General features: G+C 44.1%; 6 protein-coding genes across 14 annotated transcripts in view; 4 read left to right on the top strand and 2 right to left on the bottom strand.

Moving 5' to 3' along the window:
• Positions 1-519: 519 nt before the first annotated feature.
• Positions 520-4,595, bottom strand: FOXI3 (forkhead box I3). The gene is made up of 2 exons (XM_031588718.2): positions 3,864-4,595; positions 520-2,202 (listed from the first exon to the last, which is right to left on the bottom strand). The coding sequence occupies exons 1-2, from the start codon at positions 4,558-4,560 to the stop codon at positions 1,613-1,615; spliced, it is 1,287 nt and encodes a 428-aa protein (XP_031444578.1). The 5' UTR covers positions 4,561-4,595; the 3' UTR covers positions 520-1,612.
• A 17,928-nt stretch (positions 4,596-22,523) lies between these two features.
• LOC116225692 (uncharacterized) lies at positions 22,524-40,885 on the top strand. Of its 4 annotated transcripts, none has more exons than XM_090139876.1 (8): positions 22,524-22,681; positions 22,848-22,995; positions 24,210-24,302; positions 27,043-27,382; positions 28,541-28,678; positions 29,916-30,045; positions 30,698-30,864; positions 31,110-31,342. In XM_090139876.1, the coding sequence occupies exons 2-7, from the start codon at positions 22,909-22,911 to the stop codon at positions 30,849-30,851; spliced, it is 942 nt and encodes a 313-aa protein (XP_089996002.1). In that variant the 5' UTR covers positions 22,524-22,681; positions 22,848-22,908; the 3' UTR covers positions 30,852-30,864; positions 31,110-31,342. The 4 variants fall into 4 exon arrangements, with proteins under 4 accessions (XP_089996002.1, XP_089996001.1, XP_031444048.2 ...); XM_090139875.1 differs by lacking the exon at positions 31,110-31,342 and adding an exon at positions 40,867-40,885 and having other exon boundaries at positions 22,589-22,722; XM_031588188.2 differs by lacking the exon at positions 31,110-31,342 and adding an exon at positions 36,154-36,533 and having other exon boundaries at positions 22,589-22,722.
• Positions 40,886-46,266: 5,381 nt separating this feature from the next.
• LOC116226003 (histamine H2 receptor-like) lies at positions 46,267-54,086 on the top strand. Of its 3 annotated transcripts, none has more exons than XM_090139878.1 (6): positions 46,267-46,310; positions 46,849-47,079; positions 47,844-48,021; positions 49,407-49,692; positions 51,893-52,069; positions 52,668-54,086. In XM_090139878.1, exons 4-6 carry the CDS (start codon positions 49,424-49,426, stop codon positions 53,344-53,346), a joined length of 1,125 nt encoding a protein of 374 aa, XP_089996004.1. In that variant the 5' UTR covers positions 46,267-46,310; positions 46,849-47,079; positions 47,844-48,021; positions 49,407-49,423; the 3' UTR covers positions 53,347-54,086. The 3 variants fall into 3 exon arrangements, with proteins under 3 accessions (XP_089996004.1, XP_089996005.1, XP_089996003.1); XM_090139879.1 differs by having other exon boundaries at positions 46,291-46,310; positions 46,886-47,079; XM_090139877.1 differs by lacking the exon at positions 46,267-46,310 and having other exon boundaries at positions 46,334-47,079.
• Positions 54,087-54,232: 146 nt separating this feature from the next.
• Positions 54,233-94,303, bottom strand: EIF2AK3 (eukaryotic translation initiation factor 2 alpha kinase 3). 2 transcript variants are annotated; one of them, XM_090139880.1, is made up of 17 exons: positions 93,975-94,303; positions 88,219-88,348; positions 73,678-73,872; positions 71,207-71,337; positions 69,003-69,237; positions 68,551-68,713; positions 67,515-67,652; positions 67,013-67,135; positions 66,636-66,856; positions 66,180-66,292; positions 65,000-65,122; positions 63,680-63,829; positions 61,944-62,730; positions 59,081-59,248; positions 58,454-58,555; positions 56,481-56,543; positions 54,233-55,409 (listed from the first exon to the last, which is right to left on the bottom strand). In XM_090139880.1, the coding sequence occupies exons 3-17, from the start codon at positions 73,855-73,857 to the stop codon at positions 55,233-55,235; spliced, it is 2,874 nt and encodes a 957-aa protein (XP_089996006.1). In that variant the 5' UTR covers positions 73,858-73,872; positions 88,219-88,348; positions 93,975-94,303; the 3' UTR covers positions 54,233-55,232. The 2 variants fall into 2 exon arrangements, with proteins under 2 accessions (XP_089996006.1, XP_031444046.2); XM_031588186.2 differs by lacking the exon at positions 93,975-94,303 and adding an exon at positions 93,618-93,963.
• Positions 94,304-99,044: 4,741 nt separating this feature from the next.
• Positions 99,045-124,961, top strand: RPIA (ribose 5-phosphate isomerase A). Of its 2 annotated transcripts, XM_090139881.1 has the most exons (10): positions 99,158-99,437; positions 102,329-102,389; positions 104,032-104,087; positions 106,693-106,752; positions 107,919-107,983; positions 108,093-108,161; positions 108,662-108,803; positions 110,074-110,173; positions 124,664-124,717; positions 124,882-124,961. In XM_090139881.1, the coding sequence occupies exons 1-9, from the start codon at positions 99,252-99,254 to the stop codon at positions 124,684-124,686; spliced, it is 762 nt and encodes a 253-aa protein (XP_089996007.1). In that variant the 5' UTR covers positions 99,158-99,251; the 3' UTR covers positions 124,687-124,717; positions 124,882-124,961. The 2 variants fall into 2 exon arrangements, with proteins under 2 accessions (XP_031444045.2, XP_089996007.1); XM_031588185.2 differs by lacking the exons at positions 124,664-124,717; positions 124,882-124,961 and adding an exon at positions 113,294-114,502 and having other exon boundaries at positions 99,045-99,437.
• Positions 124,962-128,173: 3,212 nt separating this feature from the next.
• SUCLG1 (succinate-CoA ligase GDP/ADP-forming subunit alpha) overlaps positions 128,174-140,982 on the top strand; it is a 12,932-nt gene continuing 123 nt past the window's right edge. Inside the window, exons 1-9 of one of the 2 annotated variants that reach the window (XM_031588183.2) lie at positions 128,174-128,419; positions 134,237-134,340; positions 135,244-135,360; positions 135,892-136,104; positions 136,193-136,250; positions 138,624-138,707; positions 139,359-139,510; positions 139,952-140,140; positions 140,853-140,982. The exon at positions 140,853-140,982 is cut by the window's right edge and continues 123 nt beyond it. In XM_031588183.2, coding sequence (XP_031444043.1) covers positions 128,281-128,419; positions 134,237-134,340; positions 135,244-135,360; positions 135,892-136,104; positions 136,193-136,250; positions 138,624-138,707; positions 139,359-139,510; positions 139,952-140,140; positions 140,853-140,879 — 1,083 coding nt within the window. In that variant the 5' untranslated portion in view covers positions 128,174-128,280 and the 3' untranslated portion in view covers positions 140,880-140,982. The remainder of the gene's footprint in view (positions 128,420-134,236; positions 134,341-135,243; positions 135,361-135,891; positions 136,105-136,192; positions 136,251-138,623; positions 138,708-139,358; positions 139,511-139,951; positions 140,141-140,852) is intronic. The other variant, XM_031588184.2, reaches the window with a different exon arrangement.

Below are 140,982 nucleotides of genomic sequence, written 5' to 3' on the forward strand. Positions count from 1 at the left end.
CGGAGATGGCCTTACATCATTCCAGATGCATATACAGTTAATAGATGTGATTTCATGCTTAACTTCAGTGTTGATGCTACATTTCTCTGGAAGAAATTTATATTTATGTTCCATGGCTGCACGTGGAACCCAGCAAACAGTGTATGCAAACAGCAAGAACTGGGGATTAATGCTTTTGCATAAGGGACACTGTGGGAAGGATTCTCAGTGGTGTGTTTAGTGGAGGGCTCAGCCTGGCCTGCCAGGTCTGATTTCTCATTTTAGGCAGGTGCATTCTGATCTGAAAAACTGATTTGCAAAATGGATGAGGGTCGAGGCAGTGAAGCTCAGCCTTGATCCTTCCCGCTTGCCAGCATTGTGCTGGAACCAGCCCTGCTTCTTTTCCTTTTGCGAGCTTTTATTATTTCGACTAAACCAGGCTGAAAAGAGACAGTTGTCATTCAGATGACAGTCAAAAACAAACAAACACAAAAGCCCAGAATGCCCACTTTGCACGGGGAGACCACAAAAGGCAGCAAATCAGCTCATGTGCATCTCCTCTGGGCAGCCTTTTTTGTCTTCCCGCAGATGAAATTGTTCACAAGTCTTTGCTCCTTTCATCCCAAACCCTGCGAAAGTAAAACCTGTCTCCCACAGAGCTCCAGAATGCCTCAAACACACTGAGGAAGAAGCAGGCAGAAATCTACTACATTTTATTCCCAACAGCTGTTCAGCCTGAAAAGTTTTATTAATGCACTAACAAACAAAAACAAAACCAATAAAAATAATCAAAACCAACGAAACAACCAAAAAAAGAAGGGGGAAACGGAGTAAAATAAACTTTAACCAAGTTGAAAACATTATAAATAAGTACAGCTCCAGAGCATAATTTACAAATATAAAACCACATAGAAACATATGTACAGGAGAGTTACATTACATACAAATATGTATAAAAATACCCCAGTGTTTATTCTCGTGCTAAAGCTGCAAGGCTAGAGTTATCTTTGGTACTAAGCTCAGGGGAAAAGATGGCTGTACAAAACACGGCCCTAGCTGCACAACGTGCCACACACGGGATGGCAGAGCAAACCTCTTTGAAGCTTGAGGAGATTTGGGGCAGTTTTCCCAACCTATCCCCTCCCTGTGCATCACGTATTGCAGGACCAGGGCAGGAAGGGCTGACAGAGGCAATCGCTGGCAGAAGAGTTTTTAATACATTGTACAAGGCACTTCATAGGAAATCTCTTCATTATGTTTTTTTCCTGTTCTCTTCTAAGACTCACAGAACATCTACGCACGGTTCTTGCTGACACAGCATTTTATGATTATAGTTTTTTCAACTTCTTATTCTACATTCAAGATTAAAAACTTCTGAAAATGTTAACTCAGTTCACTTTCATCTGCAGAACGGACCCAAAGCACCTAACATTTTCCAGGACGGGAAAAAGATTTTACATCTGCCTTCTGCTGGTGTTCGTGGGGTGTTTTTCCTTGGAAAGGTGAGAAGATCTGTCTTCCTGGATGAACTCCCGGGAAGCGTCCACATTGAAATGCTGTTTGCAAAAGCACGCGGTCCTCCATGCTGCCACGCACACACCTCCCATTCCCTTTGCAGCACTGCCCCGGCCTCCTACACCTCCGTTCCATCCCGGGTGTAGATGAGGCTGTTGACTGTGAAGTTGTAGTAGTGGTTGTACTGGGCGCCCTGGCTGCCGCTGCTGGGATGGAAGGAGCTGTAGTAGGCAGGGGAAGGTCCCGCCACTCGCTGCAGCTGTTCTGGTGAAGGCACCTCCTGAGATGAACTGCTGGAAGGGGTGAAAGTGCCGCTGCTCAGCTGTCCAGCAGAGAAGTTCCTGTGATGCAGGTCGGTGCTGAGCCCCCCCGTCAGCCGGCTGCCCCCGCCGCTCAGCGAGCTCATGCCGCTGAAGAAGGTGCTGAGGCAGCTCGGGGTGGATGAAATGATACCGGAGGGAGAGGAGCTTTTGGGATGGTCTCTGGCAGAAGGCGATGGGTCCAGCTCTGGGGGTGGGCTGTTTCCACAGGGTTTGCCTGAGGCAGGGATGGGTCGCTCTTCTTCGGCCTTCAGGCCCCCGAGCGAGGAGGCTGCAGCCGTGGTGGCGGGGGTGTTGGGCTCTGAGCGCCGCTTGCGCTTGCGCCGAAAGTTCCCGTTGTCAAACATCTTCTCACAGTTGGGATCTAAGGTCCAGTAGTTTCCTTTTCCTGGTGGAAAATAGGAGAAGCAAGAGAGAAAGTCAGCTTCTGTGACAGAGAGCCCTACTGCAGAGGGATAAGCGGTATCCATGCTTTGCCCGACCAGCACAGCACCCACACCTGCTCCTCCTCTGCCTGTTGTCCAGTACCAGAGTCCAAAACCTGGCCCTAAAACATCATCATCCCCTCCCATGCAATGCCCAAGTGAACATTAAGGCCACATGGAGGAGGGGATTCTCCACCACAGCTTCAACCTCTACTTCAGACCTGCCTGTAGGGAACATGAAGTGGGACTTCCCTGGCTGTGGCAAGCAGGAGTACCCACATCTGCAGCATGGCAAACATAGTGGAGACCCTGCCATGGCTCTTCTCAGAAGAGCTGGTGGAAAGATAGGCCAAGAGGTAATGGCCTCAAGTTGCACCAGGGGAGGTTTAGGTTGGATATTAGGAAAAATGTCCTCTCTGAAAGAGTGGTAGTGCATTGGAACAGGATGCCCAAGGAGATGGTGGAGTCACCATCCATGGAGATATGGCACTGAGGGACATCGCTTTGTGGGCACGGTGGTGATGGGCTGACAGCTGGACTTGACTTTAGAGGTCTTTTCCAATCTTAATGATTCTATAATTCTATGAAAGACAGGTTCAAGCTGCCCCATGCCCACTACTTTGTTCCAGGGGACTGTGATGCCCTTAGCTGTCTCCACACTGAGCTGATGGAAGCCATGACTTTGCAGAGGTCCCAGCCCTGAATGTTCCCATCCCACCCAGTACTGTCCCAGCACACCCCTACGCTACACCCACTCCTGGGCACCAGCTGTGCCCCGGGGACAGGCCGGCGAGAGCTGGGCAGGGAGGGAAGCTGTGAATCACGGCCAAAGGATCCAGGCCTTGCACAACCAGCACTCCTGGCCTCAGCCCACCCGACCTGCCCAGACAGGGGGACTGAGGACTGGGGCCAGCCGCCATCCCCTACAGGAAGCAGTGGTAGACCCAAGGTGGGCAAAAGGAGCTTGATCTCCTCAGAAAGGGACAAAAGGTGGGAGATCTCCTCAAAGCCCAGCTCAGAGGGGCTGAGGGCACCTGATCTCTTCCTAGTGGCGGGGATAAGGGAGCCTGGGGATTGCCATGAGTGGACAAGGGAGCCTGGGTTCCTCACAGGGATGGCTGTGAGTGAACAAAGGAGCCTGGGCTCCTCAGCGCTGAGCTCATGGGGTACAATCAAAGGGATGGCCACGAAGGAACATGAGAGCATGTTCTCCTCACATGTATGGCCACGAGGGGACAAGGGAGCTCCTCAGAGGGTTGGTCATGAGGGTACAAGGACCCCAGTCCCCACACAGCGATGGCTGTGAGGGAACGAGGGAACAGGTGAGCCTGGTTCTCTCACAGGGATGGCAATGACGGGATAAGGGAGATGGTCTCCCCATAGGGATGGCCATGAAGGAGCACAGGAGCCCAGTCCTCTCATAGGAATGGCTACGAGCGGACAATAGAGCACTGTCCCCCCATAGGGATGGTCATGAGGGGACAAGGGAGACCGGTCCTCTCACAGGAATGGATATAAGGGGACAAGGGAGCCCGGGGACCGCACGGTGAGGAGCCCCCACTCCCACATCCCCTCACATCCCCGTCCCGGGAGCTCCGCGCTGCCGCCCGCCTCCCATCCTCACCGGGGTCGTCCTCGTCACGGGGCACCTTGCGGAAGCAGTCGTTGAGGCTGAGGTTGTGGCGGATGCTGTTCTGCCAGCCCGCCTTGCTCCGCTTGTAGAAGGGGAAGTTCTCGGCCACGTACTGGTAGATGTGGCTGAGGGTGAGCTTCCTCTCGGGGGCACTCTGGATGGCCATGGCGATGAGCGCCGAGTAGGAGTAGGGCGGCCGCACCAGCTTCAGCAGCTCCTCCTGGCTCGCCAGGCTCAGCCAGCTCAGCTCCGCGCCGCCCGCCGACGGCGAGCCGGGCCCCGAGGGCGAGCCCACCAGCTGGCCGCCCCGCGAGCAGCCGTACGAGGCGGGCGGCAGGAAGGGCGACGCGGCGGCCCCGGAGCCGGGCGGACCCTGCAGGTAGGGCGCGGGGCTGTTCATGCCCCACAGGTAGCCGGCGTTAGCGGGAGCCCCGTAGTCCCCCAGCGCGTACCCTCCCGCCCGTTGCCCCGACGAAGCGGCGGCGGCGGCGGCGGCCGCGGCGGCGGCGGCGGCGGCGGCGGCGGCGCCGGGCGGGTGGAGGCTGGGCTGGGGGTAAACGCTGAAGTTCTCGCTGCAGTACACCGCCATCTCGGGGGCCTCCTGAGCGCTGCGGGGCTGCGGGGGCACGGGGGCGGCCGCCGGCGCCGAGGGTCTGGGCTGAGCCTGCTGCAACTCACCGGCGCTCATAATCCCTCGGCCATGTAGGGCGGCTCGCGGCTCCTTACCCCCCCCCGCCCGCCCCGGGCCCCCCCCCCCGCCGTCAAACCTCCCCTTTCGTCGGACCCCCAAAATCCCAGGGGGGCTGAGAAAGCGGCGGCCTTATAGGCGCTGCCTTGCGGGGCCGGCCGGGCGGGGAGCAGCCAGTGGGGCGGGGAAGGGAGGCGGGGAGGGGAGGGGGGCAAGGCCGGGCCCCAAAAGCGGCCATAGGGGAGGGACCTGGGGTGTGCCGGGGTGTGGGTGTGTGCGGTGGGGGGGTTGGATCCCGGCTGGATGGCCGAGGGGGTGCGGGAAGCTTCCCACCGTGGCCGTGAGTCTCTGCTATCCATCAGCCCCGATCCGAACTTCGGGAGGTTCGGTGCAGACGAGCACCGTGTGGATGCACCGACGGGAGAGCGAAGTGTGAAATTCGCTTAAACTCTTAATTCAGGTGTAATTTTGCTTTTGCTCTTAATGAGCTTTGGATGAGGAATTACCCCGAATTAAACAAACAAACAACACCGCCGTGCTCGCTCCCAAAAGGCCGGCAGTCACAAGGCGCGATTTTCTAATAAAAGTTGGGTTTTGCCTTCTGCTTGCGGGGAAAGCGAGGGGAAAAGCGCGTCCTTAAGGAGAAGAAAACTGTCGGGATCCACAGATCCGACACCATCCATAGGGAGACGCCGGCTCCGGCAGATCCCTCGTGTCCGGGACGAACGTCGGACCCACCCGGACAGACAGAAGAATACGAATGTAGGGAATCTTTGTCCGTCGCTTTGAAGATGCAAATGCCCGGGTGTTAATAAATGCCATTGTTATACCGTTCTGTTTTCTGCCGATAAATATGCGTAAAAATCCCCTTCCCGCGTACATACAAATGCGAAGAGCTCTCCCCAGGGCTGCCACCTCACATCGGGATTTTGGGGAGAAGTTCCCATTGGTTTCATGGAGAAAATTGTTAAAATCGCACATGTACAGCAGTGGAGCTGTTGCAGGGCAGATGTCCTGGGCTTCCCAAATCACGGATATCCATCCCGTGTGTGATCTGAGCAGAGATGTAAGGACTGGAGCCTTTTCACCATTATATTTCGTTTTAAAACAAATGGACAATTTTGGGGAAGGAAAATCACAAATGTGAGAAAGAAATACAGTTTTGGGTTTCCTGTTTTAACCATAATGGACATTTCTTTTTCTTTTCTTTTCTTTTCTTTTCTTTTCTTTTCTTTTCTTTTCTTTTCTTTTCTTTTCTTTTCTTTTCTTTTCTTTTCTTTTCTTTTCTTTTCTTCTCTTCTCTTCTCTTCTCTTCTCTTCTCTTCTCTTCTCTTCTCTTCTCTTCTCTTCTCTTCTCTTCTCTTCTCTTCTCTTCTCTTCTCTTCTCTTCCTTCTCCTCTTTTCTTCCTTCTTTTCTTCCTTCTTTTCTTCCTTCTTTTCTTCCTTCTTTTCTTCCTTCTTTTCTTCCTTCTTTTCTTCCTTCCTTCCTTCCTTCCTTCCTTCCTTCCTTCCTTCCTTCCTTCCTTCCTTCCTTCCTTCCTCTCTTTATTTCTTTCTCTCTTTATTTCCTTATTTCCTTCCTTCCTTCCTTCCTTCCTTCCTTCCTTCTTTCTTTCTTTTTCTTTCTTTCTTTCTTTTTCTTTCTTCCATCTTTTTCTTTTTCTTTCTTTCTTTTTCTTTCTTTCATCTTTTTCTTTCTTTCTTTCTTTCTTTCTTTCTTTCTTTCTTTCTTTCTTTCTTTCTTTCTTTCTTTCTTTCTTTCATTTTTCTTTCTTTCTTTCTTTCTTTCTTTCTTTCTTTCATTTTTCTTTCTTTCTTTCTTTCATTTTTCTTTCTTTCTTTCTTTCTTTCTTTCTTTCTTTCTTTCTTTCTTTCTTTCTTTCATTTTTCTTTCTTTCTTTCTTTCATTTTTCTTTCTTTCTTTCTTTCTATCTTTCTTTCTTTCTTTCTTTCTTTCTTTCTTTTTCTTTCTTTCTTTCTCTTTCATTCTTTCTCTCTCTCTCTCTCTTTCTCTTTCACTTCTTTTTTTTTTTTTTCCCCCTCTCTCTCTTTCTTTTTTTTTTTTTTTCCCTACAGTTGATGATTTTATTCTGTATCTTTTTGAGAAAGCACTCACCCTCTGTGTGTGGGTTTGGGTATTCATGCTTTGCAACGTGTCTTTTACCTTCTCTCCTTCTTTGCCTAAAAACTTGTGTTATTTCAAGCAGCTCGGTGGCAAACTGGAGAGCAGTTTCACTAAAAAATGCTGATTTGAAGTCTGACCGGACAGCGTGCATCCAAAACAAGAGGTTTATCAGCAACTCCCGGCTAGAAAGGGCGGCTAAAGGACAAGAGAAGTTTTAAACTTTCCTCTGAGTATGAAGAGCTAAGCTGAACTTAGCTTATTATTCCCTAAAATTACAAAAAGTCGGTGTTTATCCGTTCGATTCTGCGATCGGGGCGGGAGGACGAGAGCAGCCGGAGTGGTGCTGCCGTATCGCTGGAAATTTGGGCTTTTTGCTTCGGGGGTTTGATGGATTTGGGCAAAGGCAGAGCCCTCTAGAGGAGCAGCCCGGCTATTGCTGGGACTGCAGTTCCCCTCCGAGGTGCGTGTGCCGCCTTCGAGCTGTCTCGAGTTGACTTCTCTCCTCCCAGCAAAGGAAATGGGTGAGAAAATAATGCTGAATTAGCTCTAATAAAAACGCGTGTCCTCAGAAAACTCCAGCTTGCTTTCCCAAACACCGGGGTACGTGGAACAAAAATAGCTTTGGAGAAGTTGTTACACAGCCGCCGTGGCACAGATATGCAAACCAATGCTTAACTTTAAGTGGAGAGAAGAAAGCTTTGATGGTGTGATGGCTTTGAAAAGTTTAATTTTCTTAATGCCTTTATTCTGCGAGTAGCATACAGCACTGCCTCAGTGCATTGCTGGCTCTCAGTACAAACCTGTTGCTGCTCCCTTTTGGCATGAGGAGAGCAATATTATGAGCTCCAGAGCTCTGCCACTGTGCTCTCCAAACTGAGAGGTCTGTGCAATGCCTGCCATGTAGGAACACACAGAGAAGTGGCCAGCAAGGTGCCGAGATGGAAAAACGAACTCATTTTCCAGGTAAGAGTCTGGGGCTGCTGTCCAAACAGATTCAGAGTGGGGCTTGAGCAATGCTGTGGGATTACTCTGATTCCTGAGTCACTGGGACATCTGTGAGCATTATGAGCAGGGCAGTGAGGTCTGACAGGTCAAGGAGCCCAGGGCATGTGGGAGCTGGGGCTGAGGCTCATCCCCCCCAGCTGAGATTATGTGCTCTCCTCTCCAGCGAGCTGCCTTTGAAAGTGGTTCAGGTCTTTCTGAAGAAAAGTGCTGCAGGAGAGCAAAGTCGTCCCTGACCTGGTGTTGTGTTCTGATTCCTATGTGCTGTTCCTTGTCGTTCATGTGGGAAGTGCTTTTCTCCCTGATGGGAAGGCATTGTCTTTGCCTCTAAGGCCCTGCTCCTCTGAACATGTAGGTACAGGCTTAGTTGCTGTGCTGTGAATCTCAGGTCTGTACAGTTGAACACGGAAATATGAAAACACTTCAGACCTGAGCATCCAGCTTTGCAGGGCAAGCTGTTCCCTGCACCCACCTGGGTTTCTTTGCTTCCCAAGGATGCTGAGCTCTAGCCATGGGTATGGTGTTGAAGGATCAGGACCTAACAGCCTGTATTGGTGCTGTTGGTTTTTCTAGTGGGAGAGAGCCCAGAATCTCTTCAATGGCTCCAAACTGCTGCAGTGAAGCAGGAACCACAGGTTTGATTTGGTTTGGTTTGGGTTGGCTGCATTTGCAATATAAGTCTCAGTTTCTCCCTAAGGCTGGCAATAGGCGAGGCAAGAACACTGTAGCCCACATATAAAATAATTCCCATGTGCAGATTGTATCTTCTCCAGAGTCATCCACAAAATTGGGAACGAGTTCCCCATCCTAAGGGACAACACAGGGAAATTATCCTTTCTCTTTCAGTGGTCCAGGACTGTGGCTTCCCTCTGTTTCTTCAGTGATATCAGAAAGAAGTTGAATGAGAACTAATCAAATTAAATTTAAAGGCCATGCATTGTACCACTCCCTTGTTTACAGCAAAGCCTGTCCCTTCCCAGGCTTTTTACTTTACACACATTAATCTGCTCTATGAAAATCTTTTTTCACCCACTCTCTGGTTTGTTCCCTAAATGAATGAGAGAGAGAATATCTGATGGTGGACAATAGGTGTTTCACTGCCCTGATTTTGGGAAGGGTGTTTCATATTCTTCCCTCCCTGTATCCAGCCATCTATTGGACTGAAGTTCTGGTGGTCAAATTTTGCCAACTCACCTAATGATAAGATCAGAGGCTTTAAAACTTTCTTGATTTTTCAGACCCTACAACATTTCCTGAGGAGGTGTCCTCATCCCATTATTTTCAGGCTACTGACAACAGGCTCGGTTGGGTTTTGTTTCTGGTTGCTGTTCACATTCATAGAAGTAGTGCAAGCTGCAGACTGAGAACTGCTGAGATAGATAGCCAGCATTTTGGAAAGGCAGGTATTTTTCCATTGTGTTTAGATGGTGCTGAGTGTGACGGAGCCCATTGACTCTGCCACAAAACAAGGAGTAAGTCATACTTTAGCCATAGTTACTCAAGACTGTTGTGGGTGAACCCCATCACTGAAAGCAGCAGTTCTGCTGTTTCCACTTCTGTCTGTAACCTCTATAAGGTATTGGTCACTGTGCTCATAATAAAAGTGGGATTAAATAGATACCTTGGGAGCGAGGCTGTTGAAAGTGGGAATCACAGAGTTTGGGGGGGTGAGGGGATAGGGTCAGGCTTCAGGAGCTCTGTGTGTCACAGGTGATTTCACCAAACTGGGAGTGAAACCTGAATTTTAGGAGAGGGAAGAGGCAGAAGGAAGGCAGCTGTTTGCAGCAGGATCAAGCACACGCTCCAGGTGTTCAGGAACGCATTTGCAGAAGCACTTCCTGCATAAAGCTGGAAGCTGACCTGGGTTGAAATAAAGCAATGCATTTGTATTTTCTGTTTTCTTGTTCTTGTTGCATAATGGGATATTTGAAGTGGGGAGTTGAAACTAGTTAACCTTTTAGGTCCCTTCCAACCCAAGCGACTCTATGTTTCTAAATGGAGATTGCTGCTTTGGGTTGGTTGCCCTATATTGATGACTACTGTAGAATAAGGTGAAGGCCAACATCTTCTGGTCTTAATTTATCTGAACACGTCTGCGCTGCCCTGGAATGAGTAATGGAAGTATTTAAAGGTAAATTTCTGGTCAGGTAAGGTAAAAATAATCGAAACGATTGCTAGATACAGGCAGTAGCCACCGCCATCACCACCATAAGGAAATGGAAGAGTATTAAGTTGATCTTTCTTTTCCATGTTTGTTTGGGGAAGATTAGTATCTGATGCTGGTGAAAGAGCATTTAGTGCTCCATTAATAGCTAAGGAGTAGGTTAAATGGCAACCACATAAGTGAAATATTTTATAATTAGCCAATCAAGGTAATTTATAGTCAAGAGTTTCAGAACTCTTGGAATGAGAAACATGTTGGGCCATTTCTGCTGATATATCATTGTGGGACACTGGAAAGATTTTAGAGGACTAAGAAAACTGATGTCTGCTTGTTATTTAAAAGGATTGAGCAAATGATGTGGGGAATACCAAGACTGTCGCTATCACAAGAAAGAAATAGTGGACACATCACTTGGTTCACGATTTAAGAAGACATGAAATTAATGCATTTATAGCAAACAAGCTTTGTCAAATCAGTTTGCTGTTGCTCTCCAGTAAGAATAAGCAACTCTCAGTGTTACTGATTTCTGAAAGTGTTTGGTTCATCAGAGGTGAATTTAAATAAATAATTTAAAAGAAGTATAAAATCAACATGGTGCAAATTGAGTGGTTCTAGTTGGCTAGAGAGAGATCTCAGAATGTCACTGTGATGAACAAATCCTTGAGTCTGATTGCAGGAAAATCCTATGGAAACAGGTTAATATTGATTTGTATTAAGTACTGCCATTGATTTGGGGTGAAACAAAGAATCACTGATGACTTAATGTGTAAGGTTAGATCCTTACACAGTCTTAGATGACTGAGGCTACGTAGACATATATAAACAATGAAGAGGACAGTCCATGGACACAGATATGCCTTGATCTCTGCATGGGAACTGGGAGCAAATGGGCAGAACGTAATTCAATATGGAAGGGCAAAGGGGAGATCTAGGAACAAAATCAGAAGCTGATGAGGTAACCAAGACCAGCCTGGAAATTCATTATTTTTCATTAAGTTAATAATTTCATATTGGTTCTGCATTAAATTATAGTGCCTATAACACCAGGAATGAAGACAAGACTTTGTTCTTTACAATTTATTCAAAGACAGGAGCTGGAGAACATCAAATACAGCCAGTAGAAACCGTGTTCCTGAGAAGATACTGCTCACAGCATGTAGTTAAGCCTTGAAACTTCTCAAGGAACTCGCTTTAATTATGTGTGGGAAGTGATGATTATGGCTGACATGGTTGCTGTAGATACGTAGATTGCTCCGAAAATAATGCTCTTATTTATTTCCATGGAAACTACAGCAGATACAAAAAGCACAATAACACTATTTGATAGAGAAAATTCTCAGCTCCAAATGTGATTTTTCAGCGTAGTCTCCTGGTCTCATATTGGTATTGTTTCAAACCTATGAGACACTGCAGATGTCTCAGATACTCCAGGAAACATCAGAGAGCTCTAAATACCTTTGTGTATGGTTGATTTAAGCCCAAGGTATCCATTTTTACTACGGTGTGTAATTATTCAAAGAAGTTACTAGGTTACTACACTGCTTAAAATCAAGGTGGGACCTTTTTTTCTAATACATACTTGAAAGAAGACTGTTTCTAACAGAAACCTGAGCCTGAGTTCTCCTTCATGCATGTAGCTATCTATGCATGATCTCCCAGATTCCCATTTTCCCACTGCCAGTTGTACCATGAGCATTGCACTATGCATAGTCCCTTTGCTATTTCCAGCCCCAGATTCAGAACTTTCCTCAGTTGGATTGCTCTCTTTGTACTGTGCTTATTTCTGCTCAGTGCAGACAAGTTAGCAAAAAAAAATTTCAGTCCAGGTTTTAGTGCCCATCCAGGCAGGCAATTTTGGTAGGTGGAGACTCAAGGCAGCCATTCCGTATAGGAAAACGTTGGCTTAAGGCAATGGTGCAAAACACAAGAGAGGCATTAGCAGGAATCACAGTAGTCAAAATCAAACAATCCCAGACAGTTTAAGGTTTATTACCTTTCAGAAACCAGCCATTTGGTTTCACCAGGATATAGCACTGTGGAACAGGTGCTGTAGTACTCAAAGACATATGGGCTCCTTTACCCCATACCAAGGAAGAATTTCCTTGATTTCTTCAAATAATTTCAGGTAATTTTCCAGCTGTCGAGGCATGCATAAACCATACCTCAGAGTGAACCATTCATGTACACAGTGACTGTAGTACGTGACTGATTGGCACATGCCAAAGATTGGCAATGAAAGTACTAACCAAGAGCAAATAAGACAAAGCCTGCATGTGTTCATGAGGCTCTACAGACTCTACATATGCAAAAATGGGTGTAAGTGCAAACTAAACAGGAAGCAGAGCTGGAAAGCTTGGACTGGAATTTAGGAAGCCAAAACTGGCAAGTAAAGGAAGTGCTGTATATCCCCTGGAGCAGTGGTCTTCTGCAGTCATAACCTGCAATGGAGGATGCTCTATCTCAGCAATATCTCTAACATGGCTTGGTTAGAAATGTGAACTTCTCATGGCTGGTGAAATCAGCTATAACATGGATGAGACAGAAAGACCAAATGTACAAAGGTGTAAAGGAGATTCGTTCAGCCTAGAGCTCAACTCAGAAATTGCCGCTGAGAACCACCTACAGAAGATCCATCAAGCCTTGATGTTGATCACCTTAATACCCAGATGGTAGGCAGCCACTGGGCTTGTGTGTAGGAGGACAATCTCCATGTGACCATTGATAAACACAGGGGATAGGTGAAAAGGCATATCTTCAGCAAGCGTACCCAGAGCTGAGTCAAAGTTGAAAAGAAAGGACAGTCAAGGAGAATTAGCTTTAAAAAGGAAACAGCACTGAAATATGCTTGTGAAAGTCCAAATCAAGATGTCCTTTTAGAACAAATGCTAAGAAAGAAGAACTCCAGAGCATTAAGGCCAGCCCCCCAACTTTCATTGAAGGCCAGGCTGAGGAGATGGGTGAAATATCACCAGACTCTACACAGATGACTGATCAAGAGATGAAGGGATTTGCAGTGTTTGGGAGATTATAACGCTTCAGGAGCTGTATGACAAAAAGAATCTTGCTGGCAGAAGTTGCAAAGAAGGGTCAGGAAGCTGAAGAAATCTGAGGGGCTGAGAGTAGATCGGTGGAGAATAGATCTCACAAACAGGGAAAAGTGGATCCTAGTAAGCAAAAAGCCATCATAGTGGCCTTCCAAATTCTGTGCATTTGAGCATTCTGAGCAAATTCCTCAATGTGTTCCTTGCTGGAGGATTCAGAAGGTATATTCAGTTTTCGCAAAGCAAGAGGGACAGCAGAGTAAAAGCAGTGCAAGAGGCTGATCACTGACAAGTTCAGAGATACCAAGAAGAAGATCTTCAGTTGCACAATTTCTAAAAGTCGTTTGACTCAATGTGTTGCAATAGCTATGTGGAGTGCCCTAGGGCTATATGATATGTGTAAGGAGCTGCTGAAAAACATTATGAAGAGGTGAGGTCAGCAGTCCTGGTCAAGAGCAAGCTGAACAACTGGTTCATCACAAAGACTGGTAGCAGACACGGTGACCTGATAGTTCACAGTGACTTCTGGAGCTGCCTGTAGAAAGTGAAGGATGGAGTTATAGTCACCAAATATTTGGGGCAAAGTCAGACAAGGAGATCAAGAGCCTCAGGATAATCACGTCTTTTGGTGGTGCCAGTTCATCAGATGTGCCAAGTCAGGTTGCTGTGTCCCACGGTAAGTGATGCAGATCAAAAATTGATGTGGGCCAGACAACAACCAGGAGGAAAGGCAGAAAGGATGAGAACTACACGAGCAGGTAGCAACAGGGCAGACAAGATGGACAATCCTATTTATCTGAGAAATTTCATCACGCAGAACAGCGACAGATATCTCTATGGTGATCTGAAGGAGGATGTAGCTGATGCCTGTGGATGTAGACCACCTGAAACAGTCACAAAGAGACCAAGAAAAGTCACAAAAATTAAGCTAATCATTAGTCCCTGTTCTTACTCTGTGTGAAGAAAAAATGGACTTTCAGGAAGTCAAATCACAAAAAAACAGTTGGTATTTGCAACAAATTATTACAGACTATCAGACCATGTCAGAAATATGACAGTGTGAGATAGAACTTAAAGAAGTAAGTCAATGATGTGAGCAAATTCCTGTGATCTGGCTGCTGGATGGCTGGATAATCACTTTTGATGTATCCTGCTACTGTAAAGGGAAGAGAACTAAGATGGTCGGAGAAACACAAGTATCACTTTTCATTTTCATTTTTTTTTCTTTAAAATTTTGTCAACAGAAAAGCAGACCTTTGGATACTGAATTTATACCTACCTTTGTAAGATGCTGCTTCTTAACCATAGTTCATAGACACTTTGGGTCTGCAGTATGTGGACCTGAGAAGGAGAACAGATGACAGAAGGAAATGAGTCTGTATTGCTGAACACAGTGGTGTGCTTGAAAATTACTTACAACTGTCCTTTATGGCTACTAGTCAATGGGATGGAAAAAAAAAAAAAGAGAGAAAATCTCTCTGAAAATGCAGGTGACACAGACAAGGTAACAGAAGGAAATATAAATCTTTTACATGCAGCAGTTTCAGGTTCATCCTTGAGCAGTAAAGCCACCTGGAGTATCCAAACACTGGACCTATCTTTGTCTGTGACACCAGGTCGCTCTGATGGACAAGATGGAGAGAGTTCTGCCAGACAGCAATCAACGCCAAGCAAAGAAGTGGCAAAACCTCATTTCCACGTTCTCCTCTTGATGAATCTGGGTTAGTCAGTCTTTTTTGCAAGTCTCTGCTAAACAGAAAGTTCATGTTACATAGTCCCAAAGTTTTGGATGGGACACCTAAAGAAAATATTCAAATGTGCAGCATAGAGAGAACCAGATGATTTAATCTGGGTTGTAGGAAGGGTGAACATGACAGAGGTGATTGAGCAGCATCAAAGGGTGACAATCAATTTGAATTTTCCTAGAAGTGATGTTGATTCCTGTGTTGCTTCTCCCTGTGCTTTCTCTTTAATTAAATACTGAATGTTCCGTTAGTAGTTGGAATAACACAATGTTCTTGGGGAAAAGAAAACCCAAGTAATCCCTTTATCTGCTAAAATAGATGATTTCTAGTAGATTAAACAATGGCCTTTCAGCTACCAGAGCAGAGTTCAGGCCATAATTGAAGTCCTCTCCTTGGCCTCTCCTCCGTCCCTCGCAGCCAGCAGTCCGTAGAGCCCCATCATCAGAGATAACCTCAGTGACTCTTGTCTGCAGTGAGTGTTTCTCCAGATGAGAAGATTAGGTAGAGATAAATCGTATTACCTGAAAATAATAAGTGATTATGGTCCCGGACTGTCTCTCCACATTCATTTCATGCTGGTTAACCCTTGCAAAACTGGCTGCTGGCAGGGTTTAGGTCTTTAAAGAAGGAGGGGGAGGTGAGGGAGGGTTTCCCATTTCCCATGTCTGAGCAGAGAAAAAGGAGATTTTTTTCCCTTTCACTCTCCTTTTTTTTTTTTTTTTTTTTTTTGCCTTGTATGGACGTTCCTGGGCATGGCAGCAAGCACTCAGCTCTGGTGTTGCTTCAGTCCATGGTGCACTGAGGGGCCAGGGCTGTGCCTTGGAAAAAGACAAATGTGCAGTGCCATCACCTTTATTCTGGGGTTAGCAGCGCTCTCCCATTCCCTGGCACAGCACACAGGCTACAAGCTTTGCAGTGGGCAGTTTTCATGGGACCAGTTTCCTGGGATGTGAGCTTAAGGATGAAGACCACCCCTGTGATGGTTTTTCTACCGTATATGTAGCTGTTGTGATAGGACAAAAGGAAGTGATTTCAGACTAAAGGAGAGGAGATTTAGACTGGATGTGAGAAAAAAGGTTTTTTTATGATAAGGGTAGTGAAACATTGGCACAGGTTGCCAGAGAGGTGGTGGATGCCCATCCCTGGAGACAATCAAGGTCAGGCTGGACTGGGCTCTGAGCACCTGTTGGAGCTGTAGGTGTCCCTGTTCATTGCAGGGGAGTTTGACCAGATGACCTTTAAAGATCTCTTCCAACTCTGTGATTGTATGATTGTGATTTGACAACACAACATTTATTGCTTCTGTTCCCATCAACGGGAGATCCAGAGAAATACCAAAGAAACTCACAAGGGTTGATGGCAAATTGGCTGTTCATCCATGAGGAAACACATGAGCATGTCATGGGTTTCTAGAAATTCATGTTGTTTGCCTAGAGAGGATGGAGAGAAGAAATATAAAAGGCAACTCAGACTGAAGAAATGCCTTGAAATCTACTTATGGGGTGTTGGTGTTGTCACTCCTGGGAATATGCTCCTTTGCTGCAGAAAATAAATGTCCTGATGGGAAAACCTTTTGGCCCTGTTCAAGCGGCTGGGAATTTTGTTAATCACTCAGTAGGGCCACTGCCTGCGTTTCATTCCCAGGAGGCACCTTTCCAGCTCTCATGCCATTACAGCATCCTCTGTCTGTCATCACGCTGGTCCCTGGGAGCGAGGGACGAGCGGCTTCATCCTTCTTCCTCTAAACGCTTCATCAGCCGCTCCCCTGAAAACTGTAAATAAAGGCCGCTGGGGATAGCTTTTCTGCTTGACCCCTCACCTGAAATGAAAATAGAGGTGGCTGGATTTCATCCTGATGTGGAGCTCCTTCCCGGGCCAGCTCTTTCCCGTCACTGTTGACAGTTACCTGCCAAGCCCCACGGTTACCTTTGATTTCGCTGTAATGACATCTCGGTACTTAGGATGGCTCTGGGCTCATAATCCTCTCTGCAGCCTTAACCAATTTATGGGTAACCTGAGAGCAGGCTCTCGCTTCCTCGTGATTTTGCCTCTTGTTAAATACACTAAAGGTATCAACAAACTGAGCTCGCTGCAGTAATGTGGCTATTGAATGCCCAGAGTGTGCAACTATTTGAATGCACACCTGCTATAAATCTCTGCTTTTAGAGGGTAGCTGCATGTGCTTGCTGCATTAAAACTGCATTATGTTTTCTTTTCTCAGTGTGTGCTGCTGAAACAAATGCTTTGTTAGCAATAAGCAGGCAGTGCTCCAAAGAGATGCTAAAAGCAGGAGTGAGCATTCAGCAAAGCAGGATTTATCCACAGATTTGCTTTGTCTCTGGAGTGCTTTGTCTTTAAAATCCTTCGAGACAAAGTCCTTTATCTGTCTGGTGTGTTTGGAGCGTAAGCACTTCAGGGTTTTCTGTTTGCCTAACAGCTTCTATAATAACTCTGTCTGATCTCTGGAGGACCTACCTGTGCATGCACAGTGCACTTATAAAAGAGCTTCATGGCTGTGAACAGTCTTGGAATTAGAGGAGGACAGAAGCCATGGCTCCTGCTCCCCGTATGTATTAATTGGCTCCTCTAAAGGAAATTTCTGGGCAGATGATTTACACAGGGGCGGAAGTAGGAGGGGGATCCCTGGGGAAAGCAAACACTTGAGACTTCAAGGTGAGGTGAGTTTGGTGGCACGCTTCTCTAATGACCATCCGATCCAGGAGGTGCCCACTTCCTAAGCACAGATCAAAGACAAAAGGTGACTTCTGAAATGACATGCAACCACCTCTCGCATTGCTTAAATTCTCTCCCTCTGCTAACGTTTGATCTCATTTTACTTCTCCTGTCAGTGGAAACAGGTGGTTGCTTTATTCTCCCTGACAAGTTTGGGTCAGCTAATGGATGCAGTGGGAAAGAGACCTGGATGTGGAACCAATCCAAACCTTGGTTCCATCAGTGGAGAGGCTCCTCTTCACTGCACTTGCTTTTGGATGAGCTCTAGATTTTGAGTGGTTGTGATCCTGCCAAACGTTTAAGATGTGATTGCATATCAACGTGGGACTCAGAAAAGTCCAGCCAGCTACAATCTGGCTGATAGAAAGAGAGGGAATATCTTCAAGTTGAGGGGGAGTATCCTCAAGGGAGGCTGAGGTTGGATATTAGGAGAAACTACTTCTCCAAAAGAGTGTAATGCATTGGAACAGGCTGCCCAGGGAGGTGGTGGAGTCACCATCCCTGTAGGTATTCAAGAAACATGGAGATGTAGTACTTAAGGACATGGTTTAGTGGGCAATATTGGTGGTAGGTGGACAGTTGGATTAGATGATCTTAGAGGACTTTTCCAATCTCAATGATTCTATGATTCTGTGAAACTCCTTGACATGGGGGCATATGTGCTGAGGATTTTCCATGACACGCCATAAATGCACAGCCCCCTTGTATTGACTGATGCCAAGGGCTCATCTTTGCCTTTCTGGGCTCTCAGATCTCCCTGGTGGCTCTACTGATTGCTGGTGAAAACACCAGACTCTGGATCAGCAGAAGATCTGTGGCACATGTGATTGCAGGTGGCAGACACAAGTCAAGCCAATGTAATATTGTTGAGTTCAATCAGGAGCCTCTCTGAGACCAGGCTTGTTTGCAAAGCTCTGCTCTGATTTGACCTGCTATTCTGTAACACATGAGGCTGTTCTGCCATGCTCCTTTAGCCTAACTCCAATTTTAACCTTCTCCTTCCAAGGAGAAAGGCTAGCAGAATTTACCTAACAGGCAAGCTCTTAACAAAGCCTTGGATATCTGATACATATAATGGTCCCAGAGGCATGTTTACTTTGGACTGAGTGAGTGAGTGAAAACCATTCTGGAAGGGCTTTTTCACCCCCAGTGACTTAAACCTAACGAGGAGAAAAGTGATGTGGTTAAAGGGCTATTTAAACAACAGCATTAGTGAGCAGAGTTAGGTTCTCCAACAATACATGTATGTATTTACCTCACACAGGTGCATAAATATGCTTTGATTTGTATCGTGGCACACAGAATACTCACACATAGGCAGTGATGAGATTTTAGCAGTCCTCTGCTGATGGATGCTTGTTGGGGGGAAGAGTGTGAGCAAACAGTGGATTGTTTTTAGGAGGCTACAACAGAAGTGCCTGAAGACTTGGGACATGACCACTGAGTTCACCAGCTGCAAGAAGGAGTTTGACTTTCCTGTATGTGATTTAGGTGGCTGGAAGAGAGCTACAGGTGCCCAAGTGTGGCTGCAGGTGGAAGGGCACTGGTTGCTTCACTTGGTGCCATAAATGCCTGCACCAACATATGCAGAAAATTGGAGTAAAGCATGAAATAAACTCTTTGGGAAACCCTCTCGTGCTGGACGTGCTGCACTGTGACAAGAGTTCATGTTTTTAGATCCAAATGGATGACTGACCTCATGCTGACAGAATGGGCTGTCAGCGCTCGTCCCTTGAAGAAGAGTCTCCCCTTTGCACTTTATCTCCTGGTGGTGATAACGGGAAGGGAGATGCGCAGATTACACCCTGCCTCTTTCACACGATGGGGGTCCTGCTTACCGAGCACTTCCCTCTTTCAACAACCTCACAGGGGCAATGAATCTTATTCCCAGCCCAAAGAGCACCTGTCAAGAGCTGGGCTGACAGGAGGTATGTCCTCCTTGGCCATGTTTTCTTGCAGTTAATTCATAATAACTGAGATGGTTGACCCAAACCTTGCCAGCACCTTGCACAAGAGCCATGCAGGCTTAGATAGCAGAGTTGCCATCTCAGGAGTGGAAAATGATATCAGGTAGAGGAAGAGAGGGCCAAAGTGAAGTGAAATCTCTCTTTGTGCTACCATGATCTTACTGAGGCTGTGCGACCTCTGAGCACAGGGAAATGTCTAGCAGTGTGCCAAGAAGGAGTTGTACTGATCAGGTACACAAATCTCATTGCTTTATTTTATCACTGAGGTCACTGACTGTAATTTAAACTCGTCAGGGCTTGAACTCAGCTGTCATACACTTGGTCTCTGGAAAACTCACTCCAGATGCTGTTAAAACATACCATTTGCCTTTGACAATCTGGTCTCAGCTGGCACATTGGCCTTGCTGTGGTTTCATTATGCCCGCTCACAAAGCATGATGTGAAGGGGTCAAAAGCACCAACACCTTCTGGAAAGTTTTCTGGTTGTTTGAGGTGATCAATGCCTGAAGAAACAGGGGCACTTCCATTCAGGTGCCTGATTTGTGCCCCTGGCCCTGGAAATCTCAGATGTCACCTCTCTGGTGCATTGTGAAAATAAACCAATTATCTTATTAGATAAGATTTCTTCTGCAGGTGTTTATAAAGCAATGCTGATCACCAGTACTAGCTTCTTCCTTTGTGATGGGCAGCCTGTTGTAGAACCAGCATGTTGGGTACATGCATGTGGGGTACAATGAAGCCTCCTCAATGAACTGCTCCAAGGGTAGGGGAGCTTTCAAAAACATACAGAAAGTATTCAGCTGGGAAAAGGTGGGGAGGAAAATGCACAGCAAGAGCTGCCTCCAAACAGCTGCCAGCCAAGCAACCCATTCACAGAATCATAGAATCATTAAGGTTAGAAAAGAGCTCCAAGATCATCTTGCCCAATCACCAACCCAACCCCACCATGCCCACTAACCATGTCCCTCAGTGCCACATCTCCATAGTTCCTGAACACCTCTGGGGATGGTGACTCCACCACCTCCCTGGCATCCTGTGCCAATGCATTACCACTCTTTCTGATCCCTTCTTGTGCACTGAGAGGTGTGCGTGGGGATGCCAGGGAGGGATGCGATGTGTAGCATCCTTCTGCCAGGTCCTTTGTTATGAGAGTCATGGGGAACATTTAAGGGAATTGGTATCATGGGAGAGGTAATGGCATTACAGCCCATAGGCACCTGTGAAGAAGTTATGAAAGAAGTCTCTAAGAGCATAATAACACTAAAAAAAAAAAAAAAAAAAAGGCATGTGGTTTGTTTACTTTTTCTTCGTATCTGAATTAGTAATGGAGAGGCAGATGTGCTCACTCAGAGGCAGGGGAAGATGAGAGCTGGGTGTTAGGTTCCCACCCACTTCTAATTGGGATCCTGTTGGTAATTATCAGCTCCACCATTTGGTATCAGGGAAGAAGAAATGAGAAGCAACTGTGGGCTGCTCCTGCATGACCTGTGCTGGCAATGTGCCTTTTAATTTCATGTGAACTGTGCCTGCGAGAAGACGGAAGGATCAAGCCATCATCAAAGAAGATTAGAATTTGGAGGCAGGTTTTGGAAATTGTTTCCTATCTCAGTAATGAATCAGACACCTTAGGTAAAATTCGGATCCTACTGAATAAGCATTTTGGTTTTTTTTTAAGTGTAGTATGGCCAGGATTTCACTAAGGACACCAAGTGTAGCCAAGCACTGGTGCAGCTTGGAGCTAGCACCAGTGTTATATCCTAAAACTGTATCTCATTTATATTAGTCTCTGGATCTGATTCTGTTCCCCCTGTATGGGAGTTTGTCTGCTGAGTTAAAGATGATGGGACAGTCTCTCCTGTGCTGTGGTGCTGTGCAGGATGCTGAGATGTTAAGAGTGAGTTTTCTCAGTGTATCTAAGTCTCGATTATTTTAGAGTGCAGATTGGTTTCATTTACATCAGGAAAAGGATTCTTTCTCCCTTCTCTGGAAAGGAAGACACTCTTGAGAGCTTACTGATATTTTTGTGTTTGACTTTAAGGCAGAAGTTTGTTCCTAATTAATTGAATAAGTGCTTTAATCCCTGGCCTGAGGGCTTCCCATAGAGCATTAGCTGTATTAAGAAGGAAATGGAGTGTAATCCCTTTAATATAAGCACAGGAGAACACGAGAGTTTCACATTTCTAGAAATAATTTCTTTCCTTGTTTTTCTTGTTTATCCTGATATTCATTTGCATAAAATACAGCAGGGATGAAGGGTTCTCCTTCTGCCTGGCTCCCGTGTTGAGGTGCCAGCAACACGTGGCTCTGGCATTGGCATCCTTGGGCTCTGTTTATGCACTGATGCATAACGGGGTGAAAAAGAAACAGCTCTGGAATTCAGCTCATTCCGATGGTGCCTGTGAACCCAGCTCTGTGACTGCTTTCCTCTGTATCCAGTATGCTAAGAGCACAGAACAAAAAGGAATATTCTGTCCCAGTGTAGGGAATCAGAAACCCTTCAGAAATCAGTTCCCTTAGGCCAGGGCCCTCTCCACATCCTTCCGAAGAAATTGCTTTTCACTGCTTTTTAGTACAGTCAGAGCAGGATCTTGGAGCCGAGATGTCATATTTCTGACTCATGCATCATCACTGGCATTTACCACTATCTGCATTAACTGTAGTGCAGGAGAATCTCATTTCTGACCTGATATCCAGGCTCAAATGTGGCTACAGAAATTGGAGTCTTGGATGAGATTCAGCTGACCAAACCTATGCTTTCCGAGAAAGCAGTTCATTTCTTCCCAAAATACGTGTCTTCTCTGGTCACATGAATCAGGCTAAATGAGCCAGGAGGCCAGGAAGGCTCAGCTCAGAGGGAGACATCCTCTTTGTAGACATCTAAAATGAGTTCAAATTAGTCTTGGATGAGATGGATCCAAAGGTAGTTAATGCTTGATGTTTATGACTTTTTTATGACTTTTACTGCTTCATGGGTATGGGACAGAAGACTGCCTCCCCTCAAGGGCTCACAATGGGACTTTGCCCCTCTCCTGTGTTCCCAGCTTTAGCTGAAGGAGCAGGTAGCAGCTCCCCGTGTTTGTCTTGGGGTGGCTTCTCCCCAAGAAGCCCTCATCCCACACATCATGGGGTGAAGTCCCCTCCCACCAAGGCCTCCAGTGTTCTAGATTGCAGGTGTCTCACAAGGGGCAGGAGGTTTCCCTTCTCCATGGAAACCCTGCTTCCACCAAACGTATCCCATCGTGCACGTACCAAGGCACTTCTCCTGTTCTGGGAAGGGGCACAGAGGTTCACCTCTCTGCCTGTGGGCTGCTGGTGGTGAGGTGCTGTCATCTCATCTCTGCCAGGTCCTGCCAAGCTTCATGTCCTGAGCTGTCTGGCTCCATAGGTGCTCACTGCTGGATGTGTACACTTTGCATCGCTGAGATTGGATGATGTCACTCATACTCCAAACACCAGTTTGGGGTACACAGAAGTCCTACAGCCACATCTGAACCCCCTTTCTCCTTCCAGGACCCACACCAAGTGTCTAGATCCCTTGCCCCTTGGGGCAGTGTGGAGGAGAAGATCTGGTATGCCAGCTGTTGACGGAATGACTTCTTCTGGTCCAGGTTCCTGGTTCACCACAGAGGATGCAATGAGGAAACCAGTGCATTCGAAGGTGAAATACAAAAGGGGTTCCCTCCCTCCCTGGGGTTTGAGTAATGGATTTGCAGTCTGCCAGGTTGGGAAGATAAGAGGAGCTGGTGACAACAGGCTTCTGGGTCCTGGCCAAAGGCAGCCACTCGTCTGGGAAGCCCGGAGGGAGAAATGAGTGAAATGCTGGAATAGAGTAATGAGGATATAGAATATATTCTTGCACATAATGAATGACACTGCTGGCAAGGCACAAGGAACCTTCTGTAAGAGGCTGTGTGCTGGCACAGTTATTGGTTCCTTTTATCTCAGTAGGTGCTTTAAGTATTTCAACTTTGTCCAAAGCACCAAAGTGAGCCTGAAGGCTCATCTCACCCACTTTCCTGTCTCCAGCAGTGGGCTGTGGTGGATGCCAAAGGGGGAGCACAGGAAACAGGATGAGCACATAGTGCTTCCTCCCTAAAATCCTCTGCACGTCCCCTGAAGTTTACGCTGCATTCATTTTTGGTCTCCAGGCTGGTGTTGCAGCCTCAATATCCCTTGGTGGAATTTTCCTCCATAATTTCTCCAGTTGCTTTGCAGAATATGTATTGACATTTGCCAGTGCTTGACTTTAAAGATGTGAGGAGCACACAAGAAATATTGAAATGTGAGACAGAAGCTTAACCTGCGTGACACTGGACCTCAGCAGCTGATGAAAGTATATTAGCAGCTTTATACTTGTGCTCTGAGAAGAGGCTTGAGAAAGGCACTATGGTGGTCTTTCTGGGACTAGAAGAACCTGAAAGGTTGTTGCCAAAAGATCTTGGACCTTCCTGGTCACCCTTCTTGAGGTTTAACTAAGCGAGGGGCTGCCCCTTTTGGACTGATCCCAGGAGACAGAGATTGCATCCAGAAGAGCAGTTTGTCCTCCTCTAAGCATAAGGAGGCAGGGGAGATTCAGGTAGGATGTAAGGAAAAATATGTTCTCTGAAGAAGTGGTAATGCATTGGCACAGCTGCCAGAGAGGTGGTGAAGTCACCATCCCTGGAGGTGTTCAAGAATTGCAGAGATGTGGCAGTGAGGGACATGGGCTGGTGGGCATGGTGAGGTTGGGCTGGTGGTTGGGCTAGATGATCTTGGAGGTCTTTTCCAACCTTAATAATTCTATGATTCTGTGTTTCTGACACCACCTCTAGAAGGTGACAGAAGGTGACCAAGCCCTAGCAGCACCCTTTTGTTTGCTTCCTCTCCTTTCAGCCACCTGTGTCACTGGGTATGTACACGAGCATGTACAAGAAGGAGTACAAATGGCCTGAGGAAAGCAAACCACCCACTGAGGAGGACGTGAAGGTACTGTGGGCACTTCCTTGCTTTGCTCCATGCCCTTTGGTGCCAGCTCCCTGCTCTTGGCTATGGGACAGCCAGGGACTGGGTGAGCCTGGGATTGGGTGGATGCAGATGTGTGAGTCCCTTTGGTCCACTTTTGTCCCTCCTGCCGTGACTCCCACCAGCAGTTCCATCGTGCCCAAATACCCAAGGCCTCTGTCCCCATCCCTTCCGTGGGAGATCCTCCTTGTGCCCTCCAGTGAACGCATTTGGGCGGGCTGTGCTAATTACACTCATTAAGCCAGGGCATTAACGGCTGCATGCTGAACCGCACCTAAGCCTTGGACTCCTATTGCTCCTTGTGGGGCCGATGGAGTGATCAGGATCAGATCCATCCCAGTGCTGCCTTTAGGAGGGGGATTGCGTTAGGGATGGAGATGTCTCCGTGCCCCCACACGGGCCTGAGAAGGCTTCTGCGGGGAAGCTTACGTTGTTTTCTTTCTAATCCCCTGGCGGTGCGAGTGACCCCCTGAGCTATTTAATCTGATTTGCCGCGCTCCGCCTGCCCTGCCCTAATTGCTTGTGGCAGCCCGGTGGGGACAGCTGTGGTTTGCACCGGGCCACTGCCGAGAAGTGGTGGGGGGCATGTTCGCTTGCTAAAGCACTTTGGGCTCATTCGCTCACAAGAGAGAGGGAAAAAAAAAGCATTCAGGCTGGGGAGGGAGAGTGGGCAACAACAGAGGAATCATTGTGTGAAGGTGCCCGCTGGGGCTGTCTGTGCAGGAGGGTGGTGGTGGTTCTCATCCTGCACGTCAGGCCCTGGCTGCACTGCTGTCCTTGGCCCTCTCCTCTCCTCCCCTGTTTCCCGGCTGCCAGCTCCCCTCCTCCTGCCCTTGGGAGTTCTCCTGCTGCCAGCAGCCTTCATTAGTGGGGCTCTGCTGGGCTGGCGAGTGCTTCCCGGAAAGCCCAAGCCTCAGGTGGCCTCCAGGAGGGCAGGCTTAACCCCTGCCTGCTGCGGCACGGCGAGAAGCGGTTGTGGTGCCCAATCCTTCCACCTCAACTTCTTTTCTTTATTATTACTATTTTTCTTGACGACTTTGGAAGGCTGTATGCATTATGTGGAGGTCCACGTGGAGTTGAAGGGAGGAAACAACTGAGATGTGACTGCTTTCATTGGGTTGCATCTCCCGTTAACTCTTCACTGACCCTCTATTAACTTGCAAGGAAAGCTGTTCCACTGGGTCAAGCACTGATGAGGTCCTTGGGAAGCCCAAGTTTTGCTCTTGAACCTGCTCTTTTGCTTTTGTTAAGTGGATAAAACCACCTGGGAGATTTTCTGTGTGAAATCTGGAGTGATGTCCTGCTGGAAGATGAAGACATCCTTGGGTTAAGACAGAAAGTGCCATCTGCTCTGTCATCCCCACCTTGAGTCTCCAGAGACTCTTGTCCCTCCAGAGATGCCTCATGAGGAGCTCTTGCCATCCTCGTGGGTGGAAACTCCCAAATACAGGTGGTCCCCATAGCTCAGCAGGCTCCCCTCGCCCTGATCTACACGTGGTGTGGAAGTCACCTTGGGCTGAGTGATGGCAAGGAGAATCCTGGGGATTTATGAGGCCAAGGGACAAAGGGAAACTTGTGGAAGTCCAAAACAAGAAGTCACAGATAGCTGATGGACAAAACATGGTTCTGGCAGAGCAAGAGTTTCTTTGGCTGAGCCTTTAGCAAGGATCAGTTGGCTCCACACAGAGCTATAGCATGCAGCTGGAAAGATGCTGAATCTGGCAAGTTCCCTGAGCAGCTGTGCCAGCTGCCACATCAGCCTTCCCCTGCCATGAATCCTTGTATGGATCTGTCCCTTCTGCTGGAAAGATCAGCAGCCTTCCTTCTCTGCCTCATGGGTTGTGTTACCATTGCTAATGGTTGAGGAGCTGGCACCCTGCAGTCCGGTCATTGCCTCCTCCATCCACCTGCTTCCTCATTGCCTAGGGATGTGCTCATCCACCCTGGGAAGACATGGAAAGATGGAAAGACAGAGGAAGATGGAAAGAAAGTGGGCAACAGTGAACAGCCAGAAAATCCCAACATGGAACCAGTTGTGGATTGAGGCCACAACCAGAGAGATCTGGGCTTGCTGCTGTCCTGTTGCAGGTGGTCTCAGTGCCCAGCAAGCCATAAAAAGATAGAAAGAGGAAGGACATGAAGACAATCTAAGGGCTGGAGCACCTTTCCTATGAAGAAAGATTGATAGAGTTGGGCTTGTTCAGCCTGGAGAAGGCTTCAGAGAGACCTCCCTGTACTTGCAGGGAGCTTATAAGCAAGAGGAGAGTGACTATTTATATGATCTAATAGTGATAGGACAAGGGGGAATGGCTTTAAACAAAAGGAGGGGAAATTTAGGTTAGATGTTAGGAAGCAATTCTTTACTCAGAGGGTGGTGAGGATCTGGTACAGGCTGCCCAGAGGAGTTGTCCTTGGAGGCATTCAGTGCCAGGTTGGTTGGGACCCTGGGCAGCCTGATCTGGGGGCTGGTAAACAGCCTATGGCAGGGGGGTTGGAAGCAGATGATCTTAAGGTCCCTTCCAACCTAAGCCATTGTATAATTCTAAGAAAGAGGCAGCCTTAATATTCTTATGCATTATTTAATGATACTTGTGTGGCTCCTTTGTGGCTGCGGTGTCCCTGTGGGCAGGTAGCAGTGTTTAATGATGCTTTAGTAATTGTCCTCCTCACCACGTCTCCACTCACACGTGACTTCTTTCTGCAGAAGCTCAGAGCCAAGGAGTTTGCCGTGCCCCAGGAGCCACAGGCAATGCCATACTATGACAAAGCTCTCAGGGAAGGCAGAGAAGTCAAGCAAATTGAGAAGCAAGAAGGCATTACCCTCAGTCCCAGTGTGCTGCAGCAGGCTCATGAAGAGCAGAGAAAGCACTTTGGTTCAGACCTCCCGCTAGCAGAAGGCCATGCACCAAAGCAGTACCTCACCACTGAACTGACAGCAACCCAGGCGGACAGACCAGAGAGGCCACAGGCTCCCAGTGGGCTGGAAAAGGGACTATCTTCTTCCCAGCACCTTCAAGCCGCTGTTGGTGGCCCAGGAGCAACAGGTAATCCCACTCAGCTGGTGCCAGGCAGATCCAGCATCTGAGAGCTGTCTGCTGGGCTGTGCTATCCCAGGTCCCCCTGCCCCAGGCTGGCTGGGCACCAGTGGGCTGCAGGTTGGCTTAGTAGGGTAGCAGGCTCGTGGCTTGCTTGTGTGGATTAAAATGCTAATGCAAATCCTTGCTAGGACATCAGGAAAACAAAATCAGTGCTCACCATCTGTGCTTGATCTTCAAAAAGCACTGGAGATCTTCCTCTGAGTTCCAAGGTAGAAGGGAGGAGGGCAGCACTGCTCAGCCATTCTCCAGCACCAAGCAGGGGGATATGGGCAGGATGTCCTCTCTGAATTCCCATCTTCCACCATAGGATGTCTGTTTGGATCTCTCAGCTCTCCTCATGGTCAATGGAGAGAAAAGCCACAGATATTTCTTGCAGCCTAAATGCTGCCATGAAAATCCTAGAATCATAGAATTGAGTTGGGAGGGGCCCTTAAAGGTCATCTGGTCCAACTCCCCTGCAAAGAACAGGGACACATACAGTTCCAGCAGGTGGTCAGAGCCCCATCCAGCCTGTCCTTGAATATCTCCAAGGACAGAGCACGAAATAGAGTGAATCCTGGCAGGACTTCTCTCTTTCCATGCACTAAAAGGAGAGCTGGGTTAAGTAGCTCAGATGGACGTGTCTCCATTTGGACAGATAACCATTTAAAGATGTCTCTTAACAACTGAAGGCTTCAAGCATCTCCTTGCTGAGCCTATCTTACACTGTACTGTGCTAGTGACACAACTGCTGTGGGCTTTTTCCTTCTTGCTCTGCCCCTCTATAGTACAGCAGTGCTGTATTTCTTGCAAAGTCTTTCATACAATGACCTGCAAAGGGTCTCAGCTCCTTTTAGCACTCCAGAGCACCATGGAGACAGCATGGCTCCTTCCACTCGCTTCACATCACCATAAATCTTTCCTCCACTGGCTTTGTGAACCAAATCAATTCCAAATTGATGCAACTCAGCAAAGCTCTGCTGAAGGGAATGAGTCTTACCTTGATTTATACCAGCTCAGGCTCCAAGTTGCCGTTGTTATTTGCTTGCTCCCACCCGAGGGCAGGATTTGGGTAATTGATAGATTTTCCTATCTAATGCACTGTTGTCTTCTCTCATTTCTCAGGGATGTTGCTATATAGGCAGAAGCTGGATCCCACCTGGGGTACCTACCAGCACTTCATGCTGGAGGCAGGCCAGGCCCTGCAAGATGAGGCTCAGCAGAACAAGAATGTGGCCCTGGCCTCATCAGTTTTGGTGAAAGGTCAGTGGGTGGAGGCTGTGGCAGATGACTTGTGGCCTTCAGCCTGACTTTGGGCTTCTTGAATTTAATGCAGGAAGTGGGAAATGCCTGCAGGATCCCCACAGCCATCCACCTGTTGGTGGGAAGAAGTAGGGCAGGGAAAATAATTTTCATCCAGATAAGGTTGGAGCATCGTAAATAACATCTCTTCCATCCCCATTTTCATATGGGCCACTCCAGGTGGTGCAGCTGAAGTTGGTGGGTATGTGTGCATTCTCACTGCTTTGCTGTGAACGTTTTCTGTAGGCAGGTCCATTTGGTCAGAGGGACACACATGAAGGAGAGAATATGACAATCCTTCAAGTCAGCTCCTGCAAGGATTTTTAGGGGATGAAAGTAGAGCAGATGTGATGATCCTCACCTGGAGGCTGCCCTCCCTGCATGCATCTCCCCTGGCATGGGGCTGAGCTGCTGTCCCATTTCCAGATTTCTGTGGTTTCTGCACTAAGAGCAGCCCTCTGGCAGCAGATCTGTAGCCTGCAGACAGGGAGCATGTTTTTACCACAAAGTCACACTGCAAACTGGTTTTATTTGGGGTCACTCATGCACCTATTTCCGTGCACGCAACCAAAGACACAAATGGAAATGAGGAAACAGCCCTGCATGAACACCCAGTTCAGCCACACATTGGTGTCCATGCATCCTCTTGTGGTAACATTGCACAAGATGGGCTGTGGAGTATTTTTTTGTTTTTCTGCAAAGGAACTCATCCTTGTTTTACTCCTGATGAAGTAAGGCGAAGATGTGTTGCTCTGGCATGATAAAAGAGGAGAACGTAGACAGCAGGAGAAAATACATAGCAGCAAACCAGTCAGTGTCCACAAGGGACAAGACACCTTGTGTGACTTCCATCATACTTAAGAGGCCATAGGAAATGAGTGCTAAAATATCTCCATCCTTACCAAGGAAGCACTTGCATTTTCCCTTGGCTAACTCTCCTTCATGGTCATGGTAGTGCCAAGAGCATAAAGTGCTGATGGAGCTCAGGAGGAGGGGGAAAGGTTGGACTGCAGGATGTAGGGGATAGAGACCCCCCCAGAATATTTCATAGAATTATAGAATCATTGAAGTTGGAAGGGACTTTGAAAGGCCATCAAGTCCAACTCTCCTGCAGTGAACAGGAACATCTTCAGCCAGATCAGGTGCTCAGAGTCTGATCCACTTTGACCTCTTGATTATTTGTACTCTCCTTCACTAGAGTACTTTGACCATGACCAGAGAAGTACCTACAGCACCGACTTCCAGCACCAGCCTGCAGCCTACACTGGGAGCTGTATAGCAAATAAGAATCTATCTCACATTTTCACTGAAGCTGAACGCTTCCACCAGTAAGGGAAAGCTGGGCTGGGGGAGTGGGTTGGGAGTGGGGCCAGGGTAAGAGTAGAAGAGCGTGGTTTTGGAGCTGATTGGGGTTGGAAGGTGTTTCTCAAGTGTATTTCTCCATGTTCATGTTGTGCAATGTGTTCAAATGAATTCCCTCAGGGCCACGGCCTTCCACAAGGCTCAGCCTTTTCTTCAGAAGTTTTATAGTGGCGTTAGTATGATCAGGGAAGCTTTTCCTGGGGCAGCCATTGACAATTCCCCTCAGGAGGTAGGAACTGATGTCCCTGCGGGATGGGCACAGGAGGGCACATCTCAACATTTCAGTGCCTGGGTTTCTCCCGGGAAAGGAAGCTCTTGGATCAGACAGGGCAGGAGCTGTTTGTGAGGTGACTCATTTGCACACTATGAACAAACAGGCATAAACTGCTCCTGAGCTCTGACTTCTCACTGGAAGGGTAATTCCTCCCTGCTGCCTCATCCCCGCGCCTCCCCCTAGCATATATATATTCCAGATTTACACTGAAGTCTTGATTTTGATCCACGATCTTCGATTTAGGTGTGGGCTGCAGATGCAGCTGGTGCAGTGGTTGACCTGGGTGGGTGACTGGTCCCAGTGGCAGTACCCACTCCTCATTACCTTCTCCATGTTCTCCGCAGGAACCGCTGGGTGTCTGAATACAAGGACAACTACAGCATTTCCTTGCAGAAGCTGAATTGGGCATCTCAAGGCTGCACTGCAGAGCTTGGCTCTGCCTTGAAGCCCCAGGGGTTGTCCTCCCAGAGTGAGGTTGCACCAGGCACAGCCCAATGAGCGCTGCTCCACGGTAAGTGGCAGCATTACCCGTGTCTGTGCTGAAAGCTGGGTGACACTGTGCTGGGGAGTCAGTAGGATTTCAGAGGTTGAGGCAGTGGGATTACTGGGGCACATTCACAAGGTGATGAGCCAAAGCCTGAGCAGCCTCGTTGAGCTGGCCCTGCTTTCAGCAGGCTTGAATCAGGAGACCTACATTGCATTGTGTTGCTCTGATTGATGTGAGGATGCATTACCCATGCTGTTCTGTGATTGCAGCTCCCTGTTCTCCAAGCTGAGGGATATTTTCCACCAGAGATCCTGGAAGCCTGGAAACCTCTATTCCAAACCCACCATTACCAAATACTTTTAAAGTGTTCAGCAGAAACCTTCTTACACACATATTTCATGAAGAAGCCTGAGCTTTTCTCATTGTCAGAAATAAAAAGTGTTTTTTGGACAGTGCAGAGTTAAAAGCACCCATCAAAGTTAAGTTTACATACTTGTTAAAAAACGCTGTATTCATTTACTGTCTTAAAAGCCTTGTGAATGTTACTGAGAGCAGCCAACATTGATTTTGCTGTGTGTTTTGGGGGTTTAGGATTTGTGGAAGGAGCGAGGCTGTTGCCAGCCTGAAGGTGGCATTGCAGGGCTGCAGATGCATGGAAGGTGCTGGGAATGGCTGGTGGCCCTGATCCCGTCCAGCTCTGCCTTGGAATCTTCTGAGTGGGCACCAAAACTGTCCTGGAATAGATAGTGTAGAAACCTTCCTCCTCAGCATCTCAAACATGCTGCTTTTCATTTGATTTGTTTATGGTACTCAAGGATAAGAAAGATACTTTTGAACGGATACAGACAAAATGATGGCAACCAATAACCTCTTTTACAGTAATATCAAACATACTTAGACCAGGAGCAGGTGGTGATGGCATCTATAGGCAAAGCAGCACACTGGCCCCTGCCCCAAGGAATTGACTGTCAAAGGGAATCACCTCTTCTTCCTCTTTACACACCGCTGGTGTTTCACTCCATCACCATACCCCAATGACAAATTTTGCCATTAACTTGCTGCAGGACCCTAGGAAAGCCACCTGCTCTCATCAGACGACAAGAGACAATGGCCTTAGGTTATGCCAGGGGAGTTTCAGGTTGGATATTACGAAAAATTTATTCTCTGAAAAAGAGATAATGCATTGGAACAGGCTGCCCATGGAAGTTGTGGAGTCGCTATCTTTGGGAGTATCCAAAAACTGTCAATGTGGCACCAAGGGACATGGTTAGTGGGCATCATGGGGATGGTTTGATGGTTGGACTTGATCTTAGAGGTCCTTTCCAAACTAAGTGATTCTATGATTCTGCTTGGAATACAATAGAAGGATGCTCATACATCATGGGATGTCACTGACCCAGTCAGCATGGCATTGGATAGTGTAGAGATTCCCACTGCAGCTGTGTACAATGGGTAGAATTTGAAAAGCAAAAACAATGAAACTGCCTTTACCTTAAAAATAGAAAAAAAAATAATACTTTTCTACAACATAAGTTGCAGAAGTTGTTTGAATTCTTTGAGGAATGGGACCATGAGATTAGAAATGTTCTTAGTGAGACACTTTTGTACTTGAAACAAATCCTGTGATCTCACTGACAGGTTTATCTTATGAAAAAACGTCATTATCCTGACTCCCCAGGCTGGAGACAGGTTCCTTAGACGTGCTGGCATTGCTCCACAGCAACAATTTGATAGGCAGACAGGGTCTGCATTGTGATGAATTATGTATGTAAGGTAATTTCAAGTCATCTCCCCTGGGAAAAAAAATACACTGCTAATCGCTAATCAGCATGGGCAACCATGATGGAAACAAATGTCCAGATTGGACGATGCACATATCAGAGTACTGATGAAGATGTTCAGTCAGGCAAACTGATGATGGACTTGCTGATGGGGTCCTTAACTGTGTGCTTATCTGCAATGAATGGTAGACCAGCAGGGGCACCTTGGAAGGTCTTCAGCCTCATATTGGCTCCACTCATGCGTGGCACTTTCAGTCTGTGGGTTATTCCTTCTCTCCTGGCAGCTGGGGAACTAAGGCAGATCAAATCATTCTTCAGGTGAAAAATACAGAGCCACTGCTCTGGCCACAGAGCATTCTACTACTTGTCTTCCCAGAATCACATTTGTTTTCTTTCCTATGTTAGTTTTTCCATCCCAAGAGGCCTTGCTTTCTATGGAGAGGCCTTGCACTAGCAACGAAGCCCAAAGGAAAGACAAAACATAACCAGCCAACCAACAACAACAACAGCAACAAACCAAAACAGCAGAGGGAAATAAGTGAGAGATGAGTCAGACTGTAGCTGGTGGAGACCAGGAGGCATTTTCCAGGAGCATGTCACCCCACTACTGCTGTGGTTGATACTATTGATACTAGGAATATTCCTCCAAAGCATTTGGTGCTGGCCTGTGTCTGAAACCAGGGAACACCCCCAGATGGAGGTTGGCTTGCTCCTCTTCTCTGGTGGGAAATATGGAACCAAGAAAGGGGCTGATTCTGCTCAAATCCAAGTGATGACCTCCATAGAGCCATCAGAAACATGTTCCTTCTTACGGCACTCAGTTGATCCCATCACAGAATGCACAACCCAATGAATGTAGTTTGGAGTTTTCTCCCCAGTGCATGCATCACTTCAGGGAAGATAAGTTCTCAAGAGGGCTGAAGTGAAGGATGTTCTGTGAGTACCTTGGTGCCATCTCCTGGATGGAAGGGGAAATTCTCCCTTTAGGGTGAACGTTTGTCCAGACACCCACTTGATCCTGGCTGTGCAGGCTGTCTCCTGCTAATGGGGTGTGTGAGTGTGACATTGGGGCATCAAACTGTGCCCCATCCTCTTTGTTGCTCAATACTTTTCTTCCTTAAGATGGACAGTGAGGATGTCTGCTCTGGGAAAAGGGTGTTCCGTCCACCGTCATCACCACAGAGTAGCATTTCCCTCTTTTAGTTTTTCTTTTATGTTTCCAAGCATGGAAGAACAAACTGAATTCTGAACTTACTCGATGCATCCTTTATGGGAGAAGTCATTCAAAGTGATTGGGCATTAGTGCAGAAATGACTGTTAGAAGTGAACTGAACACGGCAGAGCCACAACAGTGTTTGAGATCAGCTTGCTGTGATGTGTCATTTGTGAAAGAAAAGTGCCAGGTCCCTCCTCAGCTCAGCCACCAACCCAGCAGAAATTATAAACAAAGGCCAAGAGCCCAACTTAGGAAGCAATATATTTCAGAAAAATTATTTTCATTCATTAGGGGATGTCAATTAATCAGAGCTTTGGGAGTAGTATATCTGTAATGTAACTTTCTTGAGCCAACGATGGGGCTCTGAAGAGATGGAGGGAAAGAACAAGAAGAGAGAAAAGCTTGTTACAAAGCAGCTGATGTCTTGGTAGTTGGGAATAAAGGAACTGTCAGCCACTCCCCCCAATTTTCATCATATGGCCTTTGGAAGACACAAGCACTGCCCTGCTCCCAGGGAAAAATGATGCCATCCAGCCATGCTTTCCTCCTCAGGAGTCAGTTTTATACCAAACCAAGCCTATAAGCATCATTTCCTTCCTTTTATTTTTTAACAGTGTCTAATTGAAACACACTATCATATTTGCTGTTTTAATTCTTCCACATCCAGCTGGAAGCAGACAGATGTTATGTGCTACTCAGTGGTAGAATGGGATGCCAAAACAATAGGAAAAAGAAATAGATTTTATTTCTCTACAGGCTATTCCAGCAGATGAGACAAGGCTCCTGGCCAAGTTGCTAATAATAAGCCAATTAATTTAGTATGTTTGCAGAGCAAATGGTCACATCAGAAAGCTTCTGATCTAATCAACACTGGAGAGTCTCCCAGTCTGGCTGTGCTAAATGTTAGCACTGTCAATCTCAGTTTGCAGTATGAGATTGCTCTGTGTTTACGCAAGGAATGTGCAAGGATGTCTGGGTCCAGGGAGGGGTGGTGAATGGGGTTAAATCCAGCTGGCCACTGATCTCAGGTGGTGTTCCTCAGAGGTCAGCACTGGGGCCAGTCTTGTTTAATATCTTTAGAAATGATCTGGATGAGGGGATTGAGTGCACCCTCAGCAACTTTGTAGATGACACCAGACTGGGAGGAAGTGCTGATCTGCCTGAGGGGAGTCCTACCAAGGGACCTGGATAGACTGGATCGAGGGGTCGAGGCCAGCTGTGTGAAGTTCAACAAGAGCAAGTGCTGGGTCCTGCAAAAATAACAGTAAAAATAACAACTGGTGAACTAAAGGAAAAACAGATGAGCAGCAGCTGATGGGCCTGGGGAATATGATAAGCTATCGGTCCATGTGGCATGTGGGAATGGAGGAGAGGTCCTGCACAAAGAAATCTGGGCATCTTACAAAAATCAAGACCATGAGGTTGGGAGAAGAGGAGGAGCTCAGCAGGGAATGCCCTTGTGCTGTCCATGGAGCAGAGAGCACACTGCCAGCCAATGGCCGTGGTGTTGCAAGGACATAAAGATGTGCAGGAAGGTGACTGAGGGCTCTGTGCAGTGGGATGTGTGCCTGAGCCAGATGCTGGCAATGAAACTCTTGGTTCCATCAGTGTATTTGTGCCTGATCGGTGCTGCCTTGAAACACAGCCAGCAAGCATGTGAGAGATGGTAGGCATTTAGCACTTCTGTTTCTTGCATCAGTTTTCTGGATGTTTAATAGGAAGTAAGTGGTTTGTATTCCAAATGAAGCTGTGCAGCCAGTGTGAGAAATACCAGCTATTAGTTCTGGTGCTTTGGCTATAAATACAGTTCTTCCTCAACCAGCCATGGGCACGATGCTGTGTTTGCAGGAAAAAAACATCAATGTGGCATTTCTGCTACAGTTTAGAGTAGTTTGGGAATGGGCTTTGAACAGGAATCAGGTCATCTTCTTTCACTGACACATTTTTAGCTTTCTAGGTAGAGGTCAGGAAAGCAGAAGGACTTAAGAAAAGATGATATTTGGTCTTTTGGAAAATTATTATCATAGAATCATAGAATCATAGAATGGCCTGGGTTGAAAAGAACCACAATGCTCATCTAGTTCCAACCCCCTGCTATGTGCAGGGTCACCAACCACCAGACCAGGCTGCCCAGAGCCACATCCAGCCTGGCCTTGAATGCCTGCAGGGATGGGGCATCCACAGCCTCCTTGGGCAACCTGTTCCAGTGCCTCAACACCCTCTGGGTGAAAAACTTCCTCCTAATGTGAAAAACTTCCCCCTAAAATTATGGTATTATCCCATTTGTTTTGACCTAATCTAACCTCTCTATTTCAGAGCAGAGTCAGCTGTCCCTACAGTCACTATATTTCCAGCAATGCCAGAACAAGGTGAACATCCATCTCCATTATTAAATGTCTTTGTGGCCAGAGAAGACTGGGTTTGTTTTGTGAACAAATATTGCTTCAAAGGAATTCCTCCCCCAGTTTCATCCCCAGAAAGGAAAGGAAAAGTGCCTGAATGTGAGCTCCAGCTTCCTGGGGAGAAGCAGAAACCAGAGGCTGGAGATGACAGTCACCCACTAAGCCACTTGAGCTCTGCACAGCAGACACCATCCTACATTGCAGAGATGGCTCTTCTGGGACAACCAGTCCTGAGTCACCTCCTCAAAAGCTGCTCCCAGGTTCACATTTTCCATAGTTACTTCACATCCTATAATAGAGGTTTTACTATTCAAATACTGTTGTGTTTTCTTTTTTTCTTTTTCTTTTTCTCTCGGAGATGGGAGGGACCCATTGCTTTCTTCCGTTCTCAACAAAGGTTTACTTCAAAAACCTCAATGCTATGGATAATTAATAGCCAGATTAGAGGGTGATAGTGAGAAAAGACTTTTTTTGAGTGTGTTACCATATTGAAACAAATCTTGGAGAAAACAGAATCCTGAGGGCACATCTATGCTGCTACATCAAAGGGCCAGGCACTCAGCTGAATCACCAAAGCAGCACCTTAACTCCATGGCTCCCCAAAACAAGCTGCTACAGGGGACTAGCCTTGATTAGTGTGGATGAAAGCCAGTTTAGGATGCTCAGCTTTATGGCTAGGATTTGGCCTTGATCATTTTCTGTCTAACATGAATGTGTATTCATGCTTATGGATGAATATTTCTATGTGTGTGTGTGCCTCAATAAGCACAGTACTGTATTTGTAGGAAAAATATTATCCAGATGTCAAGTATTGCTAGAGATCTCACTGGGTGGGAAGAAGGGTGCTTTGGCTTATTTCAGGAATCCCAGGAGTGTCTTCAGGATAAGCAAAAATACTTTATTTAAGTTTAAACCCTTCATGCATTCCTGCTGAGAGCCGTGGCTCAGCAGTGGAAGTCTGTGCATCCCTATGGTTTGGGTAGTAAGGATCTCCAGGGAGTTGTCTGTCTAAGTGAGGAATAGGATCCCAATTCCTCTTTGGGGATGGTCTAAGCCCAGCTGTAATTCATACTGATGGTATCACCTCGGTTTGGGACTGACACACAAAATAAAAACTAAGTCAGAGCACTAAGGTTAAAACAGGCTGTTTTTCACACATCAAAGTTGGAAATGAAAAAAGATTGGCTCCAGTTCTGGATTTTTTATCCCACATTTACCAGGGATGGTGATGAGGACAAACCATAGGAGGACAGTGAGTGTGGCTGTGTTTCCAACAACCCACAAATTATTACACCCGGATAACTGTGGCTTCTTTAACCCTCCACTCAAAGTAAATCAATAAATCTGGTAGTTTGCACCTCTGGAAGCTCATAGGCTCTCCTGGGTATCTCAGGAGCATTTTCTGGGTTAAAATGTTCTGCTTATTCAGCTTCTGGCATGTATGAAGATTCAGAAATGTTTCCCTGTTATCAAGCACAAAAGGCTGGGGTCCAATCCTGCTGACAGAAATGCTGTCTGCAACCTGCTATCCAGTTGGTATGGGATTTTTGTGCATTAAGGAGACTGAAGCTTTTTTTTTTTTAACATCAATCTCATCAACTATCTCTTCTGGATACCAAGTATCTAAATATCTTCTCAATACCATTTGTTTGCCCAGAGAAGTGGTGGATGCTCCATCCCTGGAGACACCCAAGGTCAGGCTGAACGGGGCTCTGAGCACCTGATGGAGCTGTAGGGATCCCTGCTCATTGCAGGGGGGTTGGACCAGATGGCCTTTAGGGTCCCTTCCAACTCAAACCATTCTATGAAGGTCTCTTCCAACTGAAACCATTTTAAGATACGATACCGCCCAGAAGAGCCTTTAGAAAACATATTTTTAGCACATCTTTCTGTTTTGAATCACTTCAGACACTTTCTAGTTTCCCAGACCAATCTTTTAAAAATATCTGTTATCATTCAAATGGTGGAGGATGCTGGTGCAGGTCAATTATTCAACACACTCTTGCTTTAACAGCTGAGCTGTAGAATTGCATATATTGGCCTTACAATCCACAGAAGTGCAGTGCCCACAAATGAAGCGCTGGCTGCTTTTTAAATGACAAACTTTATATCAGAGAAACCTGGGGAATACGATCAATACAGAAATCAACACCCTGGGGAAAAGAAGTGGAATTGCAGGGTTTCTGCTCTGAGAGAACCAATTTTGTGAGTCACGCAGTTCACAAGTGAATGTTAGAGGAGATCTTGGGCTTTAACTTTTTGCAGTGCACAAGTTGCCAAACTCAACTGATTGCTCTGCCTATGAAAAAAGCAATGAAATAATTTCATATGCAAGGTTCCCCTCCTAATGCGTGTTTAATTAAAAACTTAATTGACTTGAGCTAAGTATTTTTGGACCCTGGTAAAGTAAATGAACATCTAAAGCTCCCTTGAGGCCTTTATAACAAGCACTATCTAGAGAAAAAGGCTTTACCATGAGACAGAGCAAAACCAAGATGTATGAAACAGCCAAGATGGTGGTGGGTGGGTCTGAACTGGGCAGTGGGAACCCCACACTAGGGCAGGGTTTTGTTCTGTTGCTGGAAACTGTTCTGGTTTCTGCTCTCCAAGAGATTTTCTTGTCTGTATTTCTATTATATATAATACATATATTTAATGGAGTAGCATTTTGCAAGTAGTCGTCTCACTGGAAAAGAGCTTGAACTGTTCTAATTAGTGCAGCCTGAGGACATCTTGTATTTTCGCTGCAAAGGGAACAGCCCACAGTACTCTCCATTAATGGTCTGTGTAACAGAAACTTTAAGAAAGAAAGGGGAAAAAAACCCACAAGACCAACGATTAGAAATGCCACCTTGATATCTCTGGGCTGAAATAATCTCGTGAAATTGCCAGGTAGGCAAACACCTGAAGATCCTTTGAGAGGACCCATTCCCCAGGATGCAGCTTCGGGAATTGCAGCTTCCTGTATCTGTGAGCTTGATTTCCAGCTGAGTCTCAGCCAACCATCTCTGCTGGGGTTGCACGCAAACCTTGGAGACCCCCTAGCAAAGAGCAGAACACAGGGACATCCACAGAGACTCAGCTCCAGAGCCACAAGCAGCTATTTCTATATTCAAACATTACCTATCAAAATTAATTAAAACTGATTCAGCAAATCTGCTAATATAAAGAGTCTGGTTACAAATTCTTTGAATCCAACCTACATTCACCCAGTATAAATTGTATTTATCTAGCAGAAGTTATCGGCAGAATTTTGGCCTAAAATCCAAGCAGCCAAAGCACAGATTGGACTGAGAACTGTGGGTAAGCACCTAGCTATACATCTCTAGACTGATGCTGCTGGGAATTCATAAATAAGGTCTGTGGTTAATACCTTTAACAACCATAAGCAGCGTGTTCAGGACGCAGAGATGGGAGCAGCTGACACTTGGGTACACAAGCAACTAAGTCTAACACAAAAGATATCTACAGGAGGAATCATAGAATCACTGAGGTTGAAAAGACCACTAAGATCACCAAGTCCAACCCCAAGCCATGCCCACGAACCCGTGTCCCTCAGTGCCACATCTGCATGGTTCCTGAACATCTCCCAGGACTCCACCACCTCCCTGGGCACCCTGTGCCAATGCGTTACCAATCCTTCTGAGAACAGATCCTTCCTAACATTGAACCAGAAGCAATCAGGCTTATGGTGCTGCCTCACAGGACTGCTCGGCTTCCTCTTGATCTGGACTGTGCTGTAGAAAGGCAAATTTCGCAGGACCAGGAAGAAACAAGGCAAGAAGCAGCTTGCCTAATGGGATACCTAGGGAACTCAGTTTTTAATGAGGAAAGCCCTAGGGACTGGTATTTTAGTGTGGCCATACAGATTATCTATACAGATAATCACTGAATAAAATACAGAATGTTTGCAAAAGGTTCTGAGCTGGACCCTCGTCACTTCCAGAAGCTGCTCTGGTCATAATAGAGAAGTGTTTTTCCAAAGATGCCTCTATCTGCACGATGAGAGCTGGATGCCTTCTTTTTCAGCCTGAGAATTATGCATTTATGAGAATTTCAGCTCTTGCTCTCTGTTTTATCTGGTGAGAAGCTTTCTGCTGTGTGCAGAGAATGGGATTTGAGAGCAGTGCCACCACAAGTCTGACAGCCTCTAAATCATACAGACTTCATTCCAGCACTCTCAAGGATGGGAGTAAAATTCATAGAAGAAAGCAGAGGAAGAAGAATATTGCTCCATTTATTATAGAAATAGTAGCTTTGTAATGGTGAAGCCTGACTTCCCCTGAAAGCAGTCTTTTGATTGGAAAGCAGAATGTAGCCACCTACTATTATTATGTAGAGATTTTTTTGTACATGCACACATATATTTATAAATAGACATATAGTACATCTTCCCCTTCTTAGTGTTACTCCTTAGATACTTGTGTGACAGAAGCTCAAACAGCAAAAGCACATAGGATGGAAGTGGGAGCAAAGTGCATATTCTCTCACTGAGATGAGAAAGGCGTTCAGCAGAATTAAATGTTTCCAAATTGCATTAAGATCAGGTTGCCAGAGCCAGAGCTGGAGCCAGTCATGAAAAACAGTATAACTAAAAAGAAGGTAATTTTATGTTTTAATATTCCAGGTCAGGCAGTGGAAGGCAAGAAGATCATTACTGTGAAAGGAGGCCTGGGATCCTTAGGACTCAGCCTGACCAGCAGTACATTTCTGGGCTTTGTTCATGAGCTCTTGGCTAGATAAAGAAATTCATGCTACAGTTTTTCATTCATTTCTCCACTTGCTTCATACTTGCTCCTGGAAAGGATAAGATTTTGACATGATAGATTTTTGTTCTATTTCTAAAAAGTCATGTATTCCATCACACAGTAGTTCAGCTTAGTAGACGAGGTGCCTGATCCATTTTAAGCCTCTTTCATTATATAACAGATGGATTTTCCCTCTCTGCTGCTCCTTCTGAGCCCAGCAGCCATGCACTGGGCATGGCTGGGCAGCACAGCAGAGGTGCCAGCATGCACACCCTTAGTATCATTATTACTAGCATGAATAATGGTGCTGGCTGGCTCCCCCAGCAGCTCCATCTCTTGCATTCCTGTGCTGACCTTGCATTTACATCCCTGCCCTTCTCCTGTCATCCAGATTTTATGACCTAATAAGATTCACACATTGAATAATAAAACAAACCCTTGGAGTCCATTGCCTGATTTCACCACATGCTCCTTCCATCTCCCCAAAGCTTGCTTGCTTCTGAAGCAAAACACCACAGCCAGAGCTTGATTTCCCATCCAAGTGAAGCAGCATGTTTCTCATTCTGCTAGTTTAATCCATCCTCCTTTCACCTAACACTTTTGTGAATATTCAGATCAGGTGTGTATTCTCAGACATCTGTGGGCAGTTATCCCACACAGATCCTGCATTGCTTCGTTCAGTTTTCCACCTGTGGAGCTGCAAGACATGGCACAGCATTAGTTAAGCTAAAGAGAAGTGATTCTGATTTTGAGATCCTCACACAAATCCTAAAGTGTGGAATGCCACCAGGCAACTTCTAGTTCTTCATCTATGAATCACATCAGTAGATAGTCACTAGTCTGTCCTGGATTTGGGAATGCCTTGGAAAAAAATATGATCAATTTGCTGTTGCTTCGTTCTTCACTACAGTGTAGTTTCTGTTACATTTGTGCTTGATGTCTAATCCATTTGATGTGGGTGGGCATTAATAAGATTTGAAAGGAGATACTCAATTACAGCCAAAAATAAATCACAGTTACATTTATTGATTGTTAAAAATGTAATTCAGCTGTTTGCAAAGGAGAATGTGCTATATCATTGTAACATGGGAAGGGCTGAGATTTAATGTTCCGGCCCCAAAAAAGCATCTGGTTCAATTCTTTTGCTTTCTGCAACGTTCCTGTCTATCTGAGTGCTTTTTTAGCTCATGATTTCCTACCCTGAATCTTCCCTGAAGGTGAGGCATCTCCACTTGGTCACCACCAAGAGATGAAGTCTTTGTTAAGGAGCTCCAACCACACCAGAATCATAGTGTGTGTGAATGGACCTGGGTGCTGGGCTCTGCTGATCAGAATTAAGCAGCAAGAGGATGCATTTTCAGTTAGGACTGTAGAACATGAACAGTGCTGTTCTTTGGAGCAGACTGATGCTGGCACAAGAGCTGTCAGCAAATCTGTGCCATTCAGGAAAAATTGTGCTTTGGAAATACTCTGCTCACCTTGCTATGGAAGGATGTACTTCTTCGAAGACTTGTAGGGCTTTCAGAGGTACCTATGATTTTTTTGGGTATAGCTTGCCTTTAGGAGACCCAGCAGATCTTTTGGCTCTGTCTTCTGTTCAGCCCAATCTGGCTTCCTGGGCTAGAGCTGAGTGGCCCAATGAAGGCAGGAAAACCTCAAAGAGCTCAGCTTGTGTCTGTGATACAAGAGGAGCTTGTGGTCCCTTCCAACATGCTTCCCATGTCCAAGCAAGAAGTTCAAGCTACGGCAGCAGAGGCTTGGTAGGAGCAGGTCTGGGTTTGGTCTCTGTGATGTGCAATGGTGTATGGAAGAAAACAAAACAAGGGAATGGTTGCATTCATGTCACTGTTGCTCTTAGGTGTCGCCAATAATGGATGTCTCCTCTTCCACTTGGACAATGCTCTGTTTCTTCAAGTTTAATGGGTTGCAGAAATCACAGCACCTTGCTACGGGCGTTGCCATTGAAGGCATTGGTTTGTCTTTCAGTGGTTTCCCTTCTGCAATGTCTGTAGCACAATGCCAGGTGTCCACTGGAAACCTTCCTCCCATCTCCTCCCAATTACTCAGCCTAATCCTTGTCAGCCTGCCATCACGCCGAGCAGCCTTGTGAGGCATTAATGTGTTTCGTGGTTGTAGTTAGCTTGCCAGCATCAATGACATTTGGAAAGACAGTGATGAGTCATACAAGACAAATGGTTACTGCCTTCTGCTTTTTTATGTATGTATATAATTAGATCTTTTCAGCACAAGAGAAAGCAGCCCTTGTCCAGCTTGTCAGGACAATAATAGAAAGGGAAAAGAAAATCTTCTTTGGCAACTTACTTCACCCTGAGAAGTGGTTTTCATGATAAGTGTCAGACATGATATTTTTTTCCTCAGAGATTTATAATACAATTTCATTGCTGTTGCCAGAAATACAGTAGAGCCATGAAACACAACTGTTGGAAGTAAGTAAAAATTCTGCAGCTATTTAAATAGGCACTGGACTGTGGCACTCCGTGGGATAAATTGCCTTTTTCCTCTGGTGGTTTTGTGCTCTCCTCCCACTCAGAACACCACGCATCACTCTGGCACTGCTGCTCTCTCCTTCCAAGGTAAGCATTTGCAACACCCCTCCCTCACATCAAGCTAAACGTTATCACACAGAACCCAGAGCTTCTTGTTTCAGACCTTGATGCTGATTCATTGAGCAATTTTTGGCTAGTGATGGAGGCTGACAGAAACGTCCACCCGTTTCTGATGACTCAGCTTGAGAGTTTTGGTACCTCTTGGGCTTGAATTTCTTGAAGGGCTTTGAGAGCCCAAAGTGCCCACTGAGTTACACAATGCTGCTGCAAACCCAGCCTTTGTTCCCAGTCTGGGCACTTAGGGGGAATGTTGGCCTTACTCACTGAGTCTTGGTTTATGGCTCATTGACACACAGGGGAATTACCAAGGCTCCTTCTGGACAATGGGCTTTTGTTTGCAAAACACGGTGATCCATAGGAGAAAGTGCAGTGGTGTAAGCAGGGAAAGCAGGGTGCCCATGTTACAAAGTGCAGTGGTGTAAGCAGGGAAAGCAGGGTGCCCATGTTACAAACCTGACAGTCTGATAACTAGGACGTGTCCTTTTACAGGCAGAAAATTCTCATTTTGCTGAGAAGTACTACCAAATTTCTGTTGGATTATCAATCAGTTTGCAAGGACTGTGATCTGACAGCATTAGACCTTTTCCCAGGGGATAAATTGCCCAAGGTCCCCTCAAGGTCTGACACCTTCAGATTCAGATGGTGCTGCTCGCTGCCACTGAGAGAAATGATAGTCCCACAGTCTGTGTTCCACAGATTCCCATAAAATCACCCTTATCTTTGTCCTGTGGGTGCCCCCTCCTGCTCTTTGTTTGCATTCCCAACACCAGTAAAGACTGGGATGGGTCAGCACTGGAATGGGAGGCTTTTATTCTGTTTTCAAGTTTGGTCTTGGAAGTTTTGAAGGAAATGTCCTTTCTCCTCTCCAAGTGGAATCCATTCGGAGACACCAAATTTAAAGTGTATAAACAGGAGAGGGAACAGCTGTTTACAAGAGTGGGTAGTGATAGGACAAGGGGGAATGGTTGTAAACTGAGACAGGAGAGATTTAGGTTAGATATTAGGAGGAAGTTTTTCACACAGAGGTGGTGAAGCACTGGAACAGGTTGCCCAAGGAGGTTGTGGATGCCCCATCCCTGCAGGCATTGAAGGCCAGGCTGGATGTGGCTCTGGGCAGCCTGGTCTGGTGGTTGGCGACCCTGCACATAGCAGGGGGTTGAAACTGGATGATCATTGTGGTCCTTTTCAACCCAGGCCATTCTATGATTCTATGAAAATTGCCCCATAGGATGAAAAATGTTGGGCACTTCATAAAAACACCCAAGTACTTACAAACACTTGCTGTTATTTTCTTCTACTCTGTGTGTAATTCCACAACTGTATAAATCTTCCCTCTGCCTTTAAATAATGATTGCTGTGATTGTAAATGCCTGATGAACTCTGTTCTAGGTTCCAGCAATTGCCATCTATTTCACAGGGTATATTTTGGAAGGATTCTGATTTTTCAGCAGAACGATATAGGGCTACAAGTCATTCCATGCTCTTTACTTCAAGTGTGTAAATTAGAAACAATTGGGACAGGCAAAATGAGGAGTATGTATCCCCTCCACAGCCTTTGGAGAAGGGAGCAGAGCAGCAGTGCAGGGCGGCTGAGATGACTGCAGAGCTTCACAGCTGGCTGAATCAAGATAGACAGAAAGGCAAATGCTTACTTCTTCCTTCTGCTCTTCATGCAGTTGCCCTGCATAAACAATGCTGAACAAGGGGCCATACCTTCATATGAGGATCCTCCTGAAAAGACAAAGGAAGAGAAAACAAAACACATCTGACATTCCTCAGGGCCTATTTATCCAGTCCCATGTTATTTACAATGTAGATAGAATCTATAATCATAGAATCACAGAATCACAGACTGTCCTGGGCTGGAAAGGACCTCAAGGATCATGAAACTCCAACCCCTCTGCTGCAGGCAGGGCCACCAACCTCCACATTTAATACTGGACCAGGCTGTCCAGGGCCCCATCCAATCTGAACTTAAACACCTCCAGGGATGGGGCATCCATAACCTCTCTGGGCAGCTATTCCAGCACCTCACCACTCTCTCTGTAAAGAACTTCCCCCTCACATCCAACCTAAATCTCCCCTCCCTCAACTTCAAACCATTTCCCCTCGTCCTGCAGTTATCTACCCTTTCAAAGAGTTGATTCCCCTCCTGTTTGTAGGCTCCCTTTAGGTACTGGAAGGCTGCAATGAGGTCACCCCGCAGCCTTCTTTTCTCCAGGGTAAACAAGCCCAGCTCCCTAAGCCTGTCTTCATCTGTCTTCTCCAGACCTCTGATCATCTTTGTGGCCCTCCTCTGGACCCTCTCCAACAGCTCCCTAAAGAGGAGGGAGGGTGGTAGATAGGTAGGTAGGCAGATAGATAGATAGACAGTTGTGATATCCATTTTTTTCCCCCTTTCCTTTTCCTGTTTAATTTCACTGCTGGAGTTGAAAAGCATCACTTAAAGCAGACTTTATTACTTTCAAAAGGTGATCTGCTATTTCTGAAACAACAAACCCGACGTAAAACACACCAGACTCGCTCATCCAAAACAAACAAACAAACAAACAAAAACCAAACCAAACCAAAAAAAAAAAACCCATTCGTTTTGCAGACGAGGGACCCGAGGGGAGGCGGCTCCGGGAGGCGGGGCGGGGCGGGGCGGCAGCACCGAGGGCTCCCGGGGGATGGGGGCCGGGTACCGCCTGCTGCCGGTAAGTGCAGCTCGGCTGGGGGCACCGGGAGACCCCCGGCACTGAGCTGGGAGTGCTGGTTGTGCCTCCCCGAGCTCTTGTTGCTGGGGGTTTTCTACGCGGGTTGGGGCTTTTCGTGCTCGGGGGTGGGGGTTTTGTACCCCCAGGGATGCGCAGCTCGCCCGTGGGATTCTGACCCTCCAGGATATGGGGTTTTGAATCCCGGGGGATGGCGTTTTGCACTCCCACATCACGGGGTTTTGCATCTCGGGTGCTGGCAGCCCCAGGGTTGGGGATCTGCAGCCCCCACGGTTGGGGTTTTGCACCCCCACGACATGGGGTTTTGAATCCCAGGGGCTGAAGGTTTGCATCTTGGCTACTGGTAGCCCCGGGGTTGAGGGGTCTGTACCCCACATCTTGAAGATCTGTAGCCGCAGTGGTTGGGGCTTTGCAGCCCTGGGGTTGTGAGTTTCATCCCTGCAGGTTGGGGTTCAGACCTTGGCTTTTGGGGTTTTGCACCCCCAACACTTGTGGACCCTCCCTTGCATTCACAATGCAGGTTTAACTTTGCCCTGAGTTTTACTGCTTCCTGCCAGCTCCTCGGAGAAGTGCAGCAGACTCACTTCTGCAGCGTTTGATGCACGGCGGTGGAGCAGATGATGCTCACATGCAGCCCAGCTCCAAGCACTGAGTGGGAATGGACTGTGGTGTCCTGCATGCTGCATCCCACTGCTGCTCTATGATGCTGCTGTGATGCTTCACCCGGCTGTGGCCGTGGTCAGGTTTGAAGGTAAGGATCGTGCTTGCTGCTGGTGTGTTTCCACACCTGCTCTGCTTGCTGCTGATTTGGGGGTGGGAAGAAATCATCTTTTGTACTAAAAACGCTACTCTGCAGATGGAAAAGAGAGAGGGAGAAGTGCTGAGGAGTGCTTGCTGGTGCAGCCTCCTTTTAGGCATGCTTTACGTGCCTGAAGAGCTTTGTGGATCCCTTCCAACTCAGGATATTCTGTGGTTCACTGCTTTACAGGTGGGAGCACCGTGGGGAGGCATAGCTGCGTGTTGTCCTATGCTTTTTACTTGGTTAACAGGGTCTGGAAGCAAAGTACATCCCTTGGAAGGATGGCCCATCCTGTTTTGTCCCAGAAGTTTTAAGATTACTGCTTTTCTGTGTTAACAAGGCTCCAGGTGACTCAGGAGGAGCATTTCTTAGCGAGAAAGAAAGAAGTTGCTGGCTTCTCTGTATAACACAGTGTGCAGATGTACTTCCAGGGACTCTATGTGGGGATGCTTGAAATGCAGCCAGGAGCAGCAGGACCCTGTTGTCTGCACCCTGAGCCCAGTCCTGAAGTTTCAAGCATCCACCATCCCTTCTTTTTGCTGAGTATTTCTTGCTGGAGAAATGGCATAGGTGGCCAGATGATGAGCGCCTGATTTCTAGCTGCTCAGTGTGTCTTTGTGTCATAGCCAAACAATAATACGAGTGTTGCTTTGATGCTTTGTGAGCGTGGACATGTTTGTCACCTCTGTTTGAGCACTGCTGTGTCCTTCTCCTAGATGTATCCTGCATTAGAAGCAGCTTGCTGTTAGATTCTCACTAGGAAAGACCTTCTAAGCCAGCCTGTACCAGTAACTAAGGTGGTGCTCGAGCATCATAGAGAGACTGCAAAGACAGAGTTCTACTTGAAGTTTTAGAGCAGTGTGTGCTCACGGATCATCACCAGAGCAGCTGTGTGTAAGTAATGATCTGCTTTGTTTGTACAAATGCTTACACACACCAAAGAATCACGTGGGCACATGTGATGGGCAGATGTGACTGCTCAGCTCGTGTTTCAGTGTCACATCTAAAAACCTCGGCAGCAAACAGCGCTCCCATCCGTAATTATTCAGGTGCAAAGGAAAAACAGGAGAAAAACTTGAAATTGAGTGAAATCTGAGTTTTCTATATTTTGGGAGACCATCTTAATGCTATGAGGCCTGACCCGAAAAATTGCAGTAAAGCTTTTATGAGGCTCAGTGATGGAGCATTAAATGGAAGGAGAAATTTAGCTGTGAAGTGGCAGACTTCAGTGGTGATGCAAGGGAAGGAACCTGATTGCTTCCTACCTTTGTATGGGCAGCAGTGGGCTCTGAGCTGAGCGTTGCCATTCAGGAGGGAGATCTTTAGAACATGAAAAGGTCATCTGAGTGCTAAGTGCCAATCAAAAGCAGCAAACAACATTAGGAATTGCAGCGAGAAGGAATCAGAGACAAAACAGGGAACATCATTATGTCATTATATAAATCCACAGTGCTTTTACTTCTTGGAAATTGTTTGCAGGTTTGGTCTATCACAGTGTTAGAGGAGCTGCAGGGGTGTCCAGCAGCCTGAAATTACTTCTGTATGAGGAATAAGCAAGTTGTTGAGGGCTCTTCATGCTGACCAAGCAGTTATAAGGGTGCTGGGGAGTGACAGACATTAAAGGGCCTATCACTGGTATATTGGGTCATGGGGACATTTATCCTGACACACTGAGGAGCTGGGAGCATCCCTGCTGTGCTCAGAAGGGAACACAAGTCTGCTACACCCTAATCACTCTTGCCATAAGGTCCCTATGGGGTTACTGGCAGCTCTGGTTGCGATTCAGAGCATGGGATGGAGCTGCCCACCATCCTCTACCGTGAGAGAAAAATACAATCAGAGCCTAAAAAACAAACAGGACAAATCAGGCTATGTATAAACTATGGATTATGAAAGGGCCCAGCCTGGGTTAGCAGTCTCACCTGGTCTGTGGATGGCATGTCTTGATCTCAAGAATGTATTTTGTGGCTATGGCTTGCTGCTAAGTGGGACTTAGCAGAGCTGCTTTAATTTGGGCTACAGTTGCTTGCTTGAGTTCTGTCTGCTCTCAGCACCCTTCACTTGTCCTTCACAGGAGAGCTTTTAATTGCCAGGGACAACTTCAGCCAGCACGGCACGTTGTATCAGACACTTCTGAGCTGATGACCATGGGATGGTGATGGCAGAGGCACAGCAGGGCACGTGGATTTTTCTTGAAGCCAACAGAACATAAATGTTTTCTGTACTTCCCTTCACCATGCATTGAAGTGTTAATATTTTCCCCTTTTTCTCTCTTTCAGCTCTTAACGGTGGGAAGATGCTGATGGACAAAAATGAGTCGTGGCTCTCTAATTTCTCTTCTACATCATCCTTTGTGAAAGGAGCTGGCAGATGGGCAGGGATCGGCCTCCAGGAGGTGGCCATCGGGCTCATACTCACCCTCATTGACTTGGTCACACTCCTGGGAAATACAGTAGTCTTTATTTGCCCAGTGGTGGAAAAGAGGCTGCGGACTGTCACCTACATGTTTATCATGTCTTTGGCCATGGCAGACTTCCTTGTAGCTTGCCTTGTCATGCCGTTCAGGTAAGAAGTGCTCTCCTAAGATCTGAATGCTGGGTCAGTGATTACAGATGCTTCTGTGCCTCAGTTTCCTGACCCAAACCTGTTGGTGAGGTTTCCTTTGTCATGAATGGAGAGTTTTCTCTTGCTGGCTATGGAGAGGCTCCAGGGTGATGGAGCCAGTCTGAATGTTGCTGAATGTTTTGGCAGCATTTGGAGGATGAGAGGTGGGGACAGCCCCTGGCGTGTCCCATCATTAACTGCAATGACTGCGTGGGTGCTGCTAACGTTTCAAAGGTAGAGCAAATCAGGAGGGTATTTTCCCCTCATCTCTCCCAGTCTATTGAAATCAGCACAGTGAAATTATGTTTTATACCACTTTAACCTTCTCTTTTATCTTCTGGTAGTGGGAGGGAGAAGTAAAAATAATCCTTACATCTTTAATTGTGTAAGAGAACTGATGATTTCAGATTAATGGACTTGATAGGCTATTGCAATGGTGTTATTCTTCATATTCATAGCAAAACACTGAATTTTTATTGTTCCTTCTGGCTCAGCCAATGCAACAGTGGGGTTTGTTGGGAAGGTTGGTGACCTTTCAAGACAGATCATTTGCTTACATCAACAGACAAGAAACACTGCAGCGTTCAGCAGGAAATCAAATGTGATTCACTGTGTCCGGGGAATTGTTTTACACTTATTACCATTGCAAATTGATAACTGTCACTGTTATCAAAACAGCGGCCATCTCCTCCTCACTCTGTACAAAAGTAAGGATTTTGCTTTAGTAGAAGTAGGGTAATTTATGCTCACCCTACATTTAATTAAGGAAGTGGTGGAGTCCTATCCCTGGAGGTATTAAAGATGTGTGGATGTGGCTTGAGGGACATGGTTTGGTGCTGGGACTTGGTAATCTCAAAAGATCTTTTCCAACCTGGAAGATCCTATGGTTCTATGAAACCAAAGCAGCTTGCTTGTGGGCTCTGCTGTCTCATGCTGCAAAGTGGCCAGAAGTCTGTGTACAGCAGATGGCTGCACTGCATTCAGTGCTCTTGGAGCTGTATAAAGCAGCTGAAGTCTATTACACCAGGGACTTGGTTACAGCTTAGCTGTAGGATGACCTAACCTGCTCGTACCCCATTGAAGTCACTGGAAATGAGGCAGAGACCTCACCAGGAGATTCATTTTGCTGATGGTTCTCAGCTGCACATCCATATTGCTCTTCTGAATTGCAGTTTGCTTCTCAGTGGGCATGGCAGCACATGTCAAAGGGAAGGAAAAGAGCTGGAGCCCTTCAACAGCACTGTACTATGCTAATGCACTCAGAGCAGTTATCGTGCTTTTAACACAACCTTTCCCAGTAGTTTTAATGAACTGCTGCTAATTAAATGCAGAGCAGGCGTTGATTCCTAGCTCCTGACATCATGTTGGCTGTTTCTGCCAACCTAAGAGCCCACCTAAGGGCACTGCAGTGCTGTAGCTCTGCTTCCACTGTACTTGACCATAAAGCTGTGAAGTTAGAGGATAATTAAAGCTCTGCAGGAACAGATTGTTACTCAGCTCTCCACATCAAATCCACACAATGGTTATTTCAGCAGCACTCCAGGAGCTACAGAGAGGGAAAGCAAACTGCATCTAGCTGAATGCTATAGGAACATTCATCAGCTTTCCTACAGCTGCCATATGTTCCTTCCATCGCTGCTCACTTCTCATAGGCCCCTCTGACTTAGCTGGGAATGATTTTGGCATAACGCCTGCTTTTTGCTGGTGTGTTTCCTTGGTTGAGGCGTTTCTGAGCTATAGAAGGTACAAGCTGCATAGGCTTCCTCCTAGCCTCTATTCTTTTAACCCAAGAGTTGAAAAGTGGGCACCTTCCACACCCTTAGGAACTGAGGAGGATTGATAAAGGTCAGTGCTTCAAAGGGCAATGGAAGAAGCTGTGATAAACAAAGCTGCGCAGATGTAAATGCGAGGAACTCAGAACAGAGCGCTTCTTACAACACAAGCAGGAAGAAGGATGGGCTTGACCTTTTTCAACCTCGTTCTATGCATGGGTTAATGCCTTGGATTGCACTTGGAGGGCTAATCTCTGGTGTCTAACTGATCTTAACTTTGCTGTGCGCTCCTCTTGAGCACCTCCATGTGAAAAATATTATTTCAGCGCAATCCTGAAATACATTAAATCAGCCTTTCTAGCTTTGGTTTCTACCCATTTCTCTTGCAGCATAATTTACGAGGTGACGGGGATGTGGTTGTTTGGGAAGCTGTTCTGCAAGGTCTGGATCTCCTTTGATGTCATGTTCTGCACCGCTTCCATTGTCACTCTGTGCTTTATCAGCTTGGACAGATACTGCTCTGTGGTGACCCCATCCCACTATTCCAGAAGGATGTCCCGTGGCAGGTGAGTGCAGTTGCTCCTCATTCCAGCTTCCTCCAAATTTTCACTTGGCTGCAGCCCATAACAAGTAGGGACCAAATGAGCTGTTGGCATTTTCTGCCCCAAATCAGAACTACGTGACAAAAGAAACTTTGCTCCATTTAAAGTTTTGCAGAATGTTTCTCCTGGCAAGGTTTCATGTGAAACACGGTGAGGACTGTAGGGTGGAGAAGGTTGTCTGAGGGTAATGGCTGGATGCTAATACCGAAACCAGTCAGAAAAACCTACCTGCTGTTACTTTAAATATTAATAAAAATCCTTTGTAAAACCTTTCTTTCTGTTTTTTTTTTCTTTCCTTTTTTTTTCCACCTGGCTCAGGGCACCTCTTACACTGACCCCAATTCTGCAAGCCATAGATCCTAGTACTCAGTTATTAGAGTTGTTCACGTATGGACTTATTGTACTCCAGCTTTTTGTATGCTCAGTGGCTTCTCAAAGCCCTCTGGGACGATTGAACAGTGATATCCCACAAAGGTTACCATGGGGATTGAATTGTACTGGATGTTCTCAACTCAAAGTAACTCGGACCCTCTCTCCCCTCCCCATCTCTTTCCTTTGGCAGATGCGTTGTGATGACCTGCACAGTCTGGGTATATTCCTCCCTTATTTCCTTCCTTCCTGTCATGAAGGGCTGGAATGAGATCCCCGGGGTGGATTTTGATGCAGGCAGAGAATGTATCTTCGTCACCAACTGGATTTTTGCCATCGTAGCATCTGCTCTTGCGTTTTTCGTCCCCTTCATGGTCATGTGCAGTATGTACTTCTTCATCTATCGAGCTTCCCGGCTCAAGGCCACTCGTATCATGTCTCAGACCCTGGAGATCCACTACCACCCTAACAGCAAGCGGCAGAACCACCTGCAGCTGGAGAACAAGGCCACACGGACCATTAGCATCATCATTTCTGTCTTTGTGCTGTGTTGGCTGCCGTATTTTGTCCTGAATGTGTGGCTTGCTGCCAGGGGCAGCAACTCCGCAAGCACAGTCCTGGTTGAAACCTTCAAGATCATCACTTGGTTAGGGTACTGCAATTCCACTATCAACCCCATGCTCTATGCTTTCCTCAACAGGGACTTCCAGCGGGCCCTGAGGAAGCTGCTCATCTGCAGGCACAGGTCTCAGGTAGACACTGGAGAGGACATGGTTTCCATAGCCACCTTCACCAAGACTGCTCCAGACTTGGACTATAGCATTACAGTGCCAGTGCCCAATGATGCCGAGAAGGGCAAGCCCAAGCAATAGGGTCCAGAACCAGTTGCTGGAGGAGGTGGTACAGAACATGCAAGAGCATGTCCTAATGGAAAAATAAATGTCTTGAAAATAAGGGGAAGAAGGGACTGGAATGTGACAGTTGGGGGCATATGGCTAAAATGCAATTATACCACAGTTCTATGAACAAGAACCAGTTTGTAAAAGCAAATGGGCAATTATTTTTTAAAAGGAGTACTTCCTAAGACAAATTCAATCTTCATGCTAGAGAAATATTTCAGCATGATAACATCAACTTGACTTTCTCTGTATACATTGTGGTCATTTCCTACAGCTTAAGTTGGAACACTCTTTCTGATCCAGCAACTATAGCTCTTACTTTGCACTTGACATTATAAATTTAACCAGTTTTAGTAGTGCACCTGTGTCATTCTGTGAACGGGAGGTGATGGGAAGGATGTGGCCAAAGAGCAAAGGCTGGTGTTCAATAAAGGCAGCACAGGGCTCAGCTGCATGCTCTCTGCAGTCTGAGCTGAAGGTTACAGGTACCCAACACCAGCAAAGTTACTTTCCCTTTAGTAACATCCACTGTGATGTCTGTGCAGCTACCCTAAGAGCTGAGCTATACAGTACTGATGGACCACACACTTGTAAAAAAGTTGAGATACCTCATGCCTTGCTTCCTGCTGTCTGCATCTCCTTTCCTTGCAGCACTGGGCAAGTACAGGACAAGAAAGTAAACCAGTTACAGATACAGACTAGCTGCCAGACTAGATGCCAATTCTAGCTGCATGAGACTGCCACCTGCAGCACACAGATGCAGGTTTTGAACAGAAGCGACTACTACTGTTTTAAATAAAAAAAGTTTATTAAATCATTTAGACTTTAAATAAGTCACAATAATTAATGCACTCAGCAATTATAAAGAGTGCATTCTGTACACCACCAACCCAAATGGATTGATTCTGTATTTTATAAATAAAAATTAACATATTTACAAAGAGAAATAAAAGCACGGCATTAGGCAGTTAAATTAGCAGATTACACAAATGCCTACCAGTTGATTTTCCTTTTTAAAGTACAAATCTACAAGATTACATACGACACGTATGACTTCATTAGGTTTAAATTGTCAGAATCACAACATTTTTGTACATAATTTTTATTATGGCTCTTCCAACCATTGCCTATAAGCCCTCTTTTAATGTCAAAAAGCTGCTTTCCCTTCCCTACAGGTTTATCTGTATAAAATGCATTCCCTAAGATCTACTACAGTGTAGAAATATGAAAAAGTTTCCTTTAAAGATTGGCTATGGAGAGTGACAGTATGTACAGCTGTGGTAATTTTTTTGCTTTAAAAATAGTGCAGATTCCCAGTTTACCTACCAAAGACAAAAAATTGAGTCATCATTTTGTGGTTTTTCTTCTGTTTTTCTTTTCCAAAATCATCTTCATTTCACCGAAGAGCAAGTGATTCAGATATACACTCACTAGGCTTAGAGACTGTAATTTGCTCTATAAAAATACAGTATTTTAATTCTATTTACATGTTACAGATCTCTCACTTACCCAGCAAGCAGACATATACAAGCTTCAGGAAAAAAAAAAAAAAAAAGGTATAAAAAAAATCTTCCAGAAATCCCAATCTCCCAAAAAGAGATAATGGAGCACACCACTGGTAAGCACAGTAGCTGAACCCACCTGCCAAGGAGAGTTAAGATAAGAAAAATGGAATGTGGGAAGTGTGACTTTCATTGGCTGTCAAAGTAAACAAAAATCTGTCCAACATCTTAAACATTAGCTATGGCAAAAGAAAGTGTAAGTAAACATTTCCAAGGTAGACATTCTGCATCATAGGATCCTTCTGATGAACAATCCCTTGAAAACCTGCTGCGTAGAAGAAGTGATCCTGAGGATAATTATTTGCTTGGTTGTCTTGAATGCTTATTTCCTGATAAACTCATTGTCCGTGACCTCTGCCTAAGCACTGGTTTGGCTGGGAGTTCCAGGTCCTCAAACACAGGATTTTCTATGATTGCAGCTGCCTCTGGTCTTTCAGTAGGACTTGGAGAGAGCATGTCCTTCACCATGATGTACTGAAAGAAAACATGAGACGTGCTACACAAACCAATTCATAAATTCATTCTTATTATTTAATGCTCTGACTTTGTGTCAGTCTAAACAATTGCCTCATTGGATTGGGAATAACTACTTTGGCACAGAAGTCAGGAGTGATTTAAATGTTGGAAAATACATCACTATAATTTATTCCTTAAATTGTTTTTACTATCAAGGACAACAATCAATTTGGCAAACCAAAACTGGCCCAAGATTCAATGGAGTTGTAAAACATTTATAAGATTTGAAATCATAAGAATTTTAAAATATATTAAGTGTAATTCATGAGTAATTTTTAGCTTCACATTTAACCACCATGTTTAAAGCAATGCAGTAATTTTTGATGGTGATGGCTTTCCTTTAATTATGAGAATAGTCTGAAGGTATATCTCAGTTACTTAACAGAACATCTTTATTAGTGAAAAACAATATCCTGTTCCAACTGAGCACAGCACATCCCATTGGCCCTGTCACTTGGCAGCTGTGAAACCAGAAAGGAAGCTCTCATTTAGCTACTGATCTGAAGCTACCATGAAAACCCAAAAGCATCTCAGCTTTTTACTGGAGGGCTTTTGTACATCACCTCCTCCTTATCTGAAAGTGCATAGCTCTAAGGATGACTAATTCAGTATATGGTTTTCTACTTGAGAGATGCAATTCCTGGAGCTAGATCCCATGCAGCCACAATTCTACACCATGCTACCACACTGTCTCCACTTCTGCCTGTCTACAACTCTGCATGTTTTCTTTGTGAATATGGATTTACTGCAAGAACTCATGGCAAGATATATGCAACATCAAGTGGCAAAGGGAAGCTGAGTAACACTGTATAGTTACTGGAGATAAACCCTGTGACAGAAATATCAATGTCCACAATATTATAACTTTGACACACAGTAAAGTACATCATGGACGGAGAAATGTGTCTTAATAGCAAAGTTGGTAGGTTTGGTACTTTGTTAGTTTTTTTTGTTTGTTTTCTTTTTTACCTGCAAAGCAATTGGAAAGCAAAGAAAAAAGCTACAGTTATTAGCAGGAGATATACTTACCTCTTGTGCATATTTCTGAGTGAACAATGTTGGAAAGTTCAGATTTCTCACATCACTCAGGGTCTGCAGAAAAGTTAAGAAAAAGATGAAAAAGTGTTTTCCAAAACACCATTTAACACCATTACTCTTATTTTTCAACCAATGCAAACAAATCAGCCTAATGAAGAAAAGCTTTATTTTTAAGTTTTGTTTTAGAGGTTAAGATCACAACATACTTTAAATGATTAAGTTGCTTTTTCCCTAGGCATGCAGCTCAGTCGCTGTTCCTTCTGTAAAGAGCACATTGGCTCCACCTAGTGACAGTTTCTTCCCCCCACACAAAACTACAGTACTCCAAAACTTTGAGCACAAAATACATGAATTCTGAAGTTAAAACAAATTATTACATTATTACTCCACTGAAAGTACAAACTAACCAGTTAATAGTGATAGGCAACAGTCAAACCCCAGTTCATGAGAGCTGAAGTTTATTACAGTACACTGCTTTAAACAATGCTTTTCTCTACCAGGTCAGTCTGAATTTAGTGACCGGTTTTCAAACATCTAATTTGGAAATGAAGGGTACTGTCACAGAGAACTGCTAACAGCCTGTGACAGTGGCAGGTCTCATATTCCCCTTATGGGTATTCTTCAGTCCTTGGTCACAGACTCCTAGAATTTACTGGGTTCATAGATCAGGCAGAGCATTCTTTGCTTCAGCAAGCAGCAGTAAAGACTGGTCAATGAAAACATCAGTGTAACAAGCTGGAGGCAAATATTACAGAAACTAAGCTCTAGAATAGACAATAAATGGCTGGAAGTTCTTTTTGATTTTATCAAAAAGAGTTGAAAAAAAAATCAGGGAAAGTTAGGGCAACCTTCTTACCCTCTATCTAAGAATCAAAATTCCTGGAGTATTGGGTTAGATGTAATTTAGGATTCACTCTGATAACCTGCTTTGCCTCTATACTCAGAATAGAAACAGGAAGGGCAAAGCTTGTAATCAGTCCTGCAGGTGATCTAAAAACCAAGGAAAGTTATTAGGTATAAGTGTCAGTAAAGCTAATTTCATTTAGGGAATCTCAGATTGGTTTTAGTGCAAGTGGTTCAGATTAAGCACTGTAATTCTTCCTCTAGACTATGCTCTTATTCATTAAAACAAACAAACAAACAAAAAAAACCAGAAAATGTTAAGGCAGATGAAGCAAGACCAGAATAAGCAAAGTATCTGGCCAGCCTGCACTCACAGCATTTTAACTTTTCTGCTAAGCAACCTATCTTCACATGAGCATTTCAAAGCACTAAACATACTGCTTTGATAAATACAGGTTGTGACAACTCTCATTCCTATGTAGATCATTGGTCATTATGTACAAGAGAAAAGCCTTTCTGGCTGTAGCCCTTGCTTTCCTCTATGATTTTTTTCCTGATTTCATGCATCTTAACAAGAAGATACATCAAGATTTCAAATTCACACTGGATTCAATGAAAGTCACATATTACAAGGAACATGGTGCTTTACACTGAGAGGGACTTATTGCTAAGATTTTATTATTAGAAAATGAACAATTTTTCACTTTTTTCATTAGAGAAATGCACTGGAAATGCAAAAAGAAGAAATAGTGAAAATGCACAGCATGGCTCCAATTCTGGAATGAAGAATGAATCACAGTTTTGCAGGCTTGCAGTTGCAACACTTATTTTTTGCTTAAGATTTTGAATATCTCAGTTCAGTAGTTCCTCTTGCTTGGCACCACAACAGAGAAACTTTGTAAAGAAACTGCAGCCTCAAATCAGCTGCACACATTTGGAAGGCTGCAATTCATTTTCAGTGATTCAGGGAATCTGGACAAGGCTGATAAAGATTCCATGTTGCTAATTCCAACACTTTTTTAAAGCTGAGAAGAGCCTCTTGCAAGTGTCTTATGAAACAAACAATTCCTTTAAAGAAGTGATCAAAGGGAGGCTAACCCTTGGTGCTGCACCATACCTACCTTGACTCTCTCCATCTGTGTGCTGAAAGGGTAAAGCAGCTCGAAGAGAATCAGTCCCAAAGAAAATATATCCACTTTGTGAGAATAGGTGTTCCCACAGATCTGAAAATTCAGAATTCAGGTTAGGTCAGCCAGTCGAGTCACTGGAATTACATACAGTGTAAACAAACAACTTCCCACACATGAAAGTGATTAGCTCTGTGCAGGCAGAAAAGCACAGAACAGGTGCTAACTGTAACAGCCTTCTGACACACCAAACTTCAGCAAGTGAGTAAACAAGCTCTTATCATCAGCTCCCATTTACAGACCCAACCACATTTCAACTTAAACCTCCAGTACAATATCAATTCTTTATTAACTTGAATATTATACAGCCTAATACATTAAGAGCAAGACAAATCAATGCACCAAAGTACAAGTCATCAATCGCTTTTTTGTGGGTTTTTTTTGCTATTTTATGTTTAAAATATTTATTTTGAAATTCAGTTTAGCTCAAAACTCTACTTTGATGAGAAATTATGTAAACCTGATTCTAACAGTTTACTAGAAAGACTACTTGATTCTTGAACTCCCAGGAATTCAAGTGTCTTCAAGGTGGTGATGGAAATAGCTTTAGAAAACACAAACCTGTTCTGGGCTCATGTAGAGTTTGGTCCCTACTTGTCCTGTGTGTCTGGCATAAGCTGGCATTGGGGTAAGTACCAATTCCTCCTCCTCATCTTGGTCCATAGCAGTTACCAGTCCAAAATCCCCAACCTTTACTACATCATCCATTGTGAAAAATATATTGGAAGGCTGAGAAAACAAACAGGTGGAAAGAAAAAAACATATTATATACAAACCTGTGTTTTGGCAGACACAATACACTGTGGGGAATGGCATAGGTAAGTTATCTTAACTCTCCAAACATATGGCACATTCACACCACACGTTACACATCTGACTGAAGTTTTCTTGTTGTTTTTTTTAATTCCAATCTCTGAGTATTACACTCATTATTAACCAGTATGTGGCACAACACCTTATCTTATCAATAAAAGTAGACCTTGTTCCTAGATTTCCAGTCTGCAGTTGGCATTGCATAGTTTAACTGTGGGAATAACTGTTTCTGCAACAGTTAAGAACTTCATAATTCCCAAGAATTCCTATTTCAAAGTCCATCCAACTTCCTCAGTTAAAAGCAAACCCACTCTGTGCTAGAAAAGACAGAAGAAAAGGCTTCTAGTTTTCATAAGCATGTAAAAACACAACTACTTGCTTATTGCTGAGCTATTGAGGTATCTAACTTGTTAGTTTCACATTACCCATAGTCTGCCTGTAAAACTGCTACCTAAGCCAGGTCTTATCTCCCACTGTACTTTTCAGGACTGAATGTCCTTTGGAGTCACAGCTCATTTAGTGCACAAAAGCTACTACGCTGTTAAGCCTGTTTAGGGAAAGCCATCTCAAGTTGTTCAACCAAATAAATAAAACACAACCTCACATTCAAATAGTTGCTAACACTGAACTTAAGATGTTCCAACAAAACTCCACGCAACTGATAAGAGTGAATCAGCTTCAAGACTACCTATCAAAGCTTTATTGAACAGCAATCTAAGAGTCTGCAGAGGGTTATATAACAGACTGTACTGTTAAGAAATGTTATTAATTAACACATCTAGCAACATATTGAGATAATGATTAAATTACTTCTCCGGTCATTTCCCTGAGCACTAAAGATTTTTCAGATAATGGCTCAAAGTAATAGCTTAATGCTTTAGTTATCTTTAGTTATCTTTTTGTGTTACTGAATGTGAATCCCCTTTAACTGCCACGTCCAAGATGGTATTTTCATGTTCTGCTTCTACTGCTACCAGATGATAACCATCTGAGGAGCTACAAGAATGGGTGTAAGCATTTCAGTGCTTACTACACTGAGGTAGGCAATAATGCCTCCTCAAGTAACAGGTACTGCATCTCCATTTGACAAAAGCAAAGGAATCAATTCCTCACAGCTTAGAAGATTAAGACTAACTTCAGCTGGGCTCTTTAACTAAATTCTGGTACTGTGTAACAAATACTAACACTCCCAGAGCTACAACTTCCATCAAGACTAGGCACAAACTAGCACAGGTTCAGAAGCAAAATGAAAGGAAGGCATTAAAGTCATGCTTGACTTCAGTTATCTTCAACATCAGAAGTAAAAACAACCACAGCACTTCTCATGCTGTACAGCGCTCATTTCCAGTCTTAACAGCCTGGATGTTATCAGACATTTAAAGGTCATGAATCTCTCAGAAATTTGCTTTTGGAGAGTCAGCACTGACTCAAAATTCAACTCCAGAACAGTTTACATTTCAATCCTAGAGCAGTAATATATAACTTACATTCTCCCAAATCAGGAGTAACACTGCTGCTGTCCAGCACTATTTCTATGGAAAGCAGAAGATACATACCAGAATTATCTGCTTCACTTGAAATGACACAACAGGTTTCAAAATAGCTTTCTTTGCCATACAGCTCAGCAATGAACAAACCTGTATGAAGCTCCTGAACTAAAAATGCCATAAAATAAAAGCAGCTGATCTGTACGGGGTACAAAAAGTCTTGCTGTAAAAAAAGCAAACCTGCATGAATGAATAATTAATTTTTACTTCCTGGAGCACTACATCTCCAAATTGTTATACAGACATGGATTCAGCTTTTTTAACATCCACCCTGAGGTCAGTGATAGGTAGTCAACTATCTTAGTGAGACTCTCCTACTGGGGCTGTTCAGCCTACAGTAGAGTAGGCTCAGAAGGATCTTATCAGTGTCCACAAATCCCTGTAGGAAAGTGCAAGAGGATAGAGACAGGCTTTGTTCAGTCCAAAGCCCAGGAACTCTCCCAGCACATCAGGCAGCAGTGCTGTGCTAGGCTGGAGCACTGACACAGGGACCAGAGAGTGGGAGTTTACTCCAAATCTGGGTTTTTCTTCAAAATTTATCTGTATGTGGGCACTGAGTGTTTCTGCTAGGGCAGGGCTGGGCCAGGACAACTCAGAGGTCCCTGCCAGCCTCATCCATTCTGTGGTTTCTCTCCAATGCTGTATTACGTTCAATTAAAAACAGGAACAAAAACAAAACAACAACAAAACAAAACAACATCACCACACCACCCTACCTGTAGCAGCACATGATCTGTCAGCTTAAAGCAGAACTTGACACAGCTGAACACTCTGGCACTGCTGTTAGGAGCAGTCAAATGTGTAAATGCTAACACTCAACACGCAATGCCATTTGAGTCAGTCCAAGTGTTTCAGGAATTTTACAATAGTAGAGCACAGAGAGTTCAAGTTACAACAGCTCCAAAGAAAATCTCATGGTAGTAAATGAGAAAAATGTTTGTCTATAGGACACTGCCAGTATGGGAAATAAAGTAATTAAAACCAGAATTTGGAAACTTCAGACATTTGGTCACAACCATGCCAACAGATAAAAATATTTCCTATAGTATCCTAGGAATACAAACCTTAAGATCCCTGTGCATTAATCCTTTACTGTGCAGAAAATCAACCGCTTCAGCTATCTGCAGAAATATCTGCAGACACTCTGTCCTTTCCCTCTCCTCTATTATGCATCTTCTGCTCATCCAGTCTTTAAGGTTCTCTTTCCTGCAGAGCTGCATTTGGATGTAAAGATACACCTTTGGAGAGGTGGGCTTGACTTTTTCTGTAGTATTTTTAGAAAGGTCCAGACTTAAACTTGTTGGCCTTGGTGGAGAAACAGACAGGGGACTTCCTGAAGATTTCTTGTTACCAGGTTCCTTTGTACTCATTGGCTTGTCCTCAGAAAGACTTTCATCATATGAAGCATCAATTTTATCTTCCTTACTAGAAACATTTCCACAACCAGAATCCTCGAACACAATAGAGGAGGAGGTCCCTTCCCTCAGCTGTACCACAGGAACAGCAGGAAGACGGACTTCCAGGGAGTGATCCAATTCGGAGTGACCCAACTCATTACTGTTGATAGTACTGTCTTCTACATCACAGCCTGTCAGAACGCTGTCCTGAAGGTTTAATAGTGGATCTTCTGACTGGTTCAAGTCCCTGTTGTCTGAAGCAAAAAATTCCAGAGGAGAGAACTCACTTTCAGATGAATCAGACTGACCACGTGGTATTCCCACAGAGAAAGACCTTCCCTTCTCCGATGAAGTAGCAATAACTTCAATGTGGTCCTTTGTAGAAAATGGCTCTGTTCTTATCTTAAATGATGGGACATCCATTGGACTGGGAGAGCTGAGTGGCCAATCAGTGCTAGGAAAGGAAAATGAAGAGGTCGGTACTACAGAACTTCATCCCACTAGAATGCATTTTCAGAAGACTTTTTCTGAAAACAAAGTACCACAGCAAAACAGGAAATAACTACCCATGTGTGGGAACCACTAATAAGCAGGATTTATCACCTATTTTTCTTAGCAAGTACAATATCTTCTAATTGAGACAAGAATGTTTGGATAGCATCTCCCGAATGAGAAAAGAAAAATAGCAAGCTCTACTGCCAAGTTCCCAATGTGCAATCAGGCTCAACTTCAGCTCATTCCTTTAGAACAAGCATTGACATGACTATTTAAAGTGCCTTATGACAGCTGTGAAATGTTAATTTAGTACCTAAAATATAAAATCCGCTGTATTCTAAGAATTAGAATAGGCATGTTAAGATGTTATTATGAGACTACTAAATAGTGGATCAGAAGAATATTAGGTCTCATTCTCCCTTGCCACTTTTAAATGTTGTTAACATACACCTACCTTTTCTGTACAACTAACACCTACATTCCTTATCTAATTTTTTCATTTTTAACCTAATTCTACCAGGCTTTATAAATCTTCAGATTGATAATCCCTCACAGATTTATGCTGAAATAACTAAAGTACTGAATCAGAACTATCAAAACTAAGATAGACAAAGTCAAAGGTTAAAACCAAATCACAGTAGTAAACGATGCTCTGATCTGCCTCAAGATTTCCAGTTAGGGAAGTGATATTAAGAATTACAAGATGTTTCTGAAGCTTAAAAAAGGGCTTTAAAGAGGACCCAGAAATAAAGAAATGCCATGCACGAATGTGATACATTTGTATCTTGAACTGACAATCTGACAGTCAATAACTATTTCTTTCCTACTCTTTCCTAGTTCACCTTCCAGTTCCCCTGTTCTGTTGGCATACAACCTCAAATTCAACTGATTAAAAACCCACAAGTTACCTTTCATCTTTTAACCACTGTTCATCCATCTTTTCCTGCCATCCCTCAGGTGGAGCTTCCAGCCACGCGTTGAAGTACCGAACAATACCTGGATGCTCAAGTTTAGCTAATGCCTTGACCTCCCGCATCACTTTCTCACGTGCCAGTTCCCTAGGAATTGGGGTGAGAAGAAAAACAGTGACATGGTTACATAAAGCAACAGCATACATAGCACAGAAAATTCTGCAAAAGAATTTAAGCAATGTTAGCCATGTGTAAGCCAGGCTCGCAGTATCACTCATCACCCAAAAGACAGATCTTTTTCAAATTCCCCACAGTAATTCCTTTATGTTAGAAGCACGGAGGAGCAGCGTGCTCCTAATAGCTAAGCATTTATTCACCTCTTTTCAAATAATTATGGGCAGCAAAACTGAAAAGAAAGGCTCATCTTGTACTCAACTGTTTACAAAGTCAGAAAACAGAAGTCCACTAGACGGCGATATTCTACAGGGATGTAGAAGACACTGGCACAACAGACAGAGAGTAATAACTTAGTGTTTCTTTTTTAATTGGCAGAACATAAAGACTATCTTCATTCTACAGACCTCTTGTTAATACTGTAACACTCCATCAACTGAAGTTTAATGGTTTTATTCAAATGATTTGGATATGCTTGGAAAAGGCTACCTTAAATTTCTGAACAAAATCTTTCATCTTAAGTAATCATGTTTATTTAATGCATTCAAAAAATAGTAATTCTAGATTTCACAGCTTTACCCCCCTCCCACTACTGGCCTGCCTGTTGCTGTTCTAACTTGAGATTTCCAGAAGCAGTGTCTCCCATCTCCCACTAAAAGGAAGTTCTGTGTAGGATAATTCAGCAGCAAGGCTTGACCACCTATGACTGAAAGAAAAGGTAGGGGTCGTGGGTGTGGAGAATGAAACACATGGATAAATGGAGTCAGAAAAGCAGGAGAGGAAAGGGGATGAGAAAGAAAGGGTGGAATAGGAAAGGTAAGGAAAGAAAGGAAAGAAGCAAATTAACAGTGCTACAAATAACTAGTGCTGTTACTAAAGGCTCAATTCATCAAGGAAATCAATGGAGTTCCCATGTAGCTGCAGCATCCTCATAAGGGTCCTGCTATGTTAGTAGCTTAGCCAAGCAGGTCACCCTTCTGCTGTGAATACATATGCCAGATTCTTGATGCCAAAATTAAGTCAGCCCGCCCATTAAAAAGTATGTCATTCATCCTAATGCAGAACCTGGGAAATCAGTTCAGGAACTGTGTAAGATCCTGCCAGTCACTAATTTTTCTAGATCTCAGCAAACTCAGTCAGTACCTGTTAGGCAAACGGATCCTTTTGATAGCATAGTTGCAGTCATCCACTTTATTTTTGGCTTCAAAAACGACTCCAAAACCTCCACGGCCCAGACACTGAATTGGTTCAAAATCTGTCAGATATCTGCCAGGAGAGGAGTGTGAATAAGAGACAGAGGAATGGATGGAGAAAAATGCATTAACAAGGACAGACGTAAATGAAGGCTGTGTTATTTCTTTTCTTTTTCTTTTTCTTTTTTTTTTTTTTTGTGAGAGGAAGGGGTTTAACTGTTAAATAATTCTATTCAGGAAAAACGTGCTGAATGACTTCAAGCATTTCTCCTCTTCCTGCTCTGCTCACCCACCCACTGAGGTAATCAGATGGTTACCTACCTAGGAAACCGACAGGTGCTGATTATGCATTTATTCAGCGTCTATCACATCCTCAGCAAGACTCCTTACACGTGCAACTGAGTGCATCTGACAAACTGAAGAAGCCTTGCAGAGTGCCAGGTTTTATGACTACAGGATCATGGACCATAGGTATCTCAGTTAAACTCCCATGCCCAATTTAGGTGGTGATAGATGAGTATTTTCCAAATCATGACGTGCTTTTAACCCCACCACAAATCAGTATTTTTGCTACTAGCCCTGAGCACATTTTCTGAAATATCGCTTCTTAAATCTCACTACCTTTCTTCTTCTTCATTTTAAATAGTCCATTTCCTATCTCTGGCAAATTAGGATTGTTCACATTTTCTCCCATTACTGACATGCCCCTATAGGCCCATGTTAAACAACTCTTTCCTAATAAGCAATGAAGGTTTCTTCCCTATATACTCTTTGTTCTCTAGCATATATAAAACATATTTCCATCTGCAATTCCCATGTTCTAATCCAGAAGCCCAGGAACAGACAGAACAAGAACATTAAGAATCAACTCTTCATTTCACCTATCAGTAGGAAATAGGTGAGCAACATTCCCAAGCAGAGGTCCCATGCTGGCTCTGAGGGACTGCTTAGACCAATCATAACAGCAGTCTCCCATTGATAATGGGGCAAAAGGATTCTTTTTCATTGTTCTGTGGGGTAGGAGGACTACAGGTAGGTAAGAACTAATGACCACCAACTCTTTTCTCCAGACAGCATTAGTTTTCACACTGACTAAAAACTTTGCATGAGCTGTATTGAACTGAATTCACCTTGATACGTATCCAGAATTCTTGACATCACTCCAGCTGGTGTCCTTAACATCTCCACATGCAGACTCATATTTGCTATCAGTCTGACACTGCGTTTCAGATTCCTTCCGCAGCTAATATGGTGACCAAAACAAGAACAAAAACAAAAATTCAAGTCCTAACTACTTGAGATCAGTTTGTACCTGTAGATAAGGCATTCCATTATTTCAATGTAAGCCTCTCCAAAGTAATTAGATATGGTTGAAGCAATGTAATCTGCTTGCTGAAGCAGATAAGCAAATTGTGCGTGGCAGCTGACAATCTTCACAGATAGATTAAATAATAAATTTAGGCTACGTTATCTCATAAATTATTAACACCACACAGAGCAGAATCAAAACCAGAAGAAAAAGACTAGAATAACACTTTCTGCATTTAGGATTGAGGGGAAAAAAAAAAACAAAAAAAAAAACTTACTCTGCTGTAAGGATGGGGATGGAAAAGTTTGCGTACAATAAAGGTTGTGGCCACGATGCAAAATATAATGGTGCCAACAATTTCTTTCCACCAGTGAAGCAGAAGAACAGGATCTTTTTTGCGAATGTTTTTGTAATTCATATCATCAAAAAATCTAACAGTGATCTGGGTGCTACGTTTACTTCTCTCTCTTTTGTAGTAGGGTAAGTAATAACCATTATCTGCATATAAAAGACACAAAGAGGGTACAGATTTGTTTGTACACAACTACAAAGCAAATATTTCTCATAAATAAGTCTTCTCAATAGACACTGGGTGTGTGTGAGCACACTTTGTTTTTGTTGTGTAACATTTCAAAATTCAGATGGTCCACCTACCGTATGGATACTGTAGGACTGAAAGTGCTCCATTGCTGTATTCCTCATGAGAATACTTGTCATTGCTGAGACACTTATCAAATTCATCCGACCCCACCAACACTGGCGTTCTGGAAGGAGAATCTAAGCAAAGAAGAGACAACTTTCTGAGATGAATGATTATTAACAAAATTCTGCCCTTGGATGACTTTCATGAGAACTCCAATTGCATTATCTTAAAAACATGAGGTTGCCAGATCAGACCATAAGGACCAAAATTAATGCAAGGAAACACAAAGGAGGTAAAAATCAAGCGAGGTAACCACCACTGAATACTACTTCCCAGCCTAAATACTATTTTGGACAAGTCATTAAAAGTCCCATTAAAAAAAAAAAAAGAATTAATAGAGCACAGATGTTCCCAACTGTAAAATCATTCTGGAACTAGTAGACTAGCTTGAAAAACATCAGAAAGATGCTTTTAGGTCTAAGACAATAAATGAAACTCTGAGTTGTTACTTACGAATTAAGGGTTTCCATTTAATTTTGGGGAGGGGAATAATTGCATTATCATTCCTGGATTCCAGAGCCTTTGGGCTGGTTGGGAATTTTTCAGAAATTCTGACTGATGATTGAAGATACAGCTGGCCCCTGTACATACCTGAGAAACAAAACAGAGAGCATATTATTAAGACTAGGTATCATTCTCAAAATCTAATCATCCAGTTAAGATGTATGGTTTAGAATACTTTTGAAAGCATTTCTCTACATTCTGAGAATCTGAGATACTGACTGATTGAATTCAAATAGAACATACTCCCTTTGCTCTAGAAAAGCACAAGACCAGAACATCTTCAAGAAATTGTCACCAGTTCTGAAGAGTTACCAAGCATCTTGGGCTTAGCCTAAGTAAGACTTCCTTCAAACTTCCCATCCTTGTTAATGCTGGTGAACATTACTCTTCAACAGCTGTTAACAGAAAGGCTGAAAATATCTGTGTAACCACTAATAAGAAAAGCTTCAAGAAAAAGGCTAAGACAAAAAAAGAAGTCCTTGAAAACCAAAGCACATCTTCCATGCAGAGACAGATAGACAGCTGAGAAGAAGGGCCTGGAGCCACTATTTCAAACTGTCACAAATCACATCAAATTAATTCTAATAGCTGGATAAAAACTCAATCATATATGAGCTTAACAGAAATATCTTCACGGTAAGTTACTGCAGTCAGTGCAGAGGAAAAAAAAATAATGTGAAAAGTTAGAGTGCTGGAGGGAGATATTTCTTACAGCTTTCTGAGCAATAAGACCACATTGTTAACTATAAACCTATCTCTAAAAGTTTCAAGATTTGCAATCATGTGCAAAGTACTGCACCTATAAAGCAGTAAATGGAATAGAATATGTTGTTTTAAAGCCTCTTTTTTCTTTGTCAAAACACAACATCATTTATTTACCACTTTAGGCCAAATAGCAATAGAAATTAATTCTACCAGTATGGAAAGATCTGCTTTACTAAAAGCTCACAAAAAACAATGATGTTTACAACAGCTGGTGCCTCACCCAAATAGACACTGGATTCTGTGGCCCCTCTGGCAGCTTCCACAAGATCCTCCTCATCTTCTAACACTTCATTGTTTGTGGTATAACTTGTGTCATCAAACAGACTGATTGGAATTACCTTGCCATTCTTAACCAGCCATGCAGAAGCAATTGGAGTACAAAACTGAAGAAGATAGAGATAACAAGGAAATTAATGTCATATTAATTAGATGTTATGTAAGACATAAAGTGCTTAAATACCTCAGTTTGGTTTGTGTAACAGATGTAGCAGCTCAAAAACACAGTATCAGTAAAATAAGTTCCAAAAACATGTGTGCTTTTTTTTTTCCTTCTCTCTTTTTTTTTTTTTTTAAACACAGAGACAGCATTTAAAACCCAGGATGAAAGACATCAACTATGAAGCTGCATAGCTTCTACGACTGTAACATTTATTATTCTGTTTCTTCCCACACCTGGTATTCCCATTCGAGATGTCCTCCTCGTCTGTTAAAAGCCATAACCTTCCAGTCAGCCACTGAGACTTTTATCACTGTATCTTTCATCATTGCCTCCTGCTCATCCACATCTGAAATTATTTTTGTTTCTTCTTTGTTCACATGTAATTTAAAATTGCTCTCAATGTATCCTGCTCTATTTTCTATGTCTGGGACATAGTGCAGCTCAAAGTGACCAACACTGAAATTCCACCTAAAAGAAAAAGAGAAAAAAGATTGTAAAAATTAGTTATATATTCTAAGCAAGTACCATACTCTCAATTCAAAGATTCTTAAACTGAATTACCCATATTTGGCCCAGTCAGTCAGATTAACACAGCTGTACCAGGAGAGGGAGTGCTAATCCTATAACTGTATCCAGACCATAAACCAAACAAGAAAGAAATCTTGTTGTCTAGCATGATACCCAAGGTTAGAAGACAGCTGATGAAGTAGTGCCAATGACATTAAAAGGTATAGCATATGGAGAGGGCAATTAAAAATCATTAAATAATAATAAAGCTAAGTCTGTTTAGGGAAAAAGATGTTACACAGTTGATAAAAAGCATAAAGCATTTAGGAAGCAGCATTCTACAGAAGACATAATTCACTAACAAAGGATATTTTATTTTAAATGTAAGGCTTTCAAGCAAGAGAAGGGACAGTGGTTTCTTTTTTGTTTGTTTCTTATAATCCCACACAGAAGATGTAACACAGGATCTCTTTGATGGGCAATTCAATGAAGCCAGGACAGCTCATGTTACAGGTTAACATACTCTGAAACAAATATGGCTGTTTAAGGAACACAGAGCTGTCTTGCACAGCCTAAAACTCTTCAACTTTTGTAAACCAACAAACTGGCACAAAACTAAAATTATTCTCAGAAAAATAAAGAGTTCTTATTTCCACCACAAAGAGCTGTAATTATGCTGTAGACAAACACAGAGGGGAAAGAATGGCAAGTTTGTATCTGAAAGAGCAAAAAGAAGGAAAACACTCCTTTAACAATATGTTTGGGTACCCAGAGCATCTCTATTTCTGGCTACAACAATTGAAGAATTCATGTACCAAAGGTACCATGCTATTTTTTTGAAAGACATGTGCAAATAACAAACTTGCTTTCATGACGTACCTCTCCTGGCAGTATCAGTCTCTAAGAATCAAGATTTCTCTTAAGGCTTCTCATTTACTAATCTATTCACGTTCTAATCAGTTTCTTTCTGACAGACTGCAGACTCACTATCTGTCAAATCCTGCTGCAAACAGAAGAGGGAGCAGGTGAACAGAGAATGACTAGCTCTCCATTGAACTGGTAGGCAGTTACTGTATCTTTGTATAGCAACCGGTCTTGTAAACTTGTATTTAAGCAAGGTGTGTTTTTTTTTCCCAGTTGTTGTTGGGTTGGGTTTTATTGTTTATTTTGGGTGTGTGCTATTTTTTTTTTTTAGAAATCTCAGTGTACTGAAAACTTCAAAGTGAGAACATGAGGGAAGTCATAGACCAAAGCAATTTTTACAGCTTGCGAAGAAAAGAACACCTATATCATGAAACAAAAAGAGATGTAAGAATGAAGCTTTTTGAAATGTCTTCAGCCTTAACGTGTTCACTTTTCTGTCAACTTAAAATGAAAGGTAAAACATCAAGTATAAAAAAGGGACAGATACCATTAGTAGACCAGATTGGATGGGGCCCTGGGCAGCCTGGTCTAGTGTTGAATGTGCAGGTTGGTGGCCCTGCATGTGGCAGGGGGGTTGGAAATTCATGATCCTTGAGGTCCCTTCCAACCCTGGCCATTCTGTGATTCTGTGAAGAACTTAAGAAGAGAATCAAAAAATCACAGAAGGCTTTCAGGCTATCTCCTGCTATACCAAATGATCAACTGAAAAAAACTATAGAGACATTTATCTTGTATAGTAGAGAAATGACAGACTTTTGAGATATACAAGGACAAGAAAAGTCACTGTCATTTGACTTAAGGGAAATACGTTCAGACAAGTATTTTTTCTAATGGTCTAAAACTGAAATTAGAGATTTTTTTTTTTCCAGAAATGTTGAAGACAAGTCTGTGACATTCCTTTGGTACAAACTCCTTCATTCCTTTTCTACTGAGAGTAAAAAGGTCAAATTCCTAAAGTGTTACAAATTAACAGCTCAAATCTAAAAGCTGTAATTATAATACTCACTTCTCATTACCACTGCGTGGTCCAACAGCACGGACTGTTTTCTGAGTTCGCCGTAACAGCAGTGTGTCCTCCTGCTCTGCTTCATCGTCATCCCACCGGCGACAGCCCACAGCCGAGCAGATGTACTTCACCTAAGGGATAAGGCAAGAGACTCACAGCTGGGAAATGTGAACAGCTTCAAGAGCAAAAAAAAATGCATCCAACACGTATGTTCAAAACTAAAAATTGTTACAGTGCATTTTCGGCTCACAGGGGATATAGAGCTCCTTCCAGAAGGGAGCATATAAACACGAGAGGGTACATTTACAAGGGTGGATAGTGATAGGACAAGGGGGAATGGTTTTAAACTGAGACAGGGGAGGTTTAGGTTAGATATTAGGAGGGAGTTTTTCACTCAGAGGGTGGTGACACACTGGAACAGGTTGCCCAAGGAGGTTGTGGATGCCCATCCCTGGAGGCATTGAAGGCCAGGCTGGATGTGGCTCTGGGCAGCCTGGTCTGGTGGTTGGTGACCCTGCACACAGCAGGGGGTTGAAACTGGATGATCATTGTGGTCCTTTTCAACCCAGGCCATACTATGATTCTATGATTTTAGATGTTCAACTTAATGGATGTTGAAAAGCATGGTTTAAGAGAATTGCTTTTGCAAAAAGTTCTAGGAATTCTACATTTTGGAACATCCTTGCCTTACTGACTCTTTGCATGGTTTCCTATTCTAACAGAAAGAAATCACAGTTCCTCTTTTTCCCATGATGACTATTGACAGAAAGATAATTTCTAGAAGTAGGTTCATAGTATAATTCTGTTTTCATGCCGTATCTACCTCAGCATAACTCTATTAACTTCAAATTAAGTACTATTGATCTATATAAAATACTGCAGAGCCATCCCACTTGGTCTTTTCAGCTATTAAAATGGGATGGGGACCTCAAATTAATGCTGTCATAACAAACTTTGCAACAGTCCAATTCTCAAACAGTATTCGGAATATATACAGCCATTTGGGTTTTAAAAGTAAGTTGGACACTCTTTCAGGAAGTGTGAATTGACATTACAGTACCAAAGACAACACACAGAATCACAGAATGGCCTGGATTGGAAGGAACCTCAAGGATCATGAATCTCCAATCCTCCCACCAGAGGCAAGGCCACCAACCTCCCCACTTAATACCAGACCAGGCTGCCCAGGAACCCATCCAACCTGGCCTTGAACACCTCCAGGGATGGGGCACCAACAACCTCTCTGGGCAGCCTGTTCCACACTGCCAAAACTCTTAACGTGGAAGAGTAAAGAACTATTTCCTGTGTGCAGCACCTTTGGTACTGCAAGTCCGAGCCTGAATCAAAGCAGGAACTGAAATTACCACTTCCTCAACAGTTGGTACATGTGCCCTTTGCCATTAATGAGAAAATCTAAATGGTTTCATAAACTATTGCTTTGGACCTTTATCATGAGTGATCATTATAGAAACTGCAACAGCATTCTACATGAAAACACCTGGTTAAAATGGAAAAACCTGTTATGGTTTGGTTTGGTTTTGAAAACCAAATATCATTTTTCTTTTTACATGTTTTAAAAACAAACCAACATTTCTGATTTTAGCAAATATCTGCACAAAATATCTGCAATCACTTAAATAATGAAGGACATGGAAAGGAGAGGATAAGAAAGTCAAGGTCCAGAACTCAAAAGAATGCGATCAATTCCTATGATTTAATCCTTTTTTCCTTCCATTTTTTAAAAACATACACCATTTAACCAGAAGATTTCAGAAAAAAACACTTTCTGAACCAGTCAGATAGAAACTAGTTTTCAACTTAACTTCTGCATGAGTTTAAAATTTAAGAACTCATAAGGTAGAGTAAACTTATTGGCAACAAGAACAAATCTCAGAAGTTCATGTACCTTGGATGCTTTTCTTGTTTTCAACCAGATATTCTTTGCTAGTTGAGAAAAAAATTAAAATCTTTAAGTGTGAAAAACGCATCATCTAAAACTTTATTTGATGTTCAGTAAGCTGAACTGTGAAGGCTGTTCCAGGCAGAGACACATAATAAAGCTGAACTCATCTTCCAATTCTGCAGAAAGGGGTCATTTCTTCCCCTTGCTCTGAATTTGCTAACTCAGCACAAAAGTAATCCAATAGAAGCAAAGAGTTTTCTCTTAGGTTAGCAAATTGATTCTGCTTAGCAAATGGCAAGTGACAGAGGCAGCACAAGGGAGACAGCAGAAGCTCACTCACAAGAAGACACTGCAGTGATGCTCTCAGCAGTGTCATCTAACTGCACCAGCTGCTAAGTCTTACTTCAGCCTGCTTCCCAAGAAATTTATATTCTGCTCTTTGGTGCTGTGCAATCATACACCAGAACTGTACTGCAGCTTAAATATTAAGAGCAATCTACTTGCAAGATACTACTAGAAACAGAAGATACACAAATCTGAGACACTAGACAACTTTTGAGGCTCTTACCTTCCCTGAGTAGGAGCTCAGCCCATAGCTTGTTAAAGACTTCCCCCCAACTAAGACAACATCCTCGCCCAGTTTGTAGGATGATTCAAGAAGAGATTCAACTGTGAAAGGAACTGCTTCCATGCTCTCTCGGTCCCGATCCCACTGGAAAAGGTCTCCATCCAAGGAAGGAATTATCATCTTATTTCCAAATACCTAAAACAAGCCAACAACATAAGCTACTACTTCTAGCAAAACATACAGAGATGCAAAATGAAGCATAGAGTGAGCAAGTATAGTGATTTATACTGCAGCACCTTATTTTATGGTTTTGCATCCCAGAATCTTATTTTTCAAAATTACAGAGAACACTTTCAGGCATCATGTTAAAAAACAGTTTAGAGTGTAACACTTCTTCCATTTTAAGCATAACATTTCAAAGCTCAATCAGTTGATTTCTACAATCCGAACAGAGACATAAGGGTAGAAGCAGTCTTGAAGAGACTGAACAGTGGCTGAAAATTAAGCACGTTATTGTGATTGTTTCAAGACAGTGGCATTCTAGGTAAAACTCTAAATTTCTACACCTTCCCCAGAGTGAATTTAGTAGTAAATACAGAACTGAGCATTCCCTCCAGATCAGACAACTGAATTCTGTTCCAAAAGAAAAGCTGAGGCTGTATGCATGCTCTTTTGCAATTGATGACTACACCAGAAAAGCCACCCTCCTTTAAAGCAGACAGAGCAATTACCAGACCTTACATTTCACGTAAGGTTTTGTGGCTTTTCAAACAGTTAAATCCAACTTCTCCTCCCCAGATCATCTTATGTTTATATACAGTTCCCTTCAAATTCTGATTTTTCTTAAAACACACGACAGGTCAAACATTCTTCACTGGGATACAGTTTCATCCATTACACAGATATTCAAGGAGATCCTCATTCGGAAGCATGAGTCATTGTCAATGAGTACTAAGGGACTTATTAAGAAACTCATTATCAGCATGATAGACCATAACTAATACTGTGGAGCCACAGTGGCTGCGCCCATCAAGAAGAGAGAAACCGTAATCCCTCTAATCTTAGCTTTTGAGGATATGGATTAACATGGAAGATTTTAATGCTTTTGCAGACCTTCTGTCCATTTGGGCAGTACCCTACAACACAATTACAATATATTCAGACCCCTTACACATTCTAAAGACTACTTCTGGTACATGTATATTAGTTACTTCAAAGGAAACATGCACACATGATCCAGGAGTTTTCTGCTTGGAATTAATGTAAGTTCTGATGTTATATCTTCTGCATGATCAAAATGCTCTCTAACATGAAACTTCTTATTTCAACTGGGTTGCACAAGAGCAAACAGCACGAGCAAAGTTGAGATTCACATAAAGAGGAAGGAAAAGACAGATCTTGTCAATGTGTGCGTGTCATGACTGACCTGTTTTCTTGCAGTGCTTGGATATATCTCATTCGGAGAAGAAGTTTAGGGGAATTACCTGATAATGCTTGTGACTGCATGTAAGGTCCCTAAGGGATCAAAGACCAATGCTTCCCGGCTTTGAAAAGCTGCATGATGACTGACAATTAAAAATTCTTCTCAGGAATACAACACGTAATTGAAGAGATTATAAAAATAACCCCATGAATAGCAGTGATTTTTTTTTTTTTTCACAAAGCAAAACGAATTATGTATTTTCCTCCTAGATATTTACATTATGACTAAAAAAGGCCAAAACATACCAGAGAAGACACTGTGAGAGCTGTGATCCACAAAACAATGCAGTTTGGCTTACCAAGGTGGGGAGGAGGACACATACATGGCTGTATACATGCATAGAAATAAAACAATAAAGAGCAAACATTTGTGCAAGGGGTCATTTGTAGAAATCACACGATTAGTGGAAAAATAAAGCAAACATTATTGTTTGCTTTATTTATATAAACATTCATATGCAAGAGAAGCTTTGTGATCTTTAGAAACAAAGACGTGCAGATTGTGGAAAACACTTTTTAACAACAAAAGAAGCCTGTGCCAAACTTATAGCCTTAACCAAGCTTGAGTATTTTGTTACAATATTCAGCATGGAAAAGTAGCATCAAAAAATGTTTTTGTAACGTAGTCCTTCAGAAGCACATAATAATGATCAAGACTTTTAGCCTGTGCATTAATAAATTATCCATAAGGCTTCCTCCCACAGCTGGTTCAGTTACCTGCATGTCATTTGGAGAGCTGTGCTTTATCTCCAGTAATACGAGATATTCCATATGAAAGAAAAAAGAACAAACAACAGACATTGGTCTTTTCACAGGCAACTTTCCAACCAACCAAAAAGCTAAAGCAGCTCCTGCAGCACTATTTCAGCACACAGAGCCCCAGTCAGGCAAACCCTGTTATGCCATCAAGGTGTCACAACTCTGTGAGCCACACGTATGTGAGCAGTCCCATTCTGTCTTCTGGATCAGCAGCACTGTGCTACTACTTCGGTTTCCTGTAGAACAGCTACACACACCCTCACCTCTCAAGATATGCCAAATGCCAGCAAGGACCTGAGGCTGACTGCAAGCTGGAGCCAGAAGAAATTCAGCCAGGCCACCAGCCAGCTAAATTCATATAGCCTGGCCAAGCTACACACATGCTGCTGGCAGCCAAACAGCTACTTGTGGGTTCAGACTTCCAGATATGCTCCCTGGAAGTCACAGCAGCAGGGGCTGTGTGGCTTGGTATACTCAGAGCACCTTGCCATCACTTTGCAAAGTGAGGAATCTTTTCTGAGCAAGGGAGGCTCTCAATTAACTCTGTGAGCTCTGGGCACAACATGACACATGGCACTCTGGGCATTTCTCTCATCTTGAAGCTTTCTCTCCAAGACCTCAGCAGTAATTTTGGGAAAATTTTCCTCAAATTGGCAAAAAATGTTGGCCATTTCTGGGAACAACACACCCAAATCCCCAGTACAGAATAAGATTGCTTAGCAGCACCTGTTTGTACACTCCCAAGATATGAGTCAAATCAGGTCATGCCTTGTATGCCTTCAGAAATTTTCCAATGGTAGCTGCTCATCTGTTACAGCCTTGGTCCTCAGTAGCCACAGACAACAGATGAGACCGCTCTGCTTAGCTCTGCTGATCACCTGCCCATGCTCCCAACCTTGGGAGTGTGCCCACAGGAGCAGTGTGTCCTATGTGACATTGGAAATAAAGGCTGAGAAAAGGCACAGCTGCTGCTGGTGAACACATCAGAGCAGCAAGTACAGGCAGCAGAAAGAGTCACAGCACTGAAGGACAAAGAGAGGAGGAATGGACTGACCATGGATAAGTGTAAATAGGTATTTTGGTTAACATCCATCACAAAACAAGGTATTTCATAGAAAGCTCCAACTGGATTAACAGAAGCAAAGAACAACTTCACCTTCTAAGATGAATCTTTCTATTAATGGGAACGTGTGACATGGCAAGAGTGGGGGATTGTACCTGATTACACAAAGCTACTTTATCATTAAAACAGCTTTATTTGAGTAAACGAACTGGTATGTGAACATGTATACTTGAAGGTGCAGTTATATCCATGTAACAGAAGGGCATCTGTGGGCACACAAATGTGGTTTTACATGCAGAGGCTTTAGGAGCACAGAAACAATATCAATTCCTCATAGTTTTACAGCTCTAGTAAATCAGAATCAGCAAAGGGACTTTCCTTGAAAGTATAGCAACCAGCATCGGCATGCAGCTCAGGTAAAGGAATGACATCACCCTGTATCTCAAAAGCATTACCTCATCTCCTAATCCAAAGAGTGAGTCACCCAGGCAGTCAGCTGCAAATCTCTTGGCACAGAAAATGTAGGTTACCACGATGCACTTACACATTCCTCTGATCTGTCAATGTAAATAGCTATTTGTTCAGCTTCACTGGTCAGCAATATGGCACATAATTGTTAAGTAGCTTGTCTTTCAGAAGTAACACTTAAAATAAATAAATAAATAAATAAAAAGCCCACATTAACTATCGAGCCCTTAAACGAGACGCTGCTCTTTTTGCTCATTAAGAGTTTGAAGCTGAAGTTGTCCATTGGCTCAGCGCAGGGTGCTGCAGGCCTATCAGCAACGCGGGCTGCTCAATCTCCAGGCCGACGGGTGAGGTAATGCAGTTTCTAAAAAGCCTTCACAAAAAGCAAAAAGGCATAACGATCCGAAATGGCATACGCTACCAGGGAATTTGCTGTCTAGACTTTTTACTGGAAAGGAGGGCGCTGCATGAGAGCTCCCATGCCAGGTTGAACCGGCGCAGGGAGAAAGCTACTGATTTATTGTAAGGAAAAAAAAAAAAGTCATGTAAACAGAGATCAAAAAGCTTCCACGAGCTGTTTAACAGCAAGCGTAACATTCATTTCCATACCTAACCATCCTTACCATATAAAACGCAGACATCTGAAAAAACATGATGCCAAAACAGTCAATACTGCTATCAGATGTGCTAGACTTCCCAGCAGCTTTGAGGGAATAACTCAGAGGTAAAATACCTTCCTTAGAATAAGAAGCAGAATGCATTTGTTTTTCTAACACTTCAACTTGCGGATTTCAAACCTTACTCTAACCATAAACTACCATTGCTATAAGTTGCTATAAGAGCTTCAGTGCAGTTAGTAATTAACTAAGCTATATGATCTTAAATAAAGGTACCAGTTCTTTGTCTCCATGATTGCATCTACAGTAAGATTACTATAACAAACAAGATCAAAGCCAACATCAGGTGTGCTCTTAGAGCTACTTCAGTGAGAACTGTGTCTTTTAAACTCCTTTAAAATTCATCTAGGAACATGTTAAGAGAGAATATTAGCATTTTCATTATAAAGGCTGGAAAGAAGCAGCTACACAAATCAGGGAAAGAAAAAGCAATCGCTTCACATTCCATGTATAAAAAGAAATTGCAGGCGCATACAGTAGGGATACCTCTATACTAACCTTCTACAGATTTATAGGTCACACACAGGGCATAGCCTTACACTGCACCTAGCTCAGGTTTGTCTAGAACTGATTTGCTGTCTATCTTTTCAATATGCATGCTGGGAGGTATCTGCACAGATACACTGGTTTATTTCTTTCTCCCAATAGGAAAGCTCATTTCTGCTCCTCAGCTTAGATTTCAGGCTGGCTGATGCACATTTTCCCATCAGAATCTCTGATGGTTGCTGAAGCACAGGGTACACAAAGACTAACAGGCAAATCCTATTCAAACAGAAATACACTGGTGTGAAGGGACCAGCCAGAATAAGGACACACTTTTCTTCAAACTTTCTTATAAAAATTACCTATTTCTGCATAGCAGCTGTTTGCAAAGCACGTACCTGCTTCTAACAGCATCCTATTTCTGTTAAATGGCATACACACTGAACACACCTTCAAGACCAGTGCACTGAGAAAGGTTGCACCTGAACTCTGATATATCAGTATTTGCTGCTGCAGTCTGTGGAGGCATTATAAGACCTTCCTGCTCTGAAGAAGGTAGCCTATGCCCAAGCAGCACAGAGTAGTTGAGAAAGTAGGTTTCTTCTCAGTCAGACCATGGTACAATGAAAAGGCACACCAGCTTTGCATAGGATTAGTTAGCAAACGTGATTTTAAAACCTCAGGATAACTTTTATATTTGTGGTTCACCCAGAGACAGGAGTTCACAGAATTCACAAAGTGTCCAAATCTACTCTCCTGCCCATATTAAGATCCATATGAAGGTAGTTTTAATACCCTTTTTCTTCTTTCTCCACCATGCCTTATACTCCACTACCTGGTAGCGTCTGTTTCATCTTTCATTGGTTAGAAAAGATTGGACCAAGACATGAACTTAATTTTCAAGGTCCTGTGATTCATGTATGATTAGTGCAGAGCACAGCCACAGAGCAGAAGCAATGCTATAAGCCTGTGCCTGGATGAATAGTAGGGAAGCTGTTTGGAAACTCCTTTTCTCCCCCCCTCTTTCCTCAAAGCAACACCTACAACATAATTCCAACAACTTTATTAAATGACTGTACTTGGTATCTCCAGCATAATTCTACACTTCAGATCTTAAAATCTGATCGAGTGCCAGCAGCTTACAAAACTGCTTTTTACACTGGAGCAGTGCTAACAGTAATATGACAGCAGCAGAGCAGCTTGAGAATTAAAACACTCCTTGCCAGCACCAGGGGCACAGTATTGTGTTTGGCTCAAGTTAGCCATTAAAAGAATTAGTGCTACTCTGTCCTCTGCCCTCCCTTGAGCAGCCATGCAGTGAAACAGGAACTGCAGCATGTTAACTAGACTGCCTTGGCTTCAAAAGAGATCAGCTCTCCAATACTGTGTTGTGCAATCAGATCCCTCTTCTGAAGAGCAGCAAACTAAAATACCACTGTTACTTTAATCACAGTCAAACAAGGCTTGGGATTTTGACTGCAGAGATGCCAGCCTGCTTTGCTGCCATGGTAACAGACTTTTAAAAACTGTTCTCCTTAATAATAAAAAAAATGCACAGTACTTTAAGAAAGATTTTATTTTGACATTATTCCATCCCCCTCTTTAACACTAAGTTTTATTAAAAAGAAAAGACTTCAGTAGTATTCTGGAAGTTCAGAGTGGTCCTAAAGCACTCTAGAGCTGCTGCTACTGAGTCCACCCCTGAGGTCACTGAAACCAACAGCATGTAAAGGAAAAGGTCAGTGAGGAAAATGAAGATTACGCCAAACCTTTCACCTACAGAAGCAGGCACTGTATGGAAAGTCATTAGTCATTATGTCAAAATTGGGATTGTTCCAATACTGGGATGTCTGAAGATGTTTTAACTCCCTTTCAGCATGCAGGGCTATCATAGAATCATAGAATGGCCTGGGTTGAAAAGGACCACAATGATCATCCAGTTCCAACCCCCTGCTATGTGCAGGGTCACCAACCACCAGACCAGGCTGCCCAGAGCCACATCCAGCCTGGCCTTGAATGCCTGCAGGGATGGGGCATCCACAACCTCCACAGGCAACTTGTTCCAGTGCTTCACCACCCACTGTGTGAAAAACTTCCTCCTAATATCTAACCTAAACCTCCCCTGTCTCAGTTTAAAACCATTCCCCCTTGTCCTATCACTATATGGGCTCCTACTGCATCAGTAGGAAGCTAAGCAAGATGCTTCACTTAAGAGATGGGAAACATGAACAGTAACACCAACCTACATCACTTCAGCAGTCCAGGATTTAAGCTCATCTCTGCCAGGCTGGCTGTGCTTCTTCCCTGGCCCTGCCTGGACAGGGTGGTCTTTTAGATAAGGATACAAAGTCCCAGGGCTAGGGGAAGACTGAGTCACAGAGCAATTCCTATGAGAAAAGAGATCCCAATAAAGGAGAAAAACAGAAAACTGCAAATGTATCATCTTTCTTCAAGAACAGGAAGGCTGCAGCAAAGTTAGAGGACAGAAAGCACGAAACACGCAGTGATCTTGAGAGAAAGATTAACAAAGTTACCTGTGCATGGAGGGTAAAGTCCAGATGAAATTTTGGAAATGGGATAGCAGCAGCTGTGCTGTTAAAGGAATGATTTGCTGAACTGTCTGAAGTGTTTAATGCTTGAGACAAGCACTTCCTTTTACAGATGAAGTTACAGCCAGAAGTTCAAAAGTGGTGTATGGCAGAATAAACCACTTTGTTGCATTTTGGGCAGCTAGGCTCCAAGTACCTAAGTCATTCATGCTGTTCTGAAATGAGTATTTGCCTAGGCATCAGTAGAGCCAACCCATTTCAAAACAGAAAACACTGGAGCTGCTTAACAACCAATACAAAACATGCAGTGTACCATATGTAATTAAATTACAGGCTACTATAAAGATAACTAAACAGAGACAGCAAGATGATGATAAATGACCTTTCCAAGATTTGCTGCAATACATTTTGACCACGTCTGTCAGCATAACAGATGAAAGTTGGCCATAACCATTAACCCTGAGTGACTGTCAGAGAAAACTTTGCTGGCAGTGCTCAAGGAAGAGCATCACTTGTGAGAATTAGGGCTGAGTGCTCTGATATCACACCAGCCACAATATCTCGTTATTTCAGCTCCCCACGTGCCCTGGAACAGAAGCTGTTGCACCCCCTCCTCCTCAGACATTGTTACAGCACAAGCTAGAGACACATGTCAGCACTTTATCAGAGCTTCATCAGTGCTAACTACTTTAAGTGTCAGCAACAAAGCCACCAAGCTGCTGTTATAGGAAGCCCTTTTTTTTTTTTTAATTGCACAAGTCATTAAACTTAGATTATTGTCTTTGAGGATGTATTTATCAAAACAGCACAAGGCCACTCTTCTAAGCAACAGAACTACTTGTCACCCAACCAAAACACATGCTGCTGCAGCAAATTAACCCCTAGTTTTTTGTTCAAGTGTCAATTAGCAATTCCCTTTAACAAGTTCCTACAACAGCACAACTTCTAGCCATGCAGATACTTAAAAACAATTTGTCTTTCGCTAATGATATTTTGTCTACTAAATATTAGAAAAAATGACTGCCGGGAGAATTATAATTTTAGTTTCACCCAGAAAGCAGCACAGATCTGCATTCAGCAACAGGCAGCAAAGCATTCACTGCTTTATTGTCAAACAGACCTTGCATGTTGCCAGCAAAATAAAAAGAACTGTCTGGGTCATCAGTAATCATAATACATTCGTGTAGTTAAAGAGCAGTCACATCTATTCTCTTCTTGTAAAACACAGGCTCCACTCCCCTTGATAGCCCTAATAAGACTTTTCTGTCTCAATTGCAATTAGAATTTATCTTCCTTTGAAGTACAATTCTGGACACTCACTTCTCATTCATTATGAGCTTTTCCAGGACCATTTAAGACTCTAATATCTCTCTGTGCCCTCAAGCAGCACAGGATCACATTTCCTTCCCCTGCAGACGAATAGAGATGGCAGCTGATAACCTGACACAGGACCTCTGACCACACAATATTCAGTTATAAACCGACCACCTCTAACCCTCACCAACATTGTCGTTATCAATCCCCACATCTTGTGTTTCTTTCAGGATAGTTTAATTCCATTCCTATTACAGACAAGATGTACGATGGAGAACTGGCTTATGCCTTCCTCCAGAGGAATGATATCTCCAGCAACCAAAGCATGTGGTGGTCCTGCATCTATCCCAGCAGTATACAAAAATAAGGATGAACTACATGAGAAACTCTACTAATATGCATTTCCAGACAATTAAAAGTATATCACTTTACCTGTCAGGAAATATGATTCCTCCAAGTTACTTGCCTCAATAACAAGTCAATCGTTTTACACACTCTATGTACTCAAACTGAGTGGCAATCTGGGGCTTTGCACCTGGTTACAACATAGAACAGCTGGAAAACAATTTTGCAGCACCACTAGAAATTTTAAACACTTATTCTTTCCTTTCCAGAGTACAGTTCTGCTTTTGAGAGTTTTGCACGTACTCTGAAGCATAAGAGGACCAACTTCTCTGCGGATGGCAGACAGACCTCACTGCACAGCATTTGCTCCCGCAAGCAGCCTGAATTGTGCACAAAGCCAAGTGCTAAGCAGAACAGACTGCTTCTGTTGCTGACGTGTCCTGTGCCAGATGTTTAAAGATGCACAAATACATTAAAAGTTAAGATTAACCCTAGTGAGCCAGGCAGAGCAACTTGCTCGTAAGCGAAAAGCCAGAGCCGAGACAGCCATTTTCTCAGTGCTCTTGTAGATTGAAACGTATCTCCTTTTATTTTACCCAGTGACTGCTAGGAGCAACAGGAAAGATTTGTACAGGTTTGATAGAAATTCAGAATATTCAACACTGTAGTCAAAAGCTGCTATAATAACCCTTTAAGTGAAAGCACTCAAACAAGCATGACTGCATGACTGACAGTGAAGTATTCCCCACCCATACCCAAAAAACACATCTCAGCTTTTCATTGGATGATATTTACAGACAGTGACTTAATTGAAAACTAACTAAACTAGAAAACGATGGGCCAAACAAAAAAACCTCATTTTAAATCAGGTTAATAAAATGCTGCTGCAGGGGTGCTGTAAGTGATGGGTGTGATTTTCCTGCAGCTGATGTCACAAGATTTCTCTTTCAAAGAGACAGTTAAATTATCCACCCACCCCCAACCTCTGTGAGGGCACACAGAAGAGAATCCAGAAATCAAAAGCCAGGACCCCAGAGGGCATGCTGACCTCTCATCTTGTCCTGACCTGCTGCACTGTAGGTTTGGCAATTTCTTCTGAAAGAGGCCAAAGAATGAGTGAGGCTGAATCTTCTCCCGTGTTCCCAAAACAGCCCAGGATAACTCACATCCCTTCTCTGTCCAGGACTGGATGCAGCAGATGCTTTATCCAAAGTGCAGCAAAGTCCAGGCAGTTAGCACCTGAAAGTGACTGACTCTGCAGCAGAAATTCTCATTCCTTTTCTTTTAGAGAACCAAAACATTGAAAATTCTACAGCGCTTATGAAACAGTTAAAGCAAAAAACAAAAACAAAAAAAACCCCAAACATATTGCATATTAAATACTGTTACTAGCAGAGATTTGGAGACCTTGAAATTGTTCCACAACTGCCTGCTCTAAGCAGCAGCCTTGTCCTCTCCAAAGGAGAAAAAAGGAACAAACTGCTGAAGATATCTATAGATCCACTTTGCACACAATACAAATAGCTTCGTGCTGACTTCAGAGTAAAACTTTTTTGCATCTTTGCATTTCTCTGAAGGAAATCCCAGGCTATCCTGCAAAAAACAAAACAAAACAAAAAAACCTGGCAGTTATGCCCCAAAAAAGATCTCAATTCCTTGAATTTGTAGCAAATCTTATTTTGTGTGGCTACACTATGAACTTTTAGAGTGATAAGGGCGTAGGTTTATATATTATAGCAAAATTCACCTATTACTTCATTTTTCCAGTGTATGGTGGCCTATTTATTATGGCTCCTACAATGTCATATCCATGGACTAAAATGCTTTTTGTTCCATAATCTCAAATCTCTCCAATAAAAAAATGCAGTTCTTACTTGGAGATTAGTCTGTAACAACAGAATTATGACCAGGGCAGTTACTTTTATTGAGTACATTCCCATATACACTCTACCTGGACCATTGAAAATACAATTGGTGCCACTCTGCCAGGCTGAACTCCCTGCAGTATTCCTGACAGCAAAGAAAAAAAATAGTCATGAATCTTTAAGCTGTTACTCTCACATCATCACAACGGAGTATGCTACTTGCTTTTTCTCTTTCTTACCACACCAGAAGAAAAGCTACCAGCTTTTCCACAGCAGTATCTTTACAGATGTACCTTTCAGCCTGCCTCCTATCACCCCTTCTCCAGCTTCCCCTTGTCATGCTCACCACTACTGGCTGGTCATTTGAATATGCTGCCAAGCTTACATTAATTCTCCTTGTGTAATAGAGAATACATGAAAGAAAGACAGAATGCCATTAAGCAATTCAATATGAGGCTATGCAAGTAAGAGAACACATTGCCCTTGTTAGTACATGACAACAGCCTCATAACAATGTGTTATAAACCACTTCCACTGCTTGAGAGGCAGCTCTAATTTTAACAGGTCGACTCTCCAAAATGTGTTCTAACTACAGATGGTGCATTCACTAAAAAGTTTAAATTTAAAGAGTAAATGTTTTTCATTCAAAGTAAGTTCACTTCCTTTGGAAAGGTAAGCTTCAATGACTTCATCCTGAACTTCAGCAGGCAATCTTCACATGCAGATAATGATAAATCTTGACGGTGCAACACACAGCTTTGAGAGAATGGCTTTTCATTTTAACAGTGGCTGAAGTTTTGATGCATAAGGCTGAAATGCAATCTCATACATTTTCAGCATTGGCACACTGACCGTGGTTGTGTACATTGGAGCTCTGAGACAAAGAATTTTACTATTTTAGTTACCCAGACAAACAAGCAGTAGTTAAACAGACTTTCCTTTCTAATTGATCTGTTCACACAACAAATGATGAACAACTCTTTTTGTCGGCATCTTAAGAAGTAGCTTCAAGATCTGAAGTGTTTGACAGAGCTGCTGGAACATTTGAAATCTTACTCTCTTGCTTTCCTAATTAACACACAAGCTCCAAATAGACAAGTTAACACTTTGCAAGTAAGCAAAGGCAGTAACTACAGTTTTATTAAAGTTTGAATTCCTTATGTCTCTTAAAGCACATTTAGAAATGGATTTGATACTTTGGCACCAGGACTTGGAATTGATTGTGCTCTCACCCAAAACAGATGAAAGTTTTACAAGAGTCAGAAAGAACCCAGACACAGCAGCACACACACTCTCCTCATTCTGAGGGAACACAGTAACACTCCAAATGTAATGCAAAAGAAATTTGCTACCTACCATTCCTAGCAAGATGTAGATAAACAATGTACATAATTATGCTATTTTATGTGGAAGATAATACTGTGGTTGTAAGCAGAGAGAACTTTATACCTCAAAAATGCTGGAAGAGGAAGAAAAAGTAGTTACTTTGAGTAAAACACGCCATGTGCCCAAACAGAACAGAAACACTGAACTGGAGAGAAGACAAACAGTGAGACCCTGGGGAATTTAATATACCGACTCAAAATAGAGATGTCCCAACAACGCTAATGAAGCCAACTTCAAATAGTTCCTAAACTCACTATGAAATCTTTCAGCTGAATACTGATGTTTAAATATTGAAACATTTTAGTGTGGCCAATGCGGAACATTCATTACTTAAGTTCTTTGTAAGCTTTGTGTCTTAACAAAGGCTGTTCTAAAAGGCCTACATTCATAATTCTTAACAGCTTCTAAAAGGTCAGAATAAACTTTTACTTACTTTCATCATTTATCTCCCAGCGTTAACTGCCAAAAGCCATTGGTGTCTTTGGCCACAGATGTAGAAATGCAACAGTTTGAAAGCCTATCAGAACATTTCCCATACACAACATTCAAACAGTAATTTAAGGATTCCCATAACTTAGTAGAAATGAACTAAACAGTGCATGAACAAAGTGCAATTTCAGCTGTTCAGGCATCAACCTTCGGTTTCTAAAGTCATACCACACCATAAGAAGATCAAGACTCCAACCAGTTTAGACACAAAAATAGAGATTTTAAGAAAACTCATACAGTAATACATGCCAGAGTTCTTGGTATCAGAACATCTTGAACCTGGGCTGATAGTTTGTAATGAAAAATTATTTCCTTCGTATAGATTACAAATGTTTGTTTTATACATGGTGGTTCTATTTCTATTCCTAATCTGTTCACAGCAACTGGTATCAGGCCAATATTTCAAGTTCCTAGTACAAAAGATATTTGTGAAGGATGACAGTTCCTACTGGACACCTTCTTTACCGAGCTCATTATAGCCTTCATATTCTTTTTAGTTCTGCTGTAGAACACATCTTTGAAAAAGTTCTTCTTTAGCCACAGTGTTTCTTTTACAAAAGAATATAAATATAAAAATATATCTGAACAATCATCAAAAGATTACATCTGGAAATACAAGTCTCTCAGAAACAAGGGAACATGGGTCAACATTCATTTCAGCTTTGCAGTCAGTCTGAGATGCTTATTATCAGCTCTCACCCACAGCATCAAACCAAATTTTTCAACAGAGGTAATGTAGATGTAACAGGAAATCACAAGCAACCACATTCATACAGTCAGAATGACCCTCATACAACTTTCATTCTTTGATGTTCATCATGTAAGTATGGCATAGGACTGGTTATCATCCTCAACCATCTGTGACAGCGAAGGACCAAGTATTTTGCCAGCACCACAAACCACTTCATAGTTGGTGTTTTTACTCCTCCTAATTCTAGGAGAGCTCAGTACCAACTCATGGATCATTTCATCAATGTAGGAGGAAGAAAAAAAGAAAACCTCTCATAATTTCTAGCTTAAATGAATTCCAAACCAGTGGAAATACAACCACTGATGGAGGAAATGGCACCAAACAAAAAAATTTAACTCCCTAAATTTTCCTGTTACAGCTTATCTGTGAGAAATGATGCAAGCTTCCCCCAGTAAGTCCTTCAGTGTGACCTTCAGTGCTCCAATTCATCGCTAATACATTCTATTTCATTGCTAATACATTCTATTTCATAGGCAGCCTGCTTATCTAGTATAAGAAACAATCTTTTGTTCATTTGTTAAGTCACAAGGACTTTTGCTTTTGTTGAGAGGAAAAAAAAAAGTGACAGTACTTGCCAAAACATACTCTAGTAATACAAAGCAGATGATCTTTCTGTTCCATTCAAATTTCAAGTAACTTGTTTCCAGTCAGCAACAGCACACAATTCCCAAACCCAGTTACATCATCTAGTTTGATAGTTACCAACTCTGCCAATAGTAGGACCCACTCAAGTTTGAAACAGCAACATGATGTAAGCCTCACAAAAATAAGTTTGAGACCAGCTGTCAAACTTTGTCCATACTAGTTTTGCTGCATTATTTAATAGATATTAGATATAGAAGAAATGGCATTCAAATCATTACTGACAATTCTGTTTCAGAAGACAGTCAGGAGAAGGATCAAGCCTTACCTCTGGTTTACTGAGGCTGGATGACACCAGAGAACCTGATCCCACATCGAGGTCCCACTGTTTTCTTCCACTATTCTCAGGATCCAGCGCAGCAATTCGCCCATCCAAAGTGCTGATAATTACGAGAGATCTGCAAGTGGAAACATCCAGAGTCAAAACCTCAGCAACAGGTAGCTGATCAGTTAGATGTTTTCTAAAGTTGGAACCCCACTATATTAAGTATAAATCTATGCTGGCATGTGCCACAAAACAGCATTTAATTTGATAGTTCTACCACAACAATACTGGATGGCATCTTTTAAAGTAGTTCTGAACTGTATAGATCCAATTGACTTCACAGAGAACTTTAACATGTCAAAGAATCATAGAATGGCCTGGGTTGAAAAGGACCACAATGATCATCCAGTTTCAACTCCCTGCTATGTGCAGGGTCGCCAACCACTAGACCAGGCTGCCCAGAGCCACATCCAGCCTGGCCTTCAATGCCTGCAGGGATGTGGCATCCACAACCTCCTTGGGCAACCTGTTCCAGTGTGTCACCACTCTCTGTGTGAAAAACTTCCTCCTAGCATCTAACCTAAACCTCCCCTGTCTCAGTTTAAAACCATTCCCCCTTGTCCTACCACTATCCACTCTTCTAAACAGCCGTTCCCCTTCCTGTTTATATGCTCTCTTCAAGTACTGGAAGGCACAATGAGGTCTCCCCAGAGCCTTCTCTTTTCCAAGCTAAACAAGCCCAGTTCCCTCAACCTTTCTTCATCCTTTCAGGTCAAACAAAATCAGTAATAATAAATCAAGTAAATCAGTATTTCAAAAAAAAAGTTAAGCCACAACTAAGTTTTCAGTGCTTCTGGATGAAACAAGGAAATCCTGGGGGAGATTTACGCATCCTAAAACAAAGAAGTCTCACCCAAGACAAACACACAATGCTAGAAACCTCCAGCCACTACAGGCAACAAAGCAAGCAAATTGACTTATGCCACTTAAGCTTTAAGTAGCCTATCTGGAAATGCATGGCAACAGCAAGCGAGCTGCTGGTTTCTACAGTGCCTGAAGCTTATTGATTCTCCTACGTTGTAGCGCAATTAGAACAAGCAATCCTGATCAGGCCAGAATTCAAGCATCAATTAAAAACAAACCAAATACATACAAACACCAACAGAATTCACAGGTAGTGAATGCCCAGAGACCTTGAAACTTGTTGTGCTCTGACCAGAAAAAGCCAGGGATGCGTAGGCAGTTTTGGCTTGCTGCAAGCTCACCGACTTTCAAAGGCAGTGGGAGTGGGGTCTGATCTCTTTACAGACAGTGTACTGAGTGAGGAAGGATTTAGTGATCCAGAAGGACTCTTTATAGACATTGGTTTCAATGAGAATGAGGAACTGTGCAAATAAGCCTGGTAGGCAGATTGGAACGTGGGTGGGAGGGGCAGGAGGGGGTGGAAATGCTCACACAGGTGAGCATATGAGCAACTAAATACATCTTCAACCTGTAGCAAAAATAACTGCAGCCCTTATTTCCAAAGGCAGCCAAGCAACACATTCTTCCATAAGCTTCTTAAAGAAAAGTGTCAGATGTGCAAATATTTGAACAGTGGAATACGTGTGTTTGTATAAACCAAGTACACGTAATTATTACAACCATGTAGAAATCAAGATTGGGTTAATAATAAACTGGACTGCAGGAGACTGTTCTCATGCACTGTAAACATGTGCCTTAAAGGCCTTGGACACACATTGAACAGATTCTGATTGTTTTACTGTAAAACAATTCATCTGAAACTCTCTGGCACTACGTAAAAATATTATTCCAAGTAGTTCTATTTCATTTTTATGTTGGTCAGCTGAGAAGTTGGTTACGAAAGAAAAGCTGGAGTGGAGATAACCTCAGCAGGTAGAAAAGACAGATTCTAACAACACAGGGTGATCTGCCCCCTTCCCAGCTAATTTTTCTTTATCTAATTGTTCCCACTTCCATTAACTCGAAGTAAGGAATATTTTATGCCTGTGTCTTTTCATGTGATCTTTTCTCAGCAGATGCAAATAACAGCCTTCTCCCAACAGCCCTCATTATTGAAGCCTTGTCACCCAACACAGCAATCCTTGAATGTGCGCCCACACCATCAGTCTCACATAAATCATAAGGTAACTGCACCTAAGTTTTAAGTTTAGTCCATTAAAAATGAAAGTTTCTTTTTAAGAAAAACAAAAACAACCAAGCCTTCAGAGGGAACTTCTGCACCAACAGCACACATTCTGTGATTAAACTACTTCAATCAACAGTTACTGCATATCCCACATACACTAAAAGCCCCCCAACACTTTCTGGATGCTGCAGCACTCTTAATTAGCTCCATCAATTAACAGTTGGAAAATGGACTTTGTTTCCCAAACTCCACCTGCTGAACAAACACTGTGATGAGACAGAACCAGGACCAACCCACCTCTACCTCTGGTCCCATCTTCACTTTGATTTTCAACAGTATTCCTGCATGTCGCAAAAAACACACCAACAATTCCTAGCTCTTGTAATAAAATCCTTAGTTACTGCATTTTTCTATATGTTAAAATCTAAATGCCTATTCTCTCCATCTCTGATCAACTCCAGTGAGTTAAAATCCTATCACTTGAACTCTAATTGGTTTAGTGTTTCTAATTCATCTACATGTGCCCTGTCTACTCTGATGCTTGTGTTCTATACTTCCTCACTGCCAGATTTTCCAGGTTTGTCATCTTCCTCTGTGAGATTCCACTGCTTGTTGCTTTGAGTACTAAAAGCAAGAAGTGGTGACAAGAAAAAAAAAAGATTTTTCCCCAACTTCCAGGTGTTCTGATCAAGCAGTAGATTAACAATCTGACAACATCAATTTAGGTGGCTACTTCAAGAGACTGCTTCACTCAGAGCTTAGAAACGGGTAAGCCACTTCCTTTCTGTCACCTCACTGCGCTGCCTTAAGCTTACTGTAGCATATAATGCCAAATACAGTAGTAGCATATGGTTAAGAAAATGAAATTTTATTCTAGGTTAAAATGACTGAGTTCTATTCATCTTTCTGCAAGCTGCTGCCGGTTGCAGTTAGAGTATTCAGTCATTGGCATGAAGTTGAAATAGAATTAGAGAATCATTAAGGTTGGAACAGACCACTAAGATCATCTAATGCAACCCCATCCCCACCCACAGCCACGTTCCTCAGTGCCACATCTCCACAGACTTGAACATCTCCAGCAAAGATACCCCATCACCTCCCTGGGCAGCCAGTGCCAATGCATTACCACTCTTTCTGAGAAGAATTTTTTCCTAATATCCAACCTGAAACACCACAATTCTTGATTCCAGCACACATCAACCAGACTCCTGATTAACAAACACTCCTGTACTTTCACCTTGTCTCTAGCTACAGCTCCACAGCACCTTATGAACCAGGTAATGGAGGAGGAAAAAATCCCTGCTGGGTCCTTCTAAGGACTAAGACAAAAGACCAGCATAACTGTGCATACAGACATATCCAACTGCAGCAGCCAAAAGACTGCACTAACACTATACTGGCAGATTTCACTTTTCAACGTGAAAAAGCATCTAAAAATGCTACCCCCTCAAACACACCACATCCAGAATTGGTCTCTACAATTAACTGAAAATCTATTTCCTTACCGTTTCCTCTCCTCTTTCACTGATTTGTTATTAAAGCACAGTTATAACGTCCCCTCTCAAAACTATTCAAGAGACTCTTCAAGACTTTGTCATACATTTATAAAAGGTCTCTCCTGAGACTCATAACCACAGCTACATCCCATGAAGAGCACAGCAGTTTTTGAATTCTGGTGGCCTGAACTCAGCTCTGCTCTACTTCACATAAGTGAGGTTTCATTTACCTACAAACAGAAGAAAGGGGCCAAGATGTAAAGGAAGATGTCAACAGGACAGAGGAACACTGATTTGGCCTGTCCACTCTTGCTTTACTAAAGAATTGCATCTAGTCAATCGAGTTCTTTTAGTTAGTAAAAGATTGCAGAACAGATCATTGCTTAGGTACAATATTTACTGCAATTCTTGCTTCAGTTGGAAAAAAACACAATCCTAATTTTGGACTCCAAAGCCATTTGGGGCAGCTGTTTGTCAAACTCTGAATTTCTGCTCCAATTTCAAATCTACCTATCTGTAAGCAAAGAGAAAGGTAAGACACCAACCATCATAGAATGGCCTGGGTTGAAAAGGACCACAATGCTCACCCAGTTCCAACTCCCTGCTATGTGCAGGGTCACCAACCACCAGACCAGGCTGCCCAGAGCCACATCCAGCCTGGCCTTCAATGCCTCCAGGGATGGGGCATCCACAACCTCCTTGGGCAACCTGTTCCAGTGTGTCACCACCCTCTGAGTGAAAAACTTCCTCCTAATATCTAACCTAAACCTCCCCTGTCTCAGTTTAAAACCAATCCCCCTTGACCATCATGTTTACTTTCTACTAGGAAAGAGAAATTCCTCAAAACCACAGTTGCATTTATTCGCCTACAGGGAAAACAGTTCAGAGTGAGTTTTTTTCCAGCCTGTACTGAGACCTCACTGCATTACACAGATATTTTGTAGCTGAAGAACAATCAGCTGAGGAGAGCAGACATCTCACAAACACAGATGAAAGAAAGAAAGAAATGCAGGCAAATACTACAGCCCCATCACTTGACAGCAGCAAATCTACTCAAATGCGCTGATCAACGAGAGAATCCCTACATTTAATCTTAGGCTGAAATGACCAGATTGAGCATCTTTGATGCACCTCTGCAGATATAAAACAGAAAAATTATTTTTCCGTATTTTTTGGTGCTGAGTAAATTAAGATCACATTAAAAATCAAGTACAGCAGAGCTGTAGTAAGCCAGCCAGGATTTGGATGGCTCAACATACAAATAGATGCTCCTGCTGTTAACAGGAAAATCGATTTGCTTTATATGTAACAGGATGCAAAGTTAGCAGCCAGTTCTGTGCTCGGGTGCTCTAACAGAAAGCTCCTGGCTTTTCATTTTTAGAACGGGCTCTCAAATAAAGGAAGCATTAAGTCATGCTTTGACTCTCTCTGTGGTTTATCACCTCATCTGCTCTCAGCCAATTCCCAAACAGACAACGAACAGCCCAGTAACGCTGCCACATTTGACTCATTCATTAAAACCACCCCTCCGCCGCAGCTTTAGGTCACCCGCGGTTACGAAGGGTCGCGTTTCCCCGCGCCGCACTCTCAAAGTTGGCCATCGGGCAACCCGTCCCACCTGCCTCTCCTCCCTCCCGGCCCACAACATAACGAAGGGTCGGGCAGAAAGCACGCGGCACATCCCCGGGGCAGGACGGGGCCGCGCTGCCCTCACCCCGAGCCCAACCCCGGCCCCCATCACACGGCTCCAGGCCCACCTGCCGCCGCTCCGGGGCTCCCCGCTGCCCTCCGCCTCCTGCTCGCCGAGCGGCGCGGCGGCCACGTCGTCCTCCACCGTCACATCGGCGGAGCCGGCCGGCAGAGCGGCGGCTGCCGCCCCCAACCCGAAAGCGGCCTCCTCCACCACCGCCGCCGCATCGCCCCGCGGAGCTTCCTCAGCGCCCGCCGCCGTTCCCAACAAGAGGAGAACCGTGAGGGCGGCCAGAGCGCTGCGGCACCGCGGGCCCCGCATGGAGGGGCCCCGCCTCAAGGCAGCCGTTAGGGCATGAACGCTGCCAACGCCGCAAACGCCGCTGCGGAATAGGCGCCCGGCGCCCCGCCCGCCCGCCACGTACCGGCACTGCCGCCGCCGCCGCCCGGCCCCTCACGGCGAGGAGCGAGCCCGTTGGTCCGCCCGCACGTCACTCCGCTCTTCGCTTCTCTCCCATTGGCGCAGCTGAGGGAGAGGGAGGGATGAAGAGGTGTTTGTCAACAGAGCCGCCGGACCAATCGGATTCACGCCGCTCTCTCCCCTCCCTGTCAACGCGCGTCCAATCGAAAGCGCATGATTCACCGAGCTGCTCGCGGATTGGCGGAGGCGGCGCGCCACATGTGTTGCTGACTGGAGAGCAGGGCTGCGCAGCGCCGCCTCTTCCCGGCCGGCCCTCCGCCGGGTTGGAGACGTGGCTCTTTTACCGTGTCGGCTGGGCGGGGACAGCGGCGCGCGCAGCTCGGCGCGTGGGGCGGGGAGGGGCGACCGGTCGGGCGGGAAGCGGGGGGGGGGGGACGCTGTGCCCGCGCTCTGTGTGAGGGGAGAAGGGCTGTGTGAGGTGGCCGTTACAGCCGGCGTTTAATAGGTGCCGAACTGATGTTGTGTTACAGTTCTTTGTTAACGCATCGTGCTGTTCTAAGAAAAAAATAAAAATAAAAAAGTGAAAAGTGTCGTTCATTGCTTTATAAGTGAGTCACACGCACCGTTTCTTGGTGCCTGGCCAGCAGGAGTTCTTACCTCCACATTGGCTGTATATCTCACTGCCCTTCCTGAAGGCACGCATTGTCCTGGCACTCCTGTCGCTTTCTAGAACCTCCCCCAGTCTTTCTAGGCTTCCTGAGCCTCTTTCCCACCTTCTGAGCTGCAGTCATCCCTAGAAGACAGGGGAGCTTCATTGGTTGCCAATGGACTGAAATTCACCACACCACTGTTAAGTAATTCACCCACATATCCTCCCTCGCAAACGTAGACCATAAATGTTCATAAATGCATCATTACTGATGTTTTAATCATGTTCATCTAGTAATGGACCTGGAGGAGAGCTTTCTGGGGTTTCTGCTGTGCTCAGCCTTGCCAGCTATGGATTTCTATTGATGTGCTTCGCTTCCAATAACTGCTGTGCTTCCCATCACTTCTCATTTACAGCAACACTCCTCATTTCCTCCATTTTGGCTATTTATTTATCTCCAGCCTGCTAAGAAAATGGGAAAGGCCAAAGCGTTTTTGCAGGATATCTCCATACTTTGTTAAGCCAGCACTTCTACCTTTGTGCTGGTTCTTGAAGGTTTATTATGCTTAAGGCAGCAACAGCCTAGTGCAAGTGTCCCTACCACACCCAGTGTATTACACACAGTCACACAGACTGGCCCGGGTTGGAAGGGACCTCAAGGATCATGACTCTCCAACCTCCTGCCACATGCAGGGCCGCCAACCTCCACAATTAATATTAGACCAGGCTGCCCAGGACCCCGTCTAACCTGGCCTTGAACACCTCCAGGGATGGGGCATCCACAACCTCTCTGGGCAGCCCGTTCCAGCACCTTTCCAGTCCTCACCTTATGAACTCGTTGTCTTGTATTTCTTCCCACCCCCTATCCCAGATCAGCAGTCTCCCCATTGCTGTCTTTTGTTTTTGGGGGCTCCAACAGTTTACTAGTAAGTCTTTTCTCCTATATTCCCCTTTACATAAGGAATAAGAATCATAATCTAAAAGCTATTACTTTCCTGGCTTGGAAATGTACTTCTCTAATACACTGATAATCTTATTCAGAAATCTTTAAAGCCAAACACTGCAATACAGCTGCATAATTTTCTCTGTTAAAAACTTGTGTCAACAAACCCAAACTTCCTGCTTTTTGCAAGGCATGACTCACACGGTGCTTTGTCTGAGTGACATAAGAGATCTATTTCAATCATATGACAATAACTTAAAATCCAACCAGCCGTTTATCTGGAAATCAAAGCCTGCACTTGCAGGGCAGATGGTTGCTAATAGGAATGACGTTTTACCTAAGTCCACTTCAGAATTGCCTGCTTTTCTTGATTGACTTGCTCTCAGAGCATCGAGGCACAGCAATGAAAGCTCAGCATGCCACCTCGTGGCTGCCCTGCACCAAAGGCCATTAGCAGGCTGCAGCGTGATCGCTTATAGCCTGTCATTTCTCCCAGAAAACCTCAGAGCCACAGAAAGACGCATATAATGTAATTAGTGCATCACCAGCTCTGCTGATATCTTTTCATAAGCAGAATAGAATCAAGCACCAGATCAAACCAGAGATGAGAAGTAAGTGTTACACAGAAAAAATGCCACCGAACTGCAGTTCGCAGGATAAAAAATTAGGTATGAAGAATGTAATTGTTGGAATGTAACTGGAACAACAGGCTTGGAAAGCTACTGCCAACCAGAATAGGAGTTTGTCTGGAAGGATGAGCTAGATGTGCTTTAAAATGCTCAATCTACCATGTGGTTTTTCTTGTGTGCTGGTGGAGTTTCACCTTCATAGGTCTTGCTGTCTTTTTTGGCTGTTTCATGCCGTTTATCAAATGCGCAAGACACACAGCTAACCTGACACTCGGGCTCTGCACCTTCACCAGGGTTTCACTCAAGTTAGTATGTATCTTGTAGTAGCTTTAAGCAAGGCTTTTCCTGCCACAGCCTCCCACTGCCAACTGGCTGCTCTCAGCGCCTTCCTCATACAGGCACAAGGTCATGAAAACTAACTTTTAGTTGTTTTATTGCTCAGAAAAAGCAGCTTCCTGCCAACGTGTGGAAGGAACAGCAAAACTTGGCAAGGGATAGACTGGAGGGAACACTTCTTTTTGGGGACACTGCTTAGCCAGAGCAGCTTAAGGTAGTTAAAACATTCCCACTCAGAGTTGTTATGTGTTAAGTTTGGCTGAGCCAGCTCAACCTCATCTACCTGGCAAGAAACTGCTCTTGTTGCCTTTGTGGGAAGGTGAATCAGTTCAGTACAGGGTCAGGAGCATTCCAGAGCCAGTGCAATTTGTATACCCAGGACCAGAGTGCATGGTGGTGAAGGGAGTAAAGAGCAGAATCTTCTCTTTTTGTCAACAGCAAGCTGTTATCTCAGCTACTGTGTAATTTCCTAACATGTAATTTCAGCCTCAGAGGCAGGATTTAGCACTTGGAATTGTACAACCATTCTCCCAGCCTGGTAGTCCATGCTCCTCTGCTCTTCAGTGTGGCATTTTGCTAGGGTTAACATCCTGTTGGACAAGGAAAATGTCTGTTCAAACAAAGCAGGTTCAAGCATCTGCCTCTGTGCTGAAGCAGAGATGAGTTTGGCTCCCAGAGAGGCTTTGACAAGGGACGAACAGGGGCTTGTACAAAATGATTTTGAGCCATTTGCAGATAGAGCTGGTTGTCAGTCAACTTAAGGGGAATCTATTTCTCAAAGGTCTTGTGCTCTCTTTTTTGTGCATAAGCAATTCTCAGCACCATACATTAAATATTCTGGGAAAGATTGCCTCGTGCACACTTGATCTATAACTCACTGGGATAAAATGACCAGGAAAGTTCGTTGCTAGCTAACAAATCTCCAAACCACCCTGCAGCAGTCACATGCCCTTAATGGCAAGTCACCTGCTCTATACAGAAAGGTAAGGCCTTAATTCATCCAGATAAGCCTGGCTAATGATAATAGAGTCTTTATTGAAAGAACACCCATTGTTCAAAGACTGGTGTGCCTGCCCAGAGAAAACAAAAGGAAATGTTCCTAGCCTTTAAAAATCGCAGCAGAATTGGAGAGGTTGGCAACAAAACAAGTCAGTCATGCATAGAATTTTTTTTTTTTTTAAAGTCAACAGCAGCTTTTCTGTTGTGCAAATAAAAAAGAGATCGTTCTCTACTCATTGTGCTCTGACCTTGTACCTGCAGCTCCCATGATTGCAGCATAGAGAAGGTTTTTTTTTTACTGAGATGCCTGTGTGTGGTCTTAACTCGGCTGCTGGGTTTGAAAATGCTGCTGTAGGTGCATCTGAAGGTTGACCTGCATCCCTGATATTTTCTCAGTAACTGTTTCAGCAGATGCCAACCTAAAGGCAGAAAGGCTGATGTGCTCCCTGAAAGAAGACTTCCATCAGGTTTTATACTGTCTTCTGAGTTCTGCTTGGTAACTGCCTAAGTTTTTTTAATAAGGGTGGTGAGGCACTGACACAGGTTGCCCAGAGATCACAGAGTCACAGAATGGCCAGGGTTGGAAGGGACCTCAAGGATCATGAAGCTCCAACCCCCTGCCACATGCAGGGCCATCAACCTCCTCATTTAATGCTAGACCAGGCTGCCCAGGACCCCATCCAATCTGACCTTGAACACCTCCAGGGATGGGGCATCCACAACCTCTGGGCAGCCTGTTCCAGCACCTCACCACTCTCTCTGTAAAGAACTTCCCCCAGACGTCCAACCTAAATCTCCCCTCCCTCAACTTCAAACCATTTCTCCTCGTCCTACAGTTATCTACCCTTTCAAAGAGTTGATTCCCCTCCTGTTTGTAGGCTCCCTTTAGGTACTGAAAGGCTGCAACGAGGTCACCCCACACAGGCTGAACAAGCCCAGCTCCCTCAGCCTGTCCTCATAGGGGAGGTGCTCCAGTCCCCTGATCATCCTCGTGGCCCTCCTCTGCACCCTCTCCAACAGCTCCCTGTCTTTCTTGTGGGGGCTCCACACTTGGACGCAGTACTCCAGATGGGGCCTCACAAGAGCAGAGTAGAGGGGAACAATCACTTCCCTGTCCCTGCTGGCCACAAACAGAGATGTGGTGGGTGCAGATCCTGGAGACACCCAGGTCAGGCTGGACGGGGCTCTGAGCACCTGACGGAGCTGTAGGTGTCCCTCTGCAGGGGGGTTGGACTAGATGGCCTTTCGGGTCCCTTTCAACATCTCTCCCCATCTCTCCTGTAGGGAGAACCCTTTAGGCACTGTTAAGACCACACTGAAATCTCACCAGCACCTTCTCTCATTCAGGCTAAGCACCCCCAGCCTGTCTCCATAGCAGAGGCACTCCATCTCTGCACGTTCTCATGCTCTCCTCTGGATCCTCTCCAACGTCTCCAGCTCCTTGTGGCGCTGTGGGCCCAGGAGGAAACACTTCCGTGCACCCTACACGAGAGCCCCGACCCTCCATCCTCAGTGACAAACCGCCGCACAGATGCGTTGCCGCGCCGCGCTCTGTCATGCATTGTGGGTGCTGTAGTTCGCGGCTCGCCGCACTACAAGTCCCAGCCTCCCGAAGGAGGAGGAGGAGGACGGCGAGGAGGAGGTGGAGGAGGAGTGGAAGCGAGCCGGCACGGCCCAGGCCTGCAGCCCGCACGGGAGAGCCCCCCGGGGGCGGGCCGCGGCGGCATGCGGCTCCCCGTCCGGCTCGGCCCGCTCCGCAGCACGCCCCTGGCTGCCCGGCCGCCGGGGAGGGGCAGGGCCAGGGCCAGGGCCGGCGGGCGGAGAGCCTTCAGCCGCGGGCGGCCCGGCGGCACCATGGCTGAGGAGGCCAAGAGGCTGGCAGCCTGCGCGGCGGTGGACAAGCACGTCCAGGTGAGGCACGCTGGCTTCTCATCCCCTGCCTTCCCTGCTTCGCACGAGTTAGGAGCCTGGTCTCGCGCCTCATAACTTTCCCTTTGCCCACCGCTGCGAGATGGGCTGGGGGAAGAGCTCGGGTCTGTCCCGGGCGCCTGTCCCAAAGCTTGGGCTGCTCTGAGCCCTGACCAGGGGTGCTCCCAGTCCTCTGCCGGGCTGTAATCGTTCCCTCCGTGCTCAGGTACGGCTGGAGCTGCACAGGCTGATGGTGAGCGCTTGGAGGGTCAATGGTTAAAGCTGAGCGGTGGTTTATCACAATGTTTGCTGTGCAAGCTATGTTGCAACAGCAGTGGTGAAAGGGCATCAAGGAGCCCGATTGAACATTTAGGGGAAAAAAACCCTTTCCTTCCTGCTGCCCCCAGACCCAGTTGCCATTAGGCTCTGTGCTGTCCCATAAATATTTCACTTGTTTTACAGCCTTTCCTTCCTCCTCCAAAGCTGTCTGGGTGATGGGAACCTGGTGTGCATCAGCTCCTGGCTGAAAGTGAACCTTGGAGTTGTACACTTTGGGTTTTGCAGCAAAATGTGACTCCTAAAGCTGGGCTTTTGCGCTATTCTGTGGTTAAGCAAACTTATGGTGATGTTTCTGTCTGCATCCAACTGATTAAAGTTGAGGGTCTGGTTAACGATTCAGTAAAATAGGCAGCAGTGGAAGTAGCACTGCAATATTTGCTGTGTGAGTTGGTATGAAGCAGTGGTGGAGAAGCAAGTTTGGAGTCCCCACTGAACAGCTGGATACTCTCAGCTATTGCAGAAAATCTGCCTTCTCTTCAACTTCTATCGGGAAGGTGCAGCTGCTTTTTGCAACAGCTTTGTGCGCGGCCGTTGCTATCACTGTTAGCAGAAGGAGCCGTGTAATCTTCAAAAATGCTGACTTCAAAAACACAGCTGCAGACTCCTTTTGGAAGGTGCTGCTGTGTTCAGGCTTGGTTGTGCAGGACAAGTCTCTCATTCTCCACTCTGGCGTTGGGGCTGTTATCCTTGCTTGCACCCATCCCAAAGAGAAGCTCCTTGGGCAGTCCATGGCAGAACTTAGGGGGATTAGCAGAGGAGAGCTTTTTGTGTCCCTTTTTAAAATTTAATTAAAGGTAGATATGACTTCCACAGTGGACTGAAGATACCTAAGAGGAAAATGAGGCTCTCACTGTCCCTTTAAAGCACTCAAGAAGCTGTCCCAGCCCTGAGAGTTAAGGGCAAGGAGTCCAAACTGCCTCATACATGGCCAAAATGAGCCTTGCTCCTCTCCCCTTGCAGCTGCTGTGCTTGGCTCTGGCAAGGGAAACCCAGAGACACTGGGTGCTATAGGGTTTCTCCCATAGTAGTGCTGCTGGCAGTGTTGCAAGCATACGGCTGTGACCTGTTCCTTTCCCCTTTTGCAAAGTCACGCTGGTTAGGAAGGGCTGGACTTGTTCTATGCTGGGTTTCTGAGAACTGTTTTATTTTTTTCTAAGCTTTCAACGTGCAGAAAAGAGGGAAATCATTAATCCTGGGGGACTGCAATGCCCTGAACTCCACCTTTCAAGGCAGGCTCATGTCCCAGTAACATTTCAGTTGATTGAAATGCTGTAGCTATGGCACTGTCCACAACTTGTTGCACATGGAGGATAGTTCCTAAGCTGCTTAACGTCTGAGAAGTGACACTCAGCAGCTATGTGACTGCAACTCCAGCTGGGTTGAAATTGAGCATCTGAAGTCTCTGTAGCGATATTGTGCCTCCTTAAGTCAATTTCAGCTTTGGATCCCATCCAGAGAAGGGGCAATTACACTGAAAATGAGTGTACAAGAGGCGGCAGGTAGCTCTGGCTGGATGGGAAGTTGAGAGGATAATAACCGCAGATTTATATAGAGCATCCTCTTGGGAGGTAATAAATCCATGCACCCTTAGCCTGTGGCATGCTTTAGAAGCATGTGTGTGTTGTGGATGAGGCCACAGTGATCTGTAAACCAGACCAGAAGCAGAGAAAGTCCAGGGCTGAGCTGTGATCCTCTCCAGCACACACTGCCAGGCTCACCCATCTTTCAAGTGTCGCTGGATCTCTGGCAGCCGGTTACACGCTTCTAGAGGATGGTGTTCATTATCTTCTAGGAACCACTACTCTCCTCTTTGCATTCGTATTGTTTACTAACCATACTGTTGGCAGCAGCCCGGCACTATTACTATGTGGCTTCTTTGGGAGATGTTATCTTCAGGTTGTTTGAGCTTTTTGCTCTGTGGGTAGTGTGGAGTTCCTGGCTTTCCAGCAGGAGCATTGTGGATGGAGTGCTGTGTTGCTTGCCATTGTGCCGCAGAGCTGATGGTTTCCTATTGCCTGCTTTCAAAAGGAAAAGGCTTGTCTTGTGCCAGGGCTGGGGCTTGTTTCAAAGTTGCTGCTGGCTAGCAGCACTCAGAGGCTGAGCTGCCAGTTCCTGTGCAAGTGTGGTGATGTGAAAGTTGTGGAAGTGGTTCTCAGTCTTCTTCCTCTGCACTGGATTTTTGTGGGGGAGGAAACGCCCCGCTTTCTTTTTACTGACCTCATCACAGTCCCTCAAGGATTAGTTGGAATTCAAACTCTGTACTGGTGCTGAGGCTGCCAGTAACCAGCAGTGAACATGCACTGAACGCCTCAAGAGCCAGAGCACAATGATGTTTAGTGACCATGTGTCCTTTAAGGAGTCGGTGAATTGCTTAAAATCTCACAGCCACCCTCTCCTAGAGGAAGCAGCAGCCCTGCCATGCTGTAGAGAGTTCACTTGCATGTCTGAAGCATGCTAACACGTGGTGTCCCCTTGCATGTATGCAAAATGCAGAGTCTGTTGGGAAAAGCAGAAGCCCTGTTAACAGCTCTCCTCTGTCTCTCTTTGATTTGCAGAACAACCAAGTTCTTGGCATCGGGAGTGGTTCTACAATTGTCCATGCAGTGCATCGATTAGGTAGGATGCTCCCCTGCTGCAGGAAGTCCTCTTGTCCAGCTGCCCTCAGCTAATTGAAAACCAACCCTAAATGATCAGGACTGGGAGCTCATGCTTTAGGGGTATTCACCCATTGCTTTGTCCTTGAAGCTGAAGGTTCGTGCTCCGAATTGATTGCACATGGAGACCTGAGCAGGGAATGGTTTCCTTGACTTTGCTTGGCAGGGCTGAGCATTGCCACCTGCTCTCCCTGGAGGGCCAGGGAATGAACTTTACTGGCACCCACTGCAAGCTGGAGCTAAAAATCTCCCTTTTTGTTCCAGCTCTGCTATGTCTTGACTTGCTTTGTGGCTTTGGGCCATGCAGCTGCTCTGCTTCTGTTAACCCATTTGTATGCAGCTCATGCTGCTTACTTACATCCACGATATTCACACTGAGGGTCCTGCTGAGGCATAAGCAGAACAAGGGTTGAAATCTTGCTGCGTCTTTTTTATACCCTACAGCTAGGTTGATCTGCTTGCCCTGAGGGGCTAGTTAGCTCAAGGTGTCTTTCAGAACATTTCAGCCTCTTCGCAAAATATTCAAGAGAGGGAAATGCAATTTTGCAAAGTGAATGTGAAGATAATTATCATCGAGCCTCATTACAGAGGGTATTGAAATCTAAAGTTTCTTTTCAGCCTTGGGGCTCCTGTTTAGAAGCAGAGCTAAGAGTGTCCTACATGCATGACCCCAGCTCCTTGGGCAGAGCAGGCCCAGAGCAGGGCTTAGAACTGAGCAAAGGAAACATAGGATCAGGGTGGGACCTGCTTGCTTGCACCCACATCACCCCACGCACAGATTTGTCTGGGAGGTGGCTTGAGAGCTGCCATTCAGCAGTCTGGGTTTGGTTCAGTGTTACAGCCATTCCCCACTTCAACACTGGATCCATCTCTAAACAGATGCAACTTTTTGAGTGTACTGAGATTAGAGTTCTAACAGCACACAGCTCTGTGTATTACATTTTAACCCTGGCAGTGGGATTACCTTGAAGTTTACAGCCCACCTCTTTGCTCCATTGCTGACTCTCAGGCTTTTGGCTCATCCTTAAGTATTATATTTGCTAAAATAACATTTTGTCCATAATTGTATCTTAGTAATAGATTTTAGTCATTAGAGGTTAACCCGAGGGAGGAAATACTTCCTCCCATTTAGTGCAATATTTTATTAGTCATTTGCCTGCTATATATTTAAACGTTTCATAAGAAGTGGACATGATGTCCCCAAGGCAACAAGCCAGAAAACTCAGACAGCTGCTGCAGCTCTGTTCACAAGGAGCACAGCAAAACCTGTCTAATGGAGCGCGAGTGGGAGTGGGGCTGAGTTCCCAGGTGATGTTTTGCTGACGAAGCACAACCCTTGCTCTGTTGCTGGAGACACAGAGGTTAATGGCTGTGTGTCAGGGGCTGGGTTTAGATGGGTGTTCAAACATTTCTGTGAAAAGGGAGCCTTAGCTTTGCAGGGTGGCACCTGTTTGTGCTTTGAGCGTGACTGAGTTATTTGCAAGCCAAGCAAGTAATTGCAGTGATTCAGAGGGGCTGTTCTGAACTGAGATTTCTTAAAGAGAAAGCTGGTGTGATTTTTATTCTGCAGTGAACAAACCGAGTCTTCTGCTTTCTTCCTACAGCTGAGCGGGTTAAACAAGAGAACCTGACAATTGTCTGCATCCCTACGTCTTTCCAGGTAAGTTCCTTCCTCCTTGGTTTTATTCCAGTCTGGGTGCTCACATACATGGTCATTCCTTTGACAGTGGTGAACCAAGCACATGATGCAAAAATCTCCTTTGATTCCATATCAGACCCTGAAAGTTGTACAAATCTTGGTGCAAGCTTTTGTGTTTTCAAGAGGAGCTTGACTGAGTACATCAACTGGGTTTTGCAAAATATTGCAGAAGAGACGACAACTTAATTTTTCCTTCACAGTGCAACTTCTGCAGAGATCAGTTCTTACCAACCTAGCTGTTGAGAAAGATGGTGGGGAGAGGGAAAATGTGGCTCAGTGGTAAACAGAGCTGCTCAGAAAGCTTTTGAGCTGCTTCTATGGCTTCAGGCAAATGGCTTTGCTCTCTCTGCCACATTTCCCTGAGGTGGAAATGTGCTGCTGATAAGCAGCTGTGCACCTTGTTCCCTTAGGGCAGGGAAAGGTGACATCACCAGCTGGCGGGACAGAGACCACCTGCAGGGTTTTCAAGGCTAGATGACAGTGCCCCAGTCAGTGAATTGGGCATTTATCCTTTTCTTGGTCCTGATGTGGATTCTAGGGTTGTACCTTTGTCCCCTGGCGGACTTATAATGACTTCTGTTTCATATATACACTACGGTGGCAATCTCTCTTCAGTCTGTCTAAAGTGATCCCCACCCGGGGATGTCACGTGCCATTTGAACCCAGGAAAGTTCCTTTGGGTTCAGTTGCTAGGTCTTACAGAAAATATTGATAAAGATCACATGGTGAGTGTAGGCTGGAGTCTGCCTTGCCTTGAAGTGTTCATGTAACATCAGAATTTCTTAGCGGTGAAACAACATGGTTGGTGGTAAAGGGTAGAAGTAGGTCTTCCACCTGCATGAGCACGGGGCTGATTCATATCTTGTGCAGCCTCTTAGACCTCACAGAATCCTTAAGGTTGTAAAAGGCCACTGAGATCATGTAGCCCAACCTCTACCAGTTAGGAGCAAAGCATTCCCAAGACAGCAAAACAGCATCTTATTTTTGCTGTGTACAGGTATAAATGGCTGCCTGAGGTCATTGGCAAGGAAGAATTGCTTTCAGTGGGCTTTTATTCTTCTCCCTTCCCTGTTGTAAGGTTGGGTTATTCCATCACCATCACTAAAGCTAGTGTCAGGGTAAGTATCCATCCCTTGGCTTTTGCGTTGTTTCTTCTTTTCACCTGGATGCCTGCCGAGAGCATGGAGCAAAGCCAGTCTTGGCAACAACCTGTCACTCATCTAATCCCAAAAGGACCCACCCTTCCAGCCAGCTGATGTGCCTTGGACTGCATTGGATTCCCAGTGCTGGGCAATGAGGTTAACCTGGTCCTTGTGGGTAGGCCAGTGCTGTGCAATTTCCGCTGCTTTGTCCCCTACTGTGGGAGCTCTGCTTTTGGTTCCTGCCAGTCTGCTCTCATCACCTTGCAAGCAGAGAGCCTGAAGAGAGCCACCTCGTTTCCACACTACTGACTCTGAACTTGTTAAGGGTCCAGCCTGCATGTACAGCACAGTGTTTTTCAATGCTTTCAGTTCCCAGATCTCTGAAATCTTTGTACATGAACACCATTTTGTGAGTGTAAACCCACTGATGGCAGTCTTTTCTATTTTGTGAGCTCTTATAGGGCAAGCCTAGTCCATAGTATGATCTAGAGCCCACAGCCCACGGGTTTTAAAACTGCATGCTAAGGAGTGCTGCTGTGATGTAAAAGATTGGGGTTGTATCTCATTGCTGGGACTACTCCTGGCTAATTCTTGTAATTGTTTCCAGGATGCCAATATGTATAGCTTGTGCACTTTGTTAGCAGGTAAAGCTTGGGATGAATTCTAGGCTGTGACACACGTTTCTCTGAATAGCCAGAGTTCAGCTTTGAGAAGAGTTCTGTGCAAGGTCTAACTCAGGCAATGATTCGTAAGATGTAAAATTTAACTCATTTCAGGTTCTGTGAGCTTGAACTTCCATTTAAGAAGCCAGTGAATGGACCAAAGGGAGTGTAACTGCAGGTGCTTTGTGTTCTACTGCCACTAGAGGGAAACTCACAGCTGCTTTGAAAAAAATAGATCACAGCCGCCAAAGAGCTGTTTCAGGAGGTGTTCCACACTTTTTCTATGAGTTTTGCTTTTCTTTTGTGCTTTTCTGTTGTTTGTTTCTTTTCAGTATGAAAAACACTTTCACTGTTAGTCCCATATGATGTAAATATTCTGTTTTCCTGCTCCGATTTTTCAGCCAGAGGTAATCAGAGGGGACTCGAGAATCCCATACCTGCCTTCATGCTTAAATACAGGTGTTTCCCACCAGGCTGATAGCCCCATGCTATTCAGTATGGAGTGACCTGGATGCAGCCCCATCCCTTTGCACCATCTAAGCAATTTCAGTTCAAATCAGCATTATTTTGATGAAAAAATTCTGGTCTGGAAGCATCATTTCCTCCATGCCATACATTTCTGCTGCTGATTGCAGCCTCTCAGCGAGCTCAGGATGCAGCACTGCAGCCCCCATCCATGTGGCAGCGAGGAGAACAACACGACAAGTCTGATTTCCTTTCCTGCTGCTGGTAAATAGTGTTTGCTGTGTTCTTGGTGCACAGGCCCGTCAGCTGATCCTGCAGAACGGCTTAACACTAAGTGACCTGGACCGACATCCAGAGGTAAGTGGGAATGCAGGATTGAAACTCTACTGACCTCCCTCTAACTCAGTCCTTCATAAAGCTCCAGGCTCATCTGTCCTTGCTGAGGACAAAAACTGCTGAATGTGAGCGAACTGGCTTTGTTGTTTTTCCCTGAATGTAGTTTCCTCAAAGCTGTGGTCTGGCTGAAAGATTGATTTATGGTGACTTGTAGGACCTAGGCCAGTACAGAGCAAGGGCAGGAGACTGTCCCTGTCTGCTGAACCACGCTCCTCCATTTTCCACGAAACAAAAATCACTGAATTGTAGAATCATAAAATATTCTGAGTTGGAAGGGACATACAAGGACCGCAGAGTCCAACCCCTGGCTCCACACAGCACCACTCAAAATCCAAACCCTATGACTGAGAGCATTGTCCAGACTCTGCTTTAAATCTGGCAACTTGGGGCCATGCCCAGTGTCCTGGAGAACCTGTTCCATGCCCACCACCATGTGAACCTTCTCTTAACACCCAGCCTCACCTGATGCAGCTCCATGCTGTTCTCCCAGGCTGTGTCATGGTCACCCTGTGAGGAGCTGTAGGCTGTCCTGAGTCCTCCCCTCAGTCTTCTCTTCTTTAGGCTGAACAAACTGAGGGACATCTGCTACTCCTTGTGTCTCTTGCCCTCCAGAGCCTTCACCACCTTCATAGTCTTTTGGAGGCTCTCTAATATTCATCTCCTTCTTATATTGTGGTGCCCCAAACTGCACACAGTGCTTGAGGTGAGGCTGCAGATGCTCTAAAATCCCATCTGCTGATCCTGTGAGGTGACCAAGAAGGGCAGTGCTCATCTCTGGATGGTCGCTTAAAATGACAAGAAGGGTGCTAAGCTGGTGGCCTCCTCTTCCAGCCTGGGGCTTGCTGGCAGGGGATGTTGCATTGCTGAAGTGTTGTCACAAACATTTTTGCCAGGAAACCCCAGCTGTCACACAGATCGTTAGCTGAGAAAACTGGAGGCTGAAGAGACTTGCCTTGCAGGCCAACAGTTGGTTTTGTTTTGTTTCTTTTCTCGATTTTTGCATGCTTGTGGTTGAGCTGGGGCTGGTCTCCTTGGGTGGCTGACCAGACACTCATCTCTGGTTGGGCTGGCATAAACTCCAGTGAACCGGGCGAGATTTTCATTCTGAGTTTCTTGTCTTCCTACAGCTTGATGTTGCCATTGATGGAGCGGATGAGGTGGACTCTGATCTTAACCTGATCAAAGGAGGCGGGTGAGCCTTGCTGTCTATGTGTCTGTATGTGGCACAGGTGCTGGGTGTCCTCTGAGCTGCACTGAGGAGCAGTCTAATGTTTTGTTGGCTTTTTTTTTTTCTCTTGCAGTGGTTGCTTGACACAGGAGAAGATAGTTGCAGGATATGCAAAATGCTTCATTGTTATTGCTGATTACAGGTAAAATATTACTATTCGTTGTGTGGAAATATTTGGATGGCCCTGTGTTCGGCTGCATTCCTCCTAAGGTGTAAGGGGAACAAGAATTGGTGGAAATGAGCTTAACTCCCAGTGCTTCAGCAATTGAATTTTTTTTTTTTTTTCCTTAATTGTCATCTCAGCAGGCCTACTTAGAAGTCAGCAGAGCTTGGGGGGAAAAGGCTGCTCTGCTTTTTCTGAGCATAGTGCTTGTCAGCATGGAATAAATTTACCCTTCTGTGCATGCAGCCGTAGGGCTGTTGAAAACTTCCATCCTGCCTGTCCAAAATGTGTCAAAACAGGGCTTATGAGCAGAGCTTCGTGCACTAAACTGATTCTTCCTACATGAGTGCACATGCAAACTGATTGCCATGCCCTCCAGGGCCTTACACCTGAGGGGTTTGTGAGAAAGAATTTGATAAGTGCATTGTTAATGGTGGTGACAATGTAATGTCTGACACTGATCCCTCCTCAAACCTCAGGAAAAAATCAGAGAGCCTCGGGGAGCAATGGAAGAAGGGAATCCCTATTGAAGTCATCCCTATGGCTTATGTCCCTGTCACCAGAGCCCTGACCAAAAACTTTGGAGGTGCTGCAGAGCTGCGGATGGCTGTTAGCAAAGCAGTGAGTGTCCCTGATACCTCTGTGCCCAACAGAGCCACTGAGTGTGGCAAGAAAAAGATCATTCATCTGATCAAATGTGGTTCCTTTAATTGTACTTAATGAACCGTGTGTTTAGATGTTGGGGTTACTTGTATAAGTCTTATGTATCCCAGAGCAAACATCCCTGAACAGTGAGAAGAAGGGTGGCTGTTCCTGTGTCTCTCGTTGGCCACAAACAACTTGCCATCCAGAGCTCAGGTTGCTTTTTTTGTGGAAACATTCTCTGTCCTGCTGGGTCCTCCATCTCACAAATACTCAAGTTGTTGCTCTGCAGAAATGTTTAGAGGCTGGAGGTCAGTCTGTGCTGTCAAAGTGGCTTGAGTTAAGTGGGCAGCTCCTGGAGACCCCAAGCTGCTGCGTGCCACACAGAGCAAGAGTGGACTAAAAACGGAGCCTGCTTTGTCTCCACTGTCTTATCTTGGCTTGAACAATGGGGCTTGATCAATGCATGTCATGTGGCAAAGGAAGAGAGGACTGTCTCCACTTACATCTGGAGCTAACACCTTTAATAAGCTTAATCCCCTAGCCCAAGAGGTTGAGGAGCTATATTTAGGAGCCTGAGAAGAGAAAGCCAGTTGTCTTCCATGAGCTCAAGACCAGTCTTGCTTGGGGAATGCAGATCCCAATGCTGCAGCATGAGTTGTGTCCTTTGAGGATTCTGTCTCATGCTGTGGTCTTACCCCCTGGTCCTTCCTAGCATGTGTGGTTACAAACCCTGCTCAGGGTTGCTGAAACACCTTATTCTCAGCCCCAGCTGTCTTATCTTTGTTGAAAGGACCCAACTTTGGGGCTTGAGAGAGTGCTGGGCACATCTGAGACAACAAAGGCCATCAGTCCTTCATCTCCAAAACCTCCCTATGGCATGCAGCAGCCTACCCTTATCACGGGGGTGAAGAAGTCTTGTTTGGGCTTCGGTTGCCTATAGTTGCCTGTTAAGGACATTCCTCTAGCTCTGCTCTTGTGAAAAGGATCCTCTATCCCAGTAATGAAATCATATCAATTTTTCCAGCTTTTGCGTGATTATCTGTGGACTGTAGGCAGAAGAACAAGGAAGGCACAGCTACCTTGGGCAACGGGTTACAGGGTTATTGTTTGTATGGAGCAGTGGACTGTGCCCTTATTTACTCAAATGATGACCTTCTCTACACTGTTGCAGCAGGGATGGCTCCCGGTCTAAGGCTGTGCTTGGTACAACAGGAGCTTGTGGTGCTGACATGGGTTTGCTTCCCAGGGTCCCGTGGTGACAGACAATGGGAACTTCATCCTGGACTGGAAGTTTGACAAGGTTCACGAGTGGAGCGAAGTGAACACTGCCATAAAAATGATACCAGGTAATGTCTGTGATGTTAAAGACCAAAAACTGGCTAAGCCTTGGTCTGTACTAGAAATCCCTCACCATGGGAGCAAGGAGCATGAGACCTGCTGTGCAGACCAGAGCTGTTTCTGGATCATTAAGGTCTACTCTAGGGTGGTGACGCTTCAGCAAAGCAACATACAAAGGCTTGCTCAGCCCCATCTGGCTATCTTGGCTGGATATTTTGGTAAAAGTCTGCTCTTGAATCTGGTTGGCTTTTGAGTGCATCTTCAATATTTTGAGTTTATCCCAGATAGCTGTCTGCCCCCTACTGTTCACAGCAGAGCTACCATTAGCTTCACTGCTTTTTGTGTCTTACCAGAGGAGGAACAGGGTGGAATCCTGTTGCACAAACCACCACGTCTGCACAAAGCAGCACCACGATTAGAATACAACTTTGGGCTGAAGCCATGGGTTTAGGCTGAGTGAAGTGTCTGTCCCTGATTACTTCAGGCTGCTTCTGTTTATTAGCTTTGCTTCCCTCAATGCTTTTTAGAAGGCTGATTTGCTGAAAACATACCCATTTCCTTTTCTCTGGATCTAGGAGCAAACTGCTTGTGTGTTGCCTCTGCCTTGGCTTGTCCTGATGTCTTTGCAGTCTGAATAATTACCTGGCACTTGCTCACAGCCAACAGTAGATGGCAGGTTAATACCTTTGGCAAGAGCTGATCTAAACAAACCAGTGTCTGATGTAAATAGACTGGTGGATGCTGCTAGTCAGGGCTGTCCTGGTGCAGTGCTCTGTACCCTAATGTAGTTTCAGTCCATGACTGTACAAATGTGTTTTATTAGAGTTCTTTCTGTGCACAAGAGAAACAGTGGCTGGTTCTGCAGAAACAAAACACAGAGTCTTTTCACAGGCTCCTTCTTGCATCTCAGCCGAGAGGGATGAAGGGGAAAGAGACAGATTGGAGGTGGTTTCAGCATGCTGTGGTTTAACCATGAGCTCATAAGTGAGCCTACTAAGGGGAAAAGATCATCTTCCCTGCCCAGGAGTGGAAGAGCAGAATTGTTAAAGCCTGGTGGTAGCAGGGCTCTGTGCACTTTGCATGTGGTAGCCTTGTCCTACTTTTTTTTTTTTTTTTTTTTCAGCCTTCTTGGAGTGTATTCATCTGGTAGGAATTGGATTTGAGGCTTGGCTGTGCAAGCAACCAATATGAGTGCTTACATACAGGTCCTGGATTGCAGCAGGAGTTGTTGGTGAAACGAGGACTTGCCCAGCATACTTGGTGCTGGCTCTGAGTGTTGGTGGCCTCTGCCTCTGGGGGCCTTGGCAAGCTGAGTGCCACGTGTGTCAGCAAGCTGCCACCTGAAAGGACTCTGAGGGCTGCAGAGCTGTGCATCACTGTGAATTGCAAACATTAGAGTTGTTGGAGGATTTCATGTGCCTCAAAATAGAGATAATGACATCTCCAGACCATTTTTTCCTCTGTGTAAGAAAGACCAACTGCATGAGCAACACTCTGATGCTCTTTTTTTTTTCCATCTTCTTTGGTCTTTGGCTTTGAACCCATCTTGCCCTTAACTCCTCTTAATGTGATTAACTTCTCATGGGCTTTTCTGCAGTCCTAGTATCTATGGTATTAAAGCCTTAATCGATGTGAGAAGCAGGATATTCTCCCCTCTCCCAGAGGAAGTTTCAGTGTGATTCATAGAATCATTAAGGGTGGAAAAGACCTCTAAGATCATCTAATCCAACCACCAACCCATCCCCAACCCATTTCCACTAACCATGTCCTACATCTCCATAGCTCTTGAACACCTCGAGGGACAGCGACTCCACCACTTCCCTGGGCAGGCTACTCCAATGCATCACCAGTCTTTCAGAGAAGAATTTTTTCCAGATTTTTCCTAAGGAGTCTGCTGCTGGATGGGAGCAAAGCCTGGAGGCTTTATGCAAACCCATGCAGCTGGCTCATGTCTTCCATCTGCTTGGTTTGGAAGCTGTTAGGTGGTTACGGGATCTGACTGTGGCTCAGTGACCACTGTGAGGTTAAGAGCACCCCATAATTATGTAATTAAATTCAACCAAAAGTACATCTGCTAATGGGCCACAAATTGCAGAGATAGTATCAGATCTACTTTGTCTTAACATTGTTCCTTACTTTGTGGAGAGATTTTTCTCTGGGGTCAGCTGCAAGGAAAAGACTTCCCAGATGCTCCCTGTGTGGCTGATGAAAGCTCACCCGTGTCAGACACCTAAGAAGATTCCAGCACTGTGGTGGCTCTGGCAGTATTTATAGAATCATAGAAGTATAGAATGGGCTGGGTTGAAAAGGACTACAATGATCATGTAGTTTCAACCCCCTGCTATATGCAGGGTCACCAACCACCAGACCAGGCTGCCCAGAGCCACATCCAGCCTGGCCTTCAATGCCTCCAGGGATGGGGCATTCATAACCTCCTTGGGCAACCTGTTCCAGTGTGTCACCACCCTCTGTGTGAAAAACTTCCTCCTAATATCTAACCTAAACCTCCCCTGTCTCAGTTTAATCCACCCTCATAAACAGCCGTTCCCCTTCCTGTTTTTATGCTCCCTTCAAGTACTGGAAGGCCACGAGGTCTCCCCAGAACCTTCTCTTCTCCAAGCTAAACAATTGCAGTTCCCTCAACCTTTCCTCACAGGAGAGCTGCTCCAGCCCTCTGATCATCTTAGTGCCCTCCTCTGGACCCACTCCAAGAGCTCTGTGTCCTTCTTGTACTGGGGGCCCCAGGCCTGGATGCAGTGCTGCAGATGGGGCCTCACAAGAGCTGAGTAGAGGGGACAATCACCTCTCTCTCCCTGCTAACCACCTTTTTTTTAATGCAGCCCAGAACACAGTTGGCCTTTTGGGCTGAAGGTGCACTCTGCTGGCTCATGTCCAGTTTCTCGTCTGCCAGGAACCCCCAAGTCCTTCTCCACAGGGCTGCTCTCAAGGAGATCTTCCCCCAGTCTTTATAAATACCTGGGATTGCCCCGACCCAAGTTCAGCACCCTGCACTTGGCCTCATTGAACCTCATTAGGTTTTCACAGGCCCACTTCTCCAGCCTATCCAAGTCCCTCCGGATGGCTTAACTGGCTAATTGACTAATTGGCTCATGAACTCTTGTTCCCAGGCGTGGTGGAGACGGGGCTGTTCATCGACATGGCGGAGGTGGTGTACTTTGGCATGGAGGACGGCTCGGTCAGCGTGCGGGAGAAGCAGCCTCGCTGATGGTGGCAGTTCTGCCTGCTCTGCTTTGCCTTCGGCCAGTTTGATTCAGCTGTCGTAACGGTGCCAACCTGACGTTATGCCTTAACGAGCAGCGGTTATCACAGAAGGTGGACGGGGAGTTGATCTGAATCCGCTGATATGATACTGAATGTCTTTTTAAAAAAACAAACAAAACAAAACAAAAAAAAAAAGATGCTCTATTTCCAGATATATATATATATATTTTTACTTTACAAGAATGTTGTCCTTTTTTTAAAGAATCAGTTAAACGAATTGCTTTAACGTTTTTATTTTATTTTCTAAGAGATATTTACCAAAAAAAAAAAAGAATACTTTTTGAATTCTTTTGTTGGTTTTTGTTTTTCCTTTTTTTGAACTAAACTTGAACTTTCCGGGTCACTCTTAGTGCTCAGTGATTGATGTTACTATCCTAATAAATCATCCTTAACCACTCTGGCTGGGAGGATGATGTACATAATAGGAGCACATCCAGTTGGGACCTACTGATGCCTTATTTGGAACCTTTTTGGTTCGGTATTTTATGCCTTTTATTTTTCTATACCACTGTTTTTTAATAGTTCAGGATGTCTAGTTAATCCTCTGTGCACATGACAAATCTCTGAGCCTAGGGACATTGCATCCCTGTGTCTGGGACATTAATAGGGGCCTTTTTGGGGCCTCTGTATGGAAGAGACGTTCATCCTTTGAGCCAAATTCTGTTCTACAACTGCATTAATCTAGTACCTCTGATTAAAGTCTGTTCCAGTAGCTGGAGATATTCAGGATTTCATCCTTGTATAATGAGAGCAGAACTGGGCACTTGATGAAGTTTACAAAAGCACATTTTAGCATTTTAGGGCAGTGTTCAGTGGCAAATTATTTAGTTTAGAATGAAGGTTAATGATCACCTCTCGCAGCTGGTTGATTTGTAGAAGGATAGAGTGGAATGCAAGGAAAACTGAGTCTTCCTGCCTAAGTTTACCATATGTAGCAGGAGAGAGACACTCATTCAACATATTGTTCTCTGTGTATAGGTGCTTTGCATGATTATGGTGTCAAAATGCAAGCCCTCTTTTTGTGTAACACTGAAATAAAGAGCTGTTATAACAGATGTTCATCTTAAGGTGACTATTTTGGGAACAACACAAAATACTTGTTGAGACTAACTTGTGCTCTGATTCCATTAAAAGCTTCTGTCTGCATTTTCCCCTTACATGGGCACTTCATCCAGACCTGGCAGCATTTGATTTCTTTTTGCTTAAGGTAAATACACTACGTTATTTTAAATTAACCAGATTCTCTAACCATCACTTGTTAGTTGCAGCACTGGCCATGGCACCCATCTTAAATCTGATGTCTGAAACCTGTGTGTGTAAAATGTTTTTATCTTTCTTTAAATTTTGCCTTTTCTGCACATCCATTCTGTTAATTCTGAAGCACTTTGCAGTGACCAAATTGGCTACCATCCAGCCAACAACTTGCTGGAAGTGCTGAAGTTTCTCTTCTTGCAAATCTGATGCTGCTGAAGCTGTTCACAAAATCACAACTCCGTCTGGATTGCCAGGGGCTGTTTTCTGATAGTCTTGGGCTCCTAATGTAATTCTAGATAAACAGAGAGCAATCAAGCAAAACTTTGTGAGGAAGCTTCTTCTCACACAGCACGCTTCTGAAAATGAGATTAGCAGGAAGAGTGTTGCTGTTGACTCTCTGAAGTCAGACAGCCCCTTCTCAAAAAGCCAATGAAACCATTACCGCACCATTTCTTTCTGGCCTCGAACCAAATATGATCTCATCCAGCTCTGTGCTTAGCAGGGGCTCGTTAAATCTAAGCCTGAACACAGCAGGTCTAATTCTTCAGCTTCTCTAGGTGCTTAAGATGCTTGTGGCACAGCCTGGTACTTCTGTGACAGCTTTCTCTGCTGGGGGAACTTTGAGCAGAGAGGCCGTGGGCTGCATGTGCATTTCAATGTACCACAGGGTTAGAATTAAAACATCTGCAGTGCTGGAGAAAGATTGCTGTCTGAACTGGTTCTGGAGGTTTTGTGCAGATTTTGATGCAGGTTCCCTTCTTGCCAACACAAGGCACTGGTACAGGCTGCCCAGAGAGGCTGTGGATGCCCTGTCCCTAGAGGTGTTCAAGGCCAGGTTGGATGGGGCCCTGGGCAGCCTGGTCTAGTATTAATTGTGGAGGTTGGCAGCCCTGCCTGTGGCAGGGGTTTGGAGATTCACGATCCTTGAGGTCCCTTCCAACCCTGGCCATTCTGTGATTCTGTGATGTCTGGTGGGACTTTGGGCAACCTGATCTGGTGGGAGGTGTCCCTGCCTATGACAGGGAGTTGGAGTTGAATGGCATTTAAGGTCCTTTCCCACTCTTCCCTAACACAACTCCATGCCATTCTCTGTTGTTGCTACCAGAAAACACCTCAGCTGTAGGCTGTCTTGAGGCCTCCCCTCAGCCTCCTCTTCTTTAGACTGAACAAACCAAGGGATCTCAGCTGCTCTTCATACACATTACCTTCTAGGACCTTCACCATCTCCACAGCTCTCCTTTGGATGCTCTCTAGTGGTTTTATATCCTTATACTGTGTCCCCAAACCTGTTCACGGTACTTGAGGTGAGGCCACACAAATGTAGCATAGCACAATCTCTTCCCTTGCTTTCCTTTCAATTGTGTTTGTTGCATTTGATTTTAACATCTTTGGTTTTGATTTGACTTCAACTTTTTAAGCTGCTTTCCAGAACAGCCTCAAGAGGCCTGTAGTAACAAGGCTGCCATATCTGCTCAGGAAGAAGAGCAGTGACATATTTTTCGAAGATGACATTGCAAAACAAATCTGAAACAAATGGCAAGGGATGTCCTTTCAGTGCCCAAGGCAGGGGAGCTGTGAATATTTAGGGTGCGATATCGCAGCATTCCCTGTTACCTTTCCCTGTTACCCAATGCTTTTCATGGTGAGAGCTTGCAATCCATCCCTGCACGCAAACCCTGGCATTGCTTTCTGCACTGTGAGTAATGCACAGCTGATTGGCCATTTGCACTGAATTATGGATTAGCTTGGCCTTGGAGAAAACAAACATTTCTAGGAAGATCAACAGCAGCAGTAAAATTAATGAGGATGAGAGGAAATAAAGCAGTAGTATCATTCAAAAAGAAAAAAAAAAAAAGAACAGTAATACAGATATAATAATAGAGTGCTTTGGGTACGATTGAATTAACCTTTGGTTAGCAGGTTATCTAATTAAGGTGAATTAACTAAGGAGAAATAAATTAAGAGTTTAGTTAAAGTGTTTCACCTTGTTCCATGTTATCAAACAAGTTTTACCACCGGTCAGGTTTTTAGTGTTGTCTCTGTAGGTCTCGTTTTATGATCTGATATAATTATTGTACTGTGGAACCTGATATAGAAGGAAATGAAAATAATTAAACAGGCAGCACTGAGTATGTCTGCTGCATTTATTAAAACAAATGATTCTAACCCAAGTGATAAAGAGAACATGAGCACATTATAACCAGTGAGAAAAATGAGTTGTAATGGAGTATTAGTAAGGTATAACGAGAACTAATATCCTTTAAACATAGAGTCAGAACCATCTTGCAAACAAGGAGAGCCTTCTCTTTGCTTATCTAGATGTAATCAGTAAGTCTGAGGAGCTGGTAATACCCAGTTCAACTTGGGATGTTGAATTAGGAATATTCTTTAATCACTCCAAATTCAAAGTTAATCTAATGTTATATCAGTAAAAATGTGCACATAAATTTGGTCATGCATATAAATATCACAGAAGCCAAAGTATCTGCAACTGGGATCATCCCTTCTTTGTACACCAACACCAACCTCCCCATTCCCTCATGGTACTCTTCCAGTGCAAGGCTGATTAAAAACAAACTAACATCAAACATCAAAATTGGTAATTAAGCATAAATTCCCTTAAAACATTTTCAAAGCCTTAATTTCAGTAGCTCGTAAGTAATTCGCTTGCTACAGTGCACAGTCTTCTGCTAATCAGGTTCTAATAAAACATCCAGTTTAATTCCAACATAATGTATTTGGAAATGACAAATTAAATTGAAAGCCACCACTGTAAATCTAGACAGTACACTGTGATACTTGTCTTACTACCTTAATTTCTTGTTTGAAAAAGGAGCTTTGCCTTCCTCTTATCCTTAATGGATTGTAGCTTTTCAAAGAGGATCTTTCTATTTTCTTCTTGAGTTAATGTATGCTTTAGTGAGGATTGGACCAGTCCAGCAAGGAATCCAGATCTGTCAGCTACTGGCCAAAATCTTGTACACCCAAATTCTGGTATTATTGAAGAGCAAGTTGTTATTCAACATTTTTCTCTGCTGAGATAGTAAGAGGTACAATGCACCTACATTTCAAACCCACTCTGTTACTTGGGCCAAGCCTATAGCATTGCATGGGGTCGTTGTGACCAAAGCACAGGACCCAGCACTTGGTCTTGTCGAACCTCATACAACTGGCCTCAGTCTATCCAGATCCCTCTGTAGGGCATTGCTACCTGCAGGCAGATTTCCTCCCACCTTGGTGTCATCTGCAATCTTAATGAGACGATCTCAATCCCCTCATCCAGATCATCAATAAATATATTAAGCGGGACCAGCCTCAGTACTGAACCCTCATGACTAGTCACCAGGTATGGAAGAAAGGGCAGAGCATGTATTTTGGCCAGTCTTCCATAACTTTGGTAGAGCTGTGATGGGTTCTTCAGTTCTGTAATACAAGGCCTTCCTTATTAAATGTGCGGTGTTCCTACTTGCTGCTTTAAATCCTCCAGATTTGGAATATTTTAGTTATAAAGAGACAAATAAGCCTCTTTCAGTCAGTGGCTGTTTAGAAGACTTCAACATTTCTGGATTAAATAAATTTTGGACCACATACTAAAAAAGAGGGAAAAGAAATCTGATTACCTTTCTGCTTTTCATTTGATACTGCAAGAGAAATAAATAAGATGCAGTCATTGTGAGAGAGCCCATCCTGCAGGTGATCTGTAGAGGATAGTGATGCCTTTCCTAAGTGAAATGCATTCATTGGAGACATTCATGCCCCAAGGCCTACATTTACTGCTTGAAGAATACAGACAATATTTTAGGGATGTCATTATTTACAGGATCAATATTGCTATTGAGCCAGACAGCTGCGAGGCGTGGGCAAATACATCTGCTCTAATACATTTCTCTGTCTATCGATCTCTCTCTGCTTGTGTTTTGCTGATCAAATAGAGAAAGCAAGAACAGGAGCAACTTATTCCTACTTTTACTGCATCAGTAATAGCATTTGTCCATACAACTTGCCAATCAAAAGCTATGCGTGCAGCTTGAGCAAGCATGAAGCCCTATGGAAAGAGCCAAGTCAGCTCATCCCATCTATTATAGACAGGACCTGACCGCTCCTGGCACACCTGCCCCCCTCCCAGAGCCCAATCTTTATCATACTGCTTTTCAGGATACAGGAAATCTTTAGAATTCATGCTGCTGCTTGAGTGGTAGGGATGCTTGAGTTTCCTCCTGCAGTGCTCTCATCCACTGAAAGTCAGTTCAGTAGAAATCTCTAAGGGTGGTTAATTCTCAGCCATCTCGACAGCTAGAGGCAGAAAACTGAACTGGAGTCAGTGGCACAGCTATTCGTTTTGGGAAAACATCACTAGGATAAAGCAAGATTAAAAAAAAACAACAAACACAAACCCCTCAACTTATGCTGTATGATAGAATCAGAAAATCATAGAATGCCCTGGGTTCAAAAGGATCTCAAAGATCATCTAGTTTCAGCCCCCCTGCCATGGGCAGGGTCGCCAACCACTACACTAGGCTGCCCAGACCCACATACATTAAGTCTTATACCAAGCTAGTAAAGTGTGTTTTTCATTTGGATTTGGACTTTCTCAGGCTCTAGAACTCCTATGGGAACTTGTCCCACCAGCACCTGCAGGATGTACACTTACAACTAAAAAAAAAAACCTAAAAAATAAAAAAATTACTTTTTATGCCTCTGTAAATGAGTCTCTTTAGACCTGATGACTTGATTTGAAGACCCAAAAGAAAAACACAACACACTGGGGAATACAGATGGCTTCTGAACTGTTTTTAATCTAAATTCTAACTCTTCTCAGTGGGAAATTGGCAGCCCAATGAGGTTACCCTGGGTAACCTGATCTACCCACAGCAGTGGGGTTGGAACTCAATGATCTTTAAGGATCCCTCCAACCCAAGTCTTCCTATGATTCTTTGGGTCTCACACAGCCTTAAAGACCCTGCAGGCCAAGGTTAACTGCCATCCTTTATTGGGTGCACATCAGGGTCAGCAATGCTTTCTGGATAAAAATACTGTCCTGAAAATATAAAGGTTTACATTTAAAATGCATTTCATTTTTAAAGAAAAAAAAAATTAAAAGATTTTTAAAATTCAATAATGAGAAACTTTCCAGAAAATATTTTGAAACATTATTGGCCTCTTTTTTCCTTTTGATAGGGAATATATTTTGTTTCTGATATTTCTTATATGTGTACAGGTGGCATTTCACTTGTTAGTGCTGCTGCCAATCCCTGCAGCATCAACAGAAGAGATGTTCAAAGACAGAAAAAACTCATTTTTGTCCCTCCCCAGGAAAGCAACTCTCAGTAGCACTGAGGCAGATCAGAGAAGACCTGGGCAGGTTGTTTGCCTTTTAATGGCTTATTTCTAACATTCCCATTGATTTTACCTAATGCTGTCGGGGCTCTCTCACAGCAGTGATGCTGCAAATCGGTGTTCAGGTTAAAACTGTGGTGGTGTTTCACTCAGCAGCAGAACTCCTAATGATCTTGAAGCAGATAGATTTTCCCCAGCAATTACCCTATCCACAGTAGCATCTGGTCATAAAAAGGACAGTAACTCCATGCACCTGCAGTACACACACACAAAGTCCATCCATGTGAGTACAGAAGTGAAGTGCAGGCGTTCATTTTTCCACCTCCATCTGCATTTTCCAAACATTAAGGCCAGAGTCATTTCACTTGTGGCTCTGCAAGACAAATAAGCCTGTTGGTCTTTAGGAGCATTATTTTACAATTATTTTACCATAAGGATAATAATGGCACTGGCACAGACTGCCCAGAGAAGTGGTAGATGCTCTGTCCTTGGAGACATTCAAGGTCAGGCTGGATGGGGCTCTGAGCACCTGATGGAGCTGTGTGTGTCCCTGTTCATTGCAGGGGGGTTGGACCAGATGGTCTTTAAAGGTCCCTTCCAGCTCAAACTATTCTGTGACTGTGTGATTTTGGGGTGTTGATGCTGCTGCAGTGTCACATAGCTGCTTGGAGCCAGGATGAGCTCAGTGGGGCTTCCTGGCAGGGAACGGGGATAACAAGGGCACGTCAAGGAGTAATTAGAGAAATGGATAAATTAACGTGAACAAATCACTGCCCATTGCTAAAACTTCAGAAAACAACACTGGATTCAACCCTTTCCAAAACCATCAATAAAATAAAATCTTCATGTGTGTAATTCAAGTGTATTTTGTATCTTTAGAATAGCTCTGTATTTTTATCATAGCACAAATTGCAACCAAATGTGATACTTTCCACATATACTAAGGCAACATCCAAATCTTTGATGAATACACGTGCCTACTTGCTCAAGATACCAAAATTCTTTAAGACAGCTTAAATAAAACACCTTAAAATTACGATTACACTGGGAAGATGACTGAAGTCCAGCAAATAATTGATAAAGCGGAAGAAAATATCTAACTTTCTCATGGCCTTCCTCTTGTAAGTACATATTTATAATTGACTTGTCATCATTGACTAATTAAGATTTATGAATATGACAGCTATCCGAGATATGATTACAGCCCATGCTCTCCTTCACACAGTATTGTTAATTTACTTGTTTCTCTGCAGACCATTAAGATGATGCATATATCTGTGCATCAGCTATTTGTTTTAGCTATTGCTTAGCTATGCACCAGCTATTTATTTTAACTATTGCTTAGCTATGCATCAGCTGTTATCTTAATTAGCTATTTTAAATCTTAGTTAATGGACATCTAATTTTTTCCCTCATCTTGGGTACTTAGCATTAAAAGCCACATCCAAAAGACCATGACATCAACCTAGGTACTCCAGTCTAATCAAGCAGGAACAATAAATTATATACAAAAGAATAAAAAGAGCAATTTGGGGCACTGCCATCTGTTCCAATTTGCCACATAGCACTCATGGGCACAGTGGATGGTCCTATGGTAAAAAAAAGGATGAACAGCGTTGGGAGAATCAATGCAGAAGGCACAAATTTCCTATTGCTGCATTCCTATTCAACCCAAATCATCTGGGTATGTCCAGTTGGGAATGTAGGATGAGAAATGTGGCCCTCCTCAATACTTGGGCTTGGGTAATTGCAAACCTGTAAATAATCCTATTGATTCTGAACAAAATTAGTATTGATATTGAAGAATTAACACAGTGGGACACAAAGCTCCTGCACCTTTCCATTTCATTTTAGGGATGGAATTAAACTGGGTTTTCCTTTGATTAATTTTTGCCTTGGAAGCAGTGTAGCAGAGTCTGCAAGGCCATCTTGGTGCATGCAGACTTTCTATGCTGATGGATGTTGTGAGAAATAACGAGAGTTCAAAGCAATCCCAGGGTTGTGTGGCTCTGCAGATGTGAGCTGCGTACATCTGGTTTGCAGACAATTCATCAGCAATGGACTGCAAAGGAGATGCCTGCACATTATCACAGTGGATAGGTGGGAGCTTTCCTGCCCTATACAGAAACAGAATTAACATTAAAATGTTAAATTTTAACATTTTGTGGGATTGGGCATGGAGAAGGCATGCAAGATTTAGTGGACATGGTAGTGATGGGTTGGGGTTGGACTCGATGATCATAGAGGTCTTTTGCAATCTTAATGATTGTATGATTCTATTTAGGTCAGCATTTGAACAAAGATACAATGCTGTTGAACATGATGGAAAGCCGAAGCTGTGCAAAGCTACGGATGCTGTGAAAGGCTATTTTGTGGATAGGGGTTTTGATGTTGCTCTGGGCTGAGATTAAGCACATCATAGCTCATTAGTATGAGTTGTTCCCACCAAGTCTGGGCAGCCTGATCTAGTGGTTAGGATTGGGCTGGAACTGCATGGGCTTTAAGGTTCCTTCCAACCTCAGCCACTTTATGATATGAGAAAGCCCACTAGAGAGCTAGAGAGCACGGGCATGGCAGCTTCCTTCTAGGACTGAATTCTCACTGCTGTGAATAGCATATACAAAGTGCAGTGGGGAAAATGAGCTCATTTGTTTCTTTTCAAGGAAAAAAAAAAAAAGAACAACAACAAAAAAATTCAAATCCTTTGGAAGTTTCCAAGTGAAAAATTCCAGGCTTTGATTAAAGTCACCTCGTGATGTGCACTCAGATTTGGAAGAGAGGAGGGAGGCAGCCTTTATATTTTGTCAGAGCTGGGTTTACACTGACATTTAAATGTGTGCTTTTTAGTCAACTTTTAGATATTCCTTTAAGTGGTGTTTGGATGGAGTTGACACACCCGGTCTGCTGAAAGAAGCCCAGCACTTTTTCACAGTGCACCTTCCAACCACTGACTGGTGGTGAGGCACTGCCACAGGTTGCCCAGAGGTGTTGTTGATGCCCCATCCCTGGAGACTTTCAAGGTGATGCTGGATACGGTCTTGGGCAACCTGGTGATCCTGTTCATTGCAGGGGAGTTGGACTAGATGGCCTTAACAGGTACCTTCCAACTCCAAGGATTCTACAATTTCTCCTTCTCTCTTTAAGCATCCCTTAGAAAATTTGCTGAGCTGAAGAGCCACAGTGCAGAAGGAAGGAAGCCACATCAGGAGGAATGTTCCCCATCACCTTTATTTTGAACACTGCTGGCTGTGAGACCAAAATCCATGCCAGGTTTGTTAGGATGGGGTTGGAGGAGAGAAATCGCTGTTAGTTTGTTGTTTCCTCCATCAGTTTCTTCCAGGTATAAATAGGGAACCTTACTGCAGTTGCTGGTTATGATGCCAATCCTCTGACTATTGATTTCTGTGGGGTTATAAGACCAATTCCCACTAAGACCATGAAGTAGGAGTTGTGTGATGACACCATGCTGTCCCTATTTGCAGAAGACATCCTCCATCTGACCCATAGACTCATCTGGCAGCTCTGACAAGAGGTAGCAGTGAGAGCAAGGTGTGTGCTCAATCATAGAACCATTAGAGTTGGAAGAGGCCTTTAAAGATCATCTGGTCCAACTCCCTTGCAATGACCCTACATCTACAGCTTTGGGTGTAGATGGTAGGTAGGTGCTCAGAGCCCCATCCACCCCAACCTTGAGTGTTCCAGGGATGGAAGAATGTTGACTTTTGTTTCAAAGCTAAAATTTAGAGGCTGCTTTTGAAGCTAATCATATCCTGCCAGATGCTGCTTTGCTCCAGGAGACAGGGATGCTGTTTGCAGAGGTGCCGGTGTCCATGGACAATGGGCCTTCCAACAGCCTAGTAGCAGCTTCCTACAGAACAGGAGATTTGCAGCCAAGGTGTCTGGGACAAAGTTAAAGTTATGACATATGGCCATAGAAGCTAGCTCATCCTGGAAGTTGTCTTTAGGTATTTTCTGAACCACATCTGACTTCTCTTAAATTTTTTTTCCACTGTTATTATTCTTTTTTCCTTGTTTTTATTTTTGCTTTCCCCTTAAGGGAATGCTTTCATAGCAATTTCACAGGAATTCGGTTTTGGTTTTGTTTGTAACATAAGTGTTGCCAGTGGAGTGAAAACAGAATCCACAGGCGCAATTATTGGTCACAACAGAGTGAATAACTGAATTAATTCTTTCCAGCATTGTTATGATTTCCACGTGCACAGCAATGGCACAGGCTGCTGCTCTAACTGCAGTGTCTTCAGGAGAAGGAAAATTCTCTGAAGGTTTGTGGGAGATAATTAGTTTGAACCAACCTCCAGAAAAGATGTATCCTCCTGTGGGAACCTCGGAGCTAAATGTGGAGAATGAACAGGTTCCTATGGGTGACATGAGAGGAGACAGACATTGGGCTGCTCTGAGGAGGGACGAAGAATACTCATCCCCTGCCATTCACTTGGCTTCTTCATGATGCAGTTATTTGCCTTTCTGCATGAATAGGGCAGGGATGTAGCCAATCTCTGCAGCAGTGTGGCACTAAAATTAGCTCCCTTTGACAGAAAATAACCTGAGTTTGGCTTCATTATGTTTGCTTGATTTTTGTTTTTGTTATTTCTTAACTATTTCAGCAGGAGGAAGCAGGTCTTCATGAGCTCCAACTGACAAGCATCAACAGCACCAAGGTAAATGCCATTAGTTAATCCTAGAAAAAGTGTATAAATGTGACTTCTTTCCAACAGTGAAATTATCAGCATAGAGAAGGTCATATCCTTGTGGTCACTTTGATTTCCTGCCTTCAGCAAAGCTTTTTGTGCCCTTCTCCTCCCTGACTCTCTGCTTCCTTCAGGTTCCCTTCAAGCCCGACCAGTCTGAGGATTTCAGCAAGGGCATGAAGTCATTAGTCAAGAAAAGCAGTCCTAAAGCATCTTCCAACAGTGGCCTGGGGACAGGAGCCTGGTTCTGTTTTGCTGCACAGTCCTTTCTTTCACTCTTCAGCCAAACTTCTAACAGCCCTGGGAGAGGAGTTAAACAATGAAGCAGCTGTGACATCTAGTGGCACTTGTGGCTATTTCAACTCAGACAAAAATACTCACTCTGAATATGACCATATGTATATTTGACAATCAAACCTTCATGCCCAACCTGCAATTTCCTCTATGATGGAGCTATGGGAAAAGTAAAAATACTCATTTTGGTCAGTGGAGGTGTAGGGTTGGCCAGCCATCCATTGCTTTTCTGTCACAACTGGTGATGAAAGGTTTCCCAGAATACAAAAGTAGAAGAAAATGCTTTAAAGGAGGGATTTGAATGTTGTTCTGTGGGTTTTCACAAGTGCCAAAACAATTGTAGGAATGAATAGGAAAAAAATGATGGGGTTGGGCAGAAACTTCTGTTCTGTTGCTGCTGATGGCACCAACAAGGTCTCCCAGGGCACAAGAGCTGGGACAGCACATCTGTACTCAGCTGGCACATAGGACATGAATTTCCTCCCTAGCTGCATTCCATTTGGACAACAAAGGCTCATGTCCACTGACTAAGTATAGGTGCTTAGTGCTGTCTGGTATGCCTTATGGTACCTGAAGCACCTGCAGAAGGCTGGCTGGTTGAGTATAGGACTTAAGGAAAAACCAGGCCTTCCTAGAGTGGCAGGGAGAAGCTAAAGGGGTGCTGTGAGGTGGCTTGAGCTGCACTAGATGCCTGTCTGCAAACAGCTTAAATGCCCCCTGTGTTGTCTGCAACAATCTCATAAAACAGGTCAGCAGGAAATCCAGAAGAGGTGATACATGGATTCATGCATGGAAACGTGCATATGGGAAATGGGATGCTGTGTGTGATGGGAATAAGTTAACTGTGGGAATGGAGAAGGTGAGTTTGGCAGGCACTTTCTGTACCCATCTCAGGTTCATGGGAGAGACTGGTGTTTGATGCAGGTGGCAATTCTATCCTGGTGCTTCTGAGTGCCAGTGCTTGGAGCACAGTCTGTGTATATGCTATGGAAGTAATCATAGAATGATTTGGATTGGAAGAGACCTTTAAGAGCATTTAGTGCCAACCCTCTGCTATAGGCAGGGATACCTCCTTCTAGAATAGGTTGTTCACAGCTCTATCCAGCTTGGTCTTGAGTGCTTCCAGGGAGGGTACATTCACAACCTCACTGGGCAATCTGTTCCAGTGTCTCGCCACCCTCACAATAAAAAATTCCTTCCTAATATCTAGTCTAAATCTATCCTCTTCCAAGTTTAAAATACCAGACATAGGCTCTGGAGTGTAGACAGGACACCCTGGAAAACACAGGTGTGGCTTTTCTAACCTTGGTGCTAGTAAATCCAGATGTTTAAGGGTGATTTATTTACACTGTACATTTTGTCAGATGATGGAAACAAACAAAGCATTAGCATTGCCTTTTCTTATACATAAGAAGCTGTAGCTGGGAGGAATTGGCTGACTTCTTTGATGGCCCCAAGGAAGTGCACAGACCCAAGCTCCAAAGTCCCACAACTGTCCAACCAGAATGTAAGCAAAAGAAAGAAAAACATTTTACCATTAGTTTTAAGGGAGTATCAAAAGATGTTTAATTTTGTGCTTGCAGCGAATTCTTTTCATCTAAAGATCTAGGAAAGGCAAAATGTGAGCAGGCAGTGTGATTTTATCTTATGCTCCTGTTGGAGTCCCCAGGTAAGTAAACATTAACATGATACTCTATTCCTTTGGGTTGTTTTTTTTTTTTTTTTTCCCTATCTGAAGGTCGAGCCCTCTGTAGACATACCGGGCAGAAAGTTCTGTGTTTAACCTCGTGAAGATCTGCTTTCAAACAAGATCAAAGCCCAACTCTAAGTAAAAGAGCAAAAAGATGTTTTCACTGGGATTCGGCTATTTCTGGGTGTGTGATTTCCATCAGGTTCAGCTCCAAAATCTGTGTTGCTTTTAAAACAAGGTTGCACACTTAAAAATGCATTAGGAAGACCTACCCCTTCTGCAGTGGCTGAAAAGCATTGTTCAGAGATTAAATCCCACGGTTTTTTTCCCAACCTTTTGGCTGCCCCACACTGAGCCAGAACTCAGTCTGCCAGAGCGGTGCAGGGGAACTCCTGTCATTGCCACCTGAGTGCTGCTCACTGCTGTATTGTTTCTTCCTGGGTTGAAAAGATTCTTTCTACTTAGTTGATTGAATCAGTTAAATTAGTGTTGGTGGAACAGAGCGTTCTCTGCTAGGAACAAAGCCACTGCATTAAACCAACCCAAAACAGGCTTATTTCTTCTTATGTCCAAGTGAGTAGAGCTGGTTTCTGTCCCATGACACTTGTATTAGGGGATAATGACTTGTGTCAACATGAGGGAACTGTGACTGTTCAGTTTGGAGAAGAGCGAGCTCAGGGCAGACCCTATGGCTCTGTACAGCTCCCTGAGAGAAGACTGTAGTGAGCTGGGGATCCCAGGTAACCGTGATAGGACAAGAGGCAATGGCCTTAAGTTGTGCTGGAAGAGGTTTAGGTTGGATATTATGAAAAATATCAGAAAGAGTGGTAGTGCATTGGCACAGGCTGCCCAGAGGAGGGGAATCAACTCTTTGAAAGGGTTGATAACTGCAGGACGAGGGGAAATGGTTTGAAGTTGAGGGAGGGGAGATTTAGGTTGGATGTCAGGGGGAAATTCTTTACAGAGAGAGTGGTGAGGTGCTGAACAGCTGCCCAGAGGTTGTGGATGCCCCATCCCTGGAGGTGTTCAAGGCCAGATTGGATGGGGCTCTGGGCAGCCTGGTCCAGTATTAAATGTGGAGGTTGGTGGCCACATGCATGTGGCAGCGGGTTGGAGCTTCATGATCCTTGAGGTCCCTTCCAACCCTGGCCATTCTGTGATTCTGTGATTCAGAGGGGTCTTGGGGTCGCTGTCCCTGGAGGTGACTCAGGAACTGTGTAGACGTGGGACTGCAGGACACATTTAGTGGGCGCGGTGGGGATGGGCTGGATTTGGACGTGGTGACCTCAGAGGAGCTCTCAGCGTTGTCCCCAGCAGCGGGCGGGCAGCCACGACTCACCGCTCACACAGGCGAGGCGCTGCGGACTACAGCCCCCACAATCCCCCGCGGGGTCTTCCCGCCCCACATCTCCCTTCTGATTGGCTGACACCGCGCGGAGGACCTTCCCCTTGAGCCAATCGCAACGCGGGGCTGCCCGGCGCCGCGCCGGTGTGGGCAGTGCTCAGGCGCCGCGTAGGGCCGCCGTGGCGGTGTCATTGCGAGGGGACGATGTCTCACTGCAGCGCTGCGGCCGCCCGCCTCCTGGGCCGCTTCCTCCGCCGTGAGTACCGGCCCACGTCCCTCAACGGCGCTCCGGGGCCTTCCCCGCTGCTTGGCAACCGGCTCCCCCCGCGGCCGCCGCTCCGGGGTAGGCCTCGGGGCCGGCGCTGAGGGGGAGCCCGGCCGCCTCCTCCTCTTCCTCCTCCTCTTCCCGCCGCCTCGCAAGGTCACCCGGGGAGGGGAGAGCGGGGCTGGGCTTGGGCAGCGCTCTGAGGAGAAGCCGCGTCCCGGGGAGCTGAGGTTCCTCAGGATGGAGAAACCGCTGGGTTCTGGGGTGGCTTCTTCTGTGGTGTGACCGTGGTGGAGAGGAGCCAAGTCGGGCTTTTTGGGGGCGGCGAGGAGAGCTGGAGTCTTAGTGATACGTTGTCCCTTTTGGAAAGGGCCAACACGAGGATAGTCTGAGGGAGCTGCGTTTGTTCAGCCTGGAGAAAAGAAGGCTGCGGGGTGACCTCATTGCAGCATTTCAGTACCTAAAGGGAGCCTAAAAACAGGAGGGGAATCAATTCTTTGAAAGGGTAGATAACTGCAGGACGAGGGGAAATGGTTTGAAGTTGAGGGAGGGGAGATTTAGGTTGAATGTGAGGGAGAAGTTCTTTACAATGAGAGTGGTGAGGTGCTGGAACAGGCTGCCCGGAGAGATTGTGGATGCCCCATCCCTGGAGGTGTTCAAGGCCAGATTGGATGGGGTCCTGGGTAGCCTGGTCTGGTATTAAATGTGGAGGTTGGTGGCCCTGCGTGTGGCAGGGGGGTTGGAGCTTCATGATCCTTGAGGTCCCTTCCAACCCTGGCCGTTCTGTGATTCTGTGAACACGGATTGTGGAGCCCAGCTGCTGGTTCCACACAGGGCCACCCAAAACTCAAACCCTTATGTATTCACTGGGAGACCATGAGCAATCTGAGGCTAAATTTTCAGCTTGAAAGCCTTTATATTCATTGCTTTGAAGATCATGGTAAATAAATAATTAAAAAAAAAAAAAACAAAAAAAAAAACTTTATTTTTCTTTCTTGGTGCTTCTTTTGGGCAGTTAATGCTGCATCCTCTACTGGAATCAGTATGGACATGTCGAAGCACAAGAGTTATTTCATGGAAGCTGAGGTGTTGATGTGTTAATCTTGCATCTTGCAGCTGGCAACAAATGGACAAAATTAAGCTTAATTGTTTTCAGTGGAACTCCTTGCAAGCAAAGCTTTATGCTTCAAATATCCCCATCCCTGGAGGCATTGGAGGCCAGGCTGGATGTTGCTCTGGGCAGCCTGGTCTGGTGGTTGGCGACCCTGCACATAGCAGGGGGTTGAAACTCGATGATCATTGTGGTCCTTTTCAACCCAAGCCATTCTATGATTAACTTGTAGGTCAGGGACTCATAATGTGATTCTGTGGTGCTTTAGGCTGTGGTGCTGTGGCACACCCGCCCTCCCCAGGTGTCCTTTCCTGCTTCATGTTCCCCATAAGCACCAGTGGAAAGCTGTGTTGCCTCAGCACAGTGTCACTGTCTGTCAGTCGAACTCTTTGAACTCGCTTCTGTGAGTCCAAGAGAATTGTTTCTTTTGGTGGATGGGCGTGTAGCATGTCTGGTGTTGGTTAATTTGTACTTCAGCAAAGCTAATTTTTTACAGATTTTTACATCTTTAAAACCCCACTTCATTCCCTTTACAAACAGCAGTAAAGCAGATTGAAGGAAGAATGTTTAAGGTTCTTTTTGGGTAGTAAGGGGAGAGGTGGACTGAATGGTTCAAGAGGTGTTCTGCTTGAAAATGTTTATAACCTCTTTTAAAGAAACTTCTGGGAGATCAAATATTCCTTCATTGAAACATTTTTCTGGTTCATTGCTCTTAGTTAAATGTTAAAAGTCTGCTGGAACCTTAAATTTGGGATGTTAGATTTTGGGTGTTATTGAAGGCTTTGGAAAGCTCTTAGATTAAATAATGGAAGTAGATTATGGGCACAGCTCTGGCAAAGATTGTAGAAGTAGTTATACAAACTGGAGGATTTGTTGTTTCAGTGTGAGCAGCACTGGAAAGGGGGCCCCAGCCCTTCACCTGCATGCATTCTTAGTGAAGTATATATGGGAAAAAGTTCATCATCTTGGAAGAACAGTGCCTATTTTCTCCTTAAAATTCTCCTTAGATTTGGAAGGAAGCTTCTCTCTTTGTGACTCCATGACCCAGTGCAGCCAGTATTGTTCTTTGCAATGGGTGGGGATTTTAGGGAACAGAGAAGTGTTGAAAGAAGTAGAAATTCTTTTAAATGTTGCTTTCCCACTAGTCCTACTTCTGTGTAATGTGGTGGGTGTAGCATCACATCTTTGTCCTTTTATAGACTGGTTAACTTCTTAAACTCTTATGCTGTGTTCATAGATGGGGATTTCCATAATTAACAGGAATTTGGCAAGAGAAGAGTGAGGGAAGGGTAGCTGAGGAGCAGTAGCTAGAAATCCTGTCCTGAGCACATAATTCTCTTTCAGACAAGGAAAAAGATATTCTGAGCAATTCCTTGATTATGTGGGATCTCCTTGGTCAGAAACAATCATCTTGTACAAGTGCAATCGATACCTTGAATGCTGAATTCTGCAGACTGATTTGAGAGAAGATGGATAATTGTTCCAAATATGCACGTGTGAATATGGCCTAATAATGATGGTCTAAACTTAAGGAAGGACTGGGATGAGAAATTGTGCCAAATCTCAAACTTCCAGTCAGTGAGTTTGGAAATTTCTCTGCAGCGCTTTGTCTTCACTCAACTTGTTTTTTTTCCCCCATGTATATTCTGTGTTGTAAGAAGCTATCCAGAACTGCTGCTGTTCTGTCCTCTTCCGGCAGAAAAAACTTGTGGTGTTTCCACTGGTGCTCTTTGGACTTGACTCCTTTCCCTGACTTTGCCCTGAAGTCCATTCTTCCCATTTGTACTGGAGGCCACACATTTTTTTAAGGCTTTCTTCTTGTCTTACATAGGAAATAGAAAGTAAAAGGAATATCTCCCTTCATCTCTAAGCTCCCAGGGCATTTCGAGAAGTGATAGAGGGAGAATTTCATTTACTACTTGTCAGTCTCCTGGCAATGGAGCTACCTGCTCAGGTCCTTCTGGAAAGGAATCTTTGTTTCTTTCCCTTGCTTTCATGTTGTGCTATTCTGTGAGCACCTTCGGATCCTTCCTTGCTTTCCAAACTTTTTTTTTTGGTCCAGGATAAATGTGGGCAAGAGAGAAGCACTCTGATTTGGATTCCTGTCTGTAGCTTGAGGGAATCTTGTGAGAAGTCCTGAAAATAACAAGTTTCTGACTCCATGAAGTTTGAGTTGGGAAGAGATTGAGCCCTGGCATCTGTACTGCTGGGTTAGGCTGTACAAAGGTAACTTGGGCTATATTGCTTTAAATCAGATCTATTTGTTTTCCTTAAATACAAATGCAAACTATGAAAAACCAAAAATGATGTGGCAGAAGCAAAAGAGATTGCCTGAGGAAGGTTACCTCACACTGTGTTCTGTTTTCTGAAGGTGCATTACAGGCCTTTGTTGAGCACAGTGATATTAGAGTTAGACCTCTGATTTGACAAAATACAGCATTTCCACTGTGCTTCTGATTGGATCTGGGTTTACTAAGACTTGTCCTTGTGCTCTGTGGCTTGACACAAAGCCTGCACTGTCGCAGTTTGGCCTGTAAGTTAGAGCTGTACATTAAAATAGTGTCAGCAATGAGGTTGGCTTTTAGTGGCTTGTTGCTGAAGCTTTGCAAGCAGAAGAGCAAATAATTTCTTGTCCTGTCTTCCCAGCAGTTGGAAGCTGTGAAACAAGATGAGCTGGTGAATGAAAGTCTAGCTGGAAATCGAGACTTGGGTTCTATTTCTGACTCTTACCTGCTGTGAACTTGGGCGTGCCATTTCCATTTCCACCTGTTTCCTTCTCATCTCGTGTCTGTTAAATCTCCAGCTGTTTGCACCCAGGACTTGCAGCCTGTGCCATGTACAGCAAAACTTCCTCTCCAGCTGTATTTTTGCTGCTCTTACTGTGCTGGTGGCCAGGGAGAAAGTTTTCTACTTCAGATGAGATCACAGTGGGAAATAGAGAGGTGTATCATGCCAGCTATAAAGGATAATGAAAATCTCTCAACCTAATCCAGCCCAGAAAGCACAAAGTGATTTTTTTCTTCTTCTTTTCTTTCAAAACATATTGCTCTGCAGACACGTGTATATGCTGAGCTACCTCTACCAGAAGTCATAGAATCATAGAATGTGCTGGGTTGAAAAGGACCACAATGCTCATCCAGTTTCAACCCCCTGCTATGTGCAGGGTCACCAGCCACCAGACCAGGCTGCCCAGAGCCACATCCAGCCTGGCCTTCAGTGCCTCCAGGGATGGGGCATCCACAACCTCCTTGGGCAACCTGTTCCAGTGCCTCACCACCTCTGTGTGAAAAACTTCCTTCTAATATCTATCCTAAACCCCCTGTCTCAGTTTAAAACCATTCTCCCTGTCCTACCGCTGTCCAAACCTAGTCAGCAAACTGCTCACACCTATAGCCAGGTTTTTCTAAGCCAGCTGTATTTTCTCTAAACCAAGGTTACTTTGTCATTTATGAGGCGTTTTCAAGACTAAATCCATAAAAAGTTTTGGAATTTAAGCAGTTTTTCAGTTATCGGTGCAGAAGATTAAATATTTTCCAAGCTATCAAAGTGCGAAAAAGAAAAGACTTGAAAGCTGCTTATCCTTGAAAAATATATCCATGTATATGTCTGAAAGCTGAGAATTGGTCACCTTAAGGTTTTGAAAACATTTTTGTGAAAGGCTGTAAATATCTGAAAATAGATATGGGATGGACAGCTGAACTGGGACTGTAGAAGTGCTTTTATGGTATGGAGAAAGAAGGCCCTGCTAACAGTCACCTCATTCCTGCATCAGCAGTTTATAATGAAAAATATTCTGTGTAATAGCTTTTGCTTGCTTTCTGGAAACCTGGGATTTTAGGTCTCCTTTATCACTTTGCAGAAATTTTTTGAGGATGGGGATGTATTCATTTGTGAATGAAAGCAATGGATAAGATGCTGGCATCTATTGTTCATCCTGACTGGGGTTCTGATGTTCAGTATGGTGTATGTGCATGGTCTGACCCTCAGCAAACTGGGTAAATTACAGATGTGCAATATCTTAGAAAAACAAGTCATTACCACTTAAGAACTTCCAAAGCTGCTTTTAAAAACGTGAACAATTGGATCAATTCATCTTAAAAAAGGAGTGGCCAGCAGGGAGAGGGAGGTGATCATCCCCTCTACTCAGCTCTTGTGAGGCCCCGTCTGCAGCACTGCGTCCAGGCCTGGGGCCCCCAGTACAAGAAGGACATGGAGCTCTTGGAGCGGGTCCAGAGGAGGGCACTAAGATGGTCAGAGGGCTGGAGCAGCTCTCCTGTGAGGAAAGGTTGAGGGAACTGCGATTGTTTAGCTTGGAGAAGAGAAGACTCCAGGGAGACCTCATTGTGGCCTTCCAATACTTGAAGGGAGCATATAAACAGGAGGGGGAACGGCTGTTTATGAGGGTGAGTAGTAATAGAACAAGGAGAACGGTTGTAAACTGAGACAGGGGAGGTTTAGGTTAGATATTAGGAGGAAGTTTTTCGCACAGAGGTGGTGAGGCACTGGAACAGGTTGCCCAAGGAGGTTGTGGATGCCCCATCCCTGGAGGCATTGAAGGCCAGGCTGGATGTGGCTCTGGGCAGCCTGGTCTGGTGGTTGGTGACCCTGCACATAGCAGGGGGTTGAAACTGGATGATCATTGTGGTCCTTTTCAACCCCGCACGTTCTATGATTTTATGAAAACATAAATGTGTATGTACTTATTTGATAGGACATTTTTTAATGTGGAGCATAACAAGGCAGTGGATTAATGGTTTGCTTTCTCTTTTTCTGCCTTTCTCTAGTGCACCAGAATGGAGTACGGCACTGCTCTTACTCAGCATCAAGGAAAAATCTGTATATTAACAAAAACACAAAGGTTATCTGTCAGGGTTTTACAGGCAAGCAGGTACGTGTATGAGCAATACTTCTTCTGTCACCCTTCTGGTGCAGAAAGTTATCTGGCCATAAAATATAGTAATGCATAGGAGAGATTATAGTTTGTTCTTTGTTGATAAGAAGCACAACTTTGTGGTTGAGGAGATCCCTTTGGCTGTGTAGTTTTCTACTGTTCTGTCCAAATAGCTTTTTTCTTAATATCAATAAACTATAGATTTTTGTTTTTCAGTGTGCAAACTTAAAACTTTGTTTTTGAGTCAACTGTGTTCTGATTCCTGACTTTATTTTATTTTTCATTTTTATTTTTGTAGCTGGCTTTGCTCTTAAGCCTTAAGCTCTTTACAGCTGAAAGGGCTTCTTTGTAAAGGGAGACTTGCTCCTTTTACGAGCATTAAAAGCTACATTTGTAAAACCTTACAGTTTTGAAAGTGCATCTTTCACAAATGCCTTTGAACACCGCTGCCTACAGAAAAAAAGATTGTTTTAATTCCAATCTCACATTCACTCTTTTACACATTTACAAGGGGAGAAGACTCCTTTTTGCTAAATCTGTCATCTGGTCATGGATGAGAATGGTAATTTCTTTGAATTTATCATCTGCCATAATTGATGTGGAAAATAAAACATGGCTGCTATGTCTACAGGTGTATCGGCAACACAGGACAAACTGTTCTTTAGTGTGCCTCAATTTAAAAGAAAAAAAACCAAACTGATAGCATATTCTGAATTGATTTAAAACAAGTTGATGCATTCTTCAAAATAGCCGATTATTTATTTGAAGTGAAATCACCTCTTCTCATTGTAAATTGAAGTGTCATAAATTGTCTTCAGAATTATAGATGTCATCAGAGCTTTTTTTTCACATTTGATTTGTTGTTATATGCATTTTAACTTTATTCTTTTTCTCTCTTAGGGCACCTTTCACAGCCAACAGGCATTGGAGTACGGCACCAATCTAGTTGGAGGAGTTTCTCCAGGGAAAGGTGGAAAAACACATCTGGGTCTGCCTGTGTTTAATTCTGTGAAGGAGGTAATTTGTAGCAGTGACTTAAGGAGCAGACAGTTCAATCCAAGAACTAATGCTGCTCAATGCTTCCATTCCTCATAGTGAAGAGACAAATTTGAACCTTGGATGTCACTATGCAAGCAAGGAAATAGAAGCCTTGTAAGAGAGGCTTTCCGTGTGGTCAAGCATGAGTCTGCCTTCCACTCTGATCTTCACACTCAGCAATGCAAATATCTTTTCTTTGCAGTAGGCTTACATTTTATGCCTGTAGCTGTTTTCTGATTGATTTTGGTTTGTATGATGAAATTGTGGCCAACTATTAACTAACTGTTTTTAGGGGAAGTCTTTTACAAATAGTGCTTAGGTTTCAGTTCCCTGGTTGTGCTCTGTATGTCTGTCTTCAGTGAATTTAACACTTGCATGTTTCTGGTAAACTGGTATATATCTATTTATTTCATTTTTGCCTGTAGTGGACATACTTTAAGTGACTAGTAATCAGATGCTCTCTTTGGGCTCATTAAATGCTTGATACCTTTTTTATTATTGTCCTTATAGGCCAAAGAACAGACTGGTGCTTCTGCCACGGTTATATATGTACCTCCTCCATTTGCTGCTGCTGCGATCAATGAAGCAATCGATGCAGAAATGCCCCTGGTTGTTTGCATTACTGAAGGGATTCCCCAGCAGGACATGGTTCGGGTTAAACACAGACTGCTTCGTCAGAATAATACTCGACTTGTAGGCCCAAACTGCCCTGGTGTCATCAATGTAAGTGAATTCTGAATTTGCTCCAAGGCTGAACCATTCTTAGTGATAGTTTGAATGTTTGACTTGTCTTCTCCCATTCTTTCTTTAGCCTGGAGAGTGTAAAATTGGTATCATGCCTGGTCACATTCACAAAAAAGGAAGAATTGGTGAGTTTTTGAATATCTATGCATCATGTAAAAGTCAAGTTTGGTACTCTAGTATTCTTATCCACAGGGCTAATCTCATCCTACCTATCAGACACTTATTATGCTGTGTAACACTTTGTCTGTCCTTCAGTTCGTAAGTTAGCTGTCTCATAAATTCTGAAGGCCAAAGACTTAATGTGATAGAGTTCGTTTCCTTTACACTATTATTTGAGCGTACTTCCAAGAGAAGAGTTTACAAAGAACTTTCTAACCTGAGAATTCAGGCAGTAGTACCACGGTGAGTGGAATTGACAAGCACACCCACTTCTCAGACAGGGGAGCTGAGATCAGAGAGGCAGTGAATTGTTCATAACCAGATATTAGTTACAAACCCTTTAGCATGCAAGTGTTGTGTGCTGATTTCTTTTGGTTCCTTGTCCTAAACTATAGAAATGAGAATAGATTGTAACTCCTGCATTGCATTATTTAAAAGGTGCTCCAAAACATACACTGCTACTTTAATAAATAGAGCTTCAGAAATATTGCAAGCAGCATACACTGCCATTATCTGTCAGGGAGGTATTTTGTTTAACTTGAACACAGCGCCCTTAATGTTTGTAATTTTTCTGGTGAAAAATGTGTTTGCTGTGGGGAAGGCTGTTCAGTGTACTGGAACTAACTGTACTCAGGGCAGTTTTTTAAACACAGAATCATAGAATGGCCTGGGTTGAAAAGGACCACAATGATCATCTAGTTTCAACCCCTGTGCTGTGTGCAGGGTCACCAACCACTAGTTTGACCACTTCTGACAGTGCAATAAGCTGTACCTGGTGAATGCTGGAATGGAGGAAGTGTTAACACTTGTGTCAAACTGGAAATTGAAAAATCAGAGCACTGCAATTATTTCTCTTCTAGATAACATCAAGCCATTGCTCTATGACTGTAACAATTGATATTGTCATTCAGGCTTTCTTCTGAATCAAAGTTCTCACTCAAGATCTTGAGTGTCTGCTGAAGTCACAGGACCATGGAATCTGAATGAATTAATCTTTTGCACATCAAGTGCAAAAGGATGTTTTAAATCCTGATGTCCTACTAATGCTAGAAACATTTTTGATAGTGATCCACGAGCCAGGGAATAAAGATGTGAACTTTGCCACCTTCCCAACTTCATTTAACTCTCACATTTGGTGGAATGCTCCTCAGCCTTCTCTTGCTCTGAGGCAACCAAGAATCATTTGGTAAATCTTGGGGTGTGAGTTTTAAAAATAGCCTCAGTTTTTGGTCTGTATTATTCTTTCAGGGAATCTGAAACATAGGAAGTTCTTTGTGGGCTGTAGTTAGAAATAAACACACTTCTTTGCTGGTAGATATCTGCACTTTTCTATGGTATAAACAGTAGACAAATCTAAATGTTTGTCTAATGGTGTATTTTGCCCTCTGTTTCTGGAATATACTAATTACATTGCTTGTTAAATGACTTGAAATAGATGAAAGATAATGTCTGTTTTTTTGGGAAAAACTTCCTTCTTGTAGCGTTAACAAAAATCTTGACTTTAAAAAATGGATAAAAGGCTTGCAAGTATTTTGTCCCCAACCTACGATTTAGTGCTTAACTTTGGCTGAAGAAAATGTAGTTAGGTCTGGCTGGGATTGTGGTCTCTTACTGTAATACTGTAATATAAATGTTAAATATGTATTGAAGAACAACTTAGTTTTGGGTTGGAAGGGACATCAAAGATCATGATGCTCCAACCTCCACACCTCCCCTGCCCCCCCCCACCCACATGCAGGGCCACCAATCTCCACATTTAATATTAGACCAGGCTGCCCAGGGCCCCATCCTGGAACACCTCCAGGGATGGGGCATCCACAGCCTCTATGGGCAGCCTGTTCCAACACCTCACCACTCTCTCTGTGAAGAAATTCCCCCTGACATCCAACCTAAGTCTTCCCTCCTTCAACTTAAAACAATTTCCCCCTGTCTTGCTATTATCTACCTTTCAATGTGGTGTCTTTGGGTTCTGGAAGAACCTAATTGAGTTGCAACCCTGTTTTGAGTTCAAGATACAAGCTATTTTTGTACAAGACAAGGTATATATTCTATTTTGTTTCCAACTTTCTTTCCTGATAAAGTGGTAGTGTGAAGAATGCCATCTCAGCCAACGTAACTGCTTTGCTGGGCAGCTTTAATCTCTTCACAATTAAGTGTCAAAAATGCCAACCAAGAAATAGTACAAATGTAATCTTATATAGAGTTTTCATGTTTTGGTAGTGATAGCTGGAAAACTTGACATCTTGTGTTCAGTTCAGTAAGGTGATTTTGTTGAATTTAAGAACAGCTACCTCTAGTCATGCACTCAGTGTCAAGTTTATCTCCCTTTGTTCCCAAAGGTATCGTGTCAAGATCTGGAACCCTGACCTATGAAGCTGTTCATCAGACAACGCAAGTTGGATTGGGGCAGTCCTTCTGTGTTGGTAGGTTTCCTCAGAAGCAGCCTGTAGACTCACTGGCTTTTTCTTCATAGGAACACATCCAAAATAGTTTCATTCTGCAAGCCTAGAAATTGTTGAGTGGCTTATCATTATGCTGAGAAATGAGATCTCTATCTGTTGTGAAGATATAATCCTTTTCTATTACCATTTCCACATCAGATTAATAAAAGCCTAGAAAACATCTTTGAGCAGAGAGCAGCCAACAAACATGGCATCAGTTTAGAAACAAATTTCTGAGAAGTTTAGTGTTAATGTAAATGGATACAGCATTCTTAGGCATTTAGTTGGGTATTCTGAACAAGTTGGCTCATTAACTTTTTTTTTTTAACAGTAAAATTCTGTTGCTGGAGTCTTAACTTGGCTGTATCTTGTGTGGAGTCTCTGTATAGGATGTGGTGTTTGGCTTATGGTTTGGAAGATGATAGTTCACAGATGTTTCACTTTGGATAGCAAGCTCTTTGTGAAACTGTGGAGGAGAGATTTAGAGCAGATTCTTTGGCACTCCAAGAGCTGTCTGTCTTATGAGTTTTTGGAAATAACCTTCATGTTGAAATTTACTTTGAAACTGTTAATGTAAATGCAGTGTCATTATCTTGAGTTATTTTTTAATGCAATTTTACATTTTTTTTCCAGGGATTGGAGGTGATCCTTTCAATGGAACTAATTTTATTGACTGTCTTGATGTCTTCCTGAAAGATCCTCATACTGAGGGGATCATATTGATTGGGGAAATTGGAGGAAATGCTGAAGAAGATGCAGCAGCTTTCTTGAAGGAAAATAATTCTGTAAGTTTTGAAGAGCTTACCTTCAAATATGTTGCTGGTTTGCCCTTTTCTGCCATGTCAAGAAAGCCTAGTTCAATTTCTAACTACTGACAAAAGAGCAAAAGATACACGCTATTGTACTTTGATATAAGAGAAATTTAACATGATTAAAGCTCCCAGTTTCAGCTTAACTGCAGAGCATCAGCTCTAGATTTTTAATTCTGTTATGATATTTGTAGGGAACATTTTACTTTTTTTTATAAAGTATTTTGTAAAGTATTGGTCTTTATCAGGAGGTGAAGTATTCCACACTCCTGGCTAATGGTTCCATGTGGTCTGAGATTTCCAGCTCTTTGATGTATCAGCTAGCCAGGCAAAGATGTATTATTTGAAATCTGTTACCTAGAATTGCCTTTCATTCACCCTTCACCATGTAACTCAGTGTCTTTTCTTTATTGACAGGGTCCAAATGCCAAGCCAGTAGTGTCATTCATTGCTGGTCTCACTGCTCCTCCAGGCAGACGGATGGGTCATGCTGGAGCAATCATTGCTGGTGGAAAGGGTGGAGCTAAAGAGAAGATAGCTGCTCTTCAGAGCGCTGGTGTCATTGTCAGCATGTCCCCTGCTCAGTTAGGCAGCACCATCTACAAGGTTTGTTATTGGAAATTGGTGTATGTGTGCACTCACACTAAGCAAGAGTCTACTTTTGAGGGAATAAGAGTTGGCAGTGCATATCATACCCAAATATTCTGTTGCTCAAAGCTTGGTTAAGCACAGCAAGTCTATTTAGTGAACAAGCTGTAGTTATGACTTAGATGATATGCAGAAGTAGTTATATGTAATATTTCCTTTATAGGAAAGTGAACAGCAAAAATACAGAAGTGATTACATTTTGCTGTGGAGTACAACTACTTGCTGAATTGTGTGTTCTGGGTTCTATCAGAGGAAGCAAAGAACCCAAATTAATTTAAAACAATGAAACAGTCTTTGAAAGTGCAGTAATATGGCATATAGAAATGTCTGTTAAGTACTAATTCAGAATCAGAGTTGAATGCATACAACTGAAAAACTCCTGTATGCTCTTACAGAGAATTAGTGTTTTTCAAGCTAGTTTATGCTGTGTCTGGGAGCAAGTGGTTACTTGGTATCATTGCAGTCTAGCTCAATTGCTTTTCATAGCCAGTGAGTTATTGTGAGGTGAGAGAATATTTGCAGATATTAAGTATTTTTTCATTTAGTTTTTAATTCCAGTTTTTAATTCCTAAAATTAGATTTAAGATAAATACAAAGTAATTTAAAATATAATAGTAATAAAAGTCTTTTTTTTCTTCTTCTATCTGAAATGTCTGTTTGCTATTTGCAGGAGTTTGAGAAAAGGAAATTGCTGTAAGAGAAGATACTTTGGAATACTGTCTCCAAAACATCAGTGCAGCACCTGACCTCTGCTTATCTTCTGTTTGCTAATCTTCAGTTGCCCAAATGACTGACACTGG

Source organism: Phasianus colchicus, chromosome 4 (assembly GCF_987193195.1).
Source record: "Phasianus colchicus chromosome 4, bPhaCol1.hap1.1, whole genome shotgun sequence".
Taxonomy (NCBI): domain Eukaryota; kingdom Metazoa; phylum Chordata; class Aves; order Galliformes; family Phasianidae; genus Phasianus; species Phasianus colchicus.

Coding starts and splice junctions, on each gene's coding strand:
- FOXI3 (XM_031588718.2), bottom strand. CDS start 4,560: ATGAGCGCCGGTGAGTTGCAGCAGGCTCAGCCCAGACCCTCGGCGCCG. Junction 2,203..3,863: donor CCGTGACGAGGACGACCCCG/GTGAGGATGGGA, acceptor ATTTTCCACCAG/GAAAAGGAAACTACTGGACC.
- LOC116225692 (XM_090139876.1), top strand. CDS start 22,909: ATGCCAGCTGTTGACGGAATGACTTCTTCTGGTCCAGGTTCCTGGTTC. Junction 24,303..27,042: donor CCACTGAGGAGGACGTGAAG/GTACTGTGGGCA, acceptor TTCTTTCTGCAG/AAGCTCAGAGCCAAGGAGTT. Junction 30,046..30,697: donor GAAGCTGAACGCTTCCACCA/GTAAGGGAAAGC, acceptor TGTTCTCCGCAG/GAACCGCTGGGTGTCTGAAT.
- LOC116226003 (XM_090139878.1), top strand. CDS start 49,424: ATGCTGATGGACAAAAATGAGTCGTGGCTCTCTAATTTCTCTTCTACA. Junction 49,693..51,892: donor TGCCTTGTCATGCCGTTCAG/GTAAGAAGTGCT, acceptor TTTCTCTTGCAG/CATAATTTACGAGGTGACGG. Junction 52,070..52,667: donor AGAAGGATGTCCCGTGGCAG/GTGAGTGCAGTT, acceptor TTCCTTTGGCAG/ATGCGTTGTGATGACCTGCA.
- EIF2AK3 (XM_031588186.2), bottom strand. CDS start 93,871: ATGCGGGGCCCGCGGTGCCGCAGCGCTCTGGCCGCCCTCACGGTTCTC. Junction 67,136..67,514: donor TAAATGGAAACCCTTAATTC/GTAAGTAACAAC, acceptor TTCTTTGCTTAG/ATTCTCCTTCCAGAACGCCA. Junction 66,293..66,635: donor ATCCCCATCCTTACAGCAGA/GTAAGTTTTTTT, acceptor TCACCATATTAG/CTGCGGAAGGAATCTGAAAC.
- RPIA (XM_031588185.2), top strand. CDS start 99,252: ATGCGGCTCCCCGTCCGGCTCGGCCCGCTCCGCAGCACGCCCCTGGCT. Junction 102,390..104,031: donor CCATGCAGTGCATCGATTAG/GTAGGATGCTCC, acceptor TTCTTCCTACAG/CTGAGCGGGTTAAACAAGAG. Junction 107,984..108,092: donor AACCTGATCAAAGGAGGCGG/GTGAGCCTTGCT, acceptor TTTCTCTTGCAG/TGGTTGCTTGACACAGGAGA.